The 144,179-nt window shown below is 42.6% G+C and overlaps 1 protein-coding gene across 5 annotated transcripts; it reads left to right on the top strand.

The window, feature by feature from the left end:
* The first annotated feature begins 71,232 nt into the window (after positions 1–71,232).
* LOC129851026 (prickle-like protein 2) lies at positions 71,233–134,857 on the top strand. 5 transcript variants are annotated; one of them, XM_055917188.1, is made up of 9 exons: positions 110,319–110,633; positions 110,887–111,107; positions 123,225–123,407; positions 128,084–128,197; positions 128,363–128,500; positions 129,220–129,423; positions 130,157–130,343; positions 131,521–132,381; positions 133,349–134,857. In XM_055917188.1, the coding sequence occupies exons 3-9, from the start codon at positions 123,276–123,278 to the stop codon at positions 134,269–134,271; spliced, it is 2,559 nt and encodes an 852-aa protein (XP_055773163.1). In that variant the 5' UTR covers positions 110,319–110,633; positions 110,887–111,107; positions 123,225–123,275; the 3' UTR covers positions 134,272–134,857. The 5 variants fall into 5 exon arrangements, with proteins under 5 accessions (XP_055773164.1, XP_055773163.1, XP_055773162.1 ...); XM_055917187.1 differs by having other exon boundaries at positions 110,319–110,669; XM_055917189.1 differs by lacking the exons at positions 110,319–110,633; positions 110,887–111,107 and adding an exon at positions 71,233–71,467.
* Positions 134,858–144,179: the final 9,322 nt, after the last annotated feature.

Genomic DNA, 144,179 nt, shown 5'->3' with positions numbered 1-144,179 from the left:
ACGCTCTGTTCAGAGGTAGGGGTTGGTACCGGCGGGGGAAGCCTGGCCAGGATGTTCTCGAGGGCAGACTCAAGGGTTTCCATACGACTGTCCAGTGACTTAATCTCCTTGCGTATCTCTCTAAATTTGTGCCCAGGCAAGGACGAGCAATGGCGTTTATTTGGCGGTGGATCATGAAAGGAGTGAGACCCATCATTTGACCTTGCACATTTGGAATGATCATTGGACTGTGTGGTAGACTCATCTGATGAGAATCCGGAGGCTCCGCCCCCAAAGTGCTCAAGATTTCAACTCAGTTTGAATTTCTGACAGTGAGAGCAAGAGCTGCTATACTGTGCAAAATGTGTGCTCATCTGAGGCTGGGAGTTGTTTTTAAAACTGTTGACATGGGTGGAATGACATCCTATGTATGTCATTCCAAGTGTGTTCCAAGAAAAATATTTTTGTCTATATGTTTCGGCGTATGCTTCGAATGCCTTGATATCGGCTTCAAATGCTTCGAGAGAATGTTATACTTACCGTTGGTTCCGATCCACTAGCACGCTGTGCCACTAGAGAACCTGGTTCAAGTCCAGGCTCTGTCACAGCCGGCAGCAAACGGGGTAAATAAAAAAAAATATATATATAAAAAAATATGTATCAAGGTTCAAAACTTACACCTATATGAAGCTATCTGGTAGGCACAGTCAAGTATGGACTGTCAGTATCGGCGTTGGTGGACAAAAAGCAATAACATTTCGCTAGAATGGGCCGGCACAATAACAAGAGCGAGGGGGAGTAGATTAGATAAAATCAACTACTCACGGCACCTCCTCGAGCCGTTAAAGAATCGTAAGAAAGTTATCCGAAGGGGATTTAATAGCAGTCTTTTAATTTCAAACACAAACATGAAGAAAAGACAGTATGTCACTCCACACTGCCTTTTATGGTGACAGGTCACGTGGGTACAGTAAGGGTGTGGCGTGACTGTAACATCTTTGATATTAAGCATCTCAATCACATCGTGTGAAGGGGAAGGAGATCCCATAGGTTGTTTGGCGACCCGTTACAAAAACAAAAGAGAACCAGAGAGCAACATCTATCCGGTGAAGTCCACAAAGCATATTGCATGTAACAAACAGTATGGTCAAGCAAGTTAATGTTTCTGCCATTTTTGGACTACTAAACAACTACTGATTTAGAACCACAGAGATTTACTGCAGGTCGCAACAACAACAAAAAACAGAAGCTGCCTCAGCTAATGTCATTGCAGCACCATTTCAACTTCAACATCATATAATTACCTATGCTTAGTCTAATACAGTGACAACTAAAAGATACAAGAAAAAAATAAATAAAAATAAACAAAAATAAACAATTTAGTCCAATTTAGTCCATAAGCTAAATATCAGGTGGCTGTCGATGGTACTGATTTGTGTGTGTGTGTGTGTGTTTGGACTAATACCGTCCTCTTCTCTTTCATGTTGCCATAATTCTCTGACTGTCATGCAGTTACCTATGCACTTTTAGTTTTTGTTGTCCTCAACTAGGCTACCTGACTAAAGGGCTTGCTAACTAGCCTAACTTACTTTCATTGGCAATGATGAGCCAGCTAACTAGTTAACGTTAACTTACTACATCTAGCAACATATTGAACTTCCATCCTCTCAGGCCAGAGGCACAATGTATGAATTTATGGTTGGATCAGAATCACCATTATAATCACCAAGTCCAAATCCATATCTCCATCCATGGCTAATTTAGGAAAGGGATGATTTTAGCTCGCTAGCTAGCCACCGGAGGACAACGACATATCGACATACAACAATTCCGGGTTTTTCTGACAATGACGTTTTGCTTTTGATGTGATGTGATTGGTGTGAAGCCAAATCCAAATTGGCTTCCCTTCACAAGTTATTTTGGGTGTGCCAGGAACATTCACAGTTGTGCTTACTAAGTTTAGCTCAATGCTGATTGGCTATTCTTTTATAATAAAAAATATATATTAAGGGAGGCCAAATTCTCGCTGCCTTCATTTGCTGTTGAATTCAACGCTACTTGCGGCAACAATGTCATACTCTTTTTGACCAGACAGCATCAGATAGATTGGCCACACATACTGAGACAGAGGGGCAATGTTTTGCTCACTCTGATGCTTTCTCCAGTGGGATACATTCAGCCACTTGTGAATTGAAGGACAATTATGAAACACAGAGAGGTGAAAGACACATTCTTATAATAATTTTGTATTATTAGTCTAATTTTTGGGGAAGCCTGTCTTCCCTTGGCATTCATGAATACACACCACTGGATTCCAATCATATCAGTAGGCCTATAGAGCTGAAGACATAATTTATAGTGAATATGAGCTTGAGAGGCATACTGTAAAGAAAATGTTTATTGAACATGAAATCTCGACCCAAACTGACCTCATCAACAAATGTCTTTGGGTAGCCAAAAGTTCAGATCAACAGGCTATCATACACACTGTTATCAGTCTATGTTGGTTGGGTTTTTTCAAACTTTCTTGTCTTTAAAGGGTGCATTAAAGTAGTATTTTTTTTATTTATGTTCAGGAAGCCTTAAATCTAGGTCAAGAAGCAGCATGAAATCACTGCACTTAGAGGAGAGTGTAGCCTAATTAGTAGAGAGAAAATACCGCCTTGGCACCCCTCAAGCTGCAAACAGCTGAAGGTAATTATGGCAGTTAACCTCATGCTGCTGTTGGACGTTTGGCGGGTCAAGTTGCCTCACTGAAAGTTCCGGAGGCTGGAACTCCTCGTGCCTCTCTAGTCCGTTTAGCCACTGCGGTACCAGTGCACCAAGTCTGGAACCAACAAGACCCTGAACAGCTTCTACCCCCAAGCCTGAGACTGCTAAACAAGACTGCTAAATAGCTAATAAAATGGCTACCCAGACTTCCTGCATTGACCCTTTTTAGCATTGAACTCTCTTGCACTGACTCTATCCACACACTCACACATACTGTACTTACACTGACACCCCAACACACAGATATACACACATAACTTGCACACACATGCATACTGACGCAACACACACACACACACTTTCACACATACGCTGCTGCTACTGTCTATTATCTATCCTGTTGCCCAGTCACTTTTCCCCGGACTAGATGGCTACAATTGAAAAAATAAAATGACATTAAATGTACTGTTAGATTAATGCACGTATACTATGAGTGGGTATTATCTTTAGAGTTAGTGATCTAGCTAATGCATTTTGAGTCTTTTAGTTTTTTTAAATTGTTCTTTCACCTTTATATTAACTAGGTAGGCCAGTTGAGAACAAGTTCTCATTTACAACTGCGACCTGGCCAAGATAAAGCAAAGCAGTGCGACACAAACAATAACACAGAGTTACACATGGAATAAACAAACATACAGTCAATAACACATTAGAAGAAAAAAAATGTCTGTATTCAGTGTGTGCGAATGGCATGAAGAGTTAAGACAATAAATAGGTCATAGTAGCAAAGTAATTACAATTTATCAAATTAACACTGGAGTGATAGATGTTTAGATGATGATGTGCAAGTTGAAATACTGGTGTGCAAAAGAGCAAAAAAGTAAATAAATATGGGGATGAGGTAGGGATGAGGTAGATACATTAGATGGGCTATTTACAGATGGGCTGTGTACAGCTGCAGCGATCAGTTAGCTGCTCAGATTGCTGATGTTTAAAGTTAGTGAGGGAGATATAAGTCTCCAACTTCAGCGATTTTTGCAATTCGTTCCAGTCATTGGCAGCAGAGAACTAGAAGGGAAGGCGGCCAAAGGAGGTTTTGGCTTTGGGGATGACTAGTGAGATATACCTGCTGGAGCATGTGCTACGGGTGGGTGTTGTTATCGTGACCAGTGAGCTGAGATAAGGCGGAGCTTTACCTAGCAAAGACTTATAGATGACCTGGAGCCAGTGGGTCTGGCGACGAATATGTAGCGAGTGCCAGCCGACGAGAGCATACAGGTCGCAGTGGGTGGGGCTTTGGTGACAAAACAGATGGCACTGTGATAGACTGCATCCAGTTTGCTGAGTAGTGTTGGAGGCTATTGTAAATGACATCGCCGAAGTCGAGGATCGGTAGGATAGTCAGTTTTACCAGGGTATGTTTGGCTAATTCTCCACCTGATTAAGTCTCCACTTAAGTCTCCACTTAATCAGGTTGTGAATTAGCCCCAAATAAATTTGCTTATGATATTAGAGCACATTAAGATGCATAAAGACTTTAACTTTACATTGTTGGAAAAGGACCCGTAAGTAAACATTTCACTGTTAGTCTACACCTGTTGTTTACGAAGCATGTGACAAATAAAATGTGATTTGATTTGCTATATCTCATAGTCACTTCATGCAGATCTGAAAGTATTGGAAAGGTAGCTCCAACTTGTGCTCTGACAGCTACACACATGTACATTTGTACCATATGCCCTGTTCTTTACGGTTTAATGCCTTTGTGGGCTAAGCTAGTTTCTCAACCAGCTGTTATATTGCCTCCCTCCTTTGTCAGTTAATATGAAAGCTTGAGGAAAGGTTTTTAGTGGCAGTCTGTTATTTGTTTTTCTCACCACAGATTAACATAACATAGATTTACATAACATAGGCTATGCCACTTATTCTAATAGCTAGGAGTTATAATATTTCATACTATGAGCAAGTTCCTCTGTCCATTTTTCCAATATGGTTGTATAGGCTAATTGGTGCTGTTAAAGTTGTAATGTTATAGTTGTCGTAATGTTATAATTGTTATAGTAACACATTTAGAATGGCTTTACATTAGCCCAAACCCACCAGCCATCTATGACAAGCTAAAGTCCACTAAGGCACAGCATGGCTGCTCAGCTCACAATAACAATTCCAGATATTTCATTTGTTTGACAGCGTTGGACGCATAACGTAGATGAAGACCAGCTGGAGTGCATTTGTAAGAGCTGAAGTGTTTCTGACGCAAGGCAAGGCCTCTCAAACCCTTTCAAAAAATCTCTAAACTTGGATTACCAACATAATACTGCCCAACAGCATCACAACACTTTTATTAATTTAACTAGGCAAATAATTTAACTAGGCAAATCACTTGAGTTACTACTTACATACACTGAATGTACAAACATTAGGAACACCTTACTAATATTGGGTTGCACCTCCTTTTGCCCTCAGAACAGCCTCAATTTGAGTTGCATGGACACAAGATGTCGAAAGTGTTCAACAGGGATGCTGGCCGATGCTGACTCCAATGCTTCCCACAGTTGTGTTAAGTTTGCTGTATGTCCTTTGGGTGGTGGACCATTATTGATACACATGGAAAACTGTTGAGCAGGAAAAACCCAGCAGCATTGCAGTTCTTGACACACTCAAACCAGTGCACCTGGCACCTACTACCATACCCCGTTCAAAGGCACTTAAATATTTTGTCTTGCCCATTCACCCTCTGAATGGCACACATGCACAATCCATGTCTCATTTGTCTCAAGGCTAAAAAATCCTTCTTTAATCTGTCTCCTCCCCTTCATCTACACTTATTGAAGTGTATTTAACAAATGGCATCAATAAGGGATCATAGCTTCACCTGTATTCACCTGGTCACTCTATGTCATGGAAAGAGCATGTTTTGTACACTCAGTGTACATCTGGATGTAGAGAACGAGGGTGATGGCCTGAGACTTCTGTCAGCTCCATCATAAAAGTAAGTCTGGACTACAAACATGTCTCAACACACTGCTGTAATGTCAATAGCACACTACCATTATATTATTTATCAATTCTCACTCTTCATCCAGCACAACAAATCAACAAGTTCACATACTCTACAGTCTTACAGGAAGTCAAAGGTAGGTTTTGAAATTGTTTAACCCTAGTGTTGTAGTATTACCATTGTTGGTCATGCTCAGTAATGTTTCCCATCTCATATCCTTCCCATATCCTGTTTTGACATAACCCATATTCAATGTAGTGAGGGTTCTCAGATGAAACATAAAATATACCCAGTGAGCCACCTTGGCATTTGGAACCAACTTTTTGCTGGTGCTGAAAACAAACCCTAACCCCATCCACGATCTGTCTTTTCAAATTTGATAGCTCAGAAAAGGCCTATGAGCATCAGTCTTCGTCCAACTGCCCTGGGAAATACTTATTTTCCACCATAATTTGCAAATTAATTAATTAAAAATCCTACAACGCGATTTTCTGGATTTTCTTTCTCATTTTGTCTGTCATAGTTGAAGTGTACCTATGATGAAAATTACAGGCCTCTCTCATCTTTTTAAGTGGGAGAACTTGCACAATTGGTGGCTGACTAAATACTTTTTTGCCCCACTGTACAGTATCCTCAGCCTCTTCTTTACCTAACTCCTGTTATAAAGTATGTGTGTAATACACCTCTGTAACATAGCTATACCTCTCGTAAATGTGTCCTTTGTTCTCTCTTTTAGGCCATCTGCCCCCTAGCTACAGTGACGTCCAGGGTGTTACCTTTCCTGCCTCGCCTCCAGACTGTAGTCGGGATGACTTACCTCCAGGGCCAGAGCAATTTATGCTCTGGGGTAATTCCCACCTTTGTGGTTCTTATCCGCTGCTAATGACGAGTTAGTCTGGAATTCCACTGAAGTAGTTGACATTTATTAAACTTGTTCACCATGTGAGGTAGTCTGAATGACAAAAGAAAATAGTGGGCTAACGGAGGAAAAAGAGCGGGGCTCACAGTTTGGCTACATCTCCCCACCACCACCATTGCATCATAAATGAAAGTTAACTTACTACGTTACCCATAATACACTTTAGTGTTTTTAAGCTATATCCCTACTTTACCAACAAGAGTCTGTCTGATCTCCAACCCGATGGTGAACAGAACCACCATTTTATTTTCATTTTGTTCCACTGTTCCGACCAGCAAAATAAAGGTACCGGTTTATATCGTTCCTTTCTGTTCCTTTTTTTAACCTGTGAAATCAATAGTTTATATTTAGTTCATTAAATTACTTCACAAATCAGTGCAGATAGAGCCTGGAACGTAAAATAACGTTATTAATTGGTTCCCAAACTCTTAAAATACCTGTTCAATTTGGTTCCAGGTTCCATTAATGTTACTGGAAAAATGTCCTTATTTTCCGGTTTTCGGTTCTGTTCCCTGAACCGTTCCAGCCCCTGATTTTAACAAGTACATTTGTTTTTCCATTCTGAAGTTGCTACCCAAGCGGGCTGGTCATTAGTTATTTTCTCATGTTTTAGATGAATGAGACTGAGGGGAACTTCTTTAGACTGTCTGTCTGTCTGTCTGGCTGTCCATTTGAGAACCAGGCCAACCCAGGTCAGGTTTAGAAATAGCATGTCGTCCTGAAGAGGTTTTAAATTAAATCTCTGGGCGAGTTCCCTCACCCCTTCTTCCTCCTTCCTGTCCTTCCCCAGCTCCTCTTCCTCCTCAGGTCTTCTGTGCAGGAATGCAGACTGACAAGCCACGGGAGTACATCGCCTTGACGACCTGAGAGGGAGAGAACTACTCTGAAGTATTTGGCTTCAGGTAAAGCAACCTATGGATTACGTCATTTATCATCATGTAACTGTCAATTTTTTTTTGAACTTGATTGAGACAGTATGTTTGCTCTTTTCCTTTCTAGACTGATAGACCCCACACAGTGTCCTGTTACAAGGGCCATGAGAGAGGACTGTGAGTGTAGTAGACACTACACCGCTGCTGGCCTCTCCACCTTCACAAGTGTATGACTAGACCTCAGCAAGATGCACATCATCAGTGAGTAGGTCAAAACCACTTGCAGAACACATGCAGCAAGGCCATGTAGACTACCCTACTAATTATAGTCAATTATTGCAACACACACACACACACACTACATCATAGTTAATTACGCTAACTTGAATGTAGCGTAGTGTCAGAGTACCATGATTGACTCCCACAACATGCTGTGAAATAAGAGCTTCCTCTTCTCTCCTCCTTATCCCCCTCCTCACAGAGATATTTCATTAAGTCCAAGCAGAGTGGGGTTAATTGGATCAAGATGTCTTTTAGGGTCATTTAGTAGCACACAATTAAAGGGCCTGGGGGGGATCAGTTTAAATTGCACTAAGTAGATGGAATTATACTGATATTGCCATTATGGTGACCCTAAAAGCAAGGTTCGATTTAGGTTATGTGAAAGTGTACTCATTTTGGAAGAGGCACGTTGTTATTTTGCTGGTATATGAGTTTTCACAGCGATGCTGGCCAGTCAAAAAGATTGAGCTATGTTCCAGATTCATTTTTACGAAGTATTTGTCGTGTCTACTAATATGTTCTGCCATTGTTTTTCTCTCTTGTCATTCAGCTACAGACTGACAGTTTGCTTTCACACGCGAGGGCCACAGAGTTCCCTTCGCCACAGCTGGAGACTGCTACAGTGCCCCCTGGTGTTCACAGGTAAGAACTAGGGTGTGAGTTCTGAGGTTAGGACTTAAGACTTCTATTGACCTCACGAATCTAGGTTAATCTTGTTTACTAGGTGTGTCTTTGACAGTGTGTCTGATAGTATTGTCACAATACCAGAATTGCGATACTATGATACCAGATTTTCCTTGGCAAATTAGAAAACACAAAACAGACTTAACTCCATGGTCCCTTAAAACTTACTTTTGTAAAATATTGTGTGCTATAGCTTGAAACATAAACAAATGTGACTATGAGTGAAAACATAAAGCTGTTTTTTCCAGGACTGTTTTCCTCAAGAAATTGAGTCTGCTTTATATTTAGTTTCCTTTGCTTCCTTACTTCCTAGTATCGCGATCCTGGTATCAAATCAAATACATTTTTATTTGTCACATGCGCCGAATCCAACAAGTGTAGACTGTGTAGATAATGGCAGACTGCTAAATGCTTACTTACGTGCCCTTTCCCAAAAATGCAGTTAAAAAGTATGAATATTAATAAATAGATCAAAATAAAATAGTAACACAATAATTGAAGTACATGTAGGTAGGGGTGAACAGCAGAAAGTCCGGGTAGTTGTTTAATTAACTGTTGAGTAAGTTTTATGATTTTTGGGTAGAAGCTGTTCAGGAACCTTTTGGTCCCAGACTTGGCGCTCCGGTATCGCTTGCCGTGCGGAAGCAGAGAGAACAGACTGTGACTTGGGTGGCTGGAGTCTTTGACAATTTTTAGGGCCTTCCTCTGGTATAGAGGTCTTGGATGACAGGGAGCTTGGCCCCAGTGATGTACTGGACCGTACGTACTACTCTCTGTAGCCCCTTGTGGTCGGATGCGTATCGTGACAACACTAGTGTCTGACCATCTAACTGTACTGTTGAGTTCAATGTGTGCTAAGTTCCAGCAGAGCCTCATGCTCAAGAGGTTAGTGAGGTGCTGAGTGTGGTGATACTGTTAACAGAGGGAGCAGGAGTGTTTTCTGTGAGTGGGGACCGAGCAGAGCAGACACATGTCCTGAGTCTGTCTGATGGGAGATTTGGACACACTCCCTGCCTGGGCCAGTCTCTGCAGATCCTGTTCGCCTGTGGAGAGGAGGCGGCTGGCTGGCACACAGACACACACACACTCTCCACTCTCTCCCCTCACCACTGATGCTGTGTGTGAGACTGTAATAACTCCATGTCTCTCTGCATGATGTTGTGCAATGTCTGCCTCTCATCTGGGGTCTATCAGACAGCGGAGTGCGGCTGTATATGACTGTGGAGGGTATCTGTAAACAGGGCCTTCAGAAAGTATTCACACCACTTTATGTTTTCCACATGTTGTTGTTACAGCCTGGATTTAAAATGGATTACATTTAGATGTTGTGTCACTGGTTTACACACTAATTCACTAAAAATGAAAGCTGAACTTTCTTGAGTCAATAAGTATTAATCCCTTTGCTATGGTGAGCCTAAATCATTTCAGGAGTAAAAATGTGCTTAACAAGTCACATAATAAGTTGCATTGTCCGTGTGCAATAATAATGTTCAACATCATTTTTGAATGACTACCTCATCTCTGTACCTCACACATACAATTATCTGTGGGGTCCCTCAGTCGACCAGTTAATTTCAAAATTCAAAAGATTCAACCACAAAGACCAAGGAGGTTTTCCAATGCCTCACAAAGAAGGACAACTATTGGCAGATGGTTAAAATAAAAAAAGGCAGACATTGAAATCCCTTTGAGCATGGTGAAGTTATTAATCACACTTTGGATGGTGTATCAATACACCCAGTCACTACAAAGGTGAGAGCTGCCAAGTGGCGCTGCATCTCAGTGCTAGAGGTGTCACTACATACAACCTGGTTCAAATCCAGACTATCACAACCGGCCGTGATTGGGAGTCCCATAGTGCGGCGCACAATTGGTCCAGTGCCGTCCGAGTTTGGCCGGTGTAGGCCGTCATTGTAAATAAGAATGTGTTCTTAACTGACTTGCCTAGTTAAATAAAAATGTAAAAAAGATACAGGTGTCCATCCTAACTTAGTTGCTGGAGAAACAGTTACAGGAGAAAACTGAGGATGGATCAACAACATTGTAGTTACTCCACAATACTAATCTAAAATGACAGAGTGAAAAGAAGGAAGCACGTTTTGGAATAAAAATATTCCAAAACATTCATCCTGTTTGCAATAAGGCACTAAAGTAATGTGGCAAAGACATGAACTGTATGTCCTGAATACAAAGCGTTATGTTTGTGGCAAATCTAACACATCACTGAGTACCACTCTTCATATTTTCGAGCATGATGGTGGCTGCATCATGTTATGGGTATGCTTGTCATCGGCAAGGACTAGGGAGTTTTTTAGGATGAAAAGAAACGGAATAGAGCTAAGCACAGGCAAAATCATATAGGAAAACATTGTTGAATCTGCTTTCCAACTGACACTGGGAGACAAATTCACCTTTCAGCAGGACAATAACCTAAAACACAAGGCAAAATATACTGGAATTGCTTACCAAGACAACATTGAATGTTCCTGAATGGCCTAGTTACAGTTTTGACTTAAATCGGCTTGAAAATCTATGGCAAGACTTGAAAATGCCTGTCTAGCAAAGATCAACAACCAACTAGACAGAACTTGAAGAATTTTTTTAATTATAATGTGCAAATATTGTACAATCCAGATTTGCAAAGCTCTTTGAGACTTACCCAGAAAGACTGACAGCTGTAATCGCTGCCAAAGCTGATTCTGACATGTTTTGACTCAGGGGTGTGAATACTTATGTAACTGAGATATTTCTTTATATCATTTTCAATACATTAGCAGAAATGACTAAAAACATGTTTTCACTTTGTCATTATGGGGTATTATGTGTAAATGGGTGAGGAAACAAATCAATTGAATCAATTTTGTATTCAGGCTGTAACACAACAAAATGTGCAAGTGGTATGAATACTTTCTGAAGGCACCGTATGTGTGTGCTGTCCATGCATGTATGTTTCTATGTGTACACACGTGTGTGTGTGTGTGTGTGTGTGTGTGTGTGTGTGTGTGTGTGTGTGTGTGTGTGTGTGTGTGTGTGTGTGTGTGTGTGTGTGTGTGTGTGTGTGTGTGTGTGAGCTTCAGCCAGTGCATGAAGAAGGGGTTCTATCTGTATGTGTGTGTATATGCCACCTTTCCCACAGTCCCAGCCAGCTCCCAATGTGCGGCACATATGATGAGTCTCCAGAGTGTTGCAGACTGCAGCCCACCACAAGGGAAAGCCAGTAAAACAGGAAGAAACATCCTTCAAAGACACCATTTCACCCACTTTCCCCCCACTTTCCCTCCCCTCTTGATGCGGCTTTTCGACTGTAACTCCAGTGTTACCTTAGCCTTATGTTATACTAGGGACATTGTGTTCCCATAGCTAGGGCTGGCAGTGAGGACTTGTGAAGAGCAGAATCAACAACCTCTGCATAATCAAAACAATTGCTTTGTAAGAATGTGTTAAAGTTCACAGTTAACCATTGTTATGTAAATGCAAGCTGAAAAGTACCAGTGGCCTGGCTTTGGCCCCAAGTGAGAGCAGGTTCGCTGGGGCCATGGCCCAGTGAGACACGGTGCCAACCCATGTAAATGTAATTTTTTCAATCATTTCAGGAGAAGTGGCTGAGGCCATGTGTTTCCAACTACCGAAAAATACCCCAATGAAAACTATTGGACCAAAACATGTTGGTTTTGATAGGCTAATAAATAAATATTTAAATTGAACTCCAAGAGTTATTGAACATGTTTTTCATTTCCATTAACACAACACACCTTGTAATCAGAAAACGTATGCACACATTTACAGTAGTTATACACTACTCACCATGCTCTGTTAACTTGACAAATACTTATGCTTCCATAAGAGAGTTCCAAGAGACAACCTCTGTTTATAGCTGTTTGTGCTGTAAAGAGTCTGGTATTTGTCGCTGGGTTTTGGCAGGCATATATAATCTGGGCTTTGATGAAATTTAAATGCAGCTGTGGCATGTAATTGAACTGCTCTCTACTGCCCCCTTCTGTTGGCCTTATGGGGGAGGTGCTGAAAGGGTTGTAAAATTCTGGGAACTTTCAATAAATTCCCTGGTTTACCAGTAATCCTGTAACGAACATCGTCGGGAGAAGGAGTGGAGGACCAAGGTGCAGCGTGGTAAGTGTTCATTATTTTAATAAAACAACTGAACACTGAACAAAACAACATAAACGACAAACGAACAGTCCTGTAAGGTGACGAAAAACACTAAACAGAAAATAACCACCCACAACTCAAAATGGGAAAACAGGATACCTAAGTATGGCTCTCAATCAGAGACAACGATAGACAGCTGCCTCTGATTGAGACCCATACCAGGCCAAACACATAGAAATAGAAAACCTAGACCTACAACATAGAATACCCACCCACATCACACCCTGACCAAACAAAAAATAGAAACATACAAAGCAATCTACGGTCAGGGCATGACAAATCCTGGTTGGAGACATCCGGATTTCCAGTTTATTCCCTCCTGATTCCGCAAATCCTCCAACCGGGATTTCGGGAAAATCAGGGAATTTATTAAAGTTCCCAGAATTTTGCAACCCTAGTGCTGATATCTCCCTTGCCCTCTCTATCTCTCTCTCTCTTTCTCTTCCTTCCTCCCTCTCTCATTCCTTCCTTCCTCCCTTCCTCCCTCCCTCCCTGTGTCCTCAGGGTCGATTTAGCATCAACAGGCTTCCAGCTAGCTGAGGAAACCAAGTGGATCTTCGAAGGAAACTATGTAGCTGCTGATATACATAAATCCCAGGCAAGAACATGATGCACATCACATAGCCTCATGTTTGGTCACTTATGATGGCGAGTTTTCATCTGAGATTTACCCCAGTGTTTTACCCAACAGGCTTTTCACATTCCTGATTTCAGACAACATCATTCTCCACTTTCCCTCCTTCCCTCCTTTCTTCTCTCTCTCTCTCTCTCTCTCTTTCCATCCATCCATCCATCCTTCCCTCCCTCCCTTCCTTCCTCTTGGCTCCAGAGGGTTCTCTGCTCTGGGCATTGGCCCAAGTGGGCTCTGTATCCCAGAATCCTCTGGTGCCTTAAGTGCCCTGAGAGACCGGAGCCTTATTGGGCAGCTGCACGGTGAAGTGGACCCTCCTGGTTTTGTAATGGAGATCAGGCTGAGGACACTGAATCTGTCTCAAAGCCAGTGGAGCTCTGGACACTTAAGGCGGGTTAACTGAATACCGGTTGTTTTAAGTCAAGTGCGGTGGAGGGCACTCACGATAAGTGTTGTCCAACTACAGAGGAGATGCCGCTCCTTTCATTCCGTGGGATAGATTTCTGTTGCATTTTACTATCCTGTGTATTAAGCTGAAAGTGTTCCACATCATCGCTTATGCAAATGCTATTAGATTACTGTGCATTTACACTACCTGTCAAAAGTTTTAGAACATCTACTCATTCAAGGGTTTTTCTGTAATTGACTATTTTCTACGTTGTAGAATAATAGTATAGACATCAAAACTATGAAAAAACACAGGGAATCATGTAGTAAACTAAAAAAATTTAAGCAAATCACAATACAGTTTATAGCTGAGATTCTTCAAATAGCCACCGTTTGCCTTGATCACAGCTTTGCACACACTTGGCATTCTCTCAACCAGCTTCATGAGGTAGTCCCCTTGAATGCATTTCAATTAACAGGTGTGCCTTCTTAAAAGTTAATTTGTGGGGGGGTTATTGTTAGGTGAGAATTATCTGTTAATTGAATGATTAGAATATTCCGCCCTGAAACATATATTGTATGGAAGTGATTAAAATGTATAACATCATAATCAATAAATGTGTAGTCTAGTCAGAATTAGGGTAAAGACAATATGTCTTTACGGTATTATAAACACAGACTGTCTGAGCTTGGTGCCGACCTGACTAGAGATTTGGAGAGAACAGGGAGTACGTGTCAAGAACAAGGTCACTAATCTCTGTCGCTGGGTAGCAGGACATGTGTGTGCGTCTGTTTGTGTGTATGTGTGTGTGTGTGTGTGCGTGTGTGTGTGTGTATGTGTGTGCGTCTGTGCGTATGGTTGTGTGAATGTGTGGGCGTGAAAAGTCGGTATAAAATGAATTGTTTTGTATTCTTGACTTTAGAACGTTCCCGTGAATAAACCTTTTTGACTATTTAGCTGGGTCTCCGTCTGTTTCATTCGACCAGGATCTTACAAATTCTGGTTTGCAGACTGAGTAATATAATTAAATTGGGTTATGAACCTGGAGAACAAAATTCTGTTATCAGTTATACAGAAGATAGCCCTATTTGGTAAAAGACCAAGTCCACATTATGGCAAGAACAGCTCAAATAAGCAAAGAGAAACAACAGTCCATCATTACTTTAAGACATGAAGGTCAGTCAATACAGAACATTTCAAGTTTCTTCAAGTGCAGTCGCAAAAACCATCAAGCGCTATGATGAAACTGGCTCTCATGAGGACCGCCACAGCAATGGATGACCCAGAGTTACCTCTACTGCGGAGGATAAGTTCATTAGATTTACCATTCTCAGAAATTGCAGCACAAATAAATGCTTCACAGAGTTCAAGTAACAGACACATCTCAACATCAACTGTTCAGAGGAGACTGTGTGAATCAGGACTTCATGGTCGAATTGCTGCAAAGAAACCACTACTAAAGGACACCAATAATAAGAAGAGATTTGCTTGGTCCAAGAAACATGAACAATGGACATTAGACCGGTGGAGATTTGTCCTTTGGTCTGGAGTCCAAATTGGATATTTTTGGTTCCAACCGCTGTGTCTTTGTGAGACACGGTGCGGGTGAACGGATGATCTCCCCATGTGTATTTCCCACCTTAAAGCATAGAGGAGATGTTATGGTGTAGGGGTGATTTGCTGGTGACACTGTCTGTGATTTATTTAGAATTCAAGGCACACTTAACCAGCATGGCTACCACAGCATTCTGCAGCGCTACGCCAACCCCTCTGGTTTGAGCTTAGTGGGACTATCATTTGTTTTTCAACAGGACAATGACCCAACACACCTCCAGGCTGTGTAGAGCTATTTTACCAAGAAGGAGAGTGATGGAGTGTTGCATCAGATGACCTGGCCTCCACAATCCCCCGACCTCAACCAAATTGAGATGGTTTGAGATGAGTCGGACCGCAGAGTGAAGGAAAAGCAGCCAACAAGTGCTCAGCATATGTGGGAACTCCTTCAAGACTGTTGGAAAAGCATTCAGGTGAAGCTGGTTGAGAGAATGCCAAGCGTGTGCAAAGCTGTCATCAAGGCAAAGGGTGGCTATTTGAAGAATCTCAAATATAAAATATATTTTGATTTGTTTAACATTTTTTTAGTTACTACGTGATTCCATCTGTGTTATTTCATAGTTTTGATGTCTTCACTATTATTGTACAATGTAGAAAATAGTAAAATTAAGAAAAACCCTTGAATGAGTAGGTGTTCTAAAACTTTGGACTGGTAGTGTATATGTAATTCATTCAGCGGCCCCATTTTACAGTTTGCTTTAATACTTTTATAACGTTGTGACAGAGAACCTCACAAAAGGCCAGAGCCTAAAACCACCTTCAACAGGGTTTTTTTCTTCTCATGGCCAGTTGTAAAAGAGATGGCATGGTAGATGAGTGGATACATCATGATTTGTGTTACTGTTACTAAACCATGCCGTATCCTGTTTATTATAGCAGTGTAAACATTGTTCCTTGTTTGTCCACATGATGGAAGCAGAGTAACATTAATGTGTCGGGGTTACTGTGGGAAATGCACTCCGTCTTCTGGGTCTGGCCTGCTCATCACAGTGGCCTAAATTGACCGTTTAACCGTGTGCATATTACTAACTATTCTTAGAAATATATAGTGTTTTATCGCTCCAATCTATTATTATATGTACCACTATTTCCCTCCTAAACATGAAACATGTCACCTGTATTGTGTTTGTATCCATAGTACACTCTTAGAAAAAAGGTTTCCAAAAGGTTTTTACCGGCTCACCCCATAGGAGAACCCTACAGGTAAAACCCTTCTTTGGTTCCAGGTAATAACCCTTTGGGCTCCTTCTGTGGAAAGGGTTCTACATGGAACCCAAAATGGTTCTACCTGGAACCAAAAGGGTTCCTCCTGGAAACAAATAAGGTTCTTCAAAAGGTTATCCTATGGGGACAGCCTAACCCTTTTTGGTTCTAGATAGCACCTTTTTTTCTAAGTGTATGTGGTTTTGGCATCCCTCTGTATTGGCATCCCTCCCTCTCTTCACAGCTTTCTTCGGCTGCTCTTCAAGCCAAGATATCCAACCTCTCAGTGGTGCTAAAGTAACGAGGGTTCCATCCTCCAAATGACCTCTATTCCCTCCAATATGTAAATATGTCAATAGAACAGGTGTTTACATAACATGGTAAAAGACTTATTTATTATACGATATACTCAACATGTATTTTTACATTTTAAGATCATTTAAGAATTGTGTTTTTTTCTCTCCAACAAACACCACACAGTGTACTGTATTTACTGTGTATCTATCCACATCCCTTCACCATACACTAGAACAGGGGTATTCAACTCTGACCCTACGAGGTCCGGAGCCTGCTGCTTTTCTGTTTTACCTGATAACTAATTGCACACAGCTGGTGTCCCAGATTTAAATCAGTCCCTGATTAGAGGGGAACAATGAAAAAACGCAGTGGAACTGGCTTCAAGGTCCAGAGTTGAGATTGAGGGCACTAGAACATAGAAATGTGCCTTAGAAATATGTATCATAATATTCAGTCCAGTGTACTGTAGCTGCTTTGTGTTTCTGGCAGTGTTTTTTCTCTCATATTATGGCAGTGTTACGGCCTGGCTCTTCTTTGTCTAATGAGGCAGAAGAAGACTGTCAGTTTTGGGTATGTGTATGAATGTGTACACACTTTGTATGTACTTTCTCTCTTACACTTAGCTGTATTACAGTCTCTGCATCCTTCAGCCCTGTTTTTCCTATGCTCTGTGGTGTCACTATCCAAGCTAGTTCAGTGGCTGAGTGTTTATGGAGCAGTGTAGTAAGTGCTATGTTCCTACCTGTGCTTTAGTTCTTGTAACCTGGTCTAAAGCAGCACACGCAGTCACATTTATTACATTTATTACATTTACGTCATTTAGCAGACGCTCTTATCCAGAGCGACTTACAAATTGGAAAGTTCATACATATTCATCCTGGTCCCCCCGTGGGGAATGAACCCACAACCCTGGCGTTGCAAGCGCCATGCTCTACCAACTGAGCCACACGGGACCATATGTGTCACCAGCAGTGAGCAGTAGGATGGTACATTAGTCAGGTGCCCTTGCAAATGGGAGAGACAGCCCTGCACGGCTTTGGCACAAAGGCGGTGTAGTGAAGCATAGCAAGACAGACTGATCTGGTGCTGCCGAGGCTATCACAGGCAGCTGCTGCGGACGCAGACTCAGCCAGGTGATACTACCACAGAGGAACAACCCTGAGGTGGGCCAGAGAAGAATGGGAGAGAGTAGGTTAAAGATATAGCTGTCCTTTTAAAGTTGAGGACTCAACTGAGAGAGTTGATGCCTTAAACGTCTTAGTTGTCCAAATGCTGCCTGTAGGAACTGCTTACTGTACTGTACCTCCACTCAAACAACTTCCATTTGTTTCTCATCCTTTCTGTTATTTCCTTTCAACAGTCTATCCAGATTTATTTCCATAATTCTCTATTACCATATGATGTTATGGATATGTTGTCATTTCAGTGTTCATATGGGTGTTTTCACAATCACGTTACCTTCTGTTTGAAGGTGTTTGCTTTATCTTATGCGACCTATGCCTTCCATGAGATTTTTGATAGACTTTTATAGAAAATGAATGACAAAAATAAGAGAAACAATAATAATTGGGGGACAGATTTTGAGGACAAAGCCATACTTGCCATATTAGCCTTTTTATAAATGATACCTTGAGAATATCAGCAGGATATTTTCATGATGGTGCACCTATACTTCGTCATGTTTCCATCTAACCTTCAGCTAAATAGGAATTCCACACCGTTGTATCTGATAGCCATTCAAAATGAGTTTAAAAAAAATCTTATTCGTTTATATTTAATTAAATGAAAATGTTCAATGTTAATGTTAAATGTTTTATTGTCCAAATCTTCCAGTCAGAAGAGATTGATTCTATAGTCTGACTGTTAATATTTGACGATCCAGATTCTACATGTATTTTCAGGTTTTTAAAATGAACTGATTATCTTAACAATATGCAGTATATTTATGTAACAATTTATACATCTTATTCCACATTTGCCACATTGTTTACATTTTTTGTAGTTTTTAATTAATTTAAAAGTATTATAATAAAAAATGATATACATGCGTTTGTTTAATTTGCTTAACCTTTCAAGGACACACGTTCCGCTAGCGGCACACCCCCCCCACCCCCACTGAAAAGGCAGAGCCGCGAAATTCAAAACAAAAATATTTTTTAAATATTTAACTTTCACACATTAAAGTCCAATACAGCTAATGAAAGACACAGATCTTGTGAATCCAGCCAACATGTCCGATTTTTAAAATGTTTTACAGGGAAGACACAATATGTAAAGATGTAAATCTATTAGCTAAAAACACATTAGCATAATCCACCATCTTTTATTTGTCCACCAACACCAGTAGCTATCACCAATTCGGCTAAACTAAGATATTTATAGCCCCTAACCAAGAAAAAAACTCATCAGATGACAGTCTGATAACATATTTATGGTATAGGATAGGTTTTGTTAGAAAAATGTGCATATTTCAGGTAGATGGCATAGTTTACAATTGCACCCACCGTCACAAATGGACTAGAATAATTACAATGAGCAACGTGTTTACCTAACTACTAATCATCAAACATTTCGTAAAAATACACAGCATACACTAATCGAAAGACACAGATCCTGTGAATACAGACAATATTTCAGATTTTCTAAGTGTCTTACAGCGAAAACACAATAAATCGTTATATTAGCATAGCACATGTGCAAACATTACCCCAGCATTGATTCTAGCCAAAGAGAGCGATAACGTAAACATCGCCAAAATATATTATTTTTTTCACTAACCTTCTCAGAATTCTTCAGATGACACCCCTGTAACATCACATTACAACATACATATACAGTTTGTTCGAAAATGTGCATATTTAGCCACCAAAATCATGGTTAGACAATGGGAAAAGTAGCCCAGCTGGTGAGAAAATGTTGGTGCGCCATATTAGACAGTGATCTACTCGTATACATAAATACTCATAAACGTGACTAAAAAATATAGGGTGGACAGCGATTGATAGACAATTTAATTCTTAATACAATCGCGGAATTACATTTTTTTAATTATCCTTACTTTTCAATACAGTTTGCGCCAAGCGAAGCTACGTCAAAAAAGATGGCGTCCTAAGCCACTAACATTTTTTGACAGAAACACGATTTATCATAATAAATTGTTCCTACTTTGAGCTGTTCTTCCATCAGTATCTTGGGCAAAGGATCCTTTCTTGGGTCTAATTGTCTTTTGGTGGAAAGCTGTCCTCTTGCCATGTGGAAATGCCAACTGCGTTCGGCATGAACTGGAAGCGTGCCCAGCGATTCACAGCGTTTCAGAAATAAATGTCCCAAAATCGCACTAAACGGATATAAATTGCTATAAAACGCTTTAAATTAACTACCTTATGATGTTTTTAACTCCTATAACGAGTAGAAACATGACCTGAGAAAGATTACTCCCTACACTAATGCTTGGAACAAGTGCGGGTCGGTGGCCGCCGCGCGCAAGACGCAGCTGCAAAAGAGTTACTAGCTACAGGGTTTTTTTATTTATAGTGCCTGTGATTGCGCAATCGACCCCATTCAAATCGTCATCACGTAAAGGCATCCAGGGGAAGACGTAAGCAGTGTCCGTATACTCATAGGAATAACATTGGCCTTAAAACTGACTCCAGAACAGTGGCCAAAATTTCTGAAATCTGACTCCATGTCAGGGAAATTGCTGTAGAATGGGTTCTGTTCCACTTAGAGACAAAATTTCAATATATAGAAACTATAGACTGTTTTCTATCCAATAATAATAATAATATGCATATTGTACGATCAAGAATTTTGTAGGAAGCCGTTTCAAAAATTACACGATTACCATAAATAGTGACAACAGCACCCCCTAGCCTTAAGAAGTTTAAGTTGTGATAGTTTGTATTATTCCTTTGAATGTACATTGGCTTAAATCATAAATTATTGTAATACAGTTATATGCCCTAAAGAAAACATACCTCTTTATTAGATGGTCCAGGCAAACCATTTCACCCAGCAAATGTTTATATTTATATGTGTGTCATGTCTGCATAATATGTGAAATAGTTTTAATGCTGCGATATGAAATGTCTGAATTATGTATGAGATGAGATAATAGAATCAGAGGAAATAAAGTGACTGACACAGCCCATCCTTGTCTATGAACACATCTTATGCTAATACATCATTTTCATACACAAACCTTGATGTATCACACTATGAAGTGTAATGTCAAATCATACGTTATTTGTCACATGCTTAGTAAACAATAGGTGTAGACCAGCGGTGAAATGTTTACTCATGATCCTTCCTAACAATGCAAAGAGAAAGAAAATAGAGAAATAATAGAAACGTAATAACACATAATAATATAAGTAATACTAGCTATGATCTTGCTATGAATAGACAAGCGAGAAGACATGCCTCTGCCATAAAGTGGTCATTGCTTTCATGATGGTCACTTTAACATTATTGCACTTTCCCCGCCATACCATAAAGAACAGATTTACGCTGTGCGCATGTTTCTGTGAACCCTCCCCCCATCTTTGTTTGTCTATGGGGGTCTGCTCTAGACACTCACCTGGTCCTCCAGGTGTAATTACTGGTTGGTAGGTTTTTCTAAGATATGCAGTACTGTGACCATGTGCTGTTGACTGTCTGTCATACTGTAGCTTAGTAACCATACATGAAAGGGACTTGGGAATACAAAGCCAATGCTATGACCATGGGGCACCATGAAAATGCATTCAAATAAGTTGTGTGCTGAGGCTCCAGCTAGTTTGTTCAAGCCTACAATACACCAAATCTCAGGTGTATTGTAGGGAGCTTGCGGATTCTTTTAGCTGTTAGTTGTCAACAGATCCAGGGGGCTCTATTAAAAGCAAGAGAGTTTCTACAGTAGCATAGAAGTGAGGAGAGAAAGAGGGAGAGAGAAAGTCATCATTCTACCAAGCAGAAGGATCTGACAGGGCCATGCCAGAATACCTTGTGTTTCAACAGAGCTGTTCCTGGAAATGACATGACAGATTTCATGCTCACAGGGAAATTATTCTTGGTAGGTAGTGTCATGACGTGGCCTCCCCCTCTCTCTCTCTCTCTCTCTCTCTCTCTCTCTCTCTCTCTCTCTCTCACTCTCTCCTACACCCAGGTTCTCTTATCTCAGGCCATGAATTCCTGGCGGAGACTCTCTCCCCCTGGCCATGCAGAGAGACACAGAGAGAACGAAGGATTTCACATGGCAAACTCCTAAATCCCCAAAATGGGAATTTGAAACAAAATGTCCACTTGTGGGAATGGTCCGTGGACACTTAAAACCTCTTGGCGCACCGATCCCTTTAGCGGGATCATTTTCGTCAACATCCGCTGAATTGCAGAGCGCCAAATTTAAATGAAATTACAAAAAATATTACATTTTCATGAAATCACAAGTGCAATATACCAAAACACAGCTTAGCTTGTTGTTAATCCACCTGGCGTGTTAGATTTAGAAAAAAACCTTTACAGCGAAAGCAAACCAAGCGTTTGTGTGAGGACATCGATCAGTAGACAAAAATTACAATCAGCTAGCAGCAATGTAGCTTGGTCACGAAAGTCAGAAAAGCAATAAAATGAATCGCTTACCTTTGATGATCTTCGGATGTTTGCACTCACGAGACTCCCAGTTACACAATAAATGTTTGTTTTGTTCAACAAAGATTCTTTGCATATCCAAAAACTTCCATTTGGTTGGTGCGTTTTGTTGAGTAATCCACAGGCTCGTGCAGGTCACGACGGGCAGATGAAAATGCCAAATAGCATCCGTAAAGTTCATAGAAACATGTCGAATGTTTTTTTATAATCAATCCTCGGGTTGTTTTTAACATAAATAATCAATAAAATTTCAACCGAACGGTAAACTTTCAATACAAGAGAGAAAGAAAATGTTGAGCTACCAGTGGCGCGCGCATGAACAAATCTAAGGACATCTGGCAGTCCACTGACGCGATGTGATCATTCTCGCTCATTTTTCAGAGTAAAAGCTTGAAACTATGTCTAAAGACTGTTCATACCCTGTGGAAGCCATAGGAAAAGGAATCTGGTTGATATCCCTTTAAATGGAGGATAGGCAGGCAATGGAACAGAGTAGTTTCAGAAAAACAGCACTTCCTGGTTGGATTTTCCTCAGGGTTTCGCCTGCAATATCAGTTCTGTTATACTCACAGACAATATTTTGACAGGTTTGGAAACTTTAGAGTGTATTCTATCCTAATCTGCCAATTATATTTATATTCTAGCATCTGGGCCTGAGAAATAGGCAGTTTACTTTGGGAACGTTATTTATCCAAACATCCAAATACTGCCCCCTAGCTTGGGACGTATGATGAGTGTGTTTCATTTGGTGACTTCAGAGAGGACAGGAAACACACATAACTATATCTCTGAATGTGTACATTTCTAAATCATGAGGTTTGCATCTAATTCTTGTATAAAATGAATGAGTAAAGATGAAACTATTTGTGAAATGATGTAATGTGATGTTAAACCTTTAATGTGAGAGAATTGTATTCCCTTTAAAGTTTAACTAAGTCATTGGCCCGCCCCCGTGAGTACAGACATGATCTGGCGTCATGAACCGCCCTTTCCTAGTGTTACGAATAAAAAACCCTCCTGAGGAAAGCGTAAGCTAAGGGTGCAATGGTTGTTGAATTCCTAACGATACCACGTGGAGTATTGGCTACACGGGTGGAAATGGTTAAACTCTGAGACTATCAATCCCAACAGAATAAGAGCTAATCTTAGATACTAATTGCTAGTCTATAGCTAGAAATTATGTCAACCTGGGATGCGAAGACAGACAACCGCCGAAACATCTATTCTATGAGAACATTTCTGAATGGTACTCTGAAGTATCCATTCTAACCACGAAGACTTTGATCTTCAGGGAAGCGATGCTGAGAGAGATGCTGATGAACTGACTCTCCGCAGAAGGACCGAGTTCCAACAGAAATCACGACGACACACTGGGCGTAAATATATATTTATTGCAATTATTTCTGAATGAGTGAGCGTTCATGTGCAAAGGATTAGCATTTCAATTAATATAATTATCAACTGTATAGTGATTCCTTTTCTCTTTCCCGCATGTTGTCAGTCCACATCCACTTCCCTTTGTCCACCAAGCCGTCATATCGGCTTAGCCCAATAGGGAACCTCCTCTATCATTTCCTTGTAACCATATCTACTGTTTGTTTGTTTATGCATTTCTGTGATTATTTAGTTAGTTAGTAAATAAATGATTAAGCCAATTGGTGTATGAATGATTCATAGTAAAGGCTGGGTTCGTGCAGATAACCAACAATTTACGACGTTTGGAATGAGACTAACGTGAGATAAACAATAATTCATTAATTAGAAGACTAATTGATCAGATATTAAAACATCTGAAGAGTTATATTAGGAAAATTATAACTTTGTAATCTGAAGATTTTCCTTGGTGCCCCGACTTCCTAGTTAATTACATTCACATGATTAGTTTAATCACAGAAATATAATTACAGAGAATTGATTTGATAAAATAACAGTCTTCACTTTTAATGATGCCAAAGACACGACAGTAGCCTACAGTAGACATTGCACTCAATGTAATAAGGTTGGTCTGAAACCAGTTGTTTTAGTGTCCAGACAGTTTGTGATGTACCACTTCTGTAGGTATGTTGTGGGTCTAACATACAAGGATGGTTCCCTGACCATGTCATTATCTAAACAAAACCACTGGTCTTTGGCAGAGTATCAATCCTCAGAGAGATAACATCCAATGTACTGTAGCAGCCTACATTGACCAGATGTATGGACATTCCCCCAGACCTCAGGTTAAATTAAACAGCCCATTCAATGTCATGTTTTCCAATGTAGGAGGTAGGTCCTCTGCAATATGTTATGGTCATTGGTTCAGCACTAACATGATGCCAGAAAAATAGATTACTTTACCTGTAATGGTTATGAGCATTTTATTGATCGTTTTAAAAGCATGTGTAGCTATGTTACTTAGAACGACACCTCTGCCAGTAGAATGTGTGTGTGTGTGTGTGTGTGTGTGTGTGTGTGTGTGTGTGTGTGTGTGTGTGTGTGTGTGTGTGTGTGTGTGTGTGTGTGTGTGTGTGTGTGTGTGTGTGTGTGTGTGTGTGTGTGTGCGTGCGTGCGCACCCTCCAACTCACCTGGTATGGTTACTGTTTACCATCTCCATGGATCCCTCCTCACGTAGGCATGTTCTGTTTTAACAAGACCCAGCAAACACCTGTAAGTCTACGGAGCCCATGTGCTAGGATCATACTGTCATTCACAGCTCCAACTTTGATCGAACAACTACTCTGACACCTACAAGGTAAACTGGGTAATTTTTTAAATAGGTGAACTTGTTTCTCCAATCACTTTCAAATATGCTGATGAGTTCCAATCTCTCAGTGGACACTTATCTACTTTTTTATTTGTATCCTTATCACATGGAATCTGTTTTCATGAGTACTTATATGAGGTGCTTGTATGTTATGACTAAGCTCAATCTAACCTTATCAGCAATTCATACACAACCGCTCTTCACATGCTCACTCATATCCTCTGGCAATACTCAATCTGGAACAGACGGCTAAATAGGTGGGTTGATATAGTTATCCAGGTAAAGTGTTTAGCCTAGGGTTAGAGCAGCCGCAGTGTACCACCTGAACTGTTGCCTCCTCCCCTTTGGGCGAGTTCAGCGTCACTGCACCCTGTATCACCAACCAGAGCCCTGTGCCATGTTCTAAGTGGTAACAGACAGAAAACCCCTTTGTGGGTTTGCTACTAAAACCAGCTTAGTATGCAGTATTCCATTGAAAAGCTTTGACATTTCCCCCTGCAGCAGTGCAGAGAGAGTTACCTCTGAATGATGCAGTAGAGCAAGTTTAGCTGTTTCCTTCATCTAACCTCGTGGAGCTGTGCAGACTGCGTGTTCATATTTTCTTAGAGCACATTTAATGCTGGGAGTGGTTGGAGTCCCCTGTCAATGTGGAATATGTGTTTTGTGTGTATTATGTATAGATTACACTGTTTCATATCATCTCCTTGTACTGGAGTGAATATTTAGAATCAATTTCTATTCTATTCCATGTTTGTATTTTGTATTTTGAACTACAGTTTATATCTAACCATCGTGTAGAATCAGGTGTGTGTGTGTGTGGGGAGGGGGGGTCATGGTTGTCTGTGTCTGTATCTGTACCTGTGCTTGCATGTCTGTGCCTGTGTGTGCTCAAATCAGACATATTCCCAGATCTTCCCACCCAGATTAAAGCAGTGACCTCAGTCCTTATAGGTCCTGGGGCTCTACTGTACATTCCCAACACATGTGCCCTTTATCCTAAAGACATTTTATTTCTGAACACTGAAAATTGTGAGGTAAAAGTTCATGGCATGGCCTGGGAAAAATAAGTATGGGGGAAAAAATATGATTTTCCTTTGATTTGGAACATAGCCCTAATAATTTGTAACCATTGGTATAATACTTGTCCATGTGTCTTTTTGAAGAATATACAGGTTGCTACTATTAGAAACCTCAGCCATGATGATACTCAATCCTGTTTTTAGATAACATCAGGATTATCGTAAACCCAGCGTAAGATAAAACACCTTGTAGAACAGCCCCCACCACCATCACCACTCCCCTGGGTAATTACACACAGCTTTGAACTTACACGAGGTTTCATTAGCCTCTAGCTTGCTGTAAATACACAAACAATGTGGACCTTCGTGTGTGTGTGTGTGTGTGTGTGTGTGTGTGTGTGTGTGTGTGTGTGTGTGTGTGTGTGTGTGTGTGTGTGTGTGTGTGTGTGTGTGTGTGTGTGTGTGTGTGTGTGTGTGTGTGTGTGTGTGTGTGTGTGTGTGTGTGTGTGTGTGAGACAGGGGTTAAGTTATTCCTCTGCAGGACTCTCTCTCACTCAATATCTCCCCCCCCCCCCCCCCCACCCCCCACCCCCCACCCCTCTCTCTTGCTGATCCTGCTGATGTGGAACATTGTGGATGTTTTAGTCCACAGGTGTGAGGAAGTCTGAGGTTAAAGCTCTCACCTAGAAACAGTAGACAGCGCTGACTATCTTTATTTTATCATCTGTGCCTCAGTGCTGCTTCTTCATAGTAGTGCAACCTTGTTCCAGATTCAAAAGTGTTGAAAACAGATGTCTGAACATTGTGGGAAGTGAAGCAAGCTAAGCACATAGAACTGTAGTGAATTGAGTGGTACATGAGCATGTTGAAGATAGAGAAAAGCCAAGAGGGAATTCAAGGAGTTGTATAATATATTAGGCAGTAATACCATCCTTTGAATGAATTGTAAAAGAAATAAATATAAATATACAATTGCCCAGTAAAGTGAATAGAGCCCTGAGCACGGAGATTATTGCAGTGATATTCTTAACATGGCTCTGCTCTCTGTGAAGAATTCTCCTTTGAGAGGAAAGGCCTTGGGACTCAAAGCTCTCTTGAGTGCATTGAGTCTGTCTGCCTGTCTTGGTAATGCGGCAAAGCTTTTCTCTGGTGGTAAATGGCAAGCACTTGTTGGAGAGCCAACTCTGTCTGCAATACCTCACAGGAAATTGAAATGGGAAATTCCAGAGTGGGAGGAAAAAGTTGGACACTTCATCAAACAAATGGGGGTAAAATGTATCATTTCTGGCCAAATGTGACTTGGAGAGAATACAGTAAAGTCCTCAGTTCTGTGTTTGAGAAGGGGAGTTTCTTGGGTTGGCTTGGTTACAGTCTGATGGTAAAACATTAGCATAGGAAAACTCATGAAGGATTCAAAGGCAATGACAAAGTTTTCCAACTTTGACCTACTGTTTAGCTTATTTCATACAGTAGGCCTATATGATAGAAAAATACTCTCTGACAATTCACTTGTTTCTATGTAGCCTAATGAACGTAGTGAGTATGGATAACACTTTAATTTTAGAAATGTAATTAATAACGGCAGTGTAAAGTGTTACTTGCAATATTTAGCTGTCAAGATTAATATAGTCTGCGGAATTTGCTGCTTCTATTGGAGGCAATAAGGTAGAGCTGGAGGATCCGGAAACCGCGCTTCTTCATTTATGAATGAAACGCGAGGGCAGGGCTCTCTGTTTGTTTGAGGAAAGTTGAGCGCCAGGATTTGTTTACGAACGTGTGCGGACACTCTTCAAGTGTACCTTTTGCTTTATTGGTCTCAGTTCTCATCCCACTGTCCTGGAACAAGACTGGCATGTTCACTCGCAGCTCCAAGAAGAGAGAATCCAGTAGAACGGTGAGTGATGCAAGTTGTCGTTTTTCATAGGATCCCACGTTTGGGCAGAAATGTAGTAAAACGATGGTTGCATGACAACAGCATCAGTGTGGTTACCAGTTTCCACAAACACTTTGCTGTGTAAATGCAGTCTGTGGACTTTGTTTCTCAATCGGCAAAGCAGTGCATTCCTCTTTGCACCGTTTCCCTGAGGAAGTTACATCTGCTCGGGAAAGATAACGCATCCACCAGTACAAATCAAAGACGAATTAAGTCACATTAATTGGCCCGCTGATGAGTAGTTGGTTGGGATTCTACGCCAATACGCATACTTTGTCAAACCTTTCCTAGAGACTTCTGGTTTTATGAACTGTTAGACAGAGGCACAGAAAACTATATTTTTTCAACATATTTTGTCTGTTTCAGTGATATTTTGGGGGAATTTGGCCCAGGTCATATACTCAAAGGGAGTAGGCCTAATGCACCTGGATTTATGTCATTGTAATGTCTCAAATTTTCGATGCCTTTCGAGATAATCTGTTAACCTACTCTGTCCCAATGTGAATTGTTGTCATGTGAGAGACAGAGAGACAGCATACTGTATGTGTTTGATGCAAGGAGGTATCATATATTGGTTCTTCTCTCGGTCACTAGCTGAACACCCTTGCGGAATCAGAGTGAACAGCTGTGTAACGTGTGTGGAGACCAGTGACCGGGCTTCACTCTGCAACAATGGACGTAGGGACCCTCTCTCTCTCCTTCTCTATTTATACACTTACTTTTGCAGGGCATCTCTCTACTCCCTCCCTGCCAAAAACTTCAGTCAGTATCAGTTAAAAGATTCAGTGGTGATAGTTGGTAAGGTGGAATAGTGCTTGCTCCTTGTTTGAGAAAACATCCCGAGGAAACTCTGAATACATACTGCTCTTGAATAGTATAGACCATATCTCTATTCCAGTTTGAGGCATTGGACACTTCCTTCTCTGCTAGAGCACTGGTCTGGAGGACACCTGTGAGTTACTGAAGCCCTCATGTGTTAAGGTTTTTAATGGACTCAGCCATGCATATCAGAGTCAGCAAGGCATTGTTCATGATCTGTGTGCCCTAACATAAGTTGACTTTAAGAAAGCCATTCATGCAGTATGGGATATTTTAAGCAGTCATTCTACACACACTCTCCGCTTGTATTTGTGTTAGAGTGAAAGGAATGAGCGTTGGGTAGACTTTCATATGCCGCACTTATAAACTGTATTGTGTTTAGGTATGATTCACTATGAAGCTATATATTAAGACAACATTCATTTTCCAGAATTGTTTAAAATAGTTGAGCTGTGTGTGGGTGTGACAAGCAAAAGCTCTATTCAGTGTTAAATCGGGGCACTCATCGATTATTGAAAGCAATAACTTTTACCTCTACATGATGGTTTAATTTTTTCCAAGAAAAAGTAGACATCCCTCTATGTGGCACGTCCTCTCTATCAGCAATGTAAGCAGCCTTAATGAAGGCCAAGCCTGGTCTGTCTGTAAAAGAGGGTCTACAATGAGAGAGGAGGGGCTGCCAGTCTAGGCAGAGGCTCATCAGGCCTCCATTCTGTAAACTATTACAGGGCAACAGCCAACCTCTGGAATGTGCCTTTAATTGCCTGTGTTTGCAGTGCCTCAATAAAAGTAAACCTTTTCCCGACAAACCAACCCAACAGCAGACATTTCTTACAGAGGGCCTTGAAAACTCTGCTTTGTGTGCAGAAGCTAGAACAGTACGAGGGAACTTTATGGCTACGAACATCACTGAACTCCTTTGTTCCTTCCTAAAAGAAAACACTCCAACCAGTCTCTTCCTCTCTGGTTCTCAGCAAAGCATGTTTTCATGCCGATTGATATAGATATGGGTGTTTTATTTTGAATGTGGACTTTAGCTGACCTCAGTGTTGGAGATTAGGTAATCGGAGAAGGCAGGTGCGTACATAGGATAGACAGTATTGTAGCTAGGCTACTATATAACCCTGCTGTTTATTAACTAAGAGTGACAAAACTACTTTAACACAGTGACCTGCAAGACTACCAAAATCAGACCTTGAATTGTCTCCCTGGGAAATTATTGATGATGATGTGTATGTGGTTTGGGACTGGGCTATTTAAAATAAAAAATAAAAAATCTGGTTCTCTATAACAGCCCTTAAACAGCCACTGTTGCTGATGTCAGACATAGTTGCACAACAGAACCCTCTTTGATGACCTGCACTGTGTGAGTCTGGAGGAAAGCCAAGGAGGTTGGGAAAGCCAGGCCATTTAAAGAACTGGGTTGAACTCTCAGAAATGAATAACTAACAGTAAAAGGGACTGGGCTAAGTAATTCTCTACACTTTAACGTGTGTATCTCCAGAATTCTCAAAAATATTGATGCTTTTCTAAATGTTCAGGAACTTGAGATTTCAGGAAGAGTTTGTGCCAGTTTTTTTCTTCTTTCCTTCTTCCGTGCTATAAAGAAGCTTCCGCTAAGCTGGTGTCCTGGGGTTTTATGCCTACTCTGCCGCAGTGGTTTTATTGTTGGCGGGTCCCATTCAGGTCCTATTGAAGGCCCAGTCAAGTGCCATCCATTTTAAATGACTCAGGTCTACTACTGACCAGATTCTTCACCGACCACTGTTGAGCTTTAATCCAACCAATCACACTCAGTATGGCTTCTGAAAAAGATTGACTAAAGGAAAACTCCAATAAGAATTTGTCACTTTAGTATAACATGATTTGTTCTCAGAAAAGCAATGTATGCAAACGGTAATATGTTATGCGTTACTCTGAGCTACAGTCTTCTAAATAGACTACAGGATGAATAGACTACAGGATGAATAGACTGCTGTATGCCTAGTTGTATTGATTCAGGCGATTAGTTTGATTTGCCTCTGGCTTCAGAACAATTCAATCGGTTCATTTCAACAATGCCAATATATTCTGATGAACAGTAGCTGCACATTACTAAAGTTACCAGTGTAGCTGGTTACCAGTGTAGCTGTGTAACCAGAGTTGGCAGCTCTAGGCAGGGTAGGTTAGGATAGGGGAAGACAGGAGTGGATTTAACTTGCACAACGCGCTCCTTTGAATTATTAATGCTAATCGTTGGCTTGATTGATTTTCTTTGTGCTAATGAGACTCATTACAGAGCTTATTAACATGAGCACTGTGTGAGAGCAGATATCTGATCAGCCTGATCGTGTGACCCACTTAACTCTCCACCGGTGTTTTTTAAAGCTGTGCTCAATAACTCGCACAACGCACTGCCAAGGCATGTTGGCGCACCACTGCCAATGATAATGGTTCTTGAATGTTAACACTTGACCAGTAGTTAATACTAGGGCAGTTTATAGTAATTTTACTGTAACTCCTGGAAAATGTTCCCATTTGCAGTAATTTCTTCTTGCCAGTACCTTAATTCACGTTGTACAGTAGGCTAGTCGTGGTATTTGCAGTACTGTTTGGAAAATCAAATCAAATCAAATTTATTTATATAGCCCTTCTTACATCAGCTGATATCTCAAAGTGCTGTACAGAAACCCAGCCTAAAACCCCAAACAGCAAGCAATGCAGGTGTAGAAGCACGGTGGCTAGGAAAAATTCCCTAGAAAGGCCAAAACCTAGGAAGAAACCTAGAGAGGAACCATGAACCCCTATGAGGGGTGGCCAGTCCTCTTCTGGCTGTGCCGGGTGGAGATTATAACAGAACAAGATGTTCAAATGTTCATAAATGACCAGCATGGTCAAATAATAATAATCACAGTAGTTGCCGCGGGTGCAACAAGTCAGCACTTCAGGAGTAAATGTCAGTTGGCTTTTCATAGCCGATCATTGAGAGTATCTCTACCGCTCCTGCTGTCTCTAGAGAGTTGAAAACAGCTGGTCTGGGACAGGTAGCATGTCCGGTGAACAGGTCAGGGTTCCATAGCCGCAGGCAGAACAGTTGAAACTCGAGCAGCAGCATGGCCAGGTGGACTGGGGACAGCAAGGAGTCATCATGCCAGGTAGTCCTGAGGCATGGTGCTAGGGCTCAGGTCCTCCGAGAGAAAGAGAGAATTACAGAGGGCATACTTAAATTCACACAGGACACCGGATAAGACAGGAGAAGTACTCCAAATATAACAGTCTGACCATAGCCCCTCGACACATAAACTACTGCAGCATAAATACTGGAGGCTGAGACAGGAGGGGTCTGGAGACACTGTGGCCCCATCCGATGATACCCCCGGACAGGGCCAAACAGGCAGGATATAACCCCACACAGTTTGCCAAAGCACAGACCCCACACCACTAGAGGGATATCTTCGACCACCAACTTACCATCCTGAGACAAGGCCGAGTATAGCCCACAAAGATCTCCGCCACGGCACAACCCAAGGGGGGGGGGGGGCGCCAACCCAGACAGGACGATCACGTCAGTGACTCAACCCACTCAAGTGACGCACCCCTCCTAGGGACGGCATGGAAGAGCACCAGTAAGCCAGTGACTCAGCCCCTTTAATAGGGTTAGAGGCAGAGAATCCCAGTGGAGAGAGGGGAACCGGCCAGGCAGAGACAGCAAGGGCGGTTCGTTGCTCCAGAGCCTTTCCGTTCACCTTCACACTCCTGGGCCAGACTACACTCAAATCATATGACCCACTGAAGAGATGAGTCTTGAATAAAGACTTAAAGGTTGAGACCGAGTCTGCGTCTCTCACATGGGTAGGCAGACAATTCAATAAAAATGGAGCTCTATAGGAGAAAGCCCTGCCTCCACCAGTTTGCATAGAAATTCTAGAGACAATTAGGAGGCCTGCGTCTTGTGACCGTAGCATACGTGTAGGTATGTACGGCAGGACCAAATCGGAAAGATAGGTAGGAGCAAGCCCATGTAATGCTTTGCAGGTTAGTAGTAAAACCTTGAAATCAGCCCTTGCCTTAACAGGAAGCCAGTGTAGAGAGGCTAGCACTGGAGTAATATGATAATTTTTGGGGGTTCTAGTCAGGATTCTAGCAGCCGTATTTACTACTAACTAAAGTTTATTCTGTGCGTGCTTTATCCGGGTAGCCAGAAGGTAGAGCATTGGAGTAGTCTAACCTAGAAGTAACAAAAGCATGGATTAATTTTTCTGCATCAATTTTGGACAGAAAGTTTCTGATTTTCTGTCCTTGAAACAGTCTTGATATGTTTGTTAAAAGAGAGATCAGGGTCCAGAGTAACGTCGAGGTCCTTCACAGTTGTATTTGAGACGACTGTACAACCATCAAGATTAATTGTCAGATTCAACAGAAGATCTCGTTGTTTCTTTGGACCTAGAACAAGCATCTCCGTTTTGTCCGAGTTTAAAAGTAGAAGTTTGCAGCCATCCACTTCCTTATGTCTGAAACACAGGCTTCTAGCGAGGGCAATTTTGGGGCTTCACCTGTTTCATTGAAATGTACAGCTGTGTGTCATCCGCATAGCAGTGAAAGTTAACATTATGTTTTCGAATGACATCCCCAAGAGGTAAAATATATAGTGAAAACAATAGTGGTCCTAAAACAGAACCTTGAGGAACACCGAAATTTACAAACCATTCACAGAGACAAACTGATATCTTTCCGACAGATAAGATCTAAACCAGGCCAGATCTTGTCCGTGTAGACCAATCTGGGTTTCCAATCTCTCCAAAAGAATGTGGTGATCGATGGTATCAAAAGCAGCACTAAGGTCTAGGAGCACGAGGACAGATGCAGAGCCTTGGTCTGACGCCATTAAAAGGTCATTTACCACCTTCACAAGTGCAGTCTCAGTGCTATGATAGGGTCTAAAACCAGACTGAAGTAGTTCGTATACATTGTTTGTCTTCAGGAAGGCAGTGAGTTGCCTCCTATAGCTTTTCATCATTGAAAACAAGAACCTGCTCTTGTATGCACCACTGGCCTAAGCTGAAACCCAAGTTGGAGTAAAATCAGAGGAGAGGGGATATGGAGTAGAGGTCGACCGATTAATCGGAATGGCCGATTAATTAGGGCCGATTTCAAGTTTTCATAACAATCGGAAATCGGTATTTTTGGACACTGATTTGGCAGGCAATATTTACCAGGTGAAATGATGTCACTTCTCTTGCGTTCATTGCACGCAGAGTCAGGGTATATGCAACAGTTTGGACCGCCTGGCTCGTTGCGAACTAATTTGCCAGGATTTTATGTAATTATGACATAACATTGAAGGTTGTGCAATGTAACAGGAATATTTAGACTTATGGATGCCACCCGTTAGATAAATTACGGAATGGTTCCGTATTTCACTGAAAGAATAAATGTTTTGTTTTCGAGATGATAGTTTCCGGATTCTACCATATTAATGACCTAAGGCTCGTATTTCTGTGTGTTATTATGTTATAATTAAGTCTATGATTTGATAGAGCAGTCTGACTGAGCGATGGTAGGCACCAGCAGGCTCGTAAGCATTCATTCAAACAGCAATTTTGTGCGTTTTGCCAGCAGCTCGTCGCTGTGCTTCAAGCATTGCGCTGTTTATGACTTCAAGCCTATCAATTCCCGAGATTAAGCTGGTGTAACCGATGTGAAATGGCTAGCTAGTTAGCGGGGTGCGCGCTAATAGCGTTTCAAACGTCACTCGCTCTGAGACTTGGAGTAGTTGTTCCCCTTGTTCTGCATGGGTAATGCTGCTTCGAGGGTGGCTGTTGTCGATGTGTTCCTGGTTCGAGCCCAGGTAGGGGCGAGGAGAGGGATGGAAGCTATACTGTTACACTGGCAATACTAAAGTGCCTATAAGAACATCCAATAGTCAAAGGTATATGAAATACAAATGGTATAGAGAGAAATAGTCCTATAATTCCTATTATAACTACAACCTAAAACATCTTACCTGGGAATATTGAAGACTCATGTTAAAAGGAACCACCAGCTTTCATATGTTCTCATGTTCTGAGCAAGAAACTTAAACGTTAGCTTTCTTACATGGCACATATTGCACTTTTAAGTGCTTCTCCAAAACTTTGTTTTTGCATTATTTAAACCATATTGAACATGTTTCATTATTTATTTGAGGCTAAATTGATTTTATTGATGTATTATATTAAGTTAAAATAAGTGTTCAATGAGTATTGTTGTAATTGTCATTATTACAAATACATTTTAAAATTCGGCCGATTAATCGGTTTCAGCTTTTTTTGGTGCTCCAATAATCGTTATCGGCGTTGAAAAATCATAATCGGTCGACCTCTAATATGGAGGGTGTTTGAGTTTTAACCCGGCCTCAGTGAGCGCCCACTGACGTCTGTCCTCACAGTAACCCGATCTGATCTGCATAACACAGACCCACCTTGCTATTCATCATGTTAACAAGCAGCACAGTCAAATAAAACTCTCAGCCTGGCTTGGCATATAAATGGCCCTTTAAAAAGGACCCTCTTGTTTTAGTTCTGAAGAGGCCACAGCACTACGAAGGCGAGGGGGGGGGGGCACCACCACACAATAGGCCTGTTGGATTTACCATGATTCCTCCCTTCTCTGTAGTCTCAGTATTGGCATGGAGATAGATGCCAACCTCCAGTGAAAGCCCTGAAGAGGTTTACTGGTAATTATTGGACCAAATCCCTATCTCCTCCACTCCACTCCCTGTGTCCTTTGAAGTGGAAAGCAGCAACATCTGTGCCGCGTGGTAACACTCATTTAGGTCAGGAGGCAAATGAGGAGATGTCGGCCTTTTATTGTGTAAATTGAATGTTTTGTCTTTGTCGTTTAAGAGGATCCAATTTTAAATGCCTGTGTTTTGACAGCGCCGGAGGGTTTTTGCTCAGCAATAATACAAACCCAGAGAACTATTTAACCCTGAAATGAATCATAGTTTGACCTTTACAGATCCTCTGACAGGGTTGGGAGCCTATCCTCCCTCTTTTTCCCCTCCCTTTCTATCTCTCTTACTCGCTCTCTTACTCCTCTGTCTCTCTCTGCATCAAAGGCTGGGTCAAGATCAGTTGCTTCTCTGAAAGCTTCTCTATGGGCTCAAGAGGGAGAGGCTGTCTTTGATTGGCTGTAAAAAAAAATAAAACATTTAACTTTCCATTAGATATGGTGTTCACGGAATCTGCGAAAACCAGTAGGAGCAAGATGATAGTCGGGTCAGGTAAAAAATATTTAAAAAAGATCTCTGGCTCCCTCTTGAGTCATTTGAGTGTTATTTCATCAAACAGTGAACTTAAAGCACCAGACAAGCTCAATGCATACAGTGCCTTGACTTTATCCACATTTGTTAGGTTTAAGCCTTATTCTAAAATGATCTACACTCCATAATTATCTACACTCCATAATGACAAAGCAAAAACAGGTTTTTAGAAATGTTGGCTAATTTATAAAAAATAAAAACCAGAAATATCACATTTACATAAGTATTCTGACGCTTTATTCAGTACTTTGTTGAAGCACCTTTGGCAGCAATTACAGCTTTGAGTATTCTTGGGTATGACGCTACAAGCTCGGCACACCTGTATTTGGGGGGTTTCTGCCATTCTTCTCTGCAGATTCTCTCAAGCTCTGTCAGGTTGGAGGGGGGCATTGCTGCACAGCTATTTTTAGGTCTCTCCAGATATGTTAGATCGGGTTCATGTCCGGGCTCTGGCTGGGCCACTCAAGCACATTCATAGACTTCTCCCGAAGCCACTCCTGCGTTGTTTATGCTGTGTGCTTAGGGTCGTTGTCCTGTTGGAAGGTGAACCTTTGCCCCAGTCTGAGGTCCTGAGCGCTCTGGGGCAGGTTTTCATCAAGGATCTCTTTATACTTTGCTCCGTTCGTCTTTGCCTCGATCCCGACTAGTCTCCCATTCCCTGCCACTGAAAAACAACCCCACAGCATGATGCTGCCACCACCATGCTTCACCATAGGGATGGTGCCAGGTTTCCTCTAGATGTGACGCTTGGCAATCAGGCCAAGGAATTTAGTCTTGGTTTCATCAGACCAGAGAATCTTGTTTCATATGGTCTGAGAGTCTTTAGGTGCCTTTTGGCTAACTCCAAGCGGGCTGTTATGTGCCTTTTTACTGAGGAGTGGCATCCGTCTGGCCACTCTACCATAAAGGGCTGATTGGTGGAGTGCAGCAGAGATGGTTGCCCTTCTGGAAGGTTCTCCCATCTCCACAAAATAACTTTAGAGCTCTGTCAGAGTGACCATCGGGTTCTTGGTCATCTCCCTGACCAAGGCCCTTCTCGCCCGATTGCTCAGTTTGGTCAGGCGGCCAGCTCTAGGAAGAGTCTTGGTGGTTCTAAACTTGTCCCATTTAAGAATGATCCAGGCCACTGTGTTCTTGCGGACAGTCAATGCTGCAGAAATAGTTTGGTACCCTTCACAGATCTGTGCCTCGACACAGTCTCGGGGTTCTACGGACAATTCCTTCGACCTCATGGCTTGGTTTTTACTCTGACATGCACTGTCAACTGTGGGACCTTTATATAGACAGGTGTGTGCCTTTCCAAATCATGTCAATCAATTTAATTTACCACAAGTTGTAGAAATATCTCAAGGATGATCAATGGAAACAGGATGCACCTGAGCTCAATTTGAAAGTCTCATAGCAAAGGGTCTGAATACTTATGTAAATATGGTATTTCTGTTTTTTATTTAGTCCATTTTAGAATAAGGTTGTAACGTAACAAAATGTGGAAAATGTCTAGGGGTGTTAATACATTCCGAAGGCACTGTATATAGTTGATTTCATTAAAACACATAGGGTGTGTCTATATATGATATTGTAAAAAAAAAAATTTGGTCTTAACTGACTTAAATATAAAAAAATGGATGAAGACATTATTTAAAATTTGTACCAATTGGGGACAGCCCTAAAACCCAGACAGCTTTTAGGGAAAAACTTGTGACCTCTTGTTGGGTTAAGCCACGGAAGAAGAGTAGCCAGAAATTAAAGCTTAATGTTTCTGCATTGGTACCATCATCAGACTCCTAATGACGTCTCAATTGAATTATTTGCCAACAGGGACAGTTTCGTGGCGAACAAGACACACTAATTTGCCATTGGATAAATATGGTAAGATGAACACATAGGCCTAGCTATCTGTCCATTCCTTAGCCTGTACTTTCAGTAATTTGTGTGGTATTAAAATAATATCCCGCTAATGTGAAAAATTATGTAGAATTGCATCAAATGTTTATAAAAGGCAATTTTTTTCTCGGACCTACAAATACGATGATAGATTCATACAATATTTTTACTATAAAAGTTATCTTTCCACCCCTATTCTTGTCCACAGTGGTCTGCAAACCCACAACCTTCTGGCCCGCAGCCCTGTGCGCTATCAAAATTCCTGTGTTGCCATGTAACGCTTACAGGATGAAGAACAGTTTAAAAAACTGCATAACTATGGCTCAGGTCTGTTCAAGAAGTGAGGGTGAATGGTAGACATGTTTTCTGCTATCCACTTTGTTTTAATTATTATTTAGGGTATGAAGGAGGGTCACTTGTTTTTTTGTTTTTTTTCAAGCATTCAGGGAGGGTTTAGGTACAATACATTTTGCTGACCATCCATGTAACCCTTATTATAAATAACTTTTACTCCGTAACCTAAATTAAATATTTGAAGTCATTAGTGTATGCTGTGCAAATTTTAACTATACTATAATTGTGGTAGTGTATAAGGCTTCACATTCCTACAGCCCATCTACTTGTGCATCAAGTTCTCTAAACAGCCATAAAGCAAAATTGAAGTGCTGTTGTTTAAAGTCTTGGCCCGGACAGACAACAGAAGTCGTCTCTTTACCCTGACTTTGACGCTGTGGAGTGACCAGTGTGCCAGTGACAGAAAACCCACATAATCAGAGAGCCCAGAAGTCACAAGCCAAAACAGGCTCTCTTTGTTTTGACTCGGCATTGTGATGACTTGCATTTTGAGTAGGTGCTTTTCATTCTGGGACCTTCAAAGCCTTTTATTCAGTGTTGGGGCTAACATTCCTTGTTTTCTGATTCTATGGGACCTAATCTTGTTTTAAGCTCTGAGGAGCCTTGTTCTCCACCTTCACTTAGTTGTTTGTGTTTACTGTCTGTGTAGAAACACATTTTGTTTTTCCACAGGGAGGCGAACATCTCTCATACAGACTAGACTGGAGTACATATCCGATGTCCTAAAGGGCAATTAGTTTGCAGCAATAGATATCAAATATGGATGTTTAAAAATGGAACAGTCACCCAGCTTTTATTATTGTGTTATCATTTCTTAATAGTGATATGCGATTACATAATGTTTTTAACAACCAGGAGAGATGGTCCTCATGGCACTGTGTGTTCCACAGCTGGTTCCTGAACAAAAACATATCGTAATCTTGTGCCAGACTAGGGGTATCTCTGTGTGTCTTGTTGCTTTAGTCTGATACCCATCTATTTTCCTAGACTGTTATTAGAGGTCATACTGAACAGGTGCCAAGCGCTCTGGGTATTGAACAGAGACAGATAGGCATCAGAAAATCCCTCTTTGACCCAGAGAGAGACTGGAGAAGAGGATGAAGTCAGACTCACTAGATAGTGATGTAGACCAGCTTATCTACAGTATGTAGGAGAGAGGGAGAGGGCAAGTGAATCCCAATGTCTGGAGTGCATTTGGTATTCTGAATCGATTTGTAACTTTAACTGTCATTGTTAGTGTAACTTTACATTCCTGTAGGTAAACATTCGTCCTCGTGATTTTGTTCGATTTGCATAAAAACCTTGTGGTTGCTGTTTGCATGCTTGTTCCACTCTGAAATTAGGAAAATAAAATGATCAATGCACTCTCCCCCTTGATGTGAATAAACCCTGGATTTGCCGGAGAGCTCCATCCCCAGTAGTTTCTATCCTTGAAGGCAGTGTTCTGCTCTGCTTTGGAGTCTAGAGGATTTATTCAGCCTGCGTCTCCACTGGTGCTGATCCTGGCTTAATGAACTGTTACCTGGAATAAAGGGGGAGTCTCGCAGCCGTCAGCCCCACACTGACTTCACTACGTTCCACAGCCTACAATTTCCACCCGCCACACTTGTTAGGGTTTGCACTGTTCATTCACGTCCCTTTACATGTTCTCCCGTTAACATCAGGAGATGCAGTCATTATCTCTGTGTCCCTTAGGCCAGGGTCAGAGGCCAGCGCTGACACACTGTCACACACACTGGCTAAGATACCGCCACAGCTGTGTGTCTGGTGTATCTAACTCCATCTCTGTCCCCTCACCTAATTACCAGCCCCTCTCCGCTTCCCATGACATTCCTGTGATTATTGGCACGTTCAGCAGTCTAACTTTTACCTTCTGTTCATCTACAGTCCCCCTACTCTGCTCTGGTGAACTCAGATTAGTCCTTTTACGCAGGATGATGAGTTTGCTGTTACACCGCCTAGTTGTTATTTAAAGTATTAGAATAGATTTCAGCTCTAGTGCAGAGTCACCAACAGAGGTCAGTGTTGTATCTGACGTTATCGCCTGGCATTTTCATCATCAATATGGCCAGAAAGTTAGCTTCTCACTGTCGATTCTATTTTTTTTTTATCCATATAATGTGTATATATATAATCAACATAACAAACAAATCAGAAGAGTGCCCCAAGTCAGGTGGCTAAAAGACAAAACAATATACATTTTCACACTTTCACTTAAATGTTTCCCTCTGGGATGGAAAATTATGACATTTCCTATTTTCATTACGTTACTGAATCCCATTGGAGCAGTATTCATTTGTTTAGTCACAAAAAATTGATTGATAACACAGCAGTCAGTGTTGATGTATTAGATTGGTTTATTGATTTATCTAACTGACTGGATATTGGTTGCTTTTAGTAACGTATTGAGCTGCAAGCATGACCAAGGTAGAATTCAATCTAACCAACACAGTGGTATTTCACATTGTTTAAATGTTAAATCATATTTGAAGTGGTATAATAAATGAATGTTTATAAGCTAAAATTAACTTGTTCGGGTGTGTAGGTTTGCTTGTATCTGGCCCAAGATGTCTTGCGGGCTGTGTTGCATCTATTCCCTCATGCTCAGGCTTTTCATACTGCGTATTCTGCATCATCTGAGGAGTGGGCGAAGTGTTATTTTGGTCCCCATCACATCCACAGCTCACAATGACTCAAAGCACACAGCAGAATCCATGAGTGACGCAGTCGCAGATATCGTCAAAGCTCAACAACAAAACAGAGGAGGGTTATTATAGAGACCAGAAAGATCCTTCATCACGAGTCAACATTTTATGATGTCCCAAAGATTCTATTCTGTGCGTACAGAAGCCTTTTTCTCTTGGCTATGCATTTTGAGGTGTTTAAGTGTCCATACTTTGTGTGTGTGTGTGTCAATTAATAGCCAGGAGGATGCTAGTGAGCCCTGTGTTTCACAGATGAAAGAGTAGCCGCTCTGCCCTTCTGGACTCTGCTTATCAATCCATCTGAAAGGAGAGGGAGAGGTCAGGAAGTTGCATCTAATAAGAGGTCTGAGGCACTGCCAGCTTCCTGTGATCAGAGAAGGGACAACGTACGGCTTCCAGAGATCCTGAACACCCCAACACAAACACGTACATCCTCTCCTTCACAACCACACACACACACACACACACACACACACACACACACACACACACACACACACACACACACACACACACACACACACACACACACACACACACACACACACACACACACACACACACACACACACACACACACAAACAGCATTTACCTGCACACGCACACACACACACGTTATGTTCTTCTATCCTCGTGGGGACCTAAAATGAATTAGCATTCATAATTCTATTTACCCTAAACCTATTTACCCTAACCATAACCCTACCTTAACCCCTAAACCTAACCACTAACCCCTAATCCTAATTGTAACCCTAATTGTAACCCTAAACATAACAACCTAACCCCTAAGCTTAAAATAGCCTTTGTACTCATGGGGATGTGGGAAATGTCCCCATGAGGGACACTGAACACCCTGACACTCAGGCCAACACAATCACACGCACACACAAACATGTACCCACACACACACACACACACACATATACTATGTTCTTCTATCCTCGTGGGGACCTAAAATGAATTTCCATTCAAAATCCTTAACCGCTAACCCTGACCATAACCCTAACCTCAACACTAACCTTAACCCGTAACCCAAACTCTGAACCTAACCCCTAAGCTTAAAATAGCCTTTTTCCTCATGGGGGTGTGGGAAATGTCCCCACAAGGGAGAATTTTACTATCTTTTGGGGGACCATTTGGGGATTTTAGGTCCCCACAAGAATAGTGTAACCTGTGTAACTCTGTTTGATAGTAATGGCACCACTGGGCACTGTAATGGTCTTCCACCTGAAACTTGAGAAAACATGAAACTTTTAAGACTATTCTACACCATGTTTATGGATGTAACATGTTTAAAAGGCTGTGTGTGTACGTGCATGTGTGCCTGCGGTAGCGAGATGTTGATGGGAGGCAGCGCTAAGAATATTTCAGAATGAGCACCATGTGGGGTTCATTTAGTGGGCCTTACCAATATCACCCTATTAAATACTCCATTCCTAAAGCAGAAATACTGCACAATAAACCCGAACTCTTGCTCCAGTAACTCCGTATAGCACTGCAGATTTGAATGCAACGCAGATGCTCTCTCTTGTAGGGACACGTTTATTTGTGTAAATTGACTAATTGCCAAGGAGATGTGTGTGAGTGACTGCTGGTGTCTGTTGGTGCCTTGACAACTGGCCAGCCCAGAATAACAGGCATTGCCATTATTAGGGTTACAATGGTCTTAGAGCCAACAAGCAGCAATACAACACAACCAGATTAACAGCTAGAAGAAGGAAGGCAGTAGGATAGAGGAAAAATAGCTGTTTTGTGAATTGGCTTTGGACTCCAGTGACCTTGTTTTGTCCTATTCATCTGCTTAGTCCTACTACACGTCTGAAAACAGCTCAGTATTGCTCTTCAGCGTTAGCTTGGTCCAGCTCACTGCATTGCTGTAAAGTTGAGGCTGAGTGAGGAACTTGGATTGAGTTCATGTAGATAAGCTTCAATGAACCTTCACCTTTTTTTTTAAAGATAAGCCAGACAGTTCTAAGAATGAAGCACTTTGAGGGATAGAGTATGTTTAATTTCAAGTAATTGACATCAGGTAAGGGTCCCCTCCTAAAATGTGTCATTGACACAGCAGAATCAAATCAAATCAAATGGTATTGGTCGCATACACACATATAGCAGATGTTTTTGCGGGTGTAGTAAAATGCTTGTGTTCCTAGCTCCATCAGTGCAGTAGTATCTAACAGTGAAAAGCAGACCCTTTATTGGTCTGTTGAGGGGTTGATAGTTTGGTATGTAAATAAATGACCCACAGTTTATCTGGACTGTCTCAGTGTAGCAGAGTCACATAGAGTTATTGAACTCATAAAGTATTCCTTGCAATTGAAACGTTTAGGATCTTGTGTCTTGTGAAATAGGAGACTATATAACTAACAAGTCAAGGCCATTTTTCATGTTAGGCCACTCAGTGATTTTTCTCTCAACTTGATATCCTTGTAGTTTGAGCTGGCAGGGAGCATTCTTCTTTTACTCAGTTTGAAGTTGAAAGTGTTCAAATTAGCGTTGACTATTCAGAAGATGTCGTATCTAACGACCAGAATCTATCAGTCCATGGCATCACAGGTTATTGTAAGTTCAGTACCACCACACTGCCACCGACCCAGGAGAGTGATGAATATGCAGCTTGTCATGTGTTAAAGTTAACCAGGAGAATACTGCAGGCTCACTGGGGACTGAGACGTCATTGCACATTATGGAGGAGGGATTACACATCGTAGGTGTGAAATCATCACTCTCTAACCACACTCTTGCAGGATCCTGATGTGGTGTCACTAATGTGGGACAGCACTTTCTATGCTTTTGGCAGTTTCAAACAAACAATCTGACAACTGTCTGTTTGGCTTTCTGTCACGAATAGAACAAACCATACAGAATCACATTGGGGAGGGATTTACCAACTTTATCCAGTTGACGCTCAGACAAAACCTAGATAATGACTTTATTTAAGTGACAGCTTGCATTTAAAGCCCACACCAGAGAACAGAACATCCTGATCCAGCGAATCAAAAGACTGTTGTATCAATGTCAGAGGTCAGCTTTTAACTAACATCCATTTCCCTTCCATAATCCTCTGCTCTGTGGTCTTCTCACACACAGGACAGTGGACAGAGAGGCAGGCCAAGCCAGGGGGACTCTGTTTACATTTCACCAGGCTGGATCCTGTCAGACACATGCAATGTTGTGAATGTTCCATAGTGGTCTAGTGTACCTATAATCCAGTGGTATGCTTCACGATAACTACTTCAGCTACAAAGCAAGTGACGAACTTGGCTTTCTGTTCAGTAAAGTATTGGAAAACCATCCCGATCTCCATTCTCATGAACATACAGTAAAAATCCAATGTTATAACACACAGATACCGAATGATACTGACAATATTTTACTTCACGAGACAGTATGAAAAGCATTGACACTTATTTGTGCTTTACCCTAGTTTAAACCTTATTATACAAAATGTCTCTACCTTTCTACTAAATCTTCATCAGACTTTCTTCTATACGGTAGAGGTGAAGTGTTTCCTCAAGCTGTCAACACCTAGACTGCTGAATGTTCAGACTAATAGTTCCCTGGTCTCTGGGTCTGTGCTCTTGACTCGTGGCTCTGTGCTGCATACTTTTAGAGTTAGGTTTGCTTTACCTCAGTTAAACCCCTCTCTGTAAAGCAAGCCTCAGTCTATATCATCACACGCACACATTCCTTTCTGTAGAGTGGATCTTGCTCATTTAGGGCAGAGATCAAAGGCTCACATATTTAACAGTCTTTTTGGGGTGTAATTTCTTTCTCGTTTGATTCTAATGAGCAGGCCTGGTTTTATTTATTTATTTACTTACTCAAATCCTCTTCTTCCTCTTTTTGCCTCTTTAATGTCTGCTGATTGAAGCCAAATAGACATATAATGAATGCTGTATACAAGTATCCTGAGTAAAATGTAAACTGTTTAGGCAAAAGGGGTGACGCCTTAGCCATAAAAAGGCATTTTGTGACCTATAAATTGGGAATCCACTGTCATGTCACTGTCATGTCGTGTTGAGAAATATCACCTATAAACGGTGACTTAACCTCAACCGGCCCGTATGGGTTTCACAGTGCAGTTCACCAAGCTCTGTTGCTGCATCTGGCCATCTGGTTTGAATCAGAATCTCTGTTTATCTCCTAATGTGTTTTACTAGGGAGGCTGACTATGATGACTCTGTATCCAGAGCCATGATGCCTGTGTAAATGTTCTTGCACTGGTATCCACTCTGGGCTGTGCGGTCCAAAATATTTCCTTTCACTCCAGATCAACACAAAAGTGTGAAAGTGATATGTTTAAATGTAGGGTCATTATGGGTTGTGTTGGCAGAAGAGGTGTCTGTATATTGGAGAAGGATAGGCGTGGGGTCTGACATCGTCCTGCTCCCCTCCTGTCCGAGGTGTTCTCTTTGTCACTCTGACAGGTGGGGTTTGGTGGCATGTGTGTGTCATCATAGAGTAGGGTGGGGTACAGATGTTAATATTAATTTGATCTGCCTGTTGCAGGAGAACTTTTAGTGTATTTGAGGTTTAAAAAGGCTTCTGAAGTTTGTCATTTCCCATTATGAAATTTCAGACTTGATTTTCCCTTATGAAAAAGGAATCAACCCCTACAAAAATGTCCATTGGTTATAATCTACATAATAATTCACATTTCCTGTTGCCTTAGGATTATTTTCCTGCAGCAAACTGGCTCAAATGAATATCTTACATCTGTACAGGCTGGGGGTGTGAGCAGGTGCTCAATGCCTGATCTCGTCCTGTGACAGAAGGACATCCAAAGGTTTGTGTGTGTGTTCCTCCATATTAGGAGGGGGTTTCCATATCTTAATTGTTAAAGAGTTGATGCTTGACACAGGTCTTCTGTCAGCTTGTGTATCTATCCATTCATATGGTCCAATTCAGTGTGTTTTGATGGATGTCTATGGGAGCCCCAGAGTCTGTCTGGCCTGTAGGGACTGTTGGCCTGGGCATGAATGTCTGTGTTGTGTAAATGTGAAGCTGGTCCTCCTGAGAGGAACAGTGGCCTTATCTTTGTCTCAAAGTTGACCTTTTATTATTACATCTAAAATAAATCCATCTCAATGAACTGGTGGCTGAGACTGCAATGTCCCAGTAGACACACACACAGACTGTGTCTTTGTTCCAGGGGTCCAGGTTTGTAAGGGTAGCAGAGAAATTGCCTAGTGACTGTTAAGGCCTCAGCCTCCACCTACGTCAGCGAGGGACATCATGTGACAGACATCATATCATGTGAAGCCTCAGTTATGCAGACCACGAGCAAAAGATTATTTCTCTCTCCCTTCTATTTCAATCTCTCTTGCTCACTATCCCTCCTCTTCCTCTCTCTCTCTTGCTTCCTGTTCCTCTATCTCCCTCCCCTCCCTTTTCTTCTCTGGGTCTCTCACCTTCTCTTCATCTGGTAAGTCAGGCACGTCCTGTATGGAGATTGGAGCCACAGCCTCTCTCAATGCAGACTCAGCCTCTGCCCTGTTTGAATTGTAAATGCTCAAAGTCAGGCAAGCTGTGCACCTTTTACAGTGAATAATGCATTTGGACTGCAAGGAGAATGTTTGATGTGTATGTGCGTGTGTGTGCATTTTGTTAGTGTATATAGGCCAGAAGGTGACGGTTTTGAATGGAATAAACCCCAGTCTTCTCTTCTACTGTGACTCAATGTGACAATTCCTTCTTTTACTAACAAGGATCAATATTTGTCAGTCAACAGTCTTTAAAAACTATGGCTTTTGTGTGTGTGTGTGTACACCACTCCACACATTTCTTGTTAACAAACTATAGTTTTGTCAAGTCGGTTAGGACATCTACTTTGTTGCATGGAAAATTCCAGAAAATTATGTCATGGCTTTAGAAGCTTCTGATAGGCTAATTGACATCATTTGAGTCAATTGGAGGTGTACCTGTGGATGTATTTCAAGGCCTACCATCAAACTCAGTGCCTCTGCTTGACATCATGGGAAAATCAAAAGAAATCAGCCAAAACCTCAGAAAAAAATTGTAAACCCCCACAAGTCTGGTTCATCCTTGGGAGCAATTTCAAAACGCCTGAAGGTACCACGTTCATTTGTACAAACAATAGCATGCAAGTATAAACACCATGGGACCACGTAGCCGTCATACTTCTCAGGAAGGAGACGCGTTCTGTCTCCTAGAGATGAAGGTACTTTGGTGCAAAAAGTGCAAATCAACCCCAGAACAACAGCAAAGGACCTTGTGAAGATGCTGGAGGAAACAGGTTCAAAAGTATCTATATCCACAGTAAAACGAGTCCTATATCGACATAACCTGAAAAGCCGCTCAGCAAGGAAGAAGCCACCTCTCCAAAACCGCCATAAAAAAGCCAGACTACGGTTTGCAACTGCACATGAGGACAGAGATTGTACTTTTTGGAGAAATTGCCTCTTGTCTGAGGAAACAAAAATAGAACTGTTTGGCCATAATGACTATCGTTATGTTTGGAGGTAAAAGGGGGAGGCTTGCGAGCCGAAGAACACCATCCCAACCGTAAAGCGCTGGGGTGGCAGCATCATGTTGTGGGGGTGCTTTGCTGCAGGAGGGACTGGTGCACTTCACAAAATAGATGGCATCATGAGGCAGGAAAATTATGTGGATATATAGAAGCAACATCTCAGGACATCAGTCAGGAAGTTAAAGCTTGGTCGCAAATGGGTTCCAAATGGACAATGACCCCAAGCATACTTCCAAAGTTGTGGTAAAATGGCTTAAGGACAACAAAGTCAAGCTATTGGATTGGCCATCACAAAGCCCTGACCTCAATCCTATAGAACATTTGTGGATAGAACTGAAAAAGCGTGTGCGAGCAAGGAGGCCTGCAAACCTGACTCAGTTACACCAGCTCTGTCAGGAGGAATGGGCAAAAATTCAACCAACTTATTGTGGGAAGCTTGTGGAAGGCTACCCGAAACGTTTGACCGAAGTTAAACAATTTAAAGGCAATGCTACCAAATACTAATTGAGTGTATGTCAACTTCTGACCCACTGGGAATGTGATGAAAGAAATAAAAGCTGAAATAAATAATTATCTACTATTATTCTGACATTTCACATTCTTAAAATAAAGTGGTGATCCTAACTGACCTAAGACAGGGAATATTTACTAGGATTAAATGTCAGGAATTGTGAAAAACTGAGTTTAAATGTATTTGGCGACGGTGTATGTAAACTTCCGACTTCAACTGTACATGTGTGCACGCCTCATTGGGTTAGCCATAGAAGAAACCAGTGCATATATTAGCCCGAGGCGATGGACTGTCGTGGCTGATTTTAATGTTGTGAGACAATTGAGTGGTCGGTGGACAGGCTTTCTGCCCAAACACAAAGAGTCTGTCTCTACACCCACAAAGACCCTGGCCCAGTACAGGCAGCCTCATCACTGAGACAGTTATCAGGCCTGGCCTGCTAGAATTGGATTTAAAGCAGCCAGCACCTGTGAACTCCAGTAGGTTCTAATGATGAGGGAGAGACCAATATACCACAGTCCTTCTGTATTGGAAATGGGCCCCAAAGGGCCACAATCATAATATTATTTCAGAGGGGCTTCTCAGGGGTTTGTGTTCAGGCAGACAGCTGTAAGTGATCTTCAGGGTCTTTAGCTTGGCTAAAGCTTGGCTAAAGACCCTGAAGTCAGTGAAGTCAGTGTGCTTGGCTAAGAACTGGAATTTCAAAGCCACAGTACTGCGTCATGGCAGCTATTACAAAAGTAAAAAGAAACTAAATGTTCCTACACATAGCTATTGCTCCCATACAACCTTGTTACAATGGTTTGGTCTGTGTTTTTCTGTTACCTAGCACCTTAGTGCAAAATTATGGGGCGTATGACAATGTTGATTTCAAAACCATTACAAAAGTGTAATAATTGACTCCTCTATTCCTAAAAGGTTGTTTCCTAGCTTTTCACCCACCTTGTTGAGGCCTTTTGTACTTGCACAATACCTGGGTGGGAACTATTCATTTGTACATCCTTCAGTCTGACGTTTGTATTGATTGACCTGGGTATAATTCTCAGCAAGCCAGGTTGTTGTGGTGGCCTGTGTGTGTTTATAGTCAAGCCTCTAGTGCTGGTGATCAAGCCAGCGGAGACTGTTGGATATCTGTGCTCTCTGCACCCTGGAATTGATGTCTTTCTGAAGAGGCCTCTCTCCCCTCTGAGTTCAGAGCTGTGGATCCATCCGCTACATCAGACGCCTTCTGTGTCAGACCACAAATTATCAGGCTATTTTCAGACTCGCCATGATTCCATCCTCTCCCCTGTTCAAAGGCTTCACCCTCCCTGTGCCTCCCTTCCTTCATGGTGTGATAATGCTCTCCAATTGAGGGGGATCAAAATATTTGTAATCTCCATAAAGAGCTAAAAAAAATAAAAAATGAAATCTCTGAGGTAGATTTTTAGGCTTTTGGTTGTGTAATAAGGGGTTCCATAGCTTGGGTAGATCAGATTTGGTGTTTGGTTATGATTTGATATCATATGTAGAGGTGATAAGCCTCTCCTGGTTCTGTGCCAGCCAATCCCAGATCCTTGTTTTCTGAACATGTGTGTATGATTAGGGTCCTCTAAACAAAAGGTTACATGATGAGAGTTCTTCGTTGTATTTGGGTGGGTTTCTTTTACAAGTCGTTCTTCAGATTTTGCCTTTCTCTCTCTACACACAGACACATGCGCACACACTAGGTTGCATATAGTTCAATAATGCATGAGTAGCTTGGTGATTGCGCTGGAGAGCTGTGCTTAACTTAAAGTTTGCAGTAATCCTTTGCCCACCATCTGTTGTTTGACCTCTTCCTGGTTAACAGAGAGCGGATGAGGAACCAGCTCTGATAGGCCCCGTCTGTCTGGCTGTCTCTGTCTGTCCGTCAGTGTGTGACTATCAGTCAGTGAATCAGCTGAGCTGGGACCAGGAGTGAGATGTCATTAGTAGGCCTTGTTTTGGGTTAATAGGGTCAAGCACTAGTCAAAGGTCCACATGTGGAAGCTATTTTGGTGTGAGTGTGGTTTTGAAACTCAGGTTTCAAAAGTAGACACACTGTAGCGATGGATGTAGAATGTGATGTGTTGTGTTTGTGAGAAATTATTGGTTATCTGAAATCATGGTGGAAACGGATTTTATTCAGTCTCTACATGCTCTTAACGGATAGCTTGCAGGACAACATATCATTTTACATAGGCCTAGGCCATTTGACCTATTTCGATTTGTAATTGACAATCGTCTCGTTGGCCTGCTGAGTAATGGCTACCAAGTTCATTAATCAGAAGTCAGTATGAAGCTGTAGGACCCCACAGTGAGCCCCTGTCCAGCGCCCTGTAGCCTTCACTTCCCAGTCTAATGACAGCACGCTCATATCAAGACCAGTCATCGTTCTGCTTACTAATACCAATCAGATGCCTCTACAGTAGAGTCCAGGTCAAGACCTACTCAATGGCCAATCGGACACATTCATGTAGTCTTTCTCGCTCTTTCCCCGCTGAGCCTGAGCAGTGTGTGTTTGACTCACATCAGATGGAAGGAGGTCATTACGAGCCGCATTCTTGGTCTTATTATTGGTGGATTGGTGGGGTCTTAGGTCACTTGTTCTCTGTAGTTATTTTAAGTAGAAAACATGTGAATCCATTTGAGGCAGACTGAATAGTAATTTTCATACTTTGACTGAGGGAGAGATTTCTCATACTGGGATAGATTTTATACATCTAACACATCTCAACCTTGTTTTATTCCAAAATGGTTGGATAACATCATCTTTCCTAGGGGGTTCTGTGGAGAAAAGTTAAGGTGTCGTGAAAGAGATTCTTTGGCAGGCTTCTGCACTGCATGGGCCTTATAGTGTTGGATATGCTATGTGCTTTTCAGAGTTCCACTCTTGTGCCATCTCACTGGCTCACACACACACACACACACACACACACACACACACACACACACACACACACACACACACACACACACACACACACAGTAGTAACACAAATGCACACAATGCACCGAGCTGGAAGTCAGGCTACATTTTTTTAAAGCATTTTGGCAGGCTCAGCCTTGTGGATCTTTCAGAGATGGTAATGAATGAAAACTAGTCCATTCCTAATACCTTTGTCCTTAAACCTCATTAGGACACAGTGAAGGATATGGAGGGTACAGTCTGGGGATGTATGCAGAGCTTTCTCCAGCGTCAGCATTGTTCAAATCCTGGAGTTGAGGAGCATCGAAGCCAAGAGCTCTACTCAACAGACTGAACTACTTAGTGATTTGTGTTGTGACTAATGTATCTCCCATATGCTGCTGCTCACAAACCCTGTCAGAGCAGCAGCATAAGCCAACGGTGTGCACCCCTCATGTCTGTAAAAGTTTACCTTCCAAGTGGCTAATATAAAACGTCTCCACCACATGGACTGTGTATTTGTGTTAACACAATGTTGGTGTGAGTGTAAGTACAGTGTAGGTTGGCTGTTCTCCTTCACCAGTCATAATCTGACTATATTGGGTGTAATGACCCAGGTGGGCTTCATCAGCCATTTCCCTCTCTGAGCTTCCTCTCTGGTCCAATGGGCTGCCTGGAGTGTGAGAGCAGGCAGCCCGGTGTGAAACCTGGGAGAAACAGGGCAGGTAGCCTGGGTGAGGCTGGTGAAACAGGGAGGCTGGGTGGGATCTAGGTAAGAGGCAGATGCCAAGTGGACGGTGTTAGCTTTATTTAATGTCATCTTTAATTAGTCCACCTGGCTCAGAGGAGATGCAGTCTGTCAAGAACAGAACCCACCGCACTGCCATGCTGCAGTCAGTCTGCTTTGAACTGAAGGAAATGGACTCTGACTGCAGGTCCAAGGGAGCAGAACGTAAATCATCGTTGAAAGTGTGAAAAGTTGGTGCTCTGGATATTTCACAACCTTAACCCTTAACTTTAGCTACTTCCTGAAGAAAAGATTGGCTTTGCTGGTGTGTGTGCGTGTGCATGCATTCGTGTTTGCGCTTCCGTGTGTGTGTCTATATGCACGTTTTATGTGTGTAAATTGGCTGCTTACCGCAGAGTCTGGGTAAGTCTCCATGGGAAGGGGTATTTATGATGACCTGTTGCATGATCAACAGAAGAAATCATTATCTCACCAGGCCAACACTTTGAAGTTGTGCCCTCTTTCTGTTTATCTCTCGCTCACATTGATTTGCATCTGTTAGTTGCTAACCTTTGTAGTGCAAAAAGAAACCCAAGTTCACTTCCAGCTAATGAGCTCCCATTTCCCAAAATGTTTATATTTTTTAGGAACGAGGCAGGCTTTTTTTCAGGTGAAAAATATGCAATGCTAGTGTAATGAATATATTTTGTGAAATGGTGCCATCTTGTTTGAGAGTTTATTAGTCTGTAACTTTGTGTCATCATGGACTACTGTTTAGAGAGAGCTGTGCTACTGTACTTGGCCTGTGACATCAGTCTAGGGCTGTCTGAGCTCTGAAATAGACTTTCAATAAAGTGTCATCCTTCCTTTGTGTGTGAAATGCGGGGCCAAATATCTGTCTATTGATGATTTCTGTTCAGATAGAGAGTATAGCCAGGGGTTAGCAGAGATGGGCAGATTAAGAGAGTGAAGGAGAGAAAGAAGGTCTGTGAGGGAGAAAGAGAGGCCGAGAGAGGGAGCAAGGCAGGGTTTCTACACTAACTTTTTCCACTGGTGGCACTGCTGCTACCAACTTATTCAGTTGGTGGCATCAGCACATGATTTGATCTCACCAATTGTTTTACAAAAACATCTGTAATTGATAATGAGCTGGACTATGTCCCGTAATGTGCATGCATTCCAAACAGAACCAGTCTAATAATGACAAGCCATATTTTAAATTAGCATGCCCTATTTGGATAGGTTTACTGTGACAATAAAAAAAATACACTGTTAAAATAAAGTTCTAAATATTTTATTGCAGAATTTAAAGTGCCATGTGTTCTTTTCTGTGAAAAGGGCAGAATTTGAAAATATTATACTCATACTAAAATGAAGAAGATGGGGAGATGGACTGTTACCCAAGTTTTTTTCAGGTTTTCGCTCTCAAAATCACCCTTTTTTAATAGAACATCCAATTCACACAACAATGCTTAAACCACATCAGGGAGGTCTGGTAAAATATTTATATATTTTTTGGGGTGGGGGGGGGTTATATTTACCCTTCAATTCAAATCATGTGTAGCAAACCTGTGAGGGATTTTTCAAAACAAATGGCCGCTGGATTGATGCAAATAATAAAGATTCTGCCAGGTAGGCATAGGCTACTTTGTATTTACCTATTAATTGCCTTTCCATCTACCTGAAAAGGTTAGGCTATCATTAGCATCACTAATGGATACACAAAGTGGTAGACAAATAGGCCCTACGCACACAGCAGGGCTCCACAGTCAGGTCAATTTGTCAGTGGCACACCGGTCCAGTGCCAACTGAAAGCTACTGTGGCGAACGAAAAAAATACTGCTACATTTTATATTTAATTGTCTTTATGGAAAATGTATGCAAAAAAGTATGCATTAGTACTTAATGTATTCTTTAATAGGCCTACCCAATGGCATTATGCATTGGCGTTCACCATTTTTACATTCTAAAATGTCATAGTAATGTGGACATTGCCTGACTAAATACATGCATGCTCCCAGCACAAACACACTAATGAGGTTTGTGCATGTGGTAGCTAGTCAGTCACGCCATTTCAGATGTTGAAAAGTTTTGAGGGGTTACTGTATTATGTTTTAAAACCAGAAAGCGTCCAAAAACCGTGTTCCCTTTTGTAATGGAACGGTTTGTATAGAAAACCAAGTTGAACCAACATTTGATGTTATCGTGCTCATAATAACCGCACATGGTTTTACCTCAACAAGCACAACAGACCAGCGCAACAACCTTCCATTTGAAACGGTGGGAAACAGATATGAAATCCCAGAATAATTAGGTGGAGCAGTAGAACCTCTAAACCGGCTATCATACAGTGCCTTCAGAAAGGATTCACACCCCCTTGACTTTTTTCCCGCATTTTGTTGTCAAATTCTAACATTTGCAAAAAGAAAATCAATGAAAAATAGAACTCTAATATACCTTGATTAGATAAGTATTCACCCCCCTGAGTCAATACATGTTAGAACCACCTTTGACAGCGATTACAGCTGTGAGTCTTTCTGGGTACGTCTCAGAGCTTTCCACACCTGGATTGTGCAACATTCGCTAATTTATTATTTTCAAAATGTTTGTTTCAAGCTCTGTCTTTTGGTTGTTGATCATTTCTAGACAACCATTTTCAGGTCTTGCCATAAATGTTGAAGAAGATTTAAGTTAAACTGTAACTCGGCCACACAGGAACATTCACTGTCTTCTTGGTAAGCAACTTCAATGTAGATTTGGCCTTGTGTTTAAGGTTATTGTCCTGCTGAAAAGTTAATTCACCTCCAAGTGTCTGGTGGAAAGCAGACTGAACCAGATTTTTGTCTAGGATTTTTTCTGTGTTTGCTCCATTCCGTTTCTTTTTTATCCTGAAAAACTCCCCAATTACAAGCATACCCATAACATGATGCAGCCACCACTATGCTTGAAAATATGGAGAGTGGTACTCAGTAATGTGTTTTATTTGCCCCAAACATAACACTTTGTATTCAGGCCAAAAGTGAATTTCTTTGCCAATTTTTTTGCAGTATTACTTTAGTGCCTTGTTGCAAACAGGATGCATGTTTTGGAATATTTTTATTCTGTACAGGCTTCCTTGTTTTTACTCTGTCAATTAGATTAGTATTGTTGAGTAACTACAATGTTGTTCATCCATCCTCAGCTTTCTCCTGTCACAGCCTGTAACTGTGTGACCATAGGCCTCATGGTGAAATCCCTGTGGTGTTTCCATCTGTAACGTCCTGACCAGAGTTCTTATGTGTTTTGCTTGTTTAGTGTTGGTCAGGACGTGAGCTGGGTGGGAATTCTATGTTGTGTGTCTAGTTAGTCTGTTTCCTGTCTTTGTGTTTTGTCTGCACCAGCTAGGACTGTGACGGTTAGTTTGTTTTGTCATTTTGTATAGTGTCTTGTTTTGTGTTAATTAAATCATGGAAAATTACCACGCTGCACATTGGTCCTCAGATCCTTCTCGCCTCTCCTCGTCTGAGGAGGAGGACGACTTAGACTGCCGTTACACCATCCTCTAAGGCAATTGAGTTAGGAAGGATGCCTGTATCTTTGTAGTGACTGGGTATATTGATACACCATCCAAAGTGTAATCAATAACTTCACCCTGCTCAAAGGGATATTCAATGTCTGTTTGTTTTTTTAACCTTTTTTATACACCAATAGGTACCCGTCTTTGCAAGGCATTAGAAAACCTCCCTGGTCTTTGTGGTTGACTCTGTTTGAAATTGACTGTTCGACTGAGGGAACTTACAGATAATTGTATGTGTTGGGTACAGAGATGAGGTAGTCATTCAAAAATCTTGTTAAACCCTATTATTGCATACAAAGTGAGTCCATGCAACTTATTATGACTTGTTAATAAGCACATTTTACTCCTGAATGTAGTTAGGCTTAAAATAACAAAGGGGTTGAATACTTTTTGACTCTAGACATTTCAGCTTTTCATTTTTATTAATTTGTAAAAATGTCAAAAAACAAAATGATGAGGTATTGCTTGTATGCCAGTGACCAACACATCTCAATTCAATCCATTTTAAATTCAGGCTTTAACAAAATGTGTGAATACATTCTGAAGGTACTGTAACTTCAATTACTTTTTATGGATGGAAAAGCCTAGAGGAAATGTCTGATTTTCAAGGTAGGTTTTTTCATGACTGAATTGCACATCGCAAATATTCAACTGTGACTTTGAACTTTTTAAATACCTGTTTTGCATACCCATTCTTACGTTAGCATTTACTGGTATATATCATACCTTGGAGGAACATTTCTACCGCTTTCATATCCTTACCGCTGTCGGTCTTCACTCCACGCAACAACCAGCTGTTTGAGAGCAGCGGGCTCTCTCTGCCCGAAATCATTTCTATAGGCTAGGAGGGTGCAGCGCATGTGATAAATAATCAACAAAATGGATGAACAGCTTCGGGGATCCATCAGTTTTTTTAGCCTATATTAAAAATAGCATTATTACAATATTTTTTTCACTGGCGGCTGGCCCAGAGGTTTTCCAAAACCTCTCCTGTATGTCGAGCCCTGACACAGACGTGACAATCCCATGCCGTTGTTGCCTTTTCATAAAGTTGGTTTATTTGTGGTCAATTGCACATTACTGTTTGAATAAATCATGATGATAAAAAAAAAGTTAATTCTGAACCAAAAACGAACGTAACCAGGTAAAACCTTTTTTTGCTGGCAACCAGTAAAATGTGTATCGCACTGCCAAATAAACGGTCTGTAACGGCGGTCCTCCTCTTCAACCGAAAAGGAGGAGTATTGAGGGAACCAAGGCGCAGCGGAGTTTGAACACATAATTTATTAAAGAAAACACGAACTTGACTAAACTAACAAAAACAACAAACGGTGTAGACAGACCTAGACGACGAACTTACATAAAACAAGAAGAATGCACGAATAGGAAACATAGGCTACACAAATGAACGAGGAACAAACAAACCGAAAACAGTCCCGCGTGGTATACAGACACAGACACGGAAAACAATCACCCACAACGAACACTGTGAAACGCCTACCTAAATATGACTCTTAATTAGAGGAACGCCAAACACCTGCCTCTAATTAAGAGCCATACCAGGCAACCCATAAACCAACATAGAAACAGAAAACATAGAATGCCCACCCAACCTCACGTCCTGACCAACTAACACACATAAAACTAACAGAAATAGGTCAGGAACGTGACACGGTCAAAAATGTGACTGTTTTGATCGCAGTATGGAACCCTGGAGCAAGAAGGAGGATGGGAATGCTTGTTTTCATGGTACAGACGTGATTCAGGATCAGTACAATGACAGCTATCTAACCTGACCCCATGTGCCCCCTCTCTCTCATCCCTTTTCACCACTCCTGTCTGCTCCTCTCCATTCATACTCATCAGTCAGGCAGAAAACAGATGCAGTATTTAACATGAAAAAGCATAGATCTATCTTCAAAGATAGCTATACTTTGTGCTACATTGTGGGTTTCAGCAGTATCAATTGTCTGGTGTGTACAGTATAAACTGTCAAGCTGTGGAGAAAAGACTAGTCTGTGATCTAAACAGCACAAAAGGAGGAGTGAGATAGGACGGTAGTGTTTTCCGTCACCTGATACTGTATTTTTATCTTCCACGAATTTGCAGATCCATATAAATATCTAATGAACTATTCATTCCACTCATCCATTTTTCCAATCATCAAATCATTCAAGTCATTTGTAAAACTGCCTTGGGGCAGGACAAAGCTTTGTTTCATCCTTGCCTCCCTCTCTCTGTCTCTCTCTGTCTGTGTGTTTAAACATTTGTCCAATGTTTCAAACATCAGATCTGTGTACTTTATAAGGCTCTGCAGGGTCTGATCGGGCAGACCTAGTCCTAATGTTAGGGTGAAAATGATTAGACACAGAGGTCCATTAGTTTATAAACTAGATCACTACAGCCTTCCTCAAGACATTAAGGGTTAAACAAGTGATGTGTGGGTGAGAGAGGGAAAGAGAGGGAATTAGAGTGAGTGAGAAGACTGAGTGATCTGGAGATGAGAAAATAAAGTAAGGATAATCCTACCTAATATTATTTTCTCTCCCTCTGGATTTTCACTTGTTTGACTCACCTTTTCTGTCTCCAGAAATGTATCTTGCTCCCCTCACATGTTTTTGTAGTTTTAGGACAGCTTCAGTACGCACTGTGCTACCAGCACACACTGTACTGTAGAAGGACCTAGCCAGAGAGGCAGAATTCCAAATCTAAAATGAATCATTCCCTGAATTTGTGTTTCTCCCCATGTTCAACCTTCACCAGGGTGGTGATAACAGATTATACTTTTTAATAAGATTTTTCTGCCACTAGGGAATCAGCAGCTCATCTGAGTTAGAACCCCTGAACCATGAACAGCCAGACCTGGACCCAGATAGAACACACCAGCACTGAGGGAAAGTGGGAGAGAGTGGCATGTGTGTGCTAGCATGCGTGCTGGCGTTTGTTCGTGCGTGAGCGATCACTATCCCCCAGGTCCATAGAGAGATGTCTCGCGTCAGCTCACTTGGTGGTGTCTTGCCTGCTGTCTCTCATCCCACAGCTGACATATAAGACAGTCATTAAAGATATGGATGCCTATTTGAGAGGGTCCTTATACGAGTTTACCTACATTGTGCATGCATAATGAGATTGTTTCCTGTATCAAATATTTGTCTTGAAATATTAGACTACATAGTATACATCATTAAACAAAATACATCCTATTATTTTGGTGGTAATGGTTATGTAGTCATGTAGAGCAGATTTTTGTTCCGCAGCCAGTCAAATCCCGCATATCTTTGAGGACCAGCTCTTCAATTGATTACACATATTCCTAGTCCATCTCCCATCCAGCCCTCTCCTTTCAAACTGACTTGTACAGGTCGGCACCATCACATCATAATAGCTGATCTGACAACCACTTATTGTGTCAAGTTCTTTAAATACGCCAGAAAGTAAAATAGCAATTTAATAGCCTTTCATTGGAGAAGTAATTGAATAGTAGGGAGAAGGGGCTGGTTGGCTGGCTAGTGTAATTGTGAAAGAGGGATAGATGGCTACAGTAGCCAGGTCACATTACTGTGAAGTGACCCCACCCTGTTGCTGCTTCTATTGCCTATTATTAAATAATTCCGAGGTCTCCGCTTTGTGTTCTCTTTTATGTTCATGTGTGTTGGGGCCTGCTGTCCCGCTCCTCACTTCACAGACAAAGGTAGCCTTTGAGCGCCTGCTTTCCAGGGCCCACTGATCATCCATTTGTTCCTCTCCTACATGCCTGCCCCAAAGACCAGAGGGAAGCTCTATGGCCTTGCTCTAGCCCTCTCCCTAACTCCTTTTCTCTGTCTGTTCGTTCTCTCTCTCAAAGGAAAGGATGTTTGGCTTCCTTGGAGAGTCTGATACATGACATCTGTCTGTGTGAAATTGGATTCTGGCCATCCCATGTGGCACATGTAAATGCATCACCGGTATTTCTCTGTTCTGTGCGGAGGGATGGGGGGTGTGGGGGGAGCAGTATGATAGGCGTGAGGAGGACCGTGCTTTTCAGAGAGATAAAAATCGCTCATGCGGAACTGGGAGAGGAGCTGGCACTGGCTTCATGAAGTTTACACTTTGCTGTCAGGGAGCTTATTGCCTTTTTCCATCCATCTGATAGTGTGTAAAACGGCTCACTCTTCCTCTGGAGTGTAATTTCGCCCTCTGCTTCCTGTCCAGTTCAGCTTTTAGCCTCACTAATGGCTCTCCCTCATTGCTTACATCTTAGCAGTTCTGTCAAAAGAGAGATCAGTTTTTTTCTAGGGGTTTCGGGCCTTACCAGCTTACTGTGATCTTATTTTCCCTAATTTTATACCATATTCTTTAAACAGTCACTGCATTATGCGCAGGTTGACATTTATTGTCATGAGTCTTGTCCTGGAGGCAGAACTGAGCGATTTCCCCCTTAGTTAGGCCAGCTGCAAAGTCAAAATAGGCTACATTGTAAAAATGTATTTAAGGTTAGGGTTAGCAGTGTGGTTAAGGTTGGGCGTTAGGGTTAGGGTTAGCAGTGTGGTTAGGGTTAGGCGTTAAGGTTAGCAGTGTGGCTAGGGTTAGGTTTGAAATGAGATTTTATGACTTTGTGACTGGTCACTAGCTGGCACACTCTGCAGAGCTGCCTCAAGAACAAGATTCATGACAAAGAATGCTAACCTGTGCATTATGCATGCACAGAAAGTGAATCATAGTAAATTAAATATTCATAAGGCTATACACAGTGGCCCCCAAGGAAAGTATCATTTTGTGCTGTCTGATTGGGTTAGTAGACAGGCTCTATAGACTGAGCATGTGAGGAAGGGAGAGATTAAGTGAAAATGAAAAGAGAAAGATGTAGAGACAAAGATAGAGGATGGAATGTTTAGGGAGAGAAGCATGAAGGAAGACGAGAGGAAGAGTGGGTGGTAACATCAGGGACTCTTATGGACACTGTCAATAGAGCCAATATCTGCTGATTGATAGTGTCATCGTGTCACACAGTGCCGGTCCCCAGTGACCAGGGGAGGAGGGGAGCAAGGGGGGGGGGGGGGGGGGCAAAGCTGTCGTTGGGCTGGGGCCACACATGGGTCTGGGGACACTCCGGTGATCCTGGATGAGAGAGCCACTGGCCCTGCTGCCACAATGGGAAATTCATGTTAAGAGAATTTTATATGGGAATGTTCAATTTTATGGCCGCGACCACTTGCATTTGTTCGGGCCACGTTTGAGGGAGGCAATGTGTTTTAGATGAGAGGAGGAAGGAAAGGAGGGAGCATGTGTTTTGCATCATTGTAGATGGGGTTTGGAGAGTTTTGTTTGGCTGTTCTCAGATGTGCTTGCTGATGAGAAAAAAAACATTTAATGTGTTGTTTATACCCCCAGGACTTCAGAAGAAAATGCATTGTTAGGATTCGCGAGGCAATGGTCTTTACCACAGCTCATCACACGCTCTCTGGCTGCCAAACTAAGGCATCTCAAATGTGTGTAAGATACATAAGCAAAAATCATCTTCTTTCCATATTCTGTATTTTATTGCCGCCCCAGACTCCAGTGAAATAAGCTTGGTCGTTCTCTCAGTGGGTCTTGTTGATTTGGGACCTTTCAGATGCCTCTTACCCTTGTCCTTTCATCATGACTCTCAGTGGAGGTGTGTACACTATTAGAGCATTGTTCATAGAAGACTTACCTTCATCATCCCCCTTAACACAGAGAGAGATAATCCAAACACGCTAACTAGAGTTTGCTTACTTAGTGCATAGCCCATTCACTGCTGTAGGTTAGGGAGGGGTAGCTAGATTATGTGTCTCTGGATCTGACCTCAGTGTGGTTGAAGACCTTCTGAGAGCCACTGCCTCTAACAACCTCTCTGACTGAATCCCATGATGTATAATAAAGGATGCAGCAGAGATGAGGCAGTAAATGGATCATGCTCAATGCCCACCCTGTGAATGTGTAGCAGATGGGCGGTCTATAATCAGTGGCAGCAGAGGTCTAGAGCTGTAGCTCAGCCGGGATTCAGCCGTGATTGGCTGACTGGCTGACTGACTGGCTGACTGCATTCTGTGGTTCTGCAGTCAGTATCTCCCTCCCTCCGAGGACGACTTACAGATGTCTGATGCTGCCGGGAACTGACTCAGGAGTCCCAGCCCCATGACCCTCTCACCTCCTGTTCACTGTGGGTAGAACACTCCCAACTCGATGGATAGATCAGGGTTCTAACAGGACTTAGTCTTGTTTTCATTTCCTTTTGTGACCACAGATCTGAAAGAGTGCTACACTTGAGAGAGCAGTTTTCTGGAGCTTCATCTACATAGTTATGGAGCGATCTATCTCCACCATGTTCAATAGGTTTGACCTATCCTTTCAGGTGAAACGTGTGGCCAGTAGACAGGGGGAATGAGATGAGACACCCAGGCTGTATCATTACTGTCTGTTTCTGGAGTAAGGTTAGGATGAGGTCAAGGCTCCCTCAATCTCTCTCTATCACTCTCTCTGTCTCCTCCACTAACTGAAATGACAAAATTATAAACTCTCATCAACATAATAACGATCACTGCTACAACGCACGCTGTCCCAAGAATCGACCAGTTCGTTATATTATTTTAAACAGACACTGATTTCTCTATGCGACTCCCCGCCTCTGTGCTGAGTGTGATTGACAGGTGTGGCGACTACTGTGTATAGCTCATTAGCTTGTGTGTACTGTGAGCTCTCTTTCTCTGTCAGGAGGGGAGTGGCTCAGCCGGGCAGCGGTTAATAAAGACTCACTTTCTGACAAGTCTGGGACAGAGGCTGCCTCTTTACTGTCACAGACTGTGCGTGTGTGCGCGCGTCCAACTATCCCTGGAGAGAGGACATGTCTGGAGAGGAGGAGTAGATGGAAGGAGGAGACTAGGAAGGGTGGAGGGAGGGATGAGCAGTGGCAGTGGCTTGATCCCCAGCTCTGATCCCAGTCCCCAGAGTCTGTGTTCTGGAACGTCTAAACCGCAGCCTGGCATTTTCATTGGCTTTCTGGAGAGGCAAACAGCTGGGCATTGTGAAACTAAGTGGCAGGAACACCGGTGGAACTCACAGAGGACTTTAACCCCTTGAGCCCTGCACTACAGGGGCGTACTTATTGCCTTTACATGCAGTAGTTTATCTATATACAGTATGACTCTTTGCCTCAGGGGTTCTGGTGTGGACTTTCCCCAGGTTGACCTCTGTCATTTCAACCTCTCTCATCTCCCTTCGTTCTGAAAATAAACAGATCGGAAACAGCTGTCAGAGACATCTGTCTTCTCTCTGACCTCGGCTAACTTTGTTCTGCAGTCATACTGTAGATCTCAGTCCCCCCATCTCTCTCCATCTCTCTTTATCTCTCTCTGTCTTTCTCTATATCTCTCTTTATCTCTGTTTTTCTCTATATCTCTATCTCTCTCTCTCTCTCGGTGTCTCTCTCTCAGTGGATTGCATGACACTCGTTCCAAAGTTTCAGTGTTGGTTTAACCTTGCTCTCTCCTCATCTGACATTTTGGCAGATTTTCAGCCCCCTCCCGCATCGCCTTCCACCCCCAGTATTACCCAGACGCAATGGATACCAGAGGGCCTGCCAAAGGGCTCACTGCCAGGGCAGTGCAGAGAGGAGGGGATTGGTCTCTCTCTCCTTTCCTTTCTTCACCTCCCCCCTCTCTCTCTCTCCATCTTGGCTGACGGTCAGTCTGTGGTCTAAAGGCGTACTAGGTTTGGTTTGCTCCTAGCAGAATGGCTAGGTGAAGTGTACGTCTGTGCCTCGCCTACTCCCTTAAAAGACCTTCCCTTGAAAAACAAGGAAAAAGCAGCAATAGTGATAATGGTAATGTGCCAGTGAGCTGACAGTCCGAGCCCATAATTGGCCCAGTGTGGATAGCCTGGATCAGAACTTCCATCCTTAGCACTCTCCTTTCTGTGGTTAGACTCTGCATCAGGATAGTCTCAGACAGGATTCTGCTCTAAATGAGCTCCTAATAGTCTACTACAGTCTAGACTCCTGCTTATACTGTAGGCTGAAGCATTGAGGTTCTTTTGATACTCTATTGTACCATGTAACTCTGTCTGCCAGCTGTCTCTCTAATGGCTTTAGAATCAGAGAAGAAAGCAGATTCCTAGCAAGTGACGGATGCAGAGTTCTTAATCATGATGATTCTCTGTTATGTGTATGAGATGTCAAAACCCATTTTCTGCATGACACATTTACTTTGTGGAGGTGAGAGATGGCTTTAATAGCTACAGCCGTGTTATTGTGTTATATTCGTCTTTGGTCTCTCTTTTCACCGGTATGGTTGAGAAGAGAATATTGACTCAGATATGTAGGCACTAACTATCTTGTACCAGCTCTACATTTCTTCCGTCACCATTGATTACCTTTGCCAAGGTGCCAACCCACAATTCTTTGGTGCACTATGGGTATATCAAAGACTCTTGATAAGTAGTCTGTGACATTTTTTATCATTTGCATTACATTGTACCATGCTGTTTATTTTTGCATGTTATAATAGATAGTCATGTGTCTTTTTTTCAAGTCCCCTTATAAGGCAGATGGCTCATGAGTATCTCAGAACAGCTTGTGATAAACACACACTCTCCTTTCACTCAGGCAGTTAGCTGCCTCCACCACTCTACAGTATGTGTGTGCTGTTGGCCCATGTTCCCCTCTCTCAGTGAGACTGTGCAATTGATTGATCACTTAATTTTGTCCTGAGGGGCAGACAACGAGTTAACCTCTCTGTGGGCAGGGGGATGAGTGATGGAGGGATGGGGTGGAGGAGGGGAGAGTCACGTCTTTAGCATTTCCTCTGCATGACCCCGTACACTAACCGTTTTGCAATTAAAAGCAAAAAACTATGTTTTCAGTGAGAAGTCAGCATTGGTCTGAAATTCACATGAACAAAACAATGCGTACTTCACCCATGCTCTACCAAGGTTTTCCAGCCTACAGTCTATTGTACTTCCAACAATGTGTAGGCATGTTGCTTAGGATTCAAACCTTCTCAAACAGCCTAATTCATACTCTTAGAGGAGGTTCTCCCACAATAATGTGATTTATACCAGATACAAGGTAATGTATAGCATTCTTCCCACCCAACACTAAGACATTACCCCACTACCATTTCAAGCTCTTTTTTATATTTTTTTACATGAAATCAAGCTTCAGTTTTATACTTACAACACCATCAGGCTTGATTGAGTGAGCTGTTTTGTCTTGTAGTAATGTGGTGCCTGCCTGTATTTCCTTAAATATTTATTTTAACAATACATGTCATTGAAAATACATATTTTTCATAACACATTTTTGGGTCAGTAGGTACCCAACATAACAGGAGGTGGTGTGTTTGACACAGTCACTCATAAAGATAGAGGTCTATAGAGCCTGTCTGCATTCCTAATTTCTGTAACCGTTAGCTTACCAGAGTAATATTTTTCAAACATGGTCCTGTTTTATCAATTGCTGTGCTGAACAATGGACAGTTCATTACCTCTGTCATATGACAATGTAGCAGCTTAAAGTTATGTGTGTATTTGTTAGTGTTGTGTTCGAGACCACCTAAAGTGAGACCGATCCAAGACCGGAGCAAATCTAGTCCGAGTCAAGACCAAGACCAGAAGGGGGCGAGACCGAGTCCAGACCGGGAGGGGGACGAGGGATCCGAGACCAGAAAAATGCGAGTCCAATTCATGGTGGCAATTTTGTCAAATTGCCACCATTACAGAGTTCAAAATGTCCAGTATTTCTGTGTTCATTTTTCAGAACAACATATGGGTTCTTTAGACATTCAGAATGGTGTAAAAAGAATGTATGCTGAGGGAAAATAGAGACAGTCTACAAATTATTACTAACCCAAACACAGTGGGAAACAATGAGGGCCTTCTATGCCTTCAAAGAAGGGGTAAGGATTTATAAAATAATATTATTATTATTATTCTTTTCAATGATGTTCTGATTTAATCTCTTCAGTTTTTGTTGGAAAGGAAAGTTAAGACTAAAGAGAAAAAAGATCCAATGTGGATTTTTCTTTGGTGGTCTCTCAGGGGAGATAAATCTAGCCAGCCAAGTCAGCCATTGGCTAGGCATCAGAAGCTAGATAGAAGGCATCTGCCATTCAACTGTATTAAAACCTCTTGAAGCTAGAGGGCAGTATTTTTATGTTTGGAAAAATAACGTTCCCATTGTAAGCTGCCTATTTCTCAGGCCCAGATGCTAGAGTATGCATATAATTGACACATTAGGATAGAAAACACTCTAAAGTTTCCAAAACTGTCAAAATATTGTCTGTGAGTATAACAGAACTGATTTTGCAGGCGAAAACCTGAGGAAATCCAACCCGGACGTGCCTCTTATTTTGAAAAATCCCTGTATCCATTGCCTTCCTTTTCTCCATTTAAAGGGATATCAACCAGATTCCTTTTCCTATGTCTTCCGCGGGGTGTGAACAATCTTTAGACATAGTTTCAAGCTTTTATTCTGAAAAATGAGCGAGATGTATCAATATCAGATGTCCTTGGATTAGTTCATGCGCGCGGTAGCTCAACATTTTGGTAGCTCAACATTTTGGTAGCTCAACATTTTCTTTCTTTCTTGTATTGAATAGTTTACCGTCCGGTTGAAATATTATTGATTATTTATGTTAAAAACAACCTGAGGATTGATTATAAAAAAACATTTGACATTTTTCTACGAACTTTACGGATACTATTTGGAATTTTCGTCTGCCCTTCATGACCTGCATGAGCCTGTGGATTACTGAACATAACGCGCCAACCAAATGGAGGTTTTTGGATATAAAAATAATCTTTATCGAACAAAAGGAACATTTATTGTGTAACTGGGAGTCTCGTGAGTGCAAACATCCGAAGATCATCAAAGGTAAGCGATTAATGTTATTGCTTTTCTGACTTTCGTGACCAATCTACATTGCTGCTAGCTGTTTGTAACGTTTTGTCTAGTGATCGATAAACTCACACAAACGCTTGGATTGCTTTCGCTGTAAAGCATATTTTCAAAATCTGACACGACAGTTGGATTAACAACAAGCTAAAGTAAACTGTGTTTTGGTATATTGCACTTGTGATTTCATGAAATTAAATGTTTTTAGTAATTTCTTTTAAATTTGGCGCTCTGCAATTCAGCGGATGTTTACAAAAATGATCCCGCTAAAGGGATCTGTGCGCCAAGAGGGAGAACATTTTTGAGTGACAGTGTAATCAACCAATCACATTTTGACTTGAAATGGGTGGGACTGTTTTCACAAAAACATAAAAACACTGTGCAATAGTGAGCAGTAGTTTTCCCACGGTCTAGCTAGCTAGCTTTTATTGTAGGCTCGTTTGCAGCGGCTCCAGCAGGTGTATCGAAGAGGATGTTGTTGCTAATTTGTTAGCTTCTCCCTTTTCAAGAATAACTTTCAACAGCAAGCGTGGCGGTGGAATTGTTTTTTTATCTTTGAAAACAACTTGTGTGTGTCACACCCTGATCGGTTTCACCTGTCTTTGTGATTGTCTCCACCCCCCTCCAGTGGTTGCCCATTTTCCCCATTATCCCCTGTGTATTTATACCGGTGTTCTCTGTTTGTCTGCCAGTTCGTCTTGTTTGTCAAGTCATCAGCGGTTTTTGTATCAGCTCCTGCTTTTCCCCAGTCTCTCTTTTCTCATCCTCCTGGTTTTGACCCTTGCCTTGCCTTACCTGACCTTGAACCCGCCCACCTGAACACTCTGCCTGACCCTGAGCCCGCCCGCCTGACCACTCTGCCTGACCCTGAGCCCGCCCGCCCGCCTGACCACTCTGCCTGCCTGCCAGACCACTCTGCCTGCCGTCCTGTACCTTTACCCTGTTGCTGTAATAAACATCGTTACTTTATGTTATTAACATTTCTGTACTTGCATAATTAATAAAGATTATATTTATATACAACAACAAAAAATCTGGTGTTTGTCAAACAGTGTTATTATATTTCAGTATTATGTGATGTATATATAGTGCAATATTGGGATGCAAACTCAAAATTGAATAAAGGTAAACTCTATATCTGACATGGTACAGGTGTCTACTTTTTGTAATGCCATAACCATGTGTGTCAGGTGTATACTGTACTTTTGTTTCTAAGTATATTTGTTTAAGACTACCAAGAATACCTCTGTGTGATCCTGATTTAGCCCAATGCAGTAACATTTTCATGTTTCAAGAATGGAGTGTATATATTTGGCCTGGCGAAGTGGTTTTATGCACTGACTGAGTGGAAGCGGATAATTCAGAGTTTGTTTTACTCCGCTGGTCTCTGGAAGAAATGACGAGTCCTCCCTTTCCGAGACCGACTCAAGACCGAGTAAAAATGTATCCGACACCGAGACAAGACCGAGACACCCAATGTGGTCTCAAGACCAGACCCAAAGACCAAGACTGGTCTCAAGTGCTACAACACTGGTATTTGTATTTATTCTTGCAATAAAGATGATGACACTACAATAATACACATTTACAATCGGCCTATATCTAAAAATAGATACAGCCTAATGATATATATCTATATATCTATATATATACAGTATATACTACCGTTCAAAAGTTTGGGGTCACTTGTTTTTGAAATGTCATTGTTTTTGTGCTAACATAATTGCAAAAGGGTTTTCTAATGATCAATTAGCCTATTAAAATGGTAAACTTGGATTAGCTAACACATCGTTCCATTGGAACACAGGAGTGATATTTGCTGATAATAGGCCCCTATATTGGGCAGAAATGTGCACGTGATAGTGGTAAATTGTGAATTTAATAAAAACTGTTGCACCTACAAACTTATCTAAGTGTAATGGTCACCGTATGAGTGCTGTAGCCTCATTTTAATCAAACGTCTAGAATTTGAGCTAGGTTAGGGAAACAAAAAAATGCTGACGACCGTAGTGCTAACGACCCAGTCAAAAATCTGGTATAGTGGTTCTCGGTAAAGGCCGGACGGATCATCACGAGAGGTGGGGAGAGTTGTGTACCTCCAAGTTGATTTGCGAATTCCACATTGATGTTATATTGGCTTAGATATGATGGCAGGGAGATTTGAATGTACCATTGAGCTTCAACATATGCATACTATCGTGTGGCTCGACTATAATACGAACACCAGTTAAGACATCAACACAGCTGCCAGTATTTTCCAAATTGAGTCTTTACTAGTGATCCTAAGCTTGTTTTGGACATTAGGTATTTCTCAGTGTCATGCATAAATTATGATGCACTTTAGCAGGCAGCTCTCCATAGTAGCAAAAAATAGCAACATCTGAGACATTGAGGGTGAGTGTGGCTTGTTGCCTAGTACTGGGCTAATATACAGTACATTAATGTTAAGTGGCATACACACACGCTGCTGGGGAATGTTCATGGCTGTTCACCCTGGCATCGTACTGTGTGCGTGTGTGTGTGTGCGCGCATGAGGGTGATGATGGTCGTAAGAACACTGGCACTAGTTGTCAGGTATGAGTGCGTGTTGCTTTCCTGGCGTGATTCCTTGTCTTCCACCACAGAAATCCATATGGATTTATGGGAATGAATCACAGTAGTTGTACAGTGTAGAGCGCTGCTGTAGAACCAATCATATTCTACCCACAGCACACTACTGACAGGTCCAGAAACCTCACTCTGGCTCTCTAGTGATAAATGGCTCTGATTTAACCTGTACTCACATGCTCGACAGGTCCTGTTCCTATATTTATTGGTCATGTGATTGGCATGGGGAGAAGGGGTGGCGGAAGAGGGGGCAGTTTGGGGAGAGAAGATGTTTAGGTTTGGCATGGAGAGGACTATGGTAAGGTGAGGTTACACTCCATTTAAGATGTATGACAGTTGAAGTCGGAAGTTTACATACACCTTCGCCAAATACATTTAAACTCAGTTTTTCACAATTCCTGACATTTAATCCTCGTAAAAATTCCCTGTCTTAGGTCAGTTAGGATCACCACTTTATTTTAAGAATGTGAAATGTCAGAATAATAGTAGAGTGATTTATTTCAGCCTCTATTTCTTTCATCACATTCCCAGTGGGTCAGAAGTTACACTCAATTAGAATTTGGTAGCATCGCCTTTAAATTGTTTAGCTTGGGTCAAACGTTTCGGGTAGCCTTCCACAAGCTTCCCACAATAAGTTGGGTGAATTTTGGCCCATTCCTCCTGACAGAGTTGGTGCAACTGAGTCAGGTTTGTAGGCCTCCTTGCTCACACAGGCTTTTTCAGTTCTGCCCACAAATGTTCTATAGGATTCAGGTCAGGGCTTTGTGATGGCCACTCCAATACCTTGACTTTGTTGTCCTTAAGCCATTTTGCCACAACTTTGGAAGAATGCTTGTCCATTTGGAAGACCCATTTGAGAACATACTTTAACTTCCTGACTGATGTCTTGAGATGTTGCTTCAATGTATCCTTATAATTTTCATTCCTCATGCTGCCATCTATTTTGTGAAGTGCACCAGTCCCTCCTGCAGCAAGGCACTCCCACAACATGATGCTGCCACCCTCGTCCTTCACAGTTGGGATGGTGTACTTCGGCTTGCAAGCCTCCCCCTTTTTACTCCAAACATAGCGATGGTCATTATGGCCAAACAGTTCTGTTTTTGTTTCCTCAGACCAGAGGACATTTCTCCAAAAAGTACGATCTTTGTCCCCATGTGCAGTTGCAAACCGTAGTCTGGCTTTTTTATGGTGGTTTTGGAGCAGTGGCTTCTTCCTTGCTGAGCGGCCTTTCTGGTTATGTCGATATAGGACTCGTTTTACTGTGGATATAGATACTTTTGTACCTTTTTCCTCCAGCATCTTCACAAGGTCCTTTGCTGTTGTTCTGGGATTGATGGTGCGAAAAGTGCAAAAAGTACGTTCATCTCTAGGAGAAAGAACGCGTCTCCTTCCTGAGCGGTATGACAGCTGCGTTGTCCCATTGTGTTTATACTTGTGTACTATTGTTTGTACAGATGAACGTGGTACCTTCAGGCGTTTGGAAATTGCTCCCAAGGATGAACCAGACTTATGGAGGTCTACAAATCTTTTTCTGAAGTCTTGGCTGAATTATTTTGATTTTCCCATGATGTCAAGCAAAGAGGCACTGCGTTTGAAGGTAGGCCTTGAAATACATCCACAGGTACACCTCCAATTGACTCAAATTATGTCAATTAGCTTATCAGAAGCTTCTATAGCCATGACATTTTCTGGAATTTTCCAAGCCGTTTAAAGGCACAGTCAACTTAGTGTGTGTACACTTCTGACCCGCTGGAATTGTGATACAGTGAAATAATCTGTCTGGAAACAATTGTTGGAAAAATTACTTGTGTCATGCACAAAGTAGATGTCCTAACCGACTTGTCAAAACTATATTTTGTAAACAAGAATTTGTGGAGTTGTTGTAAAACTAGTTATAATGACTCCAACCTAAGTGTATGTAAACTTCTGACTTCAACTGTAGCTCTCTGTAGTTAAACCAATAGAGCGTTACTAGCTGCACATCACATAAGATCTGGCTCTACAGAAAATATTATAGCAGATGTTTCCATCCAGTTCAGCACTGTGCAGGCAGATGTGTGGAAGTAGAGGTGGATTACAGTGAAAAGTTGCTGGCAGTAGCAGTACCCAGTTTCTCCACTCTGCTACCGCTCCAGTCTTTTCAGTAGGTAGAGGAGAGTCTAACATATCACAATCATACCTGAAGTTAACCTTCTACTGTCCTTTTATATTGCACAACATGTTGATTCCTCCTCTTTTCCCTAGCTTTCCACTGTGGCAATCTAACCTCCATGCTAACTGGGGGTCCTGGCTAAGGAGCCTGCCTGCTCAGCTCCTAGCCTGGTGATCAGCCCTGATCACATTCCTCTGGTGAGCAGCTCTTTCCCTCTCTCTCTCCCTCCTTCTCTCACTCCATGCACCCGTATGGTTGATCCACTGGTTGCAGTCTAGTGACACAGTGAACACACTCGAGGCAATCATCTCCATGTCAGTCTCTCTCTCTCACCCTTCTCTCCTGGTTGCTCATCTGAGAGAGGAACAGACTTTTTCAATTACATAAACGTTGAAAGTGTTTTCTTCAGGCTATCGTGCTGCAGTGATTATCCTCTGAGAGCCTCTGTCGTTTGACTGTATGATCCCCAGTCCCTGCAATGCTCAGCCAGCTGGAGGGGAAGTGGTGAGTAACTTTTACATATTAATTCAACTCTGTAGCAAACATGCCATTTCACACACACACAAACTGAAAGCCATGGAATCTCTGCCCGGATACACTCATGTTAGTTTCCTAGCTTTTCTCTCTGTTATGTCTAATACCTTTAGAGATTGATTGACTTGTGCTTCTTTAGGCAAGTGTGTACACAACTGGTATTTTAGGTTATTTGGAAATACATTTCTGTGTCTCTATAAGCCTTTTGTTGTCATGAGATTTTGTGGGATTCAGATTTTGTGTGTGTGTGTGTTAGTCATGTATGAAAGGCTTGTGACATTTGTGATGTAAACATCTTTTGAAGCATGTCCTTCCGTTCTCTTAGCACTGCTCTGTAGAGCCTGCCAGGTAAGGTGTTGGGAGTGGGTAGCTTTATCTTTAGAGTGAGAGCTGGAAAAGAGTGAAAGGAGAGTACAGTAAAAAGAGGGAGGCAGAAAAAAGGAGGAAACAGCGGGAAGAAAGAGAAAAAGAGAGAGAGATAGAAGGGAAAAGGCAGTGTAAAAGCAGTCTCCTGTCATCTCAGCTGTTGTGATTTAAGTGGACTGACAGCACACAAATCTCCCTGCATCTCACAGCTGTGTGACATACCTCCTCTTTTATTTTTAACTCCACTTATATGGGGCTATAGCAGGGACAGGGAGCAGACTATTGTCTCAGCAATGTGGACAAGGTGTGTGAGTGTATTAGGGTTGTGCGTTAAGGTTGTGTGTAGTTGGCTGTGAATATCAGGGTAGTCTAGGCATTTATATCAAAGCTTTTGGTGTGTGTTATGCTTCAAATCATGTCAGATATGACAAGTTAAAGTACAGTTTATATCTGAGCTATACACTGCTGGGTCTGCCGTCTTTATTGGCTGTGTGAGTGTCTATAAATCGCGAGGTACATTCCACATAGATGTGCTGCACTCAATGTTTATGGCACCCGGGTGTGAGTGGCTGGCACAGGCCTAGTAGGGAGAAGAATAGGGTTTGACACATAACAGGCTGTGGCTTCCTGAACACGCCCTTTCTGTCCCCAAAATGGCCTCCATGTTGACTGATTTAGAGCCAGTTGTTAAACCAGGAAAAATAGAACAGATATTTTGATTGAAAGTGGTATCAACAGGGGCAGATGTAAAACTGTCAGCTAGATAAGAATCTTGGAAAGTTAATCCCATTTTGGGTTCCAACTGGCCATTTGAACCTTTACTTAGAGCTACACACTGAAGGCTAGTGCTGACTGCATCAATCCACACAGACCCAGGACAAACAGCCTCCTTTCAATACAATACCCCCAGGAAGAGGGCTCTGCTGGGCGCAGAGGAGGGGAAGATTAAAGGAGGGAGAGAGAGTGAAAGACAATGGGCTGGATGGATGTGGTGTGTTGTGTTGATCTTTAGAGGCTCTCCAGGTGGTGAGTGTGCCCATTGATTTAAAGAGTGGGTGTGCTGCCAGCCCCATTTCCTGCTCTAATGCTGTTTACTGATCAATGTCCCAGGCACAGCTCGCCATGAGCCAGACCAGCGGGGAGATTTAATCTTTAATCATATTTAATCTCAGACACTTTGGTTAAATGCTGCCAATCATCCATCTTTAGTCTGTTACTGTTGTAGCTCTTCCTGTTCTAGTATAACAACATAACCAAATATCATGCCAGTCAAATGTCCACTGATAAGAGTTTGAACAAGGGCGACATTGATATGGAAACAGAGCCGGGAACCCCTCAGTGAGCTCACAAGGCAGACTGCCTCTGTGGTGATGTCACAGTGTAGGCCTACAGCTTGTAACTGGGGATAATAGAGAAGCGTGCGCCAACGTCAACATGAACAAATTCATTCCATCTATACACGGAATTTCAAATAATTGCATCTGAGTGACATTTAGTATGTTTATATTACACATGTCCAACCTAATTTTTATTAGATTTTCTTTGTGTGGTGAGCCAACAGTATCTTTGTCTCCAGTATTTGGCTCGACACCCACCACACTTGAATCTGCCAGAGAGCCAAGAAAGCGGGCTGACTAACCAGCCTGCCACTCAGTACTTCCAAGCCTGCCATCTGATAGCACAGGCCAGGGAGGTGACTGCACTCTGGACCTGTCTGTCAAACACAAGGCCTTCCTTCAACAACTCTAGAGAGGGGAGAGAGCGAGGATAAAGCAGCTTGAATTTGATTTGAGGGTGGAAGAGGGGGAGTGAGGGAGAGATAAATGTAAAGAGGGTGGGGTGGGAGAGGACAAGGGAGGCGCTGAATGAGAGGGATAAGAGTGAGGTGCAGAGAGAGAGTGCTGAGTGAGAGATGGGGGGGAGGAGAAAGCAAGATGGGATACTGAAACGATGAGGCCAGATTGAGGGGAAAGGAGTGGAGGCACAGAAGGAAAAGTGGGAGAGAAAGAAAAGAGGGATAAAGAGAGTGAGACCCTCTGTTTATGTGCCAGCCAAACCACCCCTCTCCTCTCTCATCTCTGTCATGGATCTAACCAGAACACATTTTTCTATTCCCTCTACTCACCCAGTCCTCTCATTTTCAGATAGTTTCCTCGCTAAACCAGACAATGTTTCATAGAATTAAACACACTATCATAAAATCTCATGGAAATCATGTCAAATCCAACTAGCTCCAATGACATTACAATAGGGCTTTCTCTGCTGAGGGCTTCTTTTATACAGAATAGTCTTAGCAGATTTCCCCCCAGGGGAATGTAAATGTGAAATGGTTGGCTCAGAACTCAAGACCTTCATCCCCTCTACTTCTACCTTGTTGACTGAAACTTTTTTATAGTTGTGCTGACAGAGATTAAACTAAAATCTGTAGGTGCTGCATTTTCTACAGAGGATGGTCACGTCAGTCTATTGTGACTTAGATAGACTGTTAGTTGATAGACTGCATTGCTCACGCATATGCAGGCACGTACAGACTCACTCACTCACAAACTCACGCATGCGCGCACACACCCACAAATGATCTCTCTTTGTCTGAGCTATAGTGTAGATAATCAGTCATTGAAGAAGCCTTGGATGATGCAGATATTTAACTATCTCTATCAGCCATCTCTTTACATTCTGGTGAAAGTGGTTTGTAAATTGTTAATTTGGTAAGGCCTTACTCCTAACTGTGGGTTCATTAGACAACATGAAAGGCTATATTGGAGTTTCATTGGAGAGAGAGCAGCCTCAGATCTCTCTGCTTGAGTTAATGAAAAGATGAGACACAACTGAGCCATAGTGTTCAAGCTCTGATAATTGGGTTTGACTCCCAACCATCATGTCTTTGTGTTTCCTTCATGTTTGCTTAGGGGACAGAATACTAGTTGCCAAGCACACCACTCCTAACGCTCACCAGTTTACACTGGAAAGTTGACTAAATGAACAGTTTGGTGGTTGTGGTTCTGCTCCTAGAATATTTCAAGCATCTGCATTTCCTGTTTCTGTCTTGATTCCACACAGATTGGCCTATAACCTGGAATGACTGGATGATGGGTGCTCATTTGTCAGACTGTGACAGGCCGGCTTTAGCAGAGTGCTTTGGGTAAATGAGTCCTGGGGTCGTGTGTTAATGTTGTTGTGTCATATGTAAGGTCACATTGAGCAAATCCCAAAGGCGTGGCGTATATCTTCCTTTCCCTATCTGGCCTGGGACATGGTGGTGGTTAGCTAGCTAGAGCTGTGGGACTGCGGAGATCCATGTTTAAGAAATAAATGTCAATGTGACCAGTGTCAGAGAGAGAGAGACACTTGGTTTCATTCGGGAACAAATGTGTAAAGGAGTTCTATTTTCTGTCTTCAGAGAATGTAAAGGAGTTCTATTTTCTGTCTTCAGAGAATGTAAAGGAGTTCTGTTGGCTTTGTTGTCTGACATCAACATGCATCAGACATGGTGATCAGACTGTTTTAAAGGTTTCTATATAGCCCACACCACATGCCAAAGAGCAGTGGGTCAGGGCTCTGTTGAGAGGAGGGAGGAAAATAGCATGCCAAGAATTCAGATGTCACGTTAAGTGGGGCTTGCTTCTTTACCAGAATGTCCAATTGCGATCAGCCACGCCACAACACACTGTATGACCCCACTGTGGAGTAACAACCTGGGCATTTAACTCTGCTGCTACGGATCCTGGGAAGTTGCATCTGTCTCTTAGGAGTAGCAGCGTCACAGCAGACCCAGGCTCGTTACGGTCGTTATACTTTCTCCTTTTATCTCCTGTTTATAATGTCAAGCTTCCCTACGTTAAATACAGGACCAGAGAGACTAATGATGTTCATCTACAGCGACTGAGCCCTAATTGGACAGAATGCCATCCATATGTTATTGCAGGTAGTGGTGGTCGCCACCCCTGTGGTCCTAAAGCTTACAGGCTCTTGGGGGGGGGGGGGGTAAAAGGTGTGGGTGGGAGGCAGGGTTTTTATGAGATGGTTGGTTTATATGGAGGCAGAACTTGGGGCTCTGTAGACACCCAGGTCTCTGTGCACTGATTGCATTGCAGATGGCTTCAGTGTGCAACGTTCCGTAAGGTGTATATATACACGCACAGAAGACTGGAGATCCAGGAAAGCACAGACTTCCGAGTGCCACCCTCCAGGTGCTGTTGATGCTCACTGTGCTCCCCACCCCTCTTCCACATGTCACCCACAGGAGCCATGAGGCTTTGGACGTCACCAGGTGCCAATGATACCACCCTCAGGCTTCCAATACACACACACACTGAACATGCATCAGTGACTCCCCATATTTCCCAATTGTCACGCGATGCTCACAGAGGACAGATGAGGCAAGCAGAGTGCAGAGGGCACCCACTGGCACGGAGAGCAGCAGGAGGAGGAGGAAAGGGGGAGTGCTGGAGTGAAAACAGCCTGACAGGTTTAGGATTATTGGGTTAACAGAGAGAAGGAACGGTGTGGGAACTAGGAGAGGCATTTAGAGACAGAAAGAGGAATAGGAGATACTTAGTCAGTTGCACAACTGAATGCATTCAACCAAAATGTGTCTTCCATATTTAACCCAACCCCCCTGAATCAGAAATGTGTGGGAGGCTGCCTTAATCAACATCCATGTCATCAGCACCCAGGAAGCAGTTGTTGTTGGGGGTTAACTGCCTTGCTCAAGGTCAGAACAACAGATTTTTACACCTTGCCGGCTCGGTGATTCAAACCAACGACCTTTCGGTTACTGACCCAACACTCTTAACTGCTAAACTACCTTCCGTCCCCACAGCCAAAAGACCGGATAGGTGGAGGGAAGTAACTACATTAAAGGGGAGATATAGGGAGTTAAGTATGAGAGGGAGAAGACAGAAAGAGGGACAAAGATTTGGGAAGGGAGGTAAGTAGAAAAGGAGAGAGAGAGTGGGAGTGAGGAGCGCTGCCAAGATGTCCCATGGGTGATAAATGAGGCCATAATGAAGTATCTGTGCTCGTCTCCCTCTGGCTGGAGAAAACTGCAGCCTTGGTACAGAGCAGGCCTCTGGCTGCACAGAGCAGGCCTCGCTCTATCACGCCATGGAGAAACACATACCGACACACACACAGCTCTCATCTGCATCAAGTGTGCTCTGATTCTCTCCATATATACAGGGTGAGTTCTACCTGACCCTGGCAGGGTGGGTTACTTTGCGCAGGACATTGTTCAGTGTGACAGGGCTAGGGTTGCAAAGGGAGGGTATTTTACTGGAAACTTTCAAAGTTTATCAGTAAACTACCAGAATTCTGGTATCTTTCAAGGATTTTATGTAATCTATCACAAAACATCTAGTGTACCTTATATTATCACAGGTGTCTAATTATCTCTGGCCTTATCACATGTAAAATATATTAAACAATTAAATAAGATGATTTTAAAATAAAAAATTTAATGAAAAAGCTGAATAACATGATCAACTAATTGAATACATTTGGTGTTTAATATGAGGGTTTCAGCATGGAATATGCTTTATATTGTTTTTGCTTTGTCAATATGTATTTGTAGTCAATGTTTTGGCGTCAAACTGGTGGCATTTGTGAAAAAAAGTATTTAGTTGGACGAGTTGCAGAAGTAATTGAAAATAATGTAATTGTTGATTAGATGCTTTTTTCATTAATTGGGCTATTTTCTCTAGAACCAGATCTACTAAAACTAATGGACAATGAATACTTTTATATAAATACATTTAAAGCTGCAATATAACGTTTTGGGTGACCTGACAAAATTCACATCGAAATTTGAGTTATAGATCTGTCATTCTTATTGAAAGCAAGTCTTAGAAGCTGTAGATCTATTCTATGTGCACTATTTCTATGCTTCCCGTGCTTAAGTTTTTGCTTCTTTTTCTATGTTTTCTAAGCCAGCTTCAAACAGCTGAAAATACAATATTTCTGCTTATGGAAAATATATTTCACAGCGGTTTAGATGGTACAATGATTCTCTACACTACACTTGCTTGTTTTGTCACATAAACTGAAATTAGGAGAACTATTAGAATTTTTTAAACCAGGAAATGGCAGAACAATTATTGCGTAGTGCATCTTTAAAAGTTATTCAAGTATAAATTACCAAAGTTACGATGGATTGCCATATATTTTCTATTAATTACCAAATTTACTGATGATTCTGGTAACTTTGGTAAATTACCGGTACCTTTGCAACCCTAGACAGGGCTGTGATGTCGAAGGCAGTGTGGTTTTCTCAAAGGGAATGGTGGAAGAGAACACATGTTAATACCTCTCTGGAGGAAACAATGGGGTCTTCTGTGGCTTGTTGTGGCACTTTCTCACTGAGATGTTATTCTGTTAGTCCTCAAGATGTATAACAGTGAATCTTAAGTGTGCAAAAAACGTTAGTAAGGCATTTTTGTAAGATGACAGTGAAATGAAAACAGTGTGTATGGGAGAGGGGGATCGAGAGACAGAGGGAGGGATTGAGAAAGAGAGAGACAGAAAGGGAGGGACTGAGAGAGGGAGAGAGAAGGAAGCAAGATCATTTTTTTAAAGACCAGATGTTAGATAATATCATGATAGATGAAGAGACAGAGAGTCAGCAGCGTTCTATGAGATTAAAGCAGGAAAACCTCACGCAGCAGCCAAAGCAAACCTTTCTCCTGCACCTGAGGTGTGGCCGTTTGGCTAGTGAAGGTGTAACCCTTAGTGTCAGCACCTAGCCCCAGAAATAGAACCCTCCTGTGAATTCCATACGCCAGTGTCAATCAGTATGGTGTGTGCCAGGGTGTGTGTGATGGGATGGGGGGAGTGTTTGTTAATTAAGTGGCCTATCTGGACCCAGGTCACGATGCCAACACAGCACTGACGTGTTGGGAGACATGGCCATCTGCCTTCCTTAGGATGAGGAGCTGCAGGAGGTGTGTGTGTGGCTGCTGTTACATGGGATCTGTTTCTTAGCCTGCACGTGTCACTTGATTGACACAAAGCGTCTCTGTCTTCATACTTCCTGTTGTTGTAGCCTTTCCTTTAACATAATGGCATTCTGTCATCTATTCCATAGAAGGCCTGAACATGTTTGAGTCAGGAACTTTTTGTACATTATAGTGGTTGTGTAGTGCGATTTGTGTTGTTCATTGGATTTGTCCTGATGTTCTTTATTTATTTATTTGTTTACTTGTTTGACATTTTACTGCATTGTTAGGAGCTAGTAACAAGCATTTCGCTGCACCCGCTATAACATCTGCTAAACCTGTGTACGCGGAAAATACATTTTGATTTGATTTGATTTAGAGGAAGGAGAGTTTAGGTTTGCAGTGACTGTGTGGACCGAGGCTTTCTGACATTCATCCCAGTGGAAATGGGGAGAGGAGAAACTTTCACTGGAAAGTAGCACAAGGATCATGTGTCTGTGCATGTGTGTTTACAGTACACAGATGTATACATGTGCATTCAGCTATAGGATCTTAATTTGAGCACTTTATTGCTGAGAAATTTTCTACACAGAAGGAAATGCAAACTTGTAATGTATTAGATGTTTAAAAAGGCTTCTAAAGTTTGGAATTTCCACTTAAAAATGTAAGACTTGATATTGCCATAACAGAAACTGTATCAGCCCCTACAAAACATGTCCATTAGTTATAATCCACATAATAATTCACATTTCCTGTTGCTGCAGGATTACTTTCCTGCTGTAGCAAACTTGCTCAAATTAAGATCCTACATCTGTACGTGTGTTTTCTTTTGGGTCTTAGTGAGGAGTGTGAGGAGTGTGCAGTGTTGGTCTGAGTTTTCCCAGTGTGCCACTAATGTAAAGACCATATGGAGCAGGCAGCCAGCAGTCCGGGCCATGCCCACTCCTACATGCCTAGCTGGTGCACGATTCAGGATCTCTCTCCCCCTGCCACCTCATCAACCACCTAGCCACCCACCCTCCATGCCACTGTACCAGATATATGGCAGGGACTCAGGGTATAAAGTGGTCCTCACCCAGAATGCTAACCACTCTTGGCATATAGTTGTAAACACATATACATTACATGCATAATGCATTCCCATAGGCTTCCCTGTTCCCTGTAGGGCACCTGAATATGAGTTTGTTCCTGCTGAGGAATGACCTAATTTCCCCGCATGCACCAAAAAGCACTAAGCAGCCCCCAGTATGTGACTTCCCCTGACCTTCATCCATCTGAAGCCCATAGGAGCGGACCTGTTATAGTATGGATACACCCAGAAACACTCTAACTTTTAGTTATTTGAGTTATTCCGTTCTGATATTACAGTGTGGGTAAAACAGTTTTAATCTAACTTGCCATGTTAGGCAATGGCAAGTTAGTAAATCTATGTGACTGTGCGAGGAATCCAGTACTGTAGATTGACTGTGTTCTTTGGTAGCATGTTCAATATGGGTCTGTGTTCAAATATCTCTATGGAGTGTCTCTAGCCCAGCCATCCCCGTGTAGCCGAGGCCCAGCAGAACCAGTCTATGACCTGCCTTATCGTGATGGCGATACACTCATAGAAAAAAAGGTGCTATCTAGAACCAAAAAGGGTTATTCGGCTGTCCCCATAGGAGAACCCTTTAAAGAACCCCTTTTGGTCCCAGGTAGAACCCTTTTGGTCCCAGGTAGAACCCTTTTGGTCCCAGGTAGAACCCTTGCCACAGAGGGTTCTATATGGAACCCAAAATAGTTCTACTTAGAACCAAAAAGGGTACTACTTGGAACCAAAAAGGGTTATCCTATGGGGACAGCCGCAGAACCCTTTTTCTAAGAGTGTAGAGATGATGGGGGTATATGTGTTTTGACTCACCATGAAGTAGACCAGGGATAGGCAACTTTGATGGGGGTGGGGGCCACAAGAAATCTGAAGTCATCATGAGGGTTCACAGTACCCACAGCCACACAGAGCCGGCCCTGGCCTTTTGGGGGCCCTATTCACTGCATCTATACAGTGTATTTGACAATAAAACATAAATATATTTTTTATACTATTCTAACACTCAACAGTAAGTTGAGACCCTGACTGAGTTCCTACAAATGGGGGCTACATGGTCACCCGTTGCCCATCCCTGAAGTAGAGCAACACAAACAAGCTCCAGCCTGGTGAACTCAGCCTTTAGCATTCAGCAGTCTCTCTCTCCCTCTCTAATTCTCTCGCTCTCCATTTCCCCTCTCCTCTCCACTTCGGGGACAAGGAAAATGGTTTCATGGGGTCATTTTCAGAAGTCTGTGATCTGTCTCTCCTCACTGTTTTCCCAAATCCTGAGTTGGTGGAGTTTAGGACAGAAGGGTGGAATGCAGGGTAAGGTTGTTACACACTTGAACCTCTGTCTTCAGCCCAACATGTTGCTACGTTACACAGAGTGCCAGATCGGCCTAAGATACTGGCTGGGTAATGGAGGATGCATAATGGAGGATGCATAATGGAGGATGCATAATGGAGGATGCATACAGTGTGTGGTTGATGTATGTTTCCGTGTGTTGAGAGGGAGAAATGGGGAGAGAGAGAAAAAAACTAACGAGAGAGATGTAGGAAAAGAGATGGAGATAATCAAAGAAAAGGGGGAAGCATATAGAAACCAAGAAAGAGACTGACATAAAGTGAAAGAAAGAAACAGTGCATACCGTAGAAAAAGAGAGCTGGACCAAGAAGAAAAGAAGCGAGAGATGGCTGGCATTGTAAAGGTCAATGTTTGTGTGACCGTGTTAAGAACTGGTGAGGCTGAGGATAATTATGTGTCTGAGCTCAACACTCTCCTCCACAGTCCACACACTCGTGGAAAGACTGCCTGTCCATCAAACACTAGAGGGTCCAGTGTGAAATAAATAACAGGGCAGAGTATACACACACACAGACAGAAATGCACATACAGTATACAGCAGATGCATGTACACACATAAATTACAACCCCAATCCCTCGTCTTCTCACTAAAGCAATTCCACCATAATTTGCCACATATTTGCTCATATTTCCACACTGTATGCATTTGTTATATTGCAGTATAATATCCTGTCTATGTTCCTATTCTTTATATTTAGAATTCTCAATCAGTCTCATAACTCAAAGTATCTTTGATCTGAACTTCCCAACCAGAGTATTAATAGCCTATTAGTGAATAGTGCTGAAACTGTTGTTTTTGGGAGGTATGCCTGTCTGTGTGCCTGTGCATGCATGTGTGTGTGTACATGTGTGTGTGTGCAGTGAGTGTGGCCTTGCTCGCCCCCTGCGGTATTGTTTTGCTGGACTTGCTAAGCATTTATGAGGTAATTGAGGTTGGCTGGGGCTGCAGAGCTAGTGATAAGGCCTGTCTCCAGACCCATTATTAATGTTCCACGCTTGACTGGGGCTCCAGAGGGGCCCACAGACCTGCAAGCAGCCTAATTGGAAGAACTGGATCTGTTTAGGGAGAATTCTGATAACTTTCAGAACTGTGTGTGTGTGTTTGTGGATTTGTGTGTGTGTGTGTGTGTGTGTGTGTGTGTGTGTGTGTGTGTGTGTGTGTGTGTGTGTGTGTGTGTGTGTGTGTGTGTGTGTGTGTGTGTGTGTGTGTGTGTGTGTGTGTGTGTGTGTGTGTGGATTTGTGTGTGTGTGTGTGGATTTGTGTGTGTGTGTGTGTGTGTGTGTGTGTGTGTGTGTGTGTGTGTGTGTGTGTGTGTGTGTGTGTGTGTGTGTGTGTGTGTGTGTGTGTGTGTGTGTGTGTATGTGGATTTGTGCTTGTTTTTGTGTGTGTGGATTTGTGCTTGTTTTTGTGTGTGTGGATTTGTGCTTGTTTTTGTGTGTGTGGATTTGTGCTTGTTTTTGTGTGTGTCTACTTGGGGTGTGTGTGCTGCATGTGGGTGTGTTTGGCAGATTGAGCCCCATTATTTGATCTCTTACTGTATGTTGTATTTGGGAAAAGCACATTACACAGCTGAACAACACCCCTGGAAATTCCCACAGCCTGAAGAACATAGAATAGGAAGGCTGCCAATATCATTATTTAAAATGTTCCTAATGTTGTATTGCAAATTGCATTTATTTCAAACTTCCACATCAGCCAGCACTAAGAAATATGAGATGTCATGAAGCTATGAAGTAGTATCTGCCTTTCCTTTACATCGGGTCCCAGGGAGAGACCACTGTTTGCTCTGGTTCAATGTTAGTGTGTGGTGAAAAATAGCTTTACCTCTCCCCCATCTCTGACCCCATGGAGACTGTAGCCACGACGACCCTGTGGTGTCTGTCTGTGTCTGCGTCATAAAACAGCACGTAAAGAGAGGCCCTCCTTTGAATCTGGACAATGACCTCAAACTTGTCGCTCTCTGAAACACCCCTCTGCCGTTGTGGTGGTCGAAAAAAATCAACTGCGGGAGAGACTTCCTGCACATTGGTTTAGGTGTGAGTGCGTGTCGGGAGGCACATTTTTTTTTTGCCATGGAGAAGGGAAGGGGGGCTATAGGGAGTGTGGGTTGGGTTTGGTTTTGAGTGTTGGTCTTTAAAATTCCTTCCTGCCTGAGCTCTGATGTCATCGGTGGACGTCCCCCACCCCCCACAGACAGCACTGCATGAGGCTGAAAATTGTTCCGCCCACAAACACGCAGAGAAAATAGAAAACACATTTATGCTATTAATGAATCACTTCGACCGCAAAACCATCTTTCCCCCTACATGCAAACACAGACAGATATACCCAGTAACCTCTCTTTTTGTTTGTGAATCACTTCTTAAGCGGTTGGGGCAAAGAAATCAATCATGTGCAACCAGCAGTACACAATGGCCGACCCCCCTAAGAGACAGCAATAGCACAGCGTGATTCTGTTTGGCTACAAGTCAATATATTGAAAATGTGCCCCATCGGTTTTCTTATTTTGTTGCTCAGCTGTTTTTCCCAGAATAAAGGTCTTCCATTTGCAGGTGATTATGCCTGTCCCCAGTGTCATCACTGTGTGTCAGAGCTGTGTGGTTCCCTGCTGGTCTGAGGACAGGACTATTCCCTTCCTAATGAAGGACACTGAGCTGGAACCACGTTAATGTGATGCCTCGCCTTAAATCATGTTCCAAGCTTTGTCATGTTGTATAATCATCGGCTCTATTCTTGCTCGCTCTCACTCTCTTTCTCTCTCTCTCTCACACACACACACACACACACACACACACACACACACACACACACACACACACACACACACACACACACACACACACACACACACACACACACACACACACCTCCCCCACATCTCACATAACCCAAATCTGTCACATTCCACATTAAACAAAGATGCTACAACATGGGTGTGTTTTGTATTATTGTATCACACAGCCAAAGCCTCCTCTTCTAAGTAAGAACAAAAAAAACAGACACTACCACACAATCCCTTTTGAGCTGCTGAGTTTTTGTTCTCTAAAGTTCATTGTAATGTTCTCAGTCATTTCTCATCACATTTGTATGGTGTGACACTGGTACAGTAAAAGCTGTCCCTGTCAAGCTGCTGTGTATGTCCCTGTCACAGAGAGAGAGCCTTCAAATGGGAGGACAGGCAGGACACAGTGACAGTGGTGAGTCACTGCTGGGGGTTAATGTCACCTCCAGGCAATTAGCTGCCTCTCAGTGTGATACAGGGATCAGACAATGAAAGAGACGCAGAATGAATCACCACTGAGACACAGAATGAATCACCACCTAATTACTCTCCCTTAGTCCGTACCACACTGCATCGATCCCGTCACATTCTGATTCTTGCACTGTTTTATTAGACTGATTATGGGCTGTTTATCATAATTTCCACATCTGAGACTTTAGTCCACGGCCATTTTCTTGGTTGTTATGGTACATTATGGTTGATGTAGCGCTTTAGGTGGCCATATGTATTCAGCTGGATACATTCTGAGGTGGCGGGGGTGGAGAGCTTTTCTCAAGGACACAGCAGAAATACCTGACCTTGATGTGGCTGACAGGAAAGTCCAGCCCCTTAGTCTCATATCCACACTTCTGCATTCTCTCCCTGTATTTTGTTGATTTTCTCTAACCCACCAACGTCCCTATTCTATGGACGACAACTTTATTTTTATCTGTGCAATTCGTATGTACAATCAGCACAAAATAGTATCAGTGCGAAATAGTACGCAAATGTATGTCCTCACTACTGTAAGTCGCTCTGGATAAGAGCTTCTGCTAAATGACTCAAATGTAAATGTGGTTGATACACAGTACGATGTATCTCTTTGCATCCCCCTACCCCTATTGCTGTGGGATAGGACGTTCTCTTTCTAAGCCCAGCCTATACCCGGCACCCATCAGTGACTGTCCCTCTGGATGTGTGTTGTGCTGTAGTTACAGTATGTACCTGATCTCTGGGCTGAGGTTTGGCTGAACCGTGGACTGTGGTCTGGTCCCACCCACCACAGGGACACCAGATGTGGCGGGCCCACCTCACAGGCCAACCAGTGGCTGGTTAGTGGCCGACTACACACACACTAGCAGTGGTGTAATGGGGGCTATACGCAGGTATATGACGTATACACGTTGTTTTTCAGTGAGCTTTGCGTATACTCACTTCTTAATCGCCACTCTTGCGTATCAAAGTAGTGTAGTAAAATATATAATCCTGATTTATTTTCACAAACACTGGATAGTTGCAGTGAAATGTGTTGTTTCACAGGGCCAGCCATAGTAGTATGGCGCCCCTAGAGCAAATTAGAGTAAAGTGCCTTGCTCAAGGGCACATCAACAGATTTTTCACCTTGTCAGCTTAGGTATTTGAACCAGTGACCTTTGGGTTACTGGCCCAATGCTCTAACCGCTAAGCTACCTGTCACTCTAGGTACACACTGTATCAATTATGTAGAACAATAAAGAAATCATGCACAAAGTAGCCTACACAAATGCAAAGCACGTGAAATATATTAATGTGAAACGCACACATAGTCTAGTTTCAGCAGTATATCATCTGTCAGGCAGCAAGAGCATGCTGCTCTCATCTGGTTGCCGCATATGGAGCAGCTCACAGAAGAATGACATCGGTAGCCGGTAGGGTAGGAAAGACGTTTCAACTTATGAGATCTACCAGTAAATGCTAACTAAGGCAACAATGGGTATGTAAACCAGGTATTGAAAAGTTTGGTCCGGAGTCTTGGTTAGTAAGCTATTCAGTCATCATGCTCTGTTTGAATGAACATTTCTAAAGGCTTTCCCCAAAAATCTTCCCAATTAAATGTTGATTACAAAGTAGGCCTACCTGACATGATATCATGTTGGTTTGTATCAGTTGGGGGGGGCATTTGTTTTGCAAACTCTGCCAACATGTACTACACCAGCTCCAACTGGTGGCCACGGGTGAATTTATTTGGCCCCCTAAGGTTTCTGAGCAATTTTTTTTTTAATAATAATTTTTAAAAGAAAAAAACAATTAATTGTTGGACATAAAAGATTGTAAAAACCAGCACAAAGTGATTTTAATTTTGGAAATCTGTTCCAAAGTATTCCCACACATAATATAGAGATATATGTCATTGTATACAAATGTCAGCAAGGTTTAAATTATTATGTTTTAATCAAATACATTGTTGTACAGAAACACCACTAGCTAAATGGTCTCTTGCTAGGCGCTCAACTAAATAAAATAAATCCCATACCTCATTGTTTCCTGATATGATTTAAGCACTGCTGTGGACTTAGAACATCAATTTTCTTAATTTTTTTCTATAACAAAAGTGTGATATTAAGAGTGAACCTGAAAATAAAAAGTTTTCACACGTGGCGCCTTCGTCGGGCGTTCTGTTTGGGATTTGGGGTAAAATGAAACTATACCCACTTCTCCAGGCACCACTAAACCCCTGCACACTAGACATGGTCCCAGAGGAGCAACTGCACTAAACACCGACTGGGGTTCAGAGCAATGTTCCCTCTAAGCTGCGTGCGCACGCCAGCTCCCCAGGACTGCCGCGCAGAAATATTAGCCAACAGAAAGAAGCACGAGATTGAATTTCACTCAACTTTCTGGAGCAGTGGTCACCAACCGTTCGATTGCGATCGACTGGTCGATCTCCAAGCCATTTCTAGTCGATCGCCAACCATTTATGTAAAAACAATAGTGTTCCTATTTTTTGGCGGTAGGTATACCCGATTCAGCTGCCCTGCGAACCAGTTAGGCCAACTGTTGCCATCAACAAGTTGTATTCAACACTTTTATAAGCCATAAAATATGCGTTCTTCCAATTTCCACTCAGCGCTACAATAAGCACTGCAGCAGTAATGAATGAGAAGGAAAGTGTATCTATAGGCTTGCACTGTTAACACTGGCAAAGTTTCCCTTTACTGTGGCAATTGTGATCGAATCAAAGTAATATTAGCCACTTTCAATGCAACATACCGAAACAACAAAAAACTATGCAAGAGATTTTATTGTAGGCAGAACACATCAGAGTAGGATTCTATTGCATTGACATGCACTACTCAGCCATACTCTAGTCTACACAGACCGGTGTGGCGTTAACAATCAGAGATGCAGTAGGCCTGTAAAAAGCCCATCCTGCTCCCCTCCTCTCTACGTAACTTTCCCTCACAGTCCCTTCAGTTTCCCTTGAGTGCCATTAGTTTGGCTGTTCAGCCTACCTTAGTTATCCCTCAGCCATCATAGCCCTGCCATTCCCAACCAATCAGAGCGCTTGGAAAGGCGCACCTGGACTATGCATCCAACCACTCAGGCCAGAGTGTTATCGTTGTCTGAAGAACGAAGACGCACATTTCTGAGGACAATTTGTATTGTGGACAGTAACAAGAATATCTGAATGTGGTGCGTGCATCGAAATAAACCGAATTCATTTGAATTAACATAAGTACTATTACACCAAGATTCACTACCTGTCAAGATTCATGTTATATGACAAAAGTGTGTAGAAGTAAAAACCCTGAAAAGAGAAGCATCAGCATTGTTCTTACCGGACATCCTGTGGAGGATCAGAACCCAAATCACAGTCAGTATAATTGTACTAGCGGGTGAGGGCATTCACAGCTGACCGCTCAGACGGGTGATCACATACCAGCCAACCTTTTTACAAGGCCTATATGCAAATAGACCTTTGCCATATATGGATCTGTGCCATTTACTTTAACTTGGACTGTGTTTCCAGCATGAGCGGTTGTGAGTAGATGCAGTTGTTTTGAGATCAAAGCGAGAGCTGCATGTAGACACGTACACATGTTGTTCATATCCTTTGCTAGTTGTTTTAGATCTATTGTAGTCAGTAATAGGGGAGTGATTGCTTCCTACAAGAGCACAAAATGTATACATTTCTAGCCATCTTTGAAAAGTGAGTCAGGTAAAGAGCTTTTTTTTGTCTTAAAGGGTAAGTGTTATATTTTGAGACAGACTTGAATAAGATAAGTAGCCAATAGGCAGAGGTTATTTGTCTGATTCTATGTAATAAAGGTATGGGAATAAGAATGCATTTTATTTTGCATCAAACAGCGCAAAAACATTTTCAGTCACCTTCTTGTCTGAAGGACAAGTGGATAAACAGGTTAATGTCAAGCCCTGCTTTTTTAAAAATATTTCATGGAATATAGGCCTAAATTGAACACGTCACATTAGCTGCTACTGTAGGCTGAATGATAGAACAGCTATTTCCATTTTAAAATGTTATGGGATGCATTTTCTCCATTGTTTTTGATGGTAGGCCACTCAGAAAGGCCTACACTATGACCAAATAGCCACCGTAGCCTACATGGCCACTGTTAAAACTGTAACTTACATTTAAATTTTCACAAGGTTCAAGTTTGCGCTCAGCAGACTTGAAATTTGCTCCGTGCCAAAAAATGTTTGAGGGAACATTGGTTGAGAGTGAGGTTAACAGAAAATAATGCTGTCTGTTTTAGGCTTAAAGTTAATCAATGTCATTGACTTCTTTGACTGCCTGTATGTGACACATTGAACTTGGCTTCCTATCATATACTGTAGGATATCGTGACTTTTGATCATAGGTGTGTTTCTTAGGTTTGTCCATACAAATTGCCCATGTAGTCCATAAAGTCTACTTTGGCTTTGTCTGTGTTTTTCTTTTATTTACAATATGTACATAAACTCAGCAAAAAAAGAAAGGGTTTAAACACTGTTTCCCATGCTTGTTCAATGAACCATAAACAATTAATGAACATGAACCTGTGGGACGGTCGTTAAGACACTAACAGCTTAAAGATGGAAGGCAATTAAGGTCACAGTTATGAAGACTTAGGACACTAAAGAGGCTGTTCTACTGACTCTGAAAAACACCAAATGACAGATGCCCAGGATCTCTGCTCATCTGCGTGAACGTGCCTTAGGCATGCTGTAAGGAGGCATGAGGACTGCAGATGTGGCCAGGGCATTAAATTGCAATGTCTGTACTGTGAGACGCCTAAGACAGCGATACAGGGAGACAGGACGGACAGCTGATCGTCCTCGCAGTGGCAGACCACATGTTAACAACACCTGCACAGGATCGGTACATCCGAACATCACACCTGCGGGACAGGTACAGGATGGCAACAACTCCCCGAGTTACACCAGGAACGCACAATCCCTCCATCAGTGCTCAGACTGTCCGCAATCGGCTGAGACAGGCTGGACTGGGGGCTTGTAGGCCTGTTGTAAGGCAGATCCTCACCAGACATCACCGGCAACAACGTCGCCTATGGGCACAAACCCACTGTCGCTGGACCAGACAGGACTGGCAAAAAGTGCTCTTCACTGACAAGTTGCGGTTTTGTCTCGCAAAGGGTGATGGTCTGATTCGCGTTTATCGTTGAAGGAATGGGCATTACACAGAGGCCTGTACTCTGGAGCGGGATCGATTTGCAGGTGGCGGTCCATCATGGTCTGGGGCCGGTGTGTCACAGCATCATCGGACTAAGCTTGTTGTCATTGCAGGCAATCTCAACGCTGTGTGTTACAGGGAAGACATCCTCCTCCCTCATGTGGTAATCTTCCTGCAGGCTCATCCTGACATGACCCTCCAGCATGACAATACCACCAGACATACTGCTCGTTCTGTGCTGAGTTTGTGAGCCCATGGAGGGCTTCCCCAAGTTTAAAAGATGTGTTTGTGGTTCGACACAGGATCTATAAAGTTTACCCAGCTTGCTAGCCAAGGGGGTGCCACATTTCACCCCTCTGCTCTAAAATGGTAATTTGCAGCTGAGAATGCTGGGAGTGTGAAGGGGCTTGTTATGGAATCCCTGCTTGGTTGGTTTCTCTGTCTCCTCTCTCTCTCTTTCCCTCTATCTTTCTCTCTCGCTCTGTTTCTCTCTGTCTGGCGCTCTCTCTTTCTCGCTCTCTGTCTCGCTCTCTCGTTCAATTCAATTTAAGGGCTTTATTGACATGGGAAACATATGTTTACATTGCCAAAGCAAGTGAAATAGATAATAAGCAAATGTGAAATTAACAACAAAATAAAATTACACTCACAAAAGTTCCAAAATAAAAAAGACATTTCAAACGTCATTGTGCAAATACTTAAAGTACAAAAGGGAAAATAAATAAACTTAAATATTGGTTCTATTTACAATGGTGTTTGTTCTTGACTGGTTGCCCTTTTGTGGCAAGAGGTATCACACATCTCACTGCTGTGATGGCACACTGTCGTATTTCACCCAATAGATATGGGAGTTTATCAAAATTGGATTTTTTTTTTCAAAGTCTTTGTGGGTCTGTGTAATCTGAGGGAAATGTGTGTCTCCAATATGGTCACACATTTGGCAGGAGGTTAGGAAGTGCAGCTCAGTTTCCACCTCATTTTGTGGGCAGTGTGCACATACTGCATGTCTTCTCTTGAGAGCCAGGTCTGCCTACAGCGACCTTTCTCAATAGCAAGGCTATGCTCACTGAGTCTATACATAGTCAAAGCTTTCATTAAGTTTGGGTCAGTCACAGTGTTCAGGTATTATTCCACTGTGTACTCTCTGTTTAGGGCCAAATAGCATTCTACTTTGCTCAGTTTTTTTGTTGATTCTTTCCAAGTATTTATATTTTTGTTTTCTCGTGATTTGGTTGGGCTTATTGTGTTGCTGTCCTGGTTTTGTGAACAGAGCCCCAGGACCAGCTTGCTTAGGGGACTCTTATCCAGGTCCATCTCTCTGTAGGTGATGGCTTTGTTATGGAAGGTTTGTGAATCGCTTCCTTTTAGGTGGTTGAAGAATTTAACGACTCTTTTCTGGATTTTGATAATTAGCGGGTATCGGCCTTATTCTGCTCTGCATGCATTATTTGGTCTTTTACGTTGTACACAGAGGATATTTTTGCATATTTTGAATGCAGAGTCTCAATTTGGTGTTGTTCCCATTTTGTGAATTCTTGCTTGGTGATCGGACCCCAGACCTCACAACATAAAGGGCAATGGGTTCTATAACTGATTCAAGTATTTTTTGCCAGGTCGTAATTGGTATGTCGAATTTTATGTTCCTTTTGATGGCATAGACGGCCCTTCTTGCCGTGTTAACAACTTTGTGGAAGTTACCTGTGGTGCTAATATTTAGGCCGAGGTATGTATCATTTTTGTGTGCTCTAGGGCGACGGAGTCTAGATTTGAATTTATATTTGTGGTCCTGGCAAATTGACTTTTTTTGTAACACCATTATTTTTGTCTTACTGAGATTTACTATCTGAGATTTACTATAGGTCTGACAGAATCTGTGCAAAACATCTAGGTGCTGCTGTAGGCCCTCCTTGGTTCGGGACAGCAGCACCAGATCCTCAGCAAACAGTAGACATTTGACTTTAGATTCTAGTATGGTGAGGCCGGGTGCTGCAGACTGTTCTAGTGCCCTCGCCAATTCGTTGATATAAATGTTGAGGAGGGTGGGGCTTAAGCTGCATCCCTGTCACACCCCATGGCCCTGTGGAAGGAAATTGTATGTTTTTTGCCAATTTTAACCACACACTTGTTGTTTGTGTACATGGATTTTATAATGCGTATGTTTTTCCCCCAACACCACTTTCCTTCAATTTGTATAGCAGACCCTCATGCCAAATTGAGTCAAAAGCTTTTTTTGAAATCAACAAAGCATGAGAAGACTTTGCCTTTGTTTTGGTTTGTTTCTTTGTCAATTAGTGTGTGCAGGATGAATATGTGGTCTGTCGTACAGTAATTTGCTCAGTACAATGTTTTCGCTGAGGAAATGTATGAGTCTGCTGTTATTGATAATGCAGAGAATTTTCCCAAGGTTGCTGTTGACGTATATTTACATTTACATTACATTTAAGTCATTTAGCAGACGCTCTTATCCAGAGCGACTTACAAATTGGTGCATTCACCTTATGACATCAAGTGGAACAGCCACTTTACAACAGTGCATCTAAATCTTTTAAGGGGGGGGGGGGGGGTCAGAAGGATTACTTTATCCTATCCTAGGTATTCCTTAAAGAGGTGGGGTTTCAGGTGTCTCCGGAAGGTGGTGATTGACTCCGCTGTCCTGGCGTCGTGAGGGAGTTTGTTCCACCATTGGGGGGCCACGCATATTCCACGGTAGTTATTGGGGTCAAATTTGTCTCCACTTTAGTGGATTGGGGTGATCAGTCCTTGGTTCCAAGTATTGGGGAAGATGCCAGAGCTAAGGTTGACGTTAAAGAGTTTTTATGTATAGCCAATTGGAATTTGCGGTCTGTATATGTTATCATTTCATTTAGGATACCATGAACACCACAGGCCTTATTTAGTTTGAAGGGTTTGTATTTTGTCCTGTAGTTCATTCAATGTAATTGGAGAATCCAGTGGGTTCTGGTAGTCTTTAATAGTTGATTCTAGAATTTGTATTTGATCGTGTATATGTTTTTGCTGTTTGTTCTTTGTTATAGGGCTAAAAAGATTGGAGACGTTGTTTATCCATACATCTCTATTTTGGATAGAACTCTTTGTGTTGTTGTTTGTTTTCCAATTTTCCCAGAAGCGGTTAGAGTCTATGGATTCTTCAATTACATTGAGCTGATTTCTGACGTGCTGTTCCCCCTTTTTCCGTAGTTTATTTCTGCATTGTTTTAGTGATTCACCATAGTGAAGGTGGTGTAGGCTCAGGTTTTCTGGGTCTCTATGTTTTTGGTTGGATAGGCTTCTCAATTTCTTTCTTAGGTTTTTGCATTTTTCATCAAACCATTTGTCATTGTTGTTCATTTTCTTAGGTTTTCTGCTTTACATTTTTTATTTGATAGGGAAGCTGAGAGGTCAAATATATTTAGGTTTACACCTTCACTATTACAGTGAAACATTTTGTCCAGGAAATTATCTAAAAAGGATTGAATTTGTTGTTGCCTAATTGTTTTTTGGTAGGTTTCCACACTACTTTTCTTCCTGTCTTAATATTATTTCAGTTCCTTTGGCTTTGATGCCTCATGATTGAGTATTTCTCTGTTCAAGTAGACCATGACTTTGCTGTGATCTGATAGGGTTGTCGGTGGGCTCACTGTGAACGCTTTGAAAGACTCTGTGTTGAGGTCAGTGATAAAGTAGTCTACAGTACAACTGCCAAGAGATGAGCTATAGGTGTACTTACCGTAGGAGTCCCCTCGAAGCCTACCATTGACTATACCCAGCATATGACAGAGCTGCAGGAGTTGTGACCCGTTTTTGTTGATTATGTTGTCGTAGTTGTGCCTAGTGGGTCATATAGACATTTAAGTCATTTAGCAGACGCTCTTATCCAGAGCGACTTACAAATTGGTGCATTCACCTTATGACGAGGGAATGCTGTCACCTTCAGGTAGGTAAACGACTACTACCTTTGAGAGACTAGTCAAGGACCATATCACCTCCACCCTACCTGACACCCTAGACCCACTCCAATTTGCTTACCGACCCAATAGGTCCACAGACGGCGCAATCGCAACCACACTGCACACTGCTCTAACCCATCTGGACAAGAGGAATACCTATGTGAGAATGCTGTTCATCGACTACAGCTCAGCATTAGTACCCTCCAAACTCGTCATCAAGCTCGAGACCCTGGGTCTCGACCCCGCCCTGTGCAACTGGGTCCTGGACTTCCTGACGGGCCGCCCCCAGGTGGTGAGGGTAGGTAACAACATCTCCACCCTGCTGATCCTCAACACTGGGGCCCCACAAGGGTGCGTTCTGAGCCCTCTCCTGTACTCCCTGTTCACCCACGACTGCGTGGCCATGCACGCCTCCAACTCAATCATGAAGTTTGAGGACGACACTACAGTGGTAGGCTTGATTACCAACAACGACGAGACGGCCTACAGGGAGGAGGTGAGGGCCCTCGGAGTGTGGTGTCAGGAAAATAACCTCACACTCAACGTCAACAAAACAAAGGAGATGATTGTGGACTTCAGGAAAAAGCAGAGGGAGCACCCCCCCTATCCACATCGACGGGACAGTAGTGGAGAAGGTGGAAAGTTTTAAGTTCCTCGGTGTACACATCACGGACAAACTGAATTGGTCCACCCACACAGACAGCGTTGTGAAGAAGGCGCAGCAGCGCCTCTTCAACCTCAGGAGGCTGAAGAAATTCGGCTTGTCACCAAAAGCACTCACAAACTTCTACAGATGCACAATCGAGAGCATCCTGTCGGGCTGTATCAAAAATGTATCACTAGCCACTTTAAACAATGCCACTTAATATAATGTTTACATACCCTACATTACTCATCTCATATGTATATGTATATACTGTACTCTATATCATCTACTGCATCTTGCCATCTTTATGTAATACATGTATCACTAGCCACTTTAAACTATGCCACTTTATGTTTACATACCCTACATTACTCATCTCATATGTATAGACTGTACACTATACCATCTACTGCATCTTGCCTATGCCGTTCTGTACCATCACTCATTCATATATCTTTATGTACATATTCTTTATCCCTTTACACTTATGTGTATAAGGTAGTAGTTGTGGAATTGTTAGGTTAGATTACTTGTTGGTTATTACTGCATTGTCGGAACTAGAAGCACAAGCATTTCGCTACACTCGCATTAACATCTGCTAACCATGTGTATATGACAAATACAATTTGATTTGATTTGAAGTGTCTGTCCCCTTGTGTGCTGAGGGTGCCAGGTTCTTGTCCAGTTCTGGCATTTAGGTCGCCACAGACTAGTACATGTCCCTGGGTCTGGAAATGATTGATTTCCCCCTCCAGGATGGAGAAGCTGTCTTCATTATTATTATTATTATATATATATTTTAAATGTGACCTTTTATTTAACTAGGCAAAGTATGGGGATTCTAGTGTTGCACACAGGAGGACATTTTTCTCTGTTGAGAATTTCTAACCAAATGTAAAATGTTCCTGTTTTGATTAATTTAATAGTGAGTTAGGTCTGCTCTATATCAAATGATCATACCCCCTGAGTCCCTTCCCTGTTTCACACCTGGTCGTTTGGTGAATGGGACTACCAGCTCTCTTTAACCTAGAGGGCAACTAGTGGGTCCATCTCCTCTATACAATGTTTCTTGTAGGATTACGATGTCTGTATTTCCGATTTCTTTGGTGAAGTCCAGGTTCCTGCTCTTTAAGCCAAAGGCAGACGACTTCAGGCCTTGGATATTCCAGGATGAGATAGTGAAGGCTTTGCGTTCCATAAAGTGTCCAATGTTGTTAGTCTTGTGGTTTGGCCTCAGACCAGTAAGTGTGAGCAGAGCCTGCACAGTATCTGGTACATGCCATTGGCTTGGGCTAGTATAAAAGTGGGGGTTGAGCCTGTTTGCCTGCTCACTACCTGGTCGTATGTGTGCCTTTCATGATGAGGCCCTATTTACGGAAGTGGGGGGGGGGTGGGGTGGGCAGGAGCGGCATAGGTCTGATCTGAGGGGGCCTATATGGGGTGTGGGCATGGTTGGTTTGGGGGGGTATTGATTGGTTGGGATGTGGATGTGGTGCTGCGGTCTGGATATAGGTAGGTCCTCTCGGTGTGGGTCCTCTATATGTAGCTCCTGGGAGGGGGGGGGGTCCCGTAGGTCTGGGAGAGTGTCTTGCTGGTCTGGGCGGGGTGTCTAATGATCTGTTGCTCCTGTGTGAGGTGTTGGGGCTGTGGTTGAGGGCGATGTCCTTTGGAGTCCTGGCGAAGGTGGGCACTGCTGCCTTGTATAGGTGGACCTGGTCGTAAAGGCTGTTCAAGTCCAGGGTAGAGTGGTGGGCCGGGTAAACATTTGGTTTTGAGGCAGTCACAGGAAATACTTGCATTTACCTGCTGTATGGTAGCATGGTGGAAGTCTTTTCATGGTAGCAGGGTGGAGATAACCACTTGTGCGTTGGGGAAAGTAGAACAAGCTTTATCAATCATTCCCTTGAGTGCTGTGGCCACCGTTTCCTGCTGTGCTCTCAAGTTGTTTGTGCCTGTGTGTATTACGTGGCTGGGTGACCCTAGTTGGTCCTCAGACAGAAGGTCTAGGGCGCGCTGGGTTTTTGGACACCAGAGTTTAGACGCTGTGTGTTTGGGAAAAAGTTTATTTTCTTCTATATAGTTCGTAAGGAGTACAATCTGTGGTTTGTGTTTGTCCTCAGTGGGTGTGGGGGAGGGGTTGTCAGGGGGCTGTCGTGTCTTTGGCATCCTTAACATGAAGACTGTTATTTTATCAAATCAATTCTCTGTAAGTATTACATAATTATTACATTATTATTACATAATTACATATACATAATTTCACAAATAGTTTCATCTTTACTCATTCATTTTATACAACAATTAGATGCAAGCCTCACAACTGAGACTCTTGTATAAACAGAGTTATGGTAATGTGGCTGTATTGTCTCATGAGTTTCACAAACATTAAACGAAATGGACCGGTCGTAGCTGGATTCTCCCCCGACCGTGTACACATTCTCCAAAACATGGACATTGTTCTGTGATGTGGAAGAGGTTCCTATGTTCTCCTGTGAAACTTTCTCTCTATACTGTGTCGTGGCAGAATCAGATGTAGCTAAGTAACATTAGATAGATAAGATGTTATTTTCATCATATGCTTCTTCTCGATCCATATAAAACGTAAGAAATGCTTAGGTACTCACATAGAACTTTAAAGATCCACATAGGATTGGTCCAATGTTCACACAGAACATAATTAAAAGGTTACCCACACAGAGTCAACCTAACCCGCTCACACAGAACGTTATACAAATATTACCTAGTGATATAAACAAAATACTCACACAGAGTAACCCAGGGCATACCCGGCTAGCACATTTAAAATAATTGGAATTCACCACTTCTGAGGGTCACTTAGACAGTCACACAGACACACAGAATGAGGTCCTTCTCCCAATAGGGCTTCACCAAGTACCATGTTTCACACAGAACACACAGTCACCCTGGCCCCTCACCCCCACAGACTGCACCAATCCCCACTGTGATCAATTCAGTGTCAGAACGGATCTAGTCGCCCGCAACCGAACAATAGCAGAGTATTCTTTGAGTCCGCAAACTTTCAGATTACTCTCCTCTGACTCGTCCCTGTTTACGCTTCCAAGGTACCCTCTCTTTCAAAGGAATACACTCAGAGCCCACGTAACAGAGGCTTATCTAAAAACTCGACTTCAAGTGTGTGTGGTTCGCTCACCTCTTTCTCAAAAAATAACTCCGTTTGAGATGTGGTATCCACTCGGCTCGCTGCCTCTCAGATCAAAGGTTGGTCCATCTGCTTCGTTCCCGAAGTGTGGTTTCCCTGAGATCCCAAGTTTAAGGGATCCCTCGTGCACGATTTATTTACCTAGATCGTCAGGAACGGTCACCGAGTGAAGATTCACATCCTGTTCGTGACGCCAAATGTCGTGGTAATTTCCTGTATTAATCCATTGTTGAGAAAAATAAAAACCATAACATAGAAATGCTCCCTAAGTTACATGAGAACCAGTCCTCCTCCCCTTCTGATATTCGACATAGCACCACATGGGTTAACATATACATTGACATATGAAGACAAGCCTGACCTCTCCCCTCTCTGGCCCCAAGTTACTAATCCCTAGCTCAGAAGGGAAAATGCACTGTCAATCCTATAGTCCAGAGGGCCCCATTCTAATGACAAGTATCTCACAAGCATATGATGAAAATAACATCTTATCTATCTATGTTACTTAGCTAAATCTGATTCTGCCACGACAACTGTCTGGCCATGAGGAGAGAGACTCCTCTAGGAATTTATGACCTGCATAACAGAGCCTGGGTGTAGGGGAAAGAGAGAGAGGTGGTGAGAGAGGGGGATGGTACTCGCTTTCCCCAAAGAGGGCCACGTCATGACAGGGCTATCAGGGTGGCTGACAGGGGGGGTGCTCAGAGGGGTTGGCATCCCCTGGGTTTGGGCTTCCTCACTATACTATACTTTGCTTACTTATGCTTAGAATAGAACAAATTCAACAGGAGTGAACTTGCATCAACAGATTAAAGACTTCTCAAATATTATTTTTGAGAAATATGTAATAATTTGCACATACTAAATGCATCTCAGATGGCAGGGTTCATGTGTTGTTCAAGCTTTTGTGCAACACTCAGATTCCTGCTATGTCATGATGTTTTCCAATTTGGGAGACATCTTATACTGCTTGTTTGTATTTTTAGATTTATCTAACCATTTCTCGTGATCATCTATACATTTTCACGTTTTTTTTAAGAAACTGAAGCTGCTCTCTCAGTTAATACTTTTCCCAGCCTTTTCCAATGTATTGATTGGAAATGGTTAAGGAAATGGATGTCCTCGCCTGTGTCCACATGAAAGACTGAAGGCTCTGCGTTTTGTGAGTAATCAATAGAGTTTAAGGTGAGATGAAACAGTGGGCTGATCAGGTCTGTGGCCTTAGGGGACACAGAGGGACCAGGCTTGGTCAGGCCAGCTGAATACTAATATACCTCTGATCAAAGGGCACATTAATGCCAGGTATACTATCAATTCAATTCAAAGGGCTTTATTGGCATGGCAACCATATGTTTACATTGCCAAAGCAAGTGAAATAGATAATGAACAAAAGTGAAATAAACAATAGAATATTAACAGTAAACATGACACACTTTGGAGGAATAGAGACATTTCAAATGTAATATTATGGCTATGTACAGTGTTAAAACGATGTGCAAATAGTTAAAGTACCAAAGGGAAAATAAATAAATACATAAATATTGGTTGTATTTACAGTGTTGTTTGTTCTTCACTGGTTGACATTTTCTTGTGACAACACTGGTAATTCACCCAATAGATATAGGAGTTAATCAAAATTGGATTTGTTTTCAAAATCTTTGTTGGTCTGTGTAATCTGAGGGAAATATGTCTCTAATATGGTCACACATTTGGCAGGAGGTTAGGAAGTGCAGCTCAGTTTCCACCTCATTTTGTGGGCACTGTGCACATAGCCTGTCTTCTCTTGAGAGCCAGGTCTGCCTATGGTGGCCGGTCTGCCTACGGTGGCCTCTCTCAATAGCAAGGCTATGCTCACTGAGTCTGTACATAGTCCAAAGCTTTCCTCACTCTCTCCCTGGAGGTGTCAGCACAGCAGAGCGCCCTAGGGCCCATGGGAAGTCATATTGACTGAGGGCGGTGATTTAGTGATGGCCAAGGGCTCTGCACTGTGGGACAGAGATGAACTCTCATTGGTTGGTCCGTGTCAGTGACCTCACCCCTCCTGCCCCTGGTGTCACTGTGTAGATGAATGGCCTCCCTCTCAAAGCAGTAGGGGACATACAGAAGTCTTATGATGAAAAAAACAAAATGATCTGGCAATGGAAGATGTCAAATATATGATAAACTCAATGGGAAAATTTATTCTAATTACTTGTAGCCAGCCAAATCACAACTCCTGGTAGCACCATGTCAGATGAATGACTTCTCTTCCACTGCTTTTTATCTACAATTCTCTCTCTCTCTTTCCCTCTCCCCCTCTCTCGCTTTCCCTCTCCCCCTCTCTCGCTCTCTCTCTCTCTCATTCGTTCCCTCTGCATGTCTCTCTCTCTCTCCCTCTCGCAGTCTCTCTCTCTCTCCCTCCCTCTTGCAGTCTCTCTCTCCCTCTCGCAGTCTCTCTCTCTCTCCCTCTCGCAGTCTCTCTCGCAGTCTGTTTTCTCTGACCTCCTCGTCCTCTTTAAAGCTGGGTGGGCAGGCTGAGGGTCATTCAACTGGACTTCAGGCAGGGCTGTCTTCTGGCTGGCAGACCAGTAGCACTGCAGCCTGTATCTTAGCAGCAGGCTTTACTCTGCCCACTAGTACACTGGCCTACATACCAGAGCCGGCACCAAGCCACTAGTACACTGGCCTACATACCAGAGCCGGCACCAAGCCACTAGTACACTGGCCTACATACCAGAGCCGGCACCAAGCCACTAGTACACTGGCCTACATACCAGAGCCGGCACCAAGCCACTAGTACACTGGCCTACATACCAGAGCCGGCACCAAGCCACTAGTACACTGGCCTACATACCAGAGCCGGCACCAAGCCACTAGTACACTGGCCTACATACCAGAGCCGGCACCAAGCCACTAGTACACTGGCCTACATACCAGAGCCGGCACCAAGCCACTAGTACACTGGCCTACATACCAGAGCCGGCACCAAGCAACTAGTACACTGGCCTACATACCAGAGCCGGCACCAAGCCACTAGTACACTGGCCTACATACCAGAGCCGGCACCAAGCACATTTTTCTTCAATTCAAAACAAGGATTCATTCAATTGGATTTGGAATTCGGGCTAATTTTCCCGTAATGTAAAAGGGGCTTTTTGAAATCAAACTGCCGTGTCCAATTCCAATCCATTAAATGTTCTTATTTTGTAGTTTAGCCCAAGCTCTTCTGGAAAAGTATTGCACAATAAGAAAACAAATGATATGTGTAGTGAAGCTGATGGAAATGAGTAATATTCTCAGCTGGTCATGTGTATGTTTTATTGCTGATTGTGTGTATGTGAGTATTTTTCTGTATAAAGTGACTGGTGGGAACTACAGATGCTAGGCATAGCAACAGAGGTGAGAAGGAATCATTTGCAGTAGTTAAACATTCCACCCGCAAGTAAAAGGTCAACGAGTCCAACAAGTCAAAGGGCCTTTAGGGGATATCTAAAGAGGATTGAAGTCTTCAGAAGGAAAATCACTTTAACCCAAAACAGACCTCAACTGACATTCAGTTGCTAGGTTATATTTTTCTAATGATTGCACATATACACTGTGTAAAACTAGCGTGTAACAGAATGGGTGGAGCCTGAAACATTAGATTCATAACGTAGGCTTATGTAAAATGTGACAGCATTGCTATCTGATTTTCCTGGTCAATATTCCCACATCATACTGAACAGTCTATTTCTTGCCATTGATGTATGTGTTGCTATTTTAGAGAAACTCACACATGGATAGTTGGGAGACAGAAATGGCAACCGTAAGCAGCAAAATCACAGCCCACCAGTCCTTCAGAAATGTCAGCCTAGCTAAATGTCTGCTATATTACATCTCAGTACATTGTGTGCGCATGTGTGTTCTTTGAGATTTCACAGTATCTGGCTTGGTGGCACAGTCCTTCCAGGCTGTGGATTAAAACAGTGGGTTCATTGACGATACACTCTCTCATCCTCCCCTACCCCTAGGCACTGTTACCAACCAACCAACCCCATCCCAAACCCACTATTCCTCCAGTCTCCCTCCTTCGTCACAGGGGCTGCTTTGAGTAATCTCCATTCATAGTCACTGGCATTGTGCAGTGGAGGGAGCTGGAGAGGGCCTAGCAGGCAGTGGTCAAACGCTGAAAGAGTGCTACCCAGATGTGGGTCACAGTGGTCTGTGGCTTCAGGAAGGCAGGGGAGTGTTTGTTCTCCCTCTGCCGTGCAACCCTGGCTGGGCACACAGAGGACTATCTGTGCCTGGAGAAGCAAAGGAGCGCCGGCGCCTGCTGGGAGATAAACGCGCTGTGAAAAGCGTGCTAAGAGCGTGGAGGAGTGTGAAAGGGGCAGGACACAGGATATGCTTTAGAATAGCCAACCTTGTCTTCCCCCTCACACACACATGGATGGTGCTGTTCGCAGTTCAAATAAACAGGGGCGAATGGCAGGCCGGGATTATATAAACAGCCTTGTGCCTGGGTCATTTAGTTCCTCTCAGGGTGTTGCTCTCTCACTGATTTCTAATGGGCCAAAGTCTACACAAGGGGAAGTAATAGAAGCTACAGTGAGTAGCAGGGAAAGACAGATGGAAGAGTAGCAGTAACTGCAGTCTTCTGCTCTGTGGAACGTGGTGGAGGGGCTCCTGAGTTTCTCAATGCCGCTACCTTTTGATTGTCTGCAACTGTTCGAGTGTGTGTGCGTGTATTTGTGTGTTCTGCTGAGTTTTCATGATTACACAGTACACGTGGATGGTGAAGAAGTCATCTATTCCTTAGTGCTGTCTCAGACCTTCTCAAATCAGTCCTTGTGTTGCTAACGCCCTGAGTCTCAACACAACACATACTAGGCTTGGGCGATATACTGTTTATACCTTATACCGGGATATTTCGAAATACCAATATCTTTAAAAAATATATTCAGTGGGAAGAAGAAGTATTTGATGCACTGCCGATTTTGCAGGTTTTCCTACTTACAAAGCATGTAGACGTCTGTAATTTTTTATCATAAGTACACAAAAATCCAGAAAATTACATTGTATGATTTTTAAGTAATTAATTTGCTTTTTATTTGACTGTGCCTTTAAACAGCTTGGAAAATTCCAGAAAATGATGTCATGGCTTTAGAAGCTTCTGATAATTGACATAATTTGAGTCAATTGGAGGTGTACCTGTGGATGTATTTCAAGGTCTACATTCAAACTCAGTGCCTTTTTGCTAAACATCATGGGAAAATCAAAAGAAATCAGCCAAGACCTCAGAAAAAAAATGTGGACCCCCACAAGTCTGGTTCCTCCTTGGGATAAATTTGCAAACGCCTGAAGGTACCATGTTCATCTGTACAAACAATAGTACGCAAGTATAAACACCATGGGACCACGCAGCCATCATACCGCTCAGGAAGGAGACGCGTTCTGTCTCCTAGAGATGAACGTACTTTGGTGCGAAAAGTACAAATCAATCCCAGAACAACAGCAAAGACCTTGTGAAGATGCTGGAGGAAACGGGTACAAAAGTATCTATATCCACAGTAAAATGAGTCCTATATCGACATAACCTAAAAGGCCGCTCAGCAAAGAAGAAGCCACTGCTCCAGAACAGCCATTAAAAAAGCCAGACTACAGTTTGCAACTGCACATGAGGACAAAGATTGTACTTTTTGGAGAAATGTCCTTTGGTCTGATGAAATAAAAATAGAACTGTTTGGCCATAATGACCATTGTTATGTTTGGAGGAAAAAGGGGGAAGCTTGCAAGCCGAAGAACACCATCCCAACCATGAAGCACGGGGGTGGCAGCGTCATGTTGTGGGGTGCTTTGCTGCAGAAGGGACTGGTGCACTTCATAAAATAGATGGCATCATGAGGAATGAAAATTATGGATATAATGAAGCAACATCTCAAGACATCAGTCAGGAAGTTAAAGCTTGGTAGCAAATGGGTCTTCCAAATGGACAATGACCCCAAGCATACTTCAAGTTGTGGCAAAATGGCTTAAGGACAACAAAGTCAAGGTATTGGAGTGGCCATCACAAAGCCCTGACCTCAATCACATAGAAAATTTGTGGCCAGAACTGAAAAAGGATGTGCGAGCAAGGAGGCCTACAATCCTGACTCAGATACACCAGCTCTCTCAAGAGGAATGGGCCGAAATTCACCCAACTTGTGGGAAGCTTGTGGAAGGCTACCCGAAACATTTGACCCAAGTTAAACAATTTAAAGTCAAAGCTACCAAATACTAATTGAGTGTATGTAAACTTCTGACCCACTGGGAATGTGATGAAAGAAAATGAGGCTGAAATAAATCATTCTCTCTACTATTATTCTGACATTACACATTCTTAAAATAAAGTGGTGATCCTAACTGACCTAAGACAGGGAATTTTTACTAGGATTAAATGTCAGTAATAGTGGAAACTCAGTTTAAATGTATTTGGCTAAGGTGTATGTAAACTTTAACTGTGTGTGTGTGTGTGTGTGTGTGTGTGTGTGTGTGTGTGTGTGTGTGTGTGTGTGTGTGTGTGTGTGTGTGTGTGTGTGTGTGTGTGTGTGTGTGTGTGTGTGTGTGTGTGTGAATATATGTGTATATGAAATAGTGCCCCCTGTTTGCACATTCGTTAATATCGTATACCCCGGTATTGTATGGAAGTGATATGAAAATCTGGATAACGCCCTACCCTGACACATATTCTATTGATCCTAGAATGCCAATCCCTCTTCAGTTACCAGTCCATAGTTGCCACCGGAGCTGGGCAAGACAGCTCCTGTGGAGAAAGCAGCGGTGGTCATATCGACATGTAGCGTGTGTCATCACAGCTTGTTGCATGAAATCTGATAATGAAATGGACCTTGGGTGGAATAAATGGCCTGACCAAAGTGAACTGGGGTTGTTTTTGTAGTTGGTGAATTGGGTGGTTGTTTTATTTCAGGGTTGTTTGAGATGAAACACTGTTGATTGGATGAGGACCCCCCTTACAGAACCTCTGCTGTGTGGTCAGGAAGTCATCCTCTTTATATTTCTATTGGCCACTTAGATAAGCTCTGAAATCAGATTCAGTGTATTAAATCCCCCTTTTCTCCTTCTCCAATGTCATCTGTTCATATCAGACAACTCTATTCAATCCTGACTCTACACACCTTCGCTTTTACTTTATTCTGAAAAACCTCATCAATTAAATTAATTTGAATCCAAAATAGCGTGTAGTACTAAAAGCATAATTCCCCTGTGAGATAGTTATGTAAGTGAAACGCTTTAGGGTTATTGAGGTGAAAAGGGGAGGGTGGAAATGGATTGGTGAGTAAGCCGGTCTGTTTTCCTACTCCTGTGTAGGTCTACATAGAGTTCAGATGGGCTTGACGGTAGCAGACTGGCTTTACTAATGCTGCAAGATATGGGCCTGTGTGAAAGCTTCTAACCAATCATATTTTGACAACACCAACTGATCAAACTGACTGGAGCTTGGTGTTTGTAATAGGCATGTTGCAGGCTGAAAGGACTGATCCGATTTTTCAAAGGTGCTATTCTCTGTTGCAAATCACAGAGGTATTTAAAGCATGAGCTAATGGTAATATGTTTTCCTACAGATGAATAAAAGAGCATCCTGGTTTTCTCTAGGTCTCTCTCTCTCGCAATCTCTCTCTCTCTCGCACTCTCACTCCTGTAACAGGAAGCTATATCAGTCCATCCTGGGATCTGATTCACGCCCTCCCTGATCCCTAACCCTGATACATTTACCAGACTGTGTGTGTGTGGCTGCTGTTGCATGAGTTGTAGGCCGTCATTGTAAATAAGAATTTGTTCTTAACTAACTTGCCTAGTTAAAGGTACAAAAAATAAAAGTGTGTGAAAGCAAGAGAAGTTTTGGGTATTTTTTGCCAGTACACGTTAATTGCTACTTGTCGTCCTAAGTTTGGAGGTGTATCCTTACTGGCACAAATGACATCTGACCGATTTAAAATGTAATTTGTAAAAGCTTAGTAAGCATAACTTATGTTCTGTTTTCTTAGTCTAATACATGTTCTTATTCGTGCAACAACAAGGAGGAAATGTCTCCTCTAGACAGTTGTCTGAGGAATGTTCTGCCATGGCATTGAATTGTGTTGATAACAAATTGCAAATCAAACGGAGCTGTAAGTGGACATAAGCAGAGCACTGTGCTCCCTCCTGGTCCTGGACTAGAATGGACAGACAGAACCGCTCAATCAGACCCACCACTGTTCGACTGATCCTTCTCTCCTTCCAGCCAGTCTTTCTCAACTAAATATTTAAACATGGCATACTTGAGCAAAGGTTTATTTAACTAAAAGTTTGGATGGCTTAAGTTTAAACCGTTACAGGAGCCTCTGGAGAAATTGGAGCACTACCCAAGTGATTGGCTTAAATAGAAGAAGATAATCACACGGGTTTGTTTAAATCACTGGGCCGACCGACCTGAGGATTTTTACTCTTTCTCTATTGATGTTCAACATGAAAATAAGTCTACGTCTTTGTCCTAGACCACATATTGTGTTCAATTTTGCATCTTCTATTTCTCTCTTCAAGTAGTATGCATTATCAGCATGTACTGTTGTTCTGCATACCTGGCTGTGGTGTTGTAGAGTATGTCTGAGGCTTTAGTATACTGTCCACTATGGGTATTGTGTGGTGTGATTCTCTCAAACAGAATGAGGCAATAATGTATCAAATTGCTGGCGCTGCTGTGGTCACTCTAATGAGGGTGATCATATCCTTTATTAATGAACATCTGGTCACTCCTCTCCGCATGGCAACTGTGGCGACTGCAGGGAGAAAGGAGAGGGCTGCGGAGCTCCATGGAGGAGAGAGTTCTAGAATAGAACTCTGTGTGGTGTTCCAGAACCCTGCAGTCTGACTGAATGGGAGCGATCACCCATTGAGGTACTGACACCCACATGGCCGACATGACTATGGATTATTCCTCCCGCTAGTGGATGAATGGGAGCTTAGTCATGAAACTGCCCTTGGATGTTTGGTGTGGGAGGTTTAGACAGCAGGTGGTTCACTGAACAGGCCTTTTAATTTTCCTATTTCATGTTGATGTAAAACCATTTCTTTCTACATTTTTCATGTTTATCAGTCGACATTTCTCTGTGCATCTTCGCATACCTTTACTAAGTCCCACCCCTTTTTCAACCAGAGGAAAGTGTGACCCAGTTATGTTTTTAATCAGAATCCGCATGTAGGACTGGGAAAACTCAGAGAGACAGGGGTAGAGTAGGGTACTGTGGACTGAGGAACGTGCTCCACAGCCCCTGAAAGCCAGGCTTCCTGTGGCTTGAGATGGATGGGGCCCTAGCTACACGTTTCTCCATGCTGAAGACCTCTTGTTTTAAGTGGGCCAGCAGGGGCAGAAATAGCCTACCCATCAGGAGCCTCTCCTCAAGATCACTCCAGAGCCGAGGGCCCCTCCATGAATGGAGTTGGAGCAGGACATAACACTCTCTCCCTGTGGCCTAATGACTTCCACAGCCTGGCTATAGCAGGGCCACTAGACAGATGGAGAGGAGAGCAGTTAACGAACCCCCAAGCAAATTAGAATTTCAACAAACTGGCTAAACTTTTCTCTCCCCCTATAAAAATACAATTACACCCCTCAAACCGTGTAGAATTAATCCATTTAACATTCAACATGGAGTGTGTAATAGTCACTTATCTGCTGTGAACACTACTGTAGAAGTGCTCTTGAGCTTTGTATCCATCCACAGCCTCAGACCCTCTACTCTAAGGGCAGTGTACATAGGTAAACCCGCTGGAAGAGACTTCTAAAAGCGGTAGCAGAGATTTGGGGAATTACTCCAACCCCCTAAATCCCTATCTGAGGCTGTAAATATGTCTAGTCTGGGGGAAAGGAAGTTGGATCAATCTAACTTGCTTGTTGGTCCCAACTGCTTTGATGCAAGCCCAGCCCAGTCATTAAAAAGGAATGTAGTTATCTATACACACCAGAAAAGGAGTGTTCTTTCTTTATTTCTCTTGCTCCCTCTTTCTCTCTCTGTTGCTCTCTCTCTCGCTCTCTATTTTCTCTCTCCTCTTGTTCTCTCTGACAATCTCTTTTCTCTATCTCTCTTCTCTCTTGCTCTCTCTTCTCCCCTTAGTGATCAGCTGTGTGGGTGAGATTCAGCTGCCTTGGTGTTGACTCAGTGATAGTCATCATCAGCATTTCCCACATGAAAGGAGAGAAGAGGGTGGTGTTACATGAAATTGTGGGTCAACTCGGGCCATTGGATGCATTGCTCTTATAGTGACAGATCATTTTTTTGTTGTTACTTTAGTTCGTTCCTTGGTACGGTTTATATAATATTGGTGTATGATAAGATCCTCTCAGGAAGTGCAACTATAAAACATATTTGACATGGTTTGTTCATCCCTCGGGGCAGTGAGTATACACTATCATTCATCTTGTGCTTTGATCGGGATAAAAGCACTTATATGTTCCTACATGCTTTGGAAGGGAGTAAACCTGTACTCCTCGACTAAAATGACCATGCAGAGGCACTGCATGCCTACAGTAAAGTAAATGTTATCTGCGGCATGTTCCCCAAGCTGGCCTCTACATTTTTATTAGAGCATTAAAGCAGTTACAGGCCCTGGATAAGTTTATTGGGAAAGTGCAGAGCCCATATGAAGTTAGCAACGGTCCCCAGACCAGCTGATCCACTCTGCGGCTATGAGGAGTGGGGACGCTGTCACTTACAGTTCCTCATAAAATCCTGTGGAAAGGCCTTAAGTTCAGGATGAGGGGTAATTGATACTCTTGTGTGTAGGGCTAAAAGACGTGCAGACCAGGGAGAGGTGGTCTGCCACGTGTGAAGAGGGAATCCAAGCCAGACACATCATTGGGAGCAAAAGCTGTAGGCTGACTCAAGGAGGTAAAGGAGAACGGAAAGAAGACTACGTCTTCCTCAAACTGTGGAGGTCGTTCAGAGCCACCGGCTGGTTTTACCAGCATCACAAACTGTTTATACAGCGTTCAACCACTGTTTCAAAGAGTTCTGTTGTTTTGTTTTTTTTTACTTTCCTTTTTGACTCTTGGCTAAAGCAGTGCAGAGGCTTTTGAGGAAAAATAAACACATCTTGATTTAATTACGAACTCCCCCTCATTGCACCGTTTCCCCTTTGAAATCAACCACATTCAATGCAAGACAAATAAGCAAATTAGCAGCAGCAGTCAGACATTGTTAAACACTCCTAACACTGATTCTGGAAAGGAGCTCAGATAGCATTACAGGCTTAGAGCCATGCAAGTGTTTGTAAATTACGAATAACCAAAATAGCCAAAAATATAATTAATCTAGTGAGAACAATCAGCCTGTTTATTTAGTCACTTTTAATTGCAGGTTGAGTCCACAAATAAACCGATCAATACCAAATCACATCCCAAATGGAAGAATTCATGTTGATTGACTTTCCATTGTTAAAGATGCACTCCAGGATCTAAAGCCCAACGAATTTGAAACATATTGCGTGAATTGGATTTGGAACATATCACACAAATTGCTAAATGTGTATGATATAATATAAATGGCAAAACTCGTAACATAAATGGATGACGTAGTACACAATTGGATACACAATTACACAAAAAAACGGGTACCACTTTTGGCTCGTGAGCACCACTTTCAAAACTACTGGCTGAAATTATACAAAAGTTAGAGAGTACATCCTTAAGTCAAATTAATATTTTGGTTTGCAACTTGACATACTGATTTCATTCCAAAAGTGTAACTATTTATTTTGGTCCCAAACCGACAGACCCCTATGACCCAGTTTATAGTTCTTACAACTGCTTATACTGTATGTCATTGTTTCTACATTTGGAAGTGGTTTTATGATGGAAGTACAAGGTCAATATGACTAGTTTTGTCTCAAAACTATGTTCCCATTGCCTAGTATTCAATAACTGTCTTGCCTGTCTCCATTCCCTCATGCTCACTGTTGTGGAAGAGCTGAAATGTGAAAGCTATTGTTCACCTCTGTGGTTTCTTATTTTTATTTTACCTTTATTTAACTAGGCAAGTCAGTTAAGAACAAATTCTTATTTTCAATGATGGCCTAGGAACAGTGGGTTAACTGCCTTGTTCAGGGGCAGAACGACAGATTTGTACCATGTCAGCTCGGGGATTCGAACTTGCAACATTTCAGTTACTAGTCCAATGCTCAGGAAGCTATTTGAGAGGCCTTGTAACAATGTATTTCTTCTAAATCTGTTGATAAACATTTGATAACTAACTAAGCAGTATATAATAGGACCTCTTAGGCTACAGTGTATTGGGAAATAAGGGCAGGAAGAAGAGTAGCTTCTGCTTTTGCAACAGCTAATGGGGATCCTAATAAAATACAAAAAAAGTTTGGTTACCTTACTCTATTCCATACTAGTGTTGTGTAAGCTATAGGCTATCTATAACCCTTCTCCATTCTCCTCCATTCTATTGGTAATTGTTATGCATTTTGTTTACAAATCAAATCAATGTTTGTCACATGCACCGAATACAACAGGTATATTTCACCTTACAGTGAAATGCTTACTTACAAGCCCTTACCTTAACCAACCGTTTTAATAAGAACATGTGTAAAGAAAGTATTTACTAAAATAAACTGAAGTTAAAAAAAAATATTTAAAAAATAAGAAATTAGAAATGAACAAATAATTGATGAGCAACAATAAAATAACAGTAGCGAGGCTACATATAGGGGATACCGGTACAGAGTCATTGTGCAGGGGCACCAGTTAGTCAAGGTAATTGAGGTGGGGGGGGGGGGCGACAATGCAAATAGTTTGAGTAGCCGTTTGATTAGCTGTTCAGGAGTCTTATGGCGTAGGGGTAGAAGCTGTTAAGAAGGCTTTTGGACCAAGACTTGGCGCTCCGGTACCGCTTGCCGTGCGGTAGCAGAGAGAACAGTCTTATGACTAGGGTGGCTGAAGTCTTTGGCAATCCCTCCAATACCGCACGGTCCTTCTATTCCCTATCTCGCTCTCTAGTTGGCTGCCCTGGGGCAGTTGATTTAGTAAAATTGTTTAATTTGCATGCAAATGACTCCAAAACACCAGTCATTCACGCCGCTAATTATACCAGTGTTGGGACGGTGACTTGCTGACATCACGGATGGTCATTAGCATTCGGGAGGGGAGGGGCGGTGGTCCTGGCAAGGACAGGCTACTCCGTTATTCAGCCAGTCACTCAGGGCGAGTAAGTCCCCTGCTCAGCGCTCCTTAAGCGCATACGGTAAAGGAGTCCCTATGGATCGTTTTTCAACTTTCTAGCTTTCTGTTGCTGCCTCCGTAAATTATTGTTTTGGATTAGTTCGAAACGTAACCTACAAAGTTAAGGCTATTGCATTATCTCAATGTAGGTGGACTAAATGTAGGGGTATTTGTGTTTAACCGCTTATTGGGTTTTGTGTTGGTTTACCAATCCTTGCGCTTGGTGAATGTGTTTGCAGAACAGCTTGACAAAAAGGCTCGCAGAGCGAAGAGGACAGTAGCCTAGAGGAACAGATTGCGCCTTCGCACTGACCAGAGAGTGAGAGTGCAGGATTCGTAAAATTGTGTCGCAGGAATAGTAGACTATGAAAAGGCTTGCAATGAGGAAAGTGTGGTTGAAAGCTATTATCACCGGGTGCATAGCCATGCTCTCCCTCACACCTACTTGGTGATAGATAAGGTAAGCATTGACTACATTTTACCGTTTGTGGCTCTGTTATTTTGTATCAGTCTGTTATTTACACAGCTGACAAGGCTATCTTTGCGCGCTGTTGTGTCCGGACCTTCAAGACAGGATCTATTTCAGGTTTTAAACTGTGGCTAAGTTTACTCAACATTGCCAGTTTGAGTGAACTTTTACTGCCGTTGAAAGATCGTGTTTTAAAAAGGGTTTGATATTTCCTGACTGCAAGATGTGTGCTACCATGTAGTCTATGTGGCTCATTCGTGGTGTGCTCGATTTAATCTCAATCATATCAACATCAATGAGGTATGAGTTTAAATGTATTTTAACGACTAGGTAGGCCTATTCATGATTTAGAACTAGCAAACATATGTACATTGCAACATTTTTTATTTGAACGCTAATTTTTTTTTGCTCGTACGCAATAGTTGCACTAACAGTCTCACTAATCTTCACCTTACTGACTCATAGGCTATCCTCCGTAAAGGATGTGTTGTTATCAATTTTCTCTTTCTACCCTTCGTGGCGCGGCGGTCAAGCTAACCCGTTTTTTTCAGTGGGATTAGTCTTTGTTGTGTTGCCTCTATGGTCTGGACCTGGCCGGCCGCGGGATTGATTGAGTCAGGATAGGTCATTTTGTATTAGCATATGAACGGATTTTGTGGAATAATGAATAATGGGACACTCCAGCAGCTGGCCCGAGAGTCCAGGGGTAATGGAGATATCAGGCTGCATTGCTCTGAAACAGACGTTTAGACTACAGGTAGCCTCGGCTCATAGGCAACCAACCATCTTATCAGTCTTGATGTACAAAATAATGTCAGGTCGGTTTTTGACCATCCCCTTTCAACACCATGAAATTGTTTAATCTGGTCCACTGTTTTAAGCCATGTTTAGACTAGTTGTGTTTGTCAGCATTTCAAACTTGCTGATCATTTGCACAGATGGGTTCCCCAATGACAGCTTGACAATATCTCATGAGAACAGCATAGCTAAAGTTCCATATAAGGACTGAGGTCTCAGGAGCCTGAAAACCTGCCCCCATGTGACATACCATGCATCTGTCCCAGTAGCAGTTACCGAACAAGTAACACTTATCAATAAGTAACATGATCATCTGGTATAAAGCTGCCATCCTCAGTTAGATGTTACATAAATATCTAGTCCTCTCTCACTTCCTGCACTTCTGACACTAAACCTTTACAAATTCCATAAAGATGCAGTGTAGTGAGATTAAGTACATTCTGTTCAGTCAATGTATGTGTTGGACAAGAATAATGGTTTATGGATTATTATTTATTGCGGCAGGTGGGTGCAGGCCTAATCTCCATTAGGTTGAATAGATTGGATTGAGTCGCCAGTAATTAGCTACTAATAAACACCTTTTTTTTTGTTTGATTCCTCTTTGGTATGTAGTGCAATCCAGTTTAACACTGATTAAAGCTGAACATGTCTGCTTCAATAAATGACCAAATTAGGACAAATTAAGACTGAATACACTGAAAGGAAATGCCCATCTGATTTTAGAACAAAAGGCATTTAAAAAATAGAGAAATAATCAGTCCTCCTATTTTCCCTGCCTGTCCAGAGAAAACAAAAGAAGCAGAAATAATAGAAATGTGGCTGCTGCCTGCCTCCAGCTGTTCCTCTGAACCTCTTTTCTCCTCTCCTCTGAGCTGCCATTTAAACATGCTGTCTGGAATGATGACATGGAAAAGCAGTAGCGGTTCTGGGAGCTGCTCTGGAATTAGTCTGGAATGGGGTTCCTTTCGGATACCACATCAAGCCCACTCAGCTCCATGGCTGTTTTTCAGGAAGACAAGGGTTGTGGATGTGTTGAACACTTCAGAGGAGGTGTTTAAGAGCCTGGATGACACCTTGCCCTATGGCAAACGAACCTGTTAATATTGGGTTAGTTAAATTAATGGCACCACCACTCAACCCAACCTCTTGAGATGTCCCTGAGTTGGCAGAGGATTTGTACCAGTATCTCAGAGGATTTGTACCAGTATCTCAGAGTATTTGTACCAGTATCTCAGAGGATTTGTACCAGTATCTCAGAGGATTTGTACCAGTATCTCAGAGGATTTGTACCAGTCCATAGGTGGTTATTAAGAGTCTCACAGTGGTGAATAATACTGAAAACAAAACAATAGGTATCTCTAGTCTAGTAAGAACTTGTCTGTGTGTGGGTCACACTGCACAGTCAGTAGACACACCAACCATTAAGACTCTGTCCACTTTCATTTCTTGGGCGTTAGGTTCACCAGTGGACAGAGTCTTTATGGTTGGTGTGTCTACTGACTGTGCAGTGTGTCAGAGTGTAGCTGTTTAACTTGGCTGTTGCCAGGGTGATGTAGAGGAGCAATGCAATGATTAACACTGTGGTGGTGAATGATTGTTTGCTTACATCACAGTCTCAGGGATTACTGTCCACTCAGATACCTTCCAGTCATTAGAAGCTTCCTGCGGTGTTCTGCTCTGCCCATGGAAGGCTTTATCTGCCCCAGGAGAGGAAAGGCCAGTCTACTTAATTTTCCTACCTTTTACTTTGTGGAGGTTTTTTTTAGAAGGCGTTGGTTATGTACTTGACTTGTATTGAAGTCATGTAGATGACCAGTGTAACATGGGGTAGTGTTGCAGGATAGAAATCCCAGTGATGTGCACCTTGTTGTAAATCAGGGGTTTAGGCCCTGGGCATATCTCTGCCAATCCTGATGCAGGGAGATCAGATGTTTGGAAGGTGAATCACTGGATGATGGCCCCATACATCTGTAGAGAGACAGGCTCACTGGTCCCATGGGACTCCAAACCTCGTGCTGCCATGTCCAGTTCAAAGACAATGAGAACAATTGGGTTGGGCCTGTTTGTAAGGCCTCTGTCTGTATCATTTTAAAACAGAGACACTCTAACCGGGAATGCAGTGTGAAACACTCTCCTCCATGCCCAATGTACTCCTCCAGGCTACATTTAAACCCCTATCTCCAAGCCCGTTCTCCATCCAAAGGCAGAATGAGCCCCTAGCATGAAAAGGAGTGGGAGATGTGTGGGTAATGTTTTTTTTCTATTTTATTTGTCATGTTTTTGTACCCTCTGAATCATCTCTCCGTGTTCTAACGTACATTCAGTATGTTAGTGTGTGTGCATATATGTGCATACTGTAAAATTATTAAGTCACTGGTTCTACTTTTCGGTCAAAGTGTTACCTGAACTTAACATTTTTAGTTGGCGCAAACTCCAACTTGAGAGAACTTCGGCACAAATTAAGTTAACTTAAAATGATGTGTTTGCTCAACTTGACTCATATGTTCATTCAACTAGATTTTATTATTTTGGTATCTTCATAAAAAAATGGCTGTGGAACTAGTTACACACAGACGGTGCTTTGACATACAATGTTTTCAACTTACATATTTGATCAACATGATTACATTGTGCATGTATACAGTAATGACTATTCAACACGTCCTCACCTGGGATTCGCCTGCTTCGCAACCATGTCTGTGTCAATTATCAGTTCATCTGACTACTCATTTGATTGACTTATTTCAGCAATTTAAAGGTTTTCTGTATAGTTGTCTAATGTTAGTGGGGCATATTACTCTGTGTTAATGTTAATCCCTAATCACTATGATAAATAAAATAGTTTTACTTTACTTTTAACAGAACTGAGATTTACTTTGTAAATAGTGCCATACATGCACTCAAACGTATTCAGTTGGCCTGATTTATGTGGCGGATAGGTGGCTGGTTCGGGTCCATGTTTTGACTTTGTGGGAGATCTTTAAACGTGCCCTTGGGCAGGGCGTTGACCCTGGTTGCTTCTGTGGGTCGCTCTGGCTGGGAGTCTGTTTGATGACTTAATGTAAATGTTCACTGCAAGTAGATTGTATGTTTTAATATTCAATCAAAATAAAAAATAAACACTTTGATCGAAAAGTTGAGGAAACTAAAAAGACTGGAATCAGTACATTTTATAATAATTAGTTGAAACAACTAGATTTTTTGTACATTGTTTATGTACATGTGTCTCCTCTTAATCCCACATCCATTAGTAATGATGGAGACCTGCTGTATTGTAATGAGAGGACTCTGTTGCCCCAGGCTAGGTGTCCTACTGTTAGGATGGGCTGTTAAATTCTCCCCTCTCCTGTATGGACGGGCTGGTTGTCAGAGAGCTGATGACTTAGTCTGCAAACCAAGGCCTGGCTCCATGTACTACTTACCGCTCCCATCAATATTCATAGAAGAGATGTCTTGGTATTTCAGTATTCATTCATATGTTGATTTAATATTCATGCACACTGCTCTGAAGCCAATCGCCTCCAGGAGATCAGGTAGATTGCCCTTGCCCAAGGGTAGTGAAGAAGCAGAAATTTATGTAGTGGTCCCCAGCCATGCATCACTAGTTTATTTAACCAGTGCTAGACTTGGACAGGTGCTCACCGGAGCTGAGTACCGGCACCTCACATTTCTACTGCTTAAGCTCCTATTCCTTTTATAGAACATTAGCTAAAAGTATTGTGGAGCTCATGCACCTACATGTAAACAATACTGGCACCCAAAATTAATACCAGTACCTATTTCAGTCCAAGCACTGTAGGTCAAGCACTGTATATTATGTTAATTTGGGGGCAGGTCGAAACACACATGAAACATTCAGGACATTTAGTCAGCTAGCTGTTGCTCTCCTCATTTTGTCTTTCAAGCATCCATGTGGGTTTGTATCTTCCTGATATACAATAAAGAGGGGACTTGCATAATCAAGTTCTATTTTAGGGCTTGGCTACACAGACACTTGTGTGCGAGCGGTGTGGGAGAAAGGACTGAATAACGTGTGTAAATATATTTTGCAACGCTCACGCACGCAACGTGGCCGGTGAGGTTTGCATGACTTCAAAGAAGTCTAAACCCCTGTTCCTTATCCTGTGCTGCCCACCCTGCGTCTGTCTGTGTAAGGGGATCGAGTACCCTGCCCTGAACCTTAGACATGTCACTAGCCGGATACCATCCGATACTCTACTCTGCACCTTACAGACTGCTGCCCTATGTACATAGTCATTGGACACTGGTCACTTTAATAATGTTTACATAGTGTTTTACCCACTTTATATGTAAATATTGTATTCTAGCATATACTGTATTGCCTTCAGAAAGGATTCAAACCCATTGACTTTCTCCACATTTTGCTGTGTTACTGCCTGAATTTAAAATGTATTACATTTAGATTTTGTGTCAATGGCCTACACACAATACCCCATAATGTCAAAAGGTAATTTACAAATTAAAAGCTGAAATGTCTTGAGTCAATAAGTAATCGACCCCTTTTATAGCAATCCGAAATAAGTTGAAGAGTAAAAATGTGTTTAACAAGTCACATAATAAGTTGCATGGACTCACTCTGTGTGCAATAATAATGTTTAACATATGATTTTTCAATTACTACCTCATCTCTGTACCCCACACACAATTATCTGTAAGTTCCCTCAGTCGAGCAGTGAACCCAGATTCAATCACAAAGACCAGGAAGATTTTCCAATGCCTTTCAAAAGGGCACCTATTGGTAGATTGGTACAAGTAAAACAAATCTGACATTGAATATTCCTTTGAGCATGGTGAAGTTATTAATTATACTTTGGATGGCGTATCAATGTTCCCAGTCACTACAAAGATACAGGAATCTTTCCTAACTCAGTTGACGGAGAGGAAGGACACCTCTCAGGGATTTCACCAATGGTGACTTTAAAACAGAGTTTAATGGCTGTAATAGGAGAAAACTGAGGATGGATCAACATTGTAGTGACTCCACAAAACTAAACGTAAATGACAGAGTGAATAGAAGAAAGCATTTACAGAATAAAAATATTTCCAAAACATACATCCTGTTTGCAACAAAGACCTAAAGTAATAGTGCAACAAAATGTGACAAAGATGTGACAAAGCAATACGCTTTTTGTCCTGAATACAAAGTGTTATGTTTGTGGCAATTCCAATACAGCACATTACTGAGTACCACTTTCCATATTTTCAAGCATAGTGATGGCTGCATGATGTTATGGGTATGCTTGTAATCGACTTAAAAAATAAACAGAATGGAGCTAAGCACAGGCAAAATCCTAGAGGATAACATGGTTCAGTCTGCTTTCCAACAGACACTGGGAGATGAATTCACCTTTCAACAGGACAATAACCTAAAACACAAAGCCAAATATACACTGGAGTTGCTTACCAAAAAGACAGTGAAAAAGACAGTGAAAAAGACCGTGAATGTTAGTTTTTACTTAAATCTACTTGAAAATCTATGGAAATACCTGAAAATGGTTGTCTAGCAATAATCAGGAACTCATTTGACAGCGCTTGAAGAATTTGAAAAGAAAAATGGGAAAAAGTTGCACAATCTAGGTGTGGAAAGCTCTTAGAGACTCACCCAGAAGGTGTCACAGCTGTAATCGCTGCCAAAGGTGTTTCTACAAAGTATTGACTCGGGGGTCTGAATGCCTATGTAAATGTGGTATTCCTGTATTTAATTTTAAATACATTTGCACGAATTTCTACAAATGTTTCCACTTTGTCATTACGGGTTATTATCTGTAGATGGGTGAGAACTTAATGTTTTGAATCTATTTTTATTTCACCTTTATTTAACCAGGTAGGCTAGTTGAGAACAAGTTCTCATTTGCAACTGCGACCTGGCCAAGATAAAGCATTTTGAATTGAGGCTGTAACACAACAAAATGTGGAATAAGTCAAGGGATATGAATACTTTTTGAAGGCTGTAACTACTGCTGTACACCTTTTCTATTCACATACTGTCGCTATACACCAGTGGAGGCTCCTCAGAGAAGGTAGGGGAAGACCATCCTCTTAAGTGAATTTCATAAAAATGTAAATAGTGAAACAAAGTTATAATTTTTAGATAAAACTATACTAAATATATTCACATGTCGCCAAATGATTGATTAAAACACACTGTTTTGCAATGAAAGTCTACAGTAGCTTCAACAGCGCTCTCTGGGGTAGAACCATTGAGTAGCCGGAGGACAGCTAGCTTCCGTCCTCCTCTGGATACATTGACTTCAATACAAAACATAGGAGGCTCACGGTTCTTGCCCCCTTCCATAGACTTACACAGGAGTCATGACAACTTCAGGAGGACGTCCTCCAACCTATCAGAGCTCTTGCAGTATGAACTGAGAGCGAGAGAGAGAGAGAGAGATTTACATGCACTCAATTCGTATGTGGTAGCATTGCCTTTAAATTGTTTAACTTGGATCAAATGTTTCGGGTAGCCTTCCACAAGCTTCCCACAATAAGTTGGGTGAATTTTGGCCCATTTCTCCTGACAGAGCTGGTGTAACTGAGTCAGGTTTGTAGGCCTCCTTGCTTGCACATGATTTTTCAGGACTTTGTAATGGCCACTCCAATACCTTGACTTTGTTGTCCTTAAGCCATTTTGCCACAACTTTGGAAGTATGCTTGGGGTCATTGTCCATTTGGAAGACCCATTTGCGACCAAGCTTTAACTTCCTGACCGATATATCCACAATTTTCATTCCTCGTGATTTCATTCGTCATGATGCCATCTATTTTGTGAAGTGCAGCAGTCCCCCCTGCAGCAAAGCACCCCCACAACATGATGCTGCCACCCCCGTGCTTCACGGTTGGGATGGTGTTCTTCGGCTTGCAAGCCACCCCCTTTTTCCTCCAAACATAACGATGGTCATTATGGCGAAACAATTCTATTTTTATTTCATCAGACCAGAGGAGATTTCTCCAAAAAGTACGATCTTTGTCCCCATGTGCAGTTGCAAACCATAGTCTGGCTTTTTTCTGGTGGTTTTGGAGCAGTGGCTTCTTCCTTGCTGAGCGGCCTTTCAGGTTATGTCCATATTTGACTCGTTTTACTTTGGATATAGATACTTTTGTACCTGTTTCCTCCAGCATCTTCACAATGTCCCTTGCTGTTGTTCTGGGATTGATTTGCACTTTTTGCACCAAAGTACGTTCATCTCTAGGAGACAGAATGTGTCTCCTTCCTGAGCAGTATGACGGCTGGTCCCATGGTGTTTATACTTGCGTACTATTGTTTGTACAGATGAACGTGGTACCTTCAGGCGTTTGGAAATTTCTCCCAAGGATGAACCAGACTTGTGGGGGTTTACAATTTTCTGAGGTCTTGGCTGATTTCTTTTGATTTTCCCATGATGTCAAGCAGAGGCACTGAGTTTGAAGGTACACTGCTCAAAAAAATAAAGGGAACACTTAAACAACACAATGTAACTCCAAGTCAATCACACTTCTGTGAAATCAAACTGTCCACTTAGGAAGCAACACTGATTGACAATAAATTTCACATGCTGTTGTGCAAATGGAATAGACAAAAGGTGGAAATTATAGGCAATTAGCAAGACACCCCCCAAAAAGGAGTGATTCTGCAGGTGGTGACCACAGACCACTTCTCAGTTACTATGCTTCCTGGTTGATGTTTTGGTCACTTTTGAATGCTGGCAGTGCTCTCACTCTAGTGGTAGCATGAGACGGAGTCTACAACCCACACAAGTGGCTCAGGTAGTGCAGTTCATCCAGGATGGCACATCAATGCGAGCTGTGGCAAAAAGGTTTGCTGTGTCTGTCAGCGTAGTGTCCAGAGCATGGAGGCGCTACCAGGAGACAGGCCAGTACATCAGGAGACGTGGAGGAGGTCGTAGGAGGGCAACAACCCAGCAGCAGGACCGCTACCTCTGCCTTTGTGCAAGGAGGTGCACTGCCAGAGCCCTGCAAAATGACCTCCAGCAGGCCACAAATGTGCATAGAAGTGTGATTGACTTGGAGTTACATTGTGTTGTTTAAGTGTTCCCTTTATTTTTTTGAGCAGTGTATGTTTCACGCCCTGGCCATAGAGAGGCTTTTGTTCTCTATTTTGGTTAGGCCAGGGTGTGACTAGGATGGGCATTCTAGTTTCTTTATTTCTATCTTTTCTATTTCTTTGTTTTTGGCCGAGTGTGTTTCCCAATCAGAGGCAGCTGTCTATCGTTGTCTCTGATTGGGAATCATACTTAGGCAGCCTTTTTCCCACCTGTGTTTTGTGGGTAGTTAGTTTCTGTTTAGTGTCTGCACCTGACAGAACTGTTTCGGGTTTTCACTTTGTTATTTTGTTCGAGTGTTTTTGTGAAATAAAAAATCATGAACACTTACCACGCTGCGCTTTTGTCCATGCCTTCCGACGAGAGACGTTACAGTATGCCTTGAAATACATACACAGGTACACCTCCAATTGACTCAAATGATGTCAGTTAGCCTATTAGTAGCTTCTAAAGCCATGGCATAATTTTCTGGAATTTGCCAAGCTGTTTAAAGGCACAGTCAACTTAGTGTATGCAAACTTCTGACCCTCTGGAATTGTGATACAGTGAAATAATCTGTCTGTAAACAATTGTTGTAAAATGACTTGTGTCACGCACAAAGTAGATGTCCTAACCTACTTGCCAAAACTATAGTTTGTTAATAAGAAATTTATGGAGTGATTGAAAAACGAGTTTTAATGACTCCAACCTAAGTGTATGTAAACTTCCGACTTCAACTGTATGTTCTGAGCAAGGAACTTAAACATTAGCTTTTTTACATGGCACATATTGTACATTTACTTTCTTCTCCAACACTGTGTTTTTGCATTATTTAAACCAAATTAAACATGTTTCATTATTTATTTCAGACAAAATAGATTAAATAGATATTTATATATTATATTAATTTAAAATAAAGTGTTCATTCAGTATTGTTGTAATTGTCATTATTACAAATATATATATATATGTATATAAAAAAAATATATATATATATAAATCGGCCGATTTTAATCAGTATCAGCTTTTTTTGGTCCTCCAATAATCGGTATCGGCATTGAAAAATCATAATCGGTCGACCTCTAGTTACAACGATGTTGACTGTGTGTAGCAGATAGCGGTTATGGTATGAAGGTTTGGCTTGTTGTTTTTTTTGCCTGGTCACAGACAGCTGTTGTATTGTGCACTGAAGTACGCAAGCAAAGGGAAAAGGTGAGAGGATAAGAAGGAATTATACAACAAGAAAATGATTGTGCTGTTTCTATGTGGCTGCTATGAAAGTGAACTGTGTTTGTGGTGATCAAGGGTGTATTCCTTCCGCCGATTCTGTAGAAAAATTATTCTTAAATGGAACGTAGGGGATAAACATACCTGAATTTGTCCAATAGAAACTCTCATTTGCAACCGTTGGACTAATTACACCCTAGACTAGATGCAGGCAATAGTGTGCAAGGTGTTATTGAATGTGTCACTGTCTGTCACCTTGATTACAAAAAAATGTATCTTGATTTGTGCACCTACGTTGTAAACTTTCATTTGTAGGCTTGGCTATAGCAACATCATGGTGGGAATAGGAAAATGTTTAGTATCATGTTGTAGCTTAAACCTATCGATGTTACATTGAACAGGGTGAATGGAATATGAATGACAGTCATCCAATATGCTGTAGTAGAAAAAAGGCCATGTTCATTAAAAATCGTCCTCCCTCATCTTAAACGGTACCGACCTCCACTGCTATACACCATTTACAAACATTTATATTCCAGACTCTGTTCCAGAAGCTAATTTCCTGCAATTCTATCCATTTTGCCATGGTGTTTTGTACTGTGTATTTAAATATGTTGAAATAATTATTGACATTACTCGTTCTAATATTTTTACTATTTTAGTTACACCGTTTATATACACCGTTTATACACACCTCATATTTATTTATATACTGGATTCTTGACATAGCTCACTCTAATATATCTTCTCCTGTACATATCATTCTTAGTATATCTTGTGTAGGTTCATCTGGTGTATATACGTATAGACTGCATTTGGATTACTGTTACAGTGCTATTTGGCTTGTTAATTGTATTAGTTACGACATTTCTTGATAAAAAATAATTCTTCATTTTCTTTTGTGTGTGTGATTATTTGTGTAATTATTTGACATTTTACTGCATTGTTAGGAGCTAGTAACATAAGCATTTCCCTGCACCCGCTTTAACATCTGCTAAACTGTGTATGTGACCAATAAACTTTTGATTTGTTTTTGATTGGCTGCCTGAGGGGCAGCAGAAGTCAGTGGATATGACCCGCGGGCCTCCCTCTGTGTCCAATGGTTACAGGGTCTCCTGCCTGGACAGAGTTTCACTGTGTGTGTGTGTGTGTGTGTGTGTGTGTGTGTGTGTGTGTGTGTGTGTGTGTGTGTGTGTGTGTGTGTGTGTGTGTGTGTGTGTGTGTGTGTGTGTGTGTGTGTGGCCTAGTTCACAACTTTAGTTTATTCTGTTTTAAAGGGTGAGGGTGAAAAAAGGCTCTAGTCACATGTACTATTCCTAAATTGGAATGGACATAAAAATGGAAGCGCCACACTCTTACAAACATTTGCAATCCTTGTTCTGTATGCGAACAAACGTATACCTTGTGTGTTAATCTGTTGCATGGTTCTTGATTAATGAGAACAGATTTTTATCCTGTCTGAGCATCTGAAACCGCTTGAAGCTAACCTTGTAAAGACAGGAGGGGAAATGTGTATTTACAGTACTGCTTTCCATCACTGTCAGTATCTCGGCGAATCATTTCCCTAACCAGTTTGTCATTATGTCCTCACTGGCGTTACCTAGAGGATTGTGGGAGCTAGAATGTCTCTGAGATCCTACTCTCTCGGTAAAACATGTGAACCCTGGCCCTTGAACTGGGTGGAGTTTAGATTTCACATGCTTCATTGCCATGGAGATTAGATTTCACATGCTTTGTTACTTTGCAACGGAAACCCCTCAAAACAAAGATGGACATCGAGAGAGGTCTGAACTCAACCCACATTTTGCCATACGTACAAGGCATAAGTCCTGGTTGGTTGCTGACAGTGTTTTATATTACTAAGCTTTGACTATGGATAACAGTTTCTCACTTTTATTCTTCCTGAAGAAAAGACATGCCCACTCAATGTTAGCTTTGGTATCTTATCACTGACCTCAGCTCGCTGTCCCTGTGTCCTGTAGAAAGATCTGTGTCCACTGTAAGCTTTGATAACTGACTTCTGCTTTGTCCCTGTGTCCTGTAGGAACATCTGTGTCCACTGTAAGTGCCGCTTGAGGAGCATGTGGTGACGGCCATGCCTCTAGAGATGGAGAAGACCATCACTAAGCTGATGTACGACTTCCAGAGGAACTCCACCTCAGACGACGACTCAGGCTGCGCGCTGGAGGAGTATGCCTGGGTGCCCCCGGGGCTCAAACCTGAACAGGTAAGATCGACACACACACCGGGGACTCAAACAGGAGTATGGTTTGCTTTCACTGTTCTATCTCCTCTGTGTTGGATTAAAGTTCTACTTGCCATCTTATATTGTGCGTGTGGTGTTCAAGTAAGCTGATAGGTTTACAAGGATTATATGATGCCAGTGGTTGAATGAATATCTCATTAATTCTGCTTGCAAACTGTTTACTCGTGATTTCACAAGCCCGTTGTTGACTCTTTAAAGCTGGGATATGCAGAAATATATTACATGCCCTGTGAGCATCCAAGAAACCATCTTTACAAGGCTCTTGTGTACCGAAGGTGTGCGTGTGTGTGTGTGCTTGTTATTGAACAATAAAACCTTTTATAGATGTGAGTTTCATTTTCTTGATGAACTGAAAGGAAGCCTGATTGCTTGTGCAATCGGGTGGTCAATACTCTGTTAACTAGTCCCCCATTTCAGTCGCCCAAGGCTGAGCACCGCCATTTTTCATCCCCAAGGGTCACATGTGACCTCCAGTCAATTAAGCCCCCCTAAAAGCAGCTCAACACCAGCCTGCCAAAATGGAGACCGGCAAGGATAGACTAACTGATATATTTCTAAAGCAGTAGGGCAATAAGACTGGACGTGTTGCAGTTATAGGAGTGGCTTTGCATTGAGGAAATAGGCTATATTTTGCAGGATTTACTGCTGGTTACATATTTCCATTGAGTATCCAGGTATACGGTTTAACTTTTCCCAACCTGACATTCAAGTCAGTCGAGTCATAGAAATATGTTTTCAATGTCCAACCCCAGCCCTGCCCAGTCACAGAGAGAGATGATGAATACCAGTTAATCTGTAGAATCTGAGCTCCAGGTTTAGGTTTCTCCTCAGGGACCCAGTCCCACTGCTCTGTCTGGAAGAGGAGCATCCTATTCAGTCTCAACTGGTGTCAAGTCACCATTCTGTAACATATTTTCCACAAAGACTGTGGGAGCCATTCCATCAAACAGTGTTTCCGGGATAGCTAAACATGTTTCCCCCTTGCTCTGCAATGATGTGAACGCCTGGATTCATGTATGTAGCTAAATTGTATTGGTAATGTGAAACTGAATGATTCTCGACTGCATTTCAACTACAAGAGACATGTTCTTATTTATTCTTATTTTTATAAGACTGCCATTATTGACTGTGCTGAGAAGTTATTGGTTCTGGCCTCAGGAAGGTCCAGCCAATATACACTCTCCCTTGATGTCAGAGCTAATAAAATGTCAGGACATTGCCAGGATACAGGGAAGTTCAGGCCAAATATGTTACTAAGCGGCCGTTACTGATGTCTCTCTGCTGTTGGAAAGGCAGATCACGCAGTCTGTCTCCTGTTGCTTTTAACTTGTGTCACAAGAGACGAGGAAGAATCTGCTTGCTCATCCAAGAGGAAATGAAACCAAAAAGCTTTGACTATTTCATTGTTTTTGTAGCTGTAAAGACAATGTCTACACTCACGTTGAAGGAAATGGCAGCCTGTTACCATTCATTGTACTTTGGAATGGCAGTCCTTCCGTCTTGACCTGACGAAGATCCGTTTCGGATCATATTGTTGTCAATAAAGTGGCGATTTGGGAGCTTTAACCGTGTGCGGGCCTTCTTGTTCTTTACCTGTCCTTCCTTCTTGCCCATGCGTGATGGGCTGTTGCAATGGTGTTTTGTTAAAGTATGGTATGTCCAATAAACGCTCACTGTTGCATGTTTCAGGACTGGTCTTTGATTGTGTCCTAAACGCTGTCAGTCTTGCCAGTGAACAGCGATGAAAATCAGGTGTGCGGGGAGGCCTCTGTTCTGTTGGTTTCCAAAATAAACCCCAAAACCCTGACATTTGATTTACCCTTTAAAAGTAATACATTCTCCGTACAATTAGAAAGCAGATTTAATCTGAGTACATTTAGTTTCCATGCCACTGATTACTATTCTTATCCTAATCTGCTCGTCATAACTGGCTCTGGGGAGTGTGGGTGTGTGTTCTGCTCCACACATCTCTACCACAGTGTGTGTGTGTGTTGGGCCTCCAGTGTATAGGCCAGTTGCTGTTGTTGGACGTGTGTTCAGTGATTTATCAGGGCTTGGTCTCCGTGGGTGTGTGTCTGTGTGTTCAGTGATTTATCAGGGCTTGGTCTTCGTGGGTGTGTGTCTGTGTGTTCAGTGATTTATCAGGGCTTGGTCTCCATGGGTGTGTGTCTGTGTGTTCAGTGATTTATCAGGGCTTGGTCTCCGTGGGTGTGTGTCTGTGTGTTCTCTGATTTATCAGTGCTTGACCACAGTTGTTATTTCATGAAATATGCAAGGATCCCTGAGCCGCTTCTGTGATTCCCTATCCCTTGCCGACACGAGCCAAGCCAACCAAAACACAACCAGAGGAATTGAGTTGCACTTAAAGCAGAACAAACTTATAAAAGGGGGACGTTTCACCCTGGACATGCATAAAAGTTAAAAGACTAGCCCACAATAAACATGCACCTCGTTTTATTTCCAAGAATCACAGACTATTTCCAGCTGTCATAGAACATGTTGTAGTGGGTTTGGGTATAAATTTCGACATCAGAGATTATAGATGATCCAGAGGCTATACATACATACATACAGACATACAGACATACATACACTGAGTGTACCAAGCATTAAGAAAATCTTCCTAATATTGAATTTCAACCCCTTTTGCCCTCGGAACAGCCTCAATTTGTTGGGGCATGGACTACAAGGTACCAAAAGAGTTCCACGGGGATGCTGGCCCATGTTGACTCCAAGTCAAGCACACAGCGTTGTACGAGGTCTTCAGTTCCATGGCAATTTCTCGCATGGAATAGCCTTCATTTCTCAGAACAAGAATAGACTGATGAGTTTCAGAAGAAAGTTCTTTGTTTCTGGCCATTTTGAGCCTGTAATCGAACCCACAATCGCTAATGCTCCAGATACTCAACTAGTCTAAAGGCCAGTTTTATTGCTTCTTTAATAAAAAAAAACAGTTTTCAGCTGTGCTAACATAATTGCTAAAGGGTTTTCTAATGATCAATTAGTCTTTTTAAAATGATAAACTTGGATTAGCTAACACATCGTGCCATTGGAACACAGGAGTGATGGTTGCTGATAATGGGCCTCTGTACGCCTATGTAGATACAGTATTACATAAAAAATCTGCCGTTTCCAATTACAATAGTAATTTACAAAATTAACAATGTCCACACTGTATTTCTGATCAATTTGATGTTATTTTAATGGACAAAAAATTGCTTTTCTTTCAAAAACAAGGACATTTCTAAGTGACCCAACTTTTGAACGGTAGTGTATATATTTGTAATTACTAAATGCAGAATACTTTCTTCATTATTCAGGGCTATCCATATTGTTGTGGTAGCAGGCCCTTTCTATCGCACCCAAGGACAAAGCTGATAGGTTCCAGTCCAAAGATCCATTTATTGGGTACATAGGCTATTAAAATGGGCTTGCCTGTGGCTCTGTGGTCAGCACATATTGATTGCCTCTCCTGTACCTCTGGCCCCCTTCTCTCTCGCTCTCTCTCTTTTGCCTTCTTTTGCTCCATCCTCTGGGGCTCGATGCTCCTGACATCACTGCAATTGAAGACCGCTGGCCGCCATTCTGTTCTGCCCCCCTGTTACTCTATAATGGAAAGACTGTAAAACATTTCACCAAAATGACGTTCATTGTTGGTTGGCATAATGTAAAGAATGTAGCATTCATTTTGAATAGTGGGATTAGTATTAATCCTCTGTCTGACTTACACGGTTCATTCATGGTGTGTGTGTGTGTGTGTGTGTGTGTGTGTGTGTGTGTGTGTGTGTGTGTGTGTGTGTGTGTGTGTGTGTGTGTGTGTGTGTGTGTGTGTGTGTGTGTGTGTGTGTGTGTGTGTGTGTGTGTGTGTGTGTGTGTGTGTGTGTGTGTGTGTGTGTGTGTGTGTGTGTGATGGCGAGGGGTAATGCATTGCATTCTCATGTCAACATGCGGGGAGGGAGTAAAAGGCCAGATTCCATTAAGACTGCATCGGAGGGTCATAAATCAAAGTGATTGTAAATGTGTGTGTGTCCTTGTGTGTATGTAATGCATGTATGTGTGTTCTTGTGGTAGGGTTATGGTCACACTGCAGATATAAAGGTTCTATTTTCTCAAATAGCCTACATGATTCCAATAAATTTTCATTTGCTACTTGTAGGCTAATCTTTGTACCATGTCACTGGTATTTATTTATTTATTTTTATTTCACCTGTATTTAACCAGGTAGGCCAGTTGAGAACAAGTTCTCATTTACAACTGTGACCTGGCCAAGATAAAGCAAAGCAGAGCGACAAAAACAACAACACAGAGTTACACATGGGATAAACAAACGTACAGTTAATAACACAATAGAAAAATCTATATACAGTGTGTACAAATGAAGTAAGGAGGTAAGGCAATAAATAGGCCATAGTGGTGAAGTAATTACAATTTAGCAATTTACACTGGAGTGATAGATGTGCAGATGAAGATGTGCAAGTAGAAATACTGGTATGCAAAAGAAACAAATATGGTGATGAGGTAGGCAGTTGGTTGGATGGGTTATTTACACATGGGCTGTATACAGCTGCAGCGATCGGTTAGCTGCTCTGACAGCTTACCGTAGTCGTGGCCTGACAAGCGTGTTTCTCTCCTGTTAGGTTCATCAGTACTACAGTTCCCTGCCTGAGGACAAGGTGCCCTATGTAAACAGCCCAGGAGAGAAGCACCGCATCAAACAGCTCCTCCATCAGCTGCCCCCCCACGACAATGAGGTGAGACCTCCTGCCCCACGGGCCCCCGGGCACACAGACGTTAGAAAGGGGTCATTTGTCACTGTGACATTGTAATGTGGGTCTCTAGCTTAATAATTACAACAAACTACAGAGTTTGTGTTTCTCTGCTGCCATTTATTTTAACAATCTGTGTGTGTTTTCCAGGTACGTTACTGTAACACTCTGGACGATGAGGAGAAGCGGGAGCTCAAACTCTTCAGTAACCAACGGAAACGAGAGAATCTGGGCCGCGGCAGTGTGAGACCGTTTCCTGTGACGATGACCGGAGTGATCTGTGAGCAGGTACACTGACTCCTGTGAGACTGGGACTGGTGCACACACAGCCACTCACATGATGAGTAGGGCAGAGGCGGGACAGACATCTGGTAGACGTTATACATCGGTGGCCATAGTTGGTGAGATGTGATAGAAATACGTGTATAGTCACATCACTATGAGGGATCTTTCACAAGAAAGAAAGAAACTTTAGCAGGTTATCAAAGGAAATAACTATGAAGGTGAAGGACATGCACATCTCTTCTGTGGTAGAATCTGACGGAATCTTAAGTACCCAGTGACATTTCTCACTTTTATTGTGATTCACCACGTGAAGAGCTCAGCTGACATTTAAAAGCAGCTCATATAATGGAGCCTCACATTCAAGTCATGACCCTGTCTTTCACCAATGGTAGACTTGGTAGACTTGTGTTTCCCTGACTGTTAGATAACCTGATTTCTCCTCTCCCTCTTTCTCCCACCCCTCTAAATCTCTGCTGCACTCCCTGACCTTTCTCTCTTTGTCACTCTGTCTCCTTCACTCCTTCACTTCACTCCTTTCTCCCCTCCCTACCATCTCTCACTGTCTAACCCCACTCATTCCCACTCCCTGTACCTTTCTTCTCCTCTAATCTTCCTCTCCCCTGCCTATCCTCTCCCTCCTCCCTTTTTTCTCTCATCCACCATGTCTCTTTCTCCTCCCCCATCTCTCCCCTCCACCATCTCTGTCTCTGACCATCTCTCAGTGTGGGGGGCAGATAAACGGAGGTGACATTGCAGTGTTTGCGTCGCGGGCGGGCCACGGCGTGTGTTGGCACCCTGGCTGCTTCGTGTGCAGCATGTGTGATGAGCTGCTGGTGGACCTCATCTACTTCTACCAGGAAGGGAAGATCTACTGTGGTCGGCACCACGCAGAGAGACTCAAACCACGCTGCTCCGCCTGTGACGAGGTGAGAGCAGACCCCGCTAAACACACCCACAGGCACACAAACACACATACAGTACACCCACGCAGTCACAATCCTCTCTGATACTAAACCTTTCATAGGCCTTCCCAGCAAATATTATATTGAATACTATGACACTAACTGGGCTCCCGAGTGGCGCAGCGGTCTAAGGCACTTCATTTCAGTGCTTGAGGTATCACTACAGACCCTGGTTCGATTCCAGGCTGTATCACAACCGGCCGTGATTGGGAGTCCCATAGAGCGGTGCACAATTGGCCCAGCATCGTCTGGGTTAGGATTTGGCCGGGGTAGGCCGTCATTGTAAATAATAATTTGTTTTTATCTGACTTGCCTAGTTAAATAAAGGTTAAATAAAAATACATTTTTAAAAAACTGCCTTGCAAAACACAATAGATGTTTTAGAGATGGGTAAACAGAAGAGACCTATATGGTGTTGTCTTGAAATACACTGCTATAATATGAGAATGATTAAGCATGGTTTTCAATTAGATCTCCATACACATGATCCCAAAAAGTGGATTGCAAAAGTGGTGTAATACAGTAGGACAGTGTCTGTCAGTATGCGGGAGGGAGAGGTCTACAACAGCAGGCAGCGAGGCCTTGATGTCTTTGTCCTGTCATTCTCTGTAATTGGGTGAGCAGAGCCTTGCGTCAGAGAAAAAACCGCATGATAAATGATACCTTCCCCATCCCTCTTCCCTCTCTCCGTCTGTAGATCATCTTTGCGGACGAGTGCACGGAGGCAGAGGGCAGGCACTGGCACATGAAGCACTTCTGCTGTTTTGAGTGTGAGACGGTGCTGGGCGGCCAGCGGTACATCATGAAGGAGGGCCGGCCCTACTGCTGCAGCTGTTTTGAGTCCCTCTATGCAGAGTACTGTGACTCCTGTGGGGAGCACATTGGTATGCCACCCACTCAACCCATCCATCAGAGCCAACGCAGGGCCCTAGGTCCAATACGTGAACCCTACTCTTGAGCGCTAGAGCACTGGCATACGCAAAGCTAGATTTCACTGACGCTATTTCAGCTGAAGGATTTCTGTAATGGTAATAGAGAACAGAGGAATGACCTGGATTTAGCTTGGAGAAACATTTCAGGGAGAAATTTGCAACGGTGCAGAGATGACCTGCTTTTAGCTGAAAGTAACCGTGGGTAGGACTTAATGCAACACTGGCATGCAGATACCGTATTGTCCATAAATACAGACTATGTGAACTTAAGACCGTTCTCACAAAGGGGGAAAAGATCAGTGTGTGAAATCAATACAATTTCAAATGTATTCAGCAGATACATGTTTCACACATTTTCATAAGATAATTTTCTGTAGGTTAACCAAACCTGTTCTGAGTACGAGAACTCTGATTATTTCGGAGGGTAAACCCAGCACCGTATCACCAGTTGGCCCAGTGCAAGCAAGCTCTGTGTTCCTCTCAGTCCAGAGAGCTGCTGGTTTATCCCTCAACAGGATCCCCAGCTGTGATCTGGCATGGCCCTCAACAGACAGACATGCAGCTCTGTAATTATTTGTTATACAGGATAAAGAAAGTATTTGAGTAAAACTGATTATAAATTGAAACCATCAGAAAACATGTTAAAACCAGATGGCAGCCGTTAGCCTAGGACCATTCTCCCCGGCAATTCCAAACATACTTAAAATGCAATGTGTTTATACAGTGCCAGGCATGGTACATAATGAGTTTACCCTAAACTCAGCTAAGTGTCGTAGCCCCAAGGCCTTTGTTCACTCAAGTTTACTTATAATTTCCTACTGCAATTTTAACAAAACAAAAAAATACAGTTTAGGGATGATATCGTTATCTTTTGATTCGGATATGAGTTCTCCCTCTAGAATATTTAGCTCATGTTTTGTATTTGATTAGCCTCAATTTGCCTAGCTGCTTATAGCACTTTCTCTTTCACATTCCCCAGCAACAGTATTTCTACAATGATTAGTCTTGAGGGTTTTCTGTTGCAGGCATTGACCCTAAGCATTACTGAGCAAAACAGTAAAGTGTATTGGGACCTTTTCATGGACATTTTGGCTTATATGCTAACAAGTCTTTCCGCTCTCTCCCGTAGGCATTGACCAGGGCCAGATGACGTATGACGGGCAGCACTGGCACGCCACAGAGGGCTGTTTTTGCTGTGCCCGCTGTAAGTGCTCCCTCCTAGGTCGCCCCTTCCTGCCCAAACAGGGACAAATCTTCTGCTCACGCTCCTGCAGCCTTGGAGGTGAGCTTAATGGGTCAGACTCCTCAGACTCCGCCTTCCAGAGCACACGCTCCACTCGAGAGCCCCACCGCAGCTCCAAGGCTGGGAAGAACAGGGGTCAGGCGGGGCGGTTTTCGGGCGAGGTGGACCCTCTCTCCTTACAGATGGACCTGCTGAGTCTGTCCAGCCAGACGCCCAGTCTGACCCGTGAACCGCCCGCATGGCAAAGCCAGGGACAGGGAGGCGACACGTACCCTTACGAGGGCCGATCAGACCACACAGCAACACCCACTCCACTCCAGCTGCTCAGCCAATGCAACGTCAGGACTGCTTATAACTCCACCTCCCCCGGGCAGGGCAGCCAACCGGACCCCAGGTCCAAGGAGACGGGTGTCCCCAAGAGGCCGCTCATCTCAGCCGTGAAGGGCCACTCTATGAATGAGAACTGGTTCCACAAGGACTCAGTCAACTACTACCCCCCCAAACTGAAACCCCAGCAAAGTGTTGACGTACCCCACAGCTCCTCGCCCCACAATGGCTTCTCTGACAAGCGCTCAGTCAGTCTGCATGTGTTCCAAAGGGAGAACCAGAGGGACAGGGAGGTGGGGCCTCCCCAGATGGGGCGCAGCAGGAACCCCATCAGTGCACTTAGCTTCATGGAGCAGCTCACTCCCCTAGAGCAGACACCCAGGGTTTCCATGGAGTCACTCACCCTGTCCAACGCTACAGGTAACTCATTCAAAATTCACCATCATGTGAAGATGAATTCATGTGATTATATTTGAAGCAATTTATTTTACTGCTCAGGACATTTTATTTCTCACAATACTACATCTGGGGCTAACGAAACAAGTATCGTTCACATAATAGTGTAATGTCTATTATATCAATGGTTATAACCTACTACTATCTTGATGTAGTAATGATATTCGGGGGAGTGCCAATTAGTCTGACAAATTGAGTATCGTAACAAACATGGGCAATTTTCTGGATACGATTATGATTCAAGTATTTTTTGTCATTATCGGTGATCAGGAGAAAACAAATATGCCAACAAGCATCTTTCTCATGTCAGTCAGACACAGCGTTCCCATTACGGTACTCTCTTTGAGTCAGTCATGTGCGTGCTCTGAATAACTCAACTGGCGGACGGTACATTGATTCTGCTGCTCTGATTTGGATAGAGTGAAGCTGTATTTCTCTATCCACTCGCTTCATAATTTCACTCGATCACTTTTCCTCACGTCTGATCATTTAGATTTCTGCTGCTACTATGATAAATCACATGGCGAAGACGTTTGCTATCAAGCTATCAATGTGCATAATATCTAACAAGTGGGGCAAGGGTAGGGAAAAAATATGAAATGCTAATGCACATTCTGACTGAGTGACAGCAAACTTGGCTGCCCGCTGCAAGTTGAGGACACATACACACCCACCCATCTGCGCACTGCTCCTAATCTGCAGATTTTTTGAAGTGGGAACATGCAAGGAGGCATTTTGCCCCATATATTTGGGTATATTAAAACACTTCTGTTTTTCCTATCACGAGTACCATTCGATCCGACTATGAACTGTCAATTTACGGATACGATTAGGAATACGAGTATAGCAATGTCAGCACACTCCTAATGATCATAATGAGGACAACTGATGAAGTTGACCACTGACTAATCCCTCTGTTCTCTCTCTGAAGGAACGTCAGCAGATGGAGGAGGGAAGCGCCAGGAGCACCTGTCTCGTTTCTCCATGCCGGACCTGAGCAAAGACTCTGGCATGAACGTGTCAGAGAAGAGCAACATGGGCACCCTCAACTCCTCTGTCCAGTTCCACAGTTCTGAGTCTCTGCGCAGCCTGACCCCAGGCCAGCCCTACATGGAGCTGGAGCCCCCGGTGCAGGTGCAGTACCCTCTGCAGTACTGTGAGCCCCCAGGCCTTGGCATGGGGATGGGCCGCTTGCCCCCCGGCTTCACCTACCAGGAGGAGGACAGGGTTAGCCTGGTGAGCAGCGCTAATGCTGCACGCCTCCCGCCCATCAGCGAGCGCAACCGGAGACAAGGAGAGGGCCCGGGTATGGCTGCCCCTGAAGACACTCCTCAGCGCCGTAGACACCACCACCACCGGTCCCGTCGCTCCAGACGCTCCCGCTCGGAGAATGCCCTGCACCTGGCCGCTGAGCGCAGGGAGAGGCCCCAGCTGAGAGTCAGAGAGGACTATGACCAATTCCCCCCTCCCCGGGGCGCCAGGGACCTGTTTGGGGGTGCAAGGGGGAGGTACAGGGGGCCGGAGCCGTTCAGGCAGTGCCCTCGCACCACCTCTGACCTCACCCTGCAGAACCCGGGTGCCCACCGCCGCCTCGCCGGGCCCTACTCATGGGACGACTATGAGGATGAGGACGAGTGGTGCTCCACCTGCTCTTCATCGTCTGAGTCAGAGGACGAGGGCTACTTCCTGGGAGAGCCCATCCCCAGGCCCGTGCAGCTCAGGTACCTGAGCAGCCAGGAGCTCCTCCACAAGTACAGCTCCACGGGGGTGGGTGGACCGCACCAAATGAGTGGCAGAGGGGGACAGCTGCACACCCGGAAACGCCGGAAAAGCAAGAATTGCATAATCTCTTAACATTCACCACATGGCAAGAGTCAAGAGAATGTGCCCTCCCTCCCCAGTATACACTAACATAGTTCATCTGTTCAGAAAAGAGAACAGCTGCTCCTCTGAAGTTGGGTATTGTGAGGTTGACAATGTTTGATTTGCAGTTGGGTAAACCGTTGACAGCATGTTTTGCATGTTTATCCATTTAATGTTTCAGAATAAGTTATCCTGAGTACTGATTATATTTCTCTGACTCTCACTCTGCGTTCTGCTTGTCTGTCACCATGTTTATCAAAGACCATGTGCAATCGTAATAATAATGTAATTTCCATTCAGCAACAGTAAGGTACAGTCAGTTTAGTAAGGTCCAGCTATTTCATGCAATGTGATTTAGGTGTATACCATTATACTCAAGTTTATAGACTGTATATAACTAAATTAATTAATTCACTAAATTAAGGAAGTAATGTAAATACTATGTAAATGATGTACCACATATTTTTATATTTTGTATAGAATCGTTTATGTATTGAATATCTATCATGTAGAAATAGAAACCGCATGCCTGTTAATGTTGTCCTGCATTGGAATAAAATAGCATTTCAGAGAGAGATTGACAGGTGTCTGTTCCCTCACTGGAGACTGGTGGGTTCATGTGAAGCTATGTCTACCACTGAATAGTCACGCTCACCATCTGCTCAATGCTAAAATGAATGAGAACATGGCAAAGCACACCTCTCCGTAAATGTCATTACCCCCATGAGGTCATGAGTCAAGTGTTACAAATATTGTGATTAATGGGCCTTTGCGGCACTGTTTGCAACCAGATGTCTGTGAGCTCTAGCTGAGCTAATCATAAACCCAGATAAGTTATGTGCTGCTGATACAGCTCCATGGATTAACGCATTAAAAGCTATGCTGATGGGATTCATATGGTCTTCACTGAAGCGCAGTTTGTAACACAAGCTATCTCCTCAATTAATACAACCTTTACACAAAATGACAGGAGTAGTTTACTTCTCTCTTGTCGTTTAATTCTCCCTTTTTCTACATTTACACTTAGAAAAGAGATCCAGGTTAAGTTTGTGTTTGAAAGGTGAAGTAGCAAGGCAATAAATTGGATTGTGTCAGTGTGGTCAGAGGATTACGCTAGCTAGGTCTCGGGCCCTCGTAATCTGTGTCCACTCCACACCCTCCCATCTGCTGCAGGTCTCAAAACTATAGGTATTTAACTACACTCTCTAGATTAAAAGTGATTAAAGACCAATGCTACTGACATGTTGGGGGCATTAGTATGTGTTTATGTAGGTTCCTTTAGAGGCTGTCTTTGATTGTTCTTATGTCTTGCTGTGGTCAAATAACAAAGGGCGAGAGAGGAGTTCTCATTTTGTTGACTGTTATGACCAAAACAGCTGCACAAACTTGAGACACATTTCTGTTCTGTCTTTCTGAGCCCCTAGGCCACTGCAATTAAGTCATACCCGCAGAGATGCACATTGTCACCAAAGACATTAGTAGTGAAAAAAAACAACCCCCTCTTTTGTCACCAGTCATCTGTGTATAAATCTAACGGAACACATGTTTCAAAACTCATCAGAGCACACAGCCTTACTTCATCAACCCAACCCATATATTTATTAATTTCGTTTACATATCTTCTCATCCCTGCAGGCCTTTACCAAGAACAGAGGGGTTGTGCAGTCAGTGTGTGTCAATGGTTTGTGCTTAATTAAAGCTGAGATGAGAGGCACCACAGATTGTAAGCCAAATGCTTTCTGGGCTGCACACCATAGAGGAGTAGATAATCCCTGAGTTGTGTTGATGCAGGACAGTGGTCTGGTCCGCTGGGGGCCAGCTGACTCCAGGAATATTACACTGGAGAGAACAAACATCCCATATATGGCTCTGGGAAAGGGGGATACCTCGTCAGTTGTCCAACTGAATGTGTTCAACAGCAATGTGTCTTCCGCATTTAACCCAACCCCTCTGAATCAGAGAGGTGGGCTGCCTTAATCAATGTCCATGGCGCCCAGTGAACAGTGGGTTAACTGCCTTGCTCGGGCAGGACGACAGATTTTAACCATGTCAGCTCGGGGATTTGATCCAGCAACTTTTCTGTTATTGGCCCAACGCTCTAACCACTAGGCTACCCTCTGGTAATAGCATCTTTGTTATTTGTCTCACTGAATGTTGTGGTCCATGTATTTACACAGTACATTCTTATGGGAATGTGGTTTGAATACTTCTATACTTGTTTTTGTCATAGGGAGTTTGTATGGGGCTTGTGAAAAGCACTGAATGTGTTGAAGTATGTAACATTCAAAGCATGCCAACTTGAAAACAGCGTGTGTCTTTCAATTTGCAGAATGAAGTTGATCATGCCTAAGCTAATGACGATCACATATTTCAAATGGAGCTAAACTGCTGCAGGTCAACAGAGTGAAAAGAAGTGTGATTGACCACCTGTTACTGAGGAGACTGCTAACAAAGGCATGTGTGTTATAAACTCAGCAAAAAAAGAAATGTCCTCTCACTGTCAACTGCGTTTATTTTCAGGAAACTTAACATTTGTACATATTTGTATGAACATAACAAGATTCAAAACCTCGGACATAAACTGAACAAGTTCCACAGACATGTGACTAACAGATTGAATAATGTGTCCCTGAACAAGGGGGGGGGGTCAAAATCAAAAGTAACAGTCAGTATCTGGTGTGGCCACCAACTGCATTAAGTACTGCAGTGCATCTCCTCCTCATGGACTGCACCAGATTTGCCAGTTCTTGCTGTGAGATGTTACCCCACTCTTCCACCAAGGCACCTGCAAGTTCCCGGACATTTCTGGGGGGAATGGCTCTAGCCCTCACCCTCCGATCCAATAGGTCCCAGGCGTGCTCAATGGGATTGAGATTCGGGCTCTTCGCTGGCCCTGGGAGAACACTGACATTCCTATCTTGCAGGAAATCACGCACAGAACGAGCAGTATGGCTGGTGGCATTGTCATGCTGGAAGGATGAGCCTGCAGGAAGGGTACCATATGAGGGAGGAGGATGTCTTCCCTGTAACGCACAGTGTTGAGATTTCCTGCAATGACAACAAGCTCAGTCCGATGATGCTGTGACACACCGGCCAAGACCATGACGGACCCTCCACCTCCAAATCAATCCCGCTCCAGAGTACAGGCCTCGGTGTAACGCTCATTCCTTCGACGATAAACGCAATCTGACCAGCACCCCTGGTGAGACAAAACCGCGACTCGTCAGTGAAGAGCACTTTTTGCCAGTCCTGTCTGGTCCAGCGATGGTGGGTTTGTGCCCATAGGCGACGTCTGTCTGGTGAAGACCTGCCTTACAACAGGCCTACAAGCCCTTAGTCCAGCATCTCTCAGGCTATTGCTGACAGTCTGAGCACTGATGGAGGGATTGTTCGTTCCTGGTGTAACTCGGGCAGTTGTTGTTGCCATCCTGTACCTGTCCTGCAGGTGTGATGTTCGGATGTACCGATCCTGTGCAGGTGTTGTTACACGTGATCTGCCACTGCGAGGACAATCAGCTGTCCGTCCTGTCTCACGGTACAGACATTGCAATTTATTGCCCTGGCCACATCTGCTGTCCTCATGCCTCCTTGCAGCATGCCTAAGGCAGATGAGCGGGGACCCTGGGCATCTTTCTTTTGGTGTTTTTCAGTCAGTAGAAAGGCCTCTTTAGGCCTCTTTTTCATAACTGTGACCTTAATTGTATACCGTCTGTAAGCTGTTAGTGTCTTAACGATCGTTCCACAGGTGCATGTTCATTAATTGTTTAAGGTTCATTGAACAAGCATGGGAAACAGTGTTTAAACCCTTAACAATGAAGATCTGTGAAGTTATTTGAATTTTTACGAATTATCTTTGAAAGACAGGGTCCTGAAAAAGGGACGTTTCTTTTTTTGCTGAATTTATCTGTTTGTCCTTCTGACTGACTCTCATGGCCAGTTTAGGGCTCATGAAGAGCATTCAGATGATTCTAAATAGAATGTCTGTAGCATGTGACTGCCAATTAACCAATGTTCCTGACATTCCATTGGCCCAGGTATGCACGGAACTCAGTCATGTGATGACGCTAAAGTTAGCAGACAGGGATTCATAGGATGAAACACAGAGTCTGAAATCCAGAGGCTGTTCCTGTATCATGACCATGACTGAATAAAACTAGCATGTTGTCCAGCGGTTAACACAGAACACATCTTTCTATTGTAGTGTGTCAGAGACTGTTCTGGGAACACTAAGCTCTGACTTGGTTAACTGTGAGGTATGCACATCATGGGTAGTGGAAGGCTATCAGCTGAGACATAAAGACGGATAATTCTCCTGTCTGCTGAGATCCCTGAGGAAGGTCAGAAGCTATTAAGTGATCTTCAAGGCCAGCACAGAGAAGGCGCCTATCTGATGTATCTAGAGAGTACGGCACCAAATTATAGCTCCACTCAGAGGGGACTGAAATAGCCTGATTCAGTTATTTAGCTGGTGAGTAGAAGGTGCGTGACAGGAATGCCTGAGGATTTTACTGGCCGTCTCCCCCTCGCCGTGTGTCCAATTACCATGGTAAGAAATCACCATAACAACACAGTCTGTCCACACAAAACAAACACACACACAAACTGCACAGCGATAAAAGTAGCCTCATACCTGACCTTTGATAGTAGCTGACATTGAGATTGATGAATCAATCAGGAATTAAATGATTTCGTTAGCTGAGAAGAGATAAAACAATTAAAGGCTGAACTGCAATTTGTCAACCTCAGATGTAGATATTGATACAGAGAGATTTGCAGGCTTTCTCTATATTCCACTGACTAAAGCTGGATGTTTTGGATAATTGGCCAATATGACCCATAATCCTGACTGCGGTTCAGGAACAAGGAGGGGATTTCATTCTCTGATGACCACCCAGAGTCCTCTCCTAAACAACAGGGCCCGCTCCCTCACAAAGTTGTGTACGAGTGCCTTTGGCTGTCCTGAGCCTGACCCATCTCCTGAGGATGTTGTGTTAATACAGGGTGACAGTTAGTAACCCCTCTATCTGGTATTAACTCCATCTGCTATACCTCAACTCACTGGGCACCCCCCCCCCCCCCCCCGCCACCCCGTACTGCTTTAACTCTTACCCAGTTTCAGATCAAAAACTGGGGGACATATTGGACCCACATCTCATTCTAGCTGCCCACCTACATACAAAGGTGAGAAATTGTGAAGTGTCCCATGAATTAAGTGAATTATACCAAAAGTGTTAGTCAAGGTCATAGCAGGTAAGAATTGGACCTCAACTCAACTCATTAACCTAAGCTTAGCTCCAACCCAGTCTTCATCAACAACACTTGCCTTAAACTGTTCTCCATCCACAGCCTTCTTTAACTCTCACTCTAATCCAGGCTTTAAAAGGCTCAGTGCAATTCTGTGTGTTATATCATATTGTACAACAGCTGATGAAACTAACACTGTAAAATTGTGAAAACATTTGATCAGTGTTATTTCCTGATAGTTGCTGGTTGAAAATACAATCTACACAGGACCTTCAAGTTTCACGTTTTATTTGTGAAATGCGTGACTTGCAAGCCTTTCCCAACAGCTTAGTATTCAATATAAAAATAGTCAAACAAAACATGAGAAATAAGAAAGGAAGAAAAAAACTGGAGAATGTAAGTTATACACAGGTACCAATTTTACAATTTGCAAGGATACTGTAGTAGTTGAGGTAGAACTTTTCAACGACGTACTACTATTTAGCTACTTTGCAACTACTTAGCCTGTTAGCTAACCCTTTTAGCTGACCTTCCCCTAATCTTAACCCTTTAACGTAACTAAACTTAGCCCTAACCTTAACCCTAACCCCTAGCCTAACTAACGTTAGCCAGCTAGCTACAGTGGCTTGCAAAAAGTATTCACCCCCCTTGGCATTTTTCCTATTTTGTTGCCTTACAACCTGGAATTAAAATAGATTTTTGGGGGGTTTGTATCACTTGATTTACACAACGTGCCTACCACTTTGAAGATGCAAAATGTTTTTTTCTTGTGAAACAAATAAGAAAGACACAACAACTGAAAACTTGAATGTGCATAACTATTCACCCCCCCCCCCCCTCCCCCCCGGGCTTTGACTAGGTCATTCCAAGACATTTAAATGTTTCTCCTTAATCCACTCTTGTTGCTTTAAATCTCTGGAAGACTGAAACAGGTTTCCCTCAAGAATTTCCCTGTATTTAGCACCATCCATCATTCCTTCAATTCTGACCAGTTTCCCAGTCCCTGTCGATGGAAAAACATCCCCACAGCATGATGCTGCCACCCCCATGTTTCACTGGGGATGGTGTTTTCGGGGTGATGAGAGGTGTTGGGTTTCCGCCAGACAACGTTTTCCTTGATGGCCAAAAAGCTCAAATTTAATCTCATCTGACCAGAGTACCTTCTTCCATATGTTTGGGGAGTCTCCCACATGCCTTTTAGCGAACACCAAAAGTGTTTGCTTATTTTTTTCTTTAAGCAATGGCTTTTTTCTGACCACTCTTCCGTAAAGCCGAGCTCTGTGGAGTGTGAGGCTTAAAGTGGTCCTATGGACAGCTCCTTCAGGGTTATTTTTTAGCTCTTTGTGGCCTCTGATTAATGCCCTCCTTGGCTGGTCTGTGAGTTTTGGTGGGCGGCCCTCTCTTGGCAGGTTTGTTGTGGTGCCATATTCATAAAAAATGTTTATAATGGATTTAATGGTGCTCTGTGGGATGTTCAAAGTTTCAGATATTTTTTTATAACACAACCCTGTCCCTGACCTGTTTGGAGAGCTCCTTGGTCTTCATGGTGCCGCCCCTTGCTTAGTGGTGTTGCAGACTCTGGGGCCTTTCATAACAGGTGTATATATACTGAGATCATGTGACACTTAGATTGTGGACTTCATTTAACTAATTATGTGACTTCTGAAGGTAATTTGTTGCACCAGATCTTATTTAGGGGCTTCATAGCAAAGTGGGTGAATACATATGCACGCACCACTTTTCAGTTTTTTGTTTTTTTTTCATTGCACTTCACCAATTTGGGCTATTTTGTGAAATACAAAATAAAAATCAATTTAAATGACAGGTTGTAATGCAACAAAATAGAAAAAACGCCAAGGGGGATGAATACTTCTGAAAGGCACTGTAGCCACCTAGCTAGAATTCGTAACATTTAATGCAGCATTTCCCTTCATAACGTGTTGTTTCCTGATCTGCCACATCCACAGTGAAACTGTGCCAGCTTGGGGCTGGGTAGTAATCCACAAATTAAACAACTGGGAGACATCTCATGGTAATGGAGAGTGGCACACCGGGTATCTTTATACCGCCACGATAGAGGGCTCCGTCTGGTTCATGGTGTCACGTCCCCAGGCCCTCTGGCAGTAACTCATTAATGAGCCCCAGGTCCCAGAGGGGGTCCCATCTGTGTGCCACCTGCACTAAATCACCACAACCAAAATCTCTTTCGCTCGCTCTCTTTAATAACCCTCTTTCTTTCGCTCTCTTACCCCCTCTCTCTCTTTCCCAGCATAATGGGTTGACCACTTTAGCCCTCAGATGTAAATGAGGCAGAGAGTGTCGGTGATGTTTTCATTCCAGGACATACTTTTCTTTATTCATCACCAGGCTGGCACTCATTACCTAGACTGATTCATACAAGGTTGCCATTGCGTTGTTTGATCCCATCCCAGGTTATGGTTTTAAATCCTCTTTAAACTGTTATTGCACAATGCAAAAATGTTTGAGGTACTATGCACTGAGTGTACAAAACATTAGGAACACCTGCTCTTCCATGATATAAACTGACCAGGTGAATCAAGGTGAAAGCTATGATCCCATGAATATGTCACCTGCAAAATCCACTTCAATCAGTGTAGATGAAGGGGAGACGGGTTAAAGAAGGATTTTTAAGCCTTGAGACAATTGAGACATGGCCTTTGTATGTGTGCAATTCAGAGGGTGGATAGGCAAAGATTTAAGTTCCTTTGAATGGGGTATGGTAGTAGGTGCCAGGCGCACCGATTTGAATGTGTCAAGAACTGCAAAGCTGTTGGGTTTTTCATGCACAACAGTTTCCCGTGTGTATCAAGAATGGTCCACCACCCAAAGGACATCCAGCCAACTTGACACAACTGTGGGAAGCATTCAAGTCAACATGGGCCAGCATCATTTTGTTTTTGTTTTTTGCAGTGTTTGTCACGCATTTTGTAGATAATGTTGCTGCTACCGTCTCTTATGAGCGAAAAGAGCTTCTGGATATCAGAACAGCGATTACTCATCTCAAACTGGTTGAAGATTTTTTCTTTAATGAGTCCGATGTGAAGGATATACTGCTTTGTCGAGACCGGGCCCAAATGCCATTCATCCATGTGAAGAAAAGACTGATAAAAAGGGGGAGGAGTGCGGGGTGCATTGTGAGAATTCACCAGCGAGTAGGTAAACCACCACTACCCTCCATATTATTGGTCAACATGCAATCATTGGAAAATAAACTGGACAATCTATGGTTAAGACTATCCTACCAACGAAACATTAAAAACTGTAATATATTATGTTTCACCAAGTCGTGGCTGGACGATGACACAGATAATATAGAGCTGGCTGGATTTTCCATGCATCAGCAGGACAGAGCAGCTACGTCTGGTAAGACGATGGGCGGGGGTGTGTGTCCATTTGTCAATAACTGCTGGTGCGAGATGTCTAATATTGAAGAAGTCTCGAGGTACTACTTGCCTGAGGAAGAAAACCTCATGATAAGCTGTGGACCACACTATCTACCAAGCGATTTGTCATCTATATTATTCGTAGCCGTCTAATTTACCACCACAAACCAATGCTGGCACTAAGGCCGCACTCAACGAGCTGTATAAGGCCATAAGCAAACAAGAAAATGTTCATCCAGAAGTGGCGCTCTTAGTGGCCGGGGACTTCAATGCAGGCAAACTTAAATCCGTTTTACCTCATTTCTACCAGCATGTCATGTACAACCAGAGGGGGAAAAAACTCTAGACCACCTTTACTCCACACACAGAGATGCATACAAAGCTCTCCCTCGCCCTCCATTTGGCAAGTCTATAATCCTGCTTACAAGAAAAAACTAAAGCAGGAAGTACCAGTGACTCGCTCAATACGGAAGTGGTCATATGACGCGGATGCTACGCTACAGGACTGTTTTGCCAACACAGACTGGAATATGTTCCAGTATTTATCCAATGGCATTGAGGAGTATACCACCTCAGTCACAGGATTCATCAATAAGTGCATCGATGACGTCGCCCCCACAACACTGAAGCATGCATGAGAGCACCAGCTGTTCCGGACGACTGTGTGATCACGCTCCCCATAGCCAATGTGAACAAGACCTTTAAACAGGTCCACATTCACAAAGCCGCGGGGCCTGATGGATTTCCAGGACGTGTACTCAAAGCATGCGCAGACCATCTTGCAAGTGTCTTCACTGACATTCTCAACCTCTCCCTGACCGAGTCTGTAATACCTACATGTTTCAAGCAGACCAACATAGTCCCTGTGTCCAAGAAAGCGAAGATAACTTGCCTAAATGACTACTGCCCCGTAGCACTCACGACCATAGCCATGAGGTGCTTTGAAAGGCTGGTCATGGCTCACATCAACACCATCATTCCGGAAACCCTAGACCCACTCCAATTCACATACCGCCCCAACAGATCCACAGATTACGCAATCTAAATCGCACACCACACTGCCTATTCCCACCTTGACAAAAGGAACACCTACGTGAGAATGCTGTTCATTGACTACAGCTTAGCGTTCAACACCATAGTGCCCACAAAGCTCATCACTAAGATAACGAACTATCATGGTCCAAACACATCAAGACAGTTGTAAAGAGGGCACAACAACACCTTTCCCCCCTCAGAAGACTGAAAAGATTT

The sequence above is a fragment of the Salvelinus fontinalis genome, chromosome 3 (assembly GCF_029448725.1).
Source record: "Salvelinus fontinalis isolate EN_2023a chromosome 3, ASM2944872v1, whole genome shotgun sequence".
In the NCBI taxonomy this organism is placed as follows: domain Eukaryota; kingdom Metazoa; phylum Chordata; class Actinopteri; order Salmoniformes; family Salmonidae; genus Salvelinus; species Salvelinus fontinalis.
Note: the sequence above shows the minus strand (reverse complement) of the source record. Positions and strands in the feature narration are given on the sequence as shown.

What these genes read in the sequence shown, in the direction of transcription:
- LOC129851026 (XM_055917189.1), top strand. Translation starts at nt 123,276, where the DNA reads ATGCCTCTAGAGATGGAGAAGACCATCACTAAGCTGATGTACGACTTC. An exon ending in CGGGGCTCAAACCTGAACAG is followed by an intron (nt 123,408 to 128,083) that starts GTAAGATCGACA and finishes CTCTCCTGTTAG; the next exon opens with GTTCATCAGTACTACAGTTC. An exon ending in CACCCTGTCCAACGCTACAG is followed by an intron (nt 132,382 to 133,348) that starts GTAACTCATTCA and finishes CTCTCTCTGAAG; the next exon opens with GAACGTCAGCAGATGGAGGA.